Raw genomic sequence first — 144,179 nt, 5'->3', positions numbered from 1 at the left:
GTAATTATGGTAATTACAACATGGTGTGAGTGCTCCAAAAATACAACTTGTTTCAATTTTTCAATACATTTTTACACAGCACAGTACATAAAACTTTGGGCACTGTGTTTGATGGCAACTTACTGTCTAATGGAAAATCCGGACCTGATGCAAAACCAGTCAAGAACCACTGTTTTAGTGTCTCAGTGAGCAGGAGCTCTTGAATCCCGAGCAAATATCTCTCGTATGGTGAGTTCTCGCTCACACAGCGGTTGCCCTCTGTGTCTGATGTATCTTGCTTTTCGGGCTTCGGCCAGTGCATGGGCAAAGTTTGGTAACGTGTGAACTGTTTTCAAATGTCCATCCGGAGCCAGCATCTCAGAGGGGAAAGAAACAGAAGAAGATGGACACCTATTCTCAGTTATCTCAGCTCCTCTTTCATTATCTTTCTCTTGTTCCCTTAACAGCATCCATTCCCTCTCTTTCTGGCGGTCTTTTTCTCTGTCGTTCAATACCTCCCCTACCTCCATGTGGGACCCTCTTTCTCTGTCCTGTTCTCCATCCATCTCTCTCTCCTTGCTCTCCTCTCTTTCTGTATTTGTGCTTGTAGTGGTTAGAGAGATGACCGCTGCCGTCTGAGGTCCGGCAGGCAGAGCGTCTCAGAGGAGTGTTCAGCCCTTTTCAGTCCCATTGCTGATAAACTCCTGAACACGAGCCTGCAGAGAAGAGGACCTGGAGACATTGAGAGAAGTAATCACTTAAAGTATAAAAGTTAGCAGTCAGAATGCATAAAATGAGATCCTGACAATGCTATTGGTTTCATAATGACGTACTCGGTTCCTTTTGCAATGTATATATTCCTGCTCAGCTTTTTTCAGAATATACAACTTGTTGAAAATGAGAAAGTACATTACACTTATTCATTAATCTCTTCGTAATACTCCCTGTGCTGTTCAGTCCTTTTCTGTTTATTTTTCTGTTTTATCTGCTCCTGTATTTCTCCTGGTTATTTGCTCTGTGGATTTATCATTAAACTTTATTGGATTTCCCCTTCATTGTGCGATTTGTATAACGTGTAACAGCTTGTTTTTATGCTCACTGGAGTTTTGTATTGTGAGCTTGCCAACATGCCATGTCTTTTTAATGCAGTTAACTAATATTTACAAATGGAAACTTGCTGTATTACCAAAAATACATTTAAAAAAAGCGATTCATCTACAATGATTTGAAAACACCTGAGAATACATCATGAGTAATGTAATGTCTGAAAATAACGAATCATAAAAACTTCATTAAAACAATTAAATTATTGAAAAGAACATTTATTAAGAAATTTGGCACCTTTTACTGTCAAAAAATATATAAATATATAAACATATTATAAAAATAAATATAAACCATAAACGCTTATTAATATATGAAAAACTATTTGAAAATGTCATGTGGTGCAACCTACAGGAAATGTTTGTCCAGGTCAATAAATCTCTTAAAATCATTTGACTTTAATGATGAGTCAAGGTTAGTTCAGGTTGAAAAATGTCATGTGATGTGGCTCCTCAAAAACATTGATATTTGTGAATAAGTAATTCATGATATTTATAAAGAGGTACCTTGAAAGTAATAATTAACATCCGACTTAAATAAAGAAAATATGTTACTTTTTAATGTTTTAATTACACCACATACAACTTTCTTGAAAGTTATTTTAAAAATGATTTACAAACCATAAAGAAAACAAAGATTACATTTCTAACAACTTATATTAAATAATTTTTCTACTTTTCTTGTTTTATATACCAGTACTCTTTTACCACGTCATAGTGATCCTAAATGTAATATGTGACCCTGGAACACAAAACCAGTCTTAAGTCGCTGGGGTATATTTTTAGCAATAGCCAAAAAAAACATTGTGTAGGTCAAAATTATCAAGTTTTCTTTAATGCCAAAAAAATCTTTAGGATATTAAGTAAAGTTCATGTTCCATGAAGATAATTTGTAAATTTCCTACCATAAATACATAAAAACTTCAAAGGTGATTTTCCAACCCGATCTCACGGCAATTCGTACATTTTTCACAAGGTGGCTTATTCGTATGAATTCGTACGACCACACTCGTACAAATTCATACGATTGTTGCCAAATCGTACGTATTTTACGAGTTGCACAATTCGTATGAATTGGTACGAATGACCTACACCTAACCCCGCCCCTAAACCTAACCGTCACTGGGGTCGTGTAAAACCGTACGAGTGAGGTCGTACAAACTCGTACGAATAAGCCACATAGTAAAATACGTACGAATTGGTCGTGAGATAGCGTTGGATTTTCTCAGTATTTAGATTTTTTTGCACCCTCAGATTCCAGATTTTCAAATAGTCGTATCTCAGCCAAATAGTGTCTGATCCTGATAAACCATCCATCAATAGAAAGCTTGATGAGGAAAGCTTTCAGATAATGTCTAAACATACATATTACATGTTACGATGGGCAGCTGAAAACCTCCTATATCACAGAATGAAAGAGGAGACGGGAGAGAAGAAGAAAGAAGAATGAGAAGAGGAAACAAACATAAAAGTCAGCTAAGATAATCAAGGGAAGTAAAGTGAAGTAGGCACTAGTTGGTTGCCTACAGGCTGTCTGCCTAACAAACATAAAGATGAAGAACCACCAACCTCCCTTCAGCTCCACAGAGAGACAGCACAGACAGACTGAAGGAGGCTGCAGTGGATGTTACAGGAAGTGCAGACGGTGCTCTGTGGGAGAGGGAGACGGTCAAACACAGTCTATTTCTGTCTCTCTTGTGTCTTCCTTGTTATTTAGCAGATGCTTGTCATCCAAAGCAACCTTGAGTTCAGTAATTGAATGGACAGTTCCAGTGGAGCTACCTGAGATGTGCCTTGCTCGAGGGCACAAGCAGGTGAGAGATTTCTCTTGCTGTCTCATTAGCAGATCTCTTTAACTGTTTGATGACCATGGCCTTCCCCAGTTTCTTTGGTACACTGACTACATTGCATTTGAAATCTTATAGTGCCCTCCTCCTTCACTCTCATTTATTAATCTCTTTAAATGTGTTATTCGAAAATCGCAGATATTGTCAATATATTTATAGATGAACGGGCTAAAACCTAATAAATCTTTTACTAAGTCATTTGTATGTGCTTGAGGATGGATGGCTCTTTGTGTGTATGTGATTATCCCATCATTAGATTCACTGGTGCGGTTAACTGAGATGCCCATCACTGCACACACACACACACACACACACACACACACACACAATATGATTCAGCTTTTAATCCCAGGGACCCTCAGCCCCACATTCACATTCATACAGCACACATATGCAGAAACACATGCTCGCCATCATCTTTTTATGCTGAAACATAATTTGATCTTCTCACACAACCCTAACATTTTGCCTGTGCAGATTCAAATGCTACTAACTGAATATATATTATATTAATGCTGTGGCCCACATGAGGTTGCCAGTAATTTATTGCAAGTTAAAAGGTCATTTAAAAAGATTACAGATTATAAATTGAATCAAATTTAGATTTTGTTTCCCTTAAAGGAATAGTTCACCATAAAATGAAAAGTTGCTGACCATTTCCTCACCCTTAGGCCATCCAAGATGCAGATCAGTTTGTTTCTTCATGGGAACAGACTTGAAGAAATTTAGCATTACATCACTTGCTCACCAGTGGATCCTCTTGCAGTGAATGGGTGCCGTGGGAATGAAAGTCCAAACATCTGATAAAAACAATAATCCACATGACTCAATCCACCTCAAGCTGAGTAAGAAACAAACCCATCATTAATATGTTTTTTAACTTCAAACCATTGTTTCTGTCTAAAATATGCATCGTATATCCGAATTACTGTTTTTTCTCCAGTGAACATTTGTCTTGTCTGAATCAGGAGGGGAAATATGCACAGATTAAGCAGAGATTTCATGCAAAATCAGGTTCTTAACAAATATATCTGTGGAATTTGATGTGAGAGAATTAGGGGGTGGACATTTATTATTTATTTATTTATTATTGATTATGGGCTTATTCTTTGGGCCAGAAGCAATGATTTAAAGTTAAAATGCCTTAATGATGAATTTGTTTTTGTTTTTTTCCTCGCAAACATACAGCTTTTCACTTAACCAACCATTAATTGATGGACTGTCTTATGGTGTTATGGAGCATTATGGATTACTTGTGAATTATTGTGGTGTTTTTATCAGCTGTTTGGACTCTCATTCTGACGGCACCCATTTACTGCAGAAGATCCACTGGTGAACAAGTGTTGTAGTGATGTAGCGCTAAAATTCTGCAAATCAGTCCCGATGAAGTAACTCAACAACATTTTGAATGGCCTGACAAAGAGTAATTTTTAAACAAAATGTTATACTTGGGTGAACTATCCCTTTAAGTCCAAAGTATATTATATTATTGATGTGAACTTGGTGCACAAGTACAGCTGAACAGATTTATTGACAAAATATTCTTGTTCAGCCCACATTTTGTTACAAGAAGTAATTTGTTTGTAACACTTTACAGTAAGGTCCCATTTATTAACTGTAGTTAACTAGTTAACGTACAAAATACTACAAAATTATTGATTTCTCATTAATCTTAATGTTAAAAAGATTGCATCTAAAGATCTCAAAAGTTGCATCTATTAATATTATTAATGGACCTCAGCTAACATGAACTAAGTTGTATTTTCATTAACTTTTATTAACCAAAGTTAATAAGTACTGTAACAAATGTCTTGCTCATTAATAATGTTAGTTAACCAATGTTCCGAGCTGCCACATATTTTAGAAAAACATGCCTCAAACACAAACCATTGCATTTGTCCAAATTTTCTGAAATGGCAAACACTTACCATTTACAACATGGACGTGTGATTTCCAAGAACACATATTTCAGGGATAGTAGGGACATTTTGCTTTGGGCTCCTTTAACTGTAACCATATTTCCTGTTTCTATTACTCTGTCTTACACATGAGTTTCTGAAAGCAAACAATATCAAACATTTATAGAATGGGTGGGAGGAGTCTAGATTCCTTTTTAGGATCCTGAAGGAGAGATCTCAATTGCAAAGGATTTATTTTCCACATTCTGTTTGAAATTGTGCTGTGTCAAGTGTTAAGTGGAATGTATTTTCTCATTCCTTGTTGAGTGGGGAACATTCCACGGCTGTAGCTGGGAAACAGGGATAGTCATGTTATATAATGAGGCACTAAAGAGATTAGCTTCATCTTGGCACATCACACTTTCTTTGAACTCCATCAGAATTATTAGAAGCTTTGCTGACTGAGGTATATAGAGTTGTTGCACCCCGCTATATGAATTTGAAGATAGTGAGAAGATACAACCAAACTGTATTAACAAAAAACCCTGGTCTCACCTGTGACTTTCTGTCTCCTTGCCAGCCATTGGGATGATGGGTAATAAGGCCTTCTTGTAAGATGCAGCAGGGTGACCAACATCATGGTTTAAGGGTCGCAGCCCCAAACTGTGGAGTCCTCTTTTCCAGGGATGACCTGACAAGAAACAGATATAGGTTAATCTATTAAATTCTCTATCTTCTTTTAGAGAGCTTTAATTCCCTATGCACCTGTTTTGATGGAGATGAGGTCTCTGTGAAGTCTGTGCTGTTCTCTGGTCAGTGTGTTGAGGGGGTAATGTTAAGCCTGGTCTCGTCTCTGCAGACCCTCAGCCAATCTGGCTTCAGACCTCCTTTCGTCTCGTCTCTGAGCCTCACCGGGCCATGGTAGCCAGTCTCCACGACGCATGCCTGATGATGATTTCTTTAATATATTACACGTATAAAAACTGACAACAAACACAGAGAAATCAGGGCTTAAATACACGAGGGTAAACAAGGAAACGAGGGACACTTGAGGCACAATCAAGGGCAAGGAATCAAAAGTGAAAACTAAAAAAGTACTACATAGGAAACCCAGACTTCAACATAAAACTTCAAACATAAGACAAAACTGAGAACATGCGACAATATCACTCCACTATAATGGTTGTATAAAGTCCAAATGAACCAAAAATCATGAATTGTGCCATGGTGATCCAGCTAATATGCATACAAAAAACATTACAGGCTCATTCCTCCAGTCTCCACAATTTCTCCTGTTTCCTGTTTCATGGAAAACGTGCCTTTCATGAGTTGCATCCGTACCGTACATAAAAAAATCACATTCAAACCAAAACATCAGCGACAAATTAATTATCCACAAAAAGTCTTTCAAATACATTATGCAAAATATAAACCATGTGTAGGCCAGCACTGCACTGGGGAAAACACATACACCTACATACAGAAGTGCTCATATTAAATAGAGTATATTCTCTCGATGGGCTCTCTGGGATGTCAAGCTTGACTTTGTTACTCACTTTATTGGTATGCACAACCATATCCCACTTGCCAAGAGAATATAATTATTCAAAGCATCTCATTCACTCAAATCCCCATTTGCTTTTTGACAACTGGGTCAGCTGAAGAGCTTCTTAAGGCTGAATAGTCGGGAACACTGTACTATACTCAGCTTAAAATCTGATCTAGAGCCTGATCATTCATTCAGCATTTATACTGGCAGCTGCCAAAGTGACCCATGTAAATAAAGCAGAAATTTTATAATATATAGATATTTGTGAAAAAAAAAAAAAAAAAAAAAACTTTTAAAAACAAAATTTAAATGAAAGTGCTCCAATTACTATAAACCTAAATAAAAATAATAAAGCTAAATTATATATATATATATATATATATATATATATATATATATATATATATATATATATATATATAAACAAAATTCATAAAAATTACAAAAGCGCATAATAGAATGCCTCAGACTGAAACTTTAATAAAATAAAAATAAAAGCTAATTAAAACTAGTGTGTAATAAGTACAAACAAACATACAGTGAAGACATACATACTGTGAAGATTAAAATGAAGCATGAATGGCAATCTTACATTACTTACATACCCAATAGTTTAAAAAAAAGTTTATAAAGACACATGTAACATGGTTAGAACGCTTTTATGCAACAGGCCTTTCCAACATCAAGGATTCAAGAGAAAGAGACAGGTCCCACAGCAGGATAAGAGATACAAGCTTTGATGAAGCACTTCCTCCACAGAGTTCATCAGTCAAACGTGAGGATGCTGCTTTCAGTCTGTGTGGGTCATTGTGAATGAGTAATGGGCTTGAATAAATCAAAACAGAAGCACTGCCGATAAAACTCGAAATCTCTCTGTTACATCGGCCCTATTAGCTTGTAATTGATTACATAATAACTATTGGTGTCTGGTCTTTTATCACATTTTGTTGGCTTTGGTGTAACTATTCTGGGTTGCTGATACACAATAAACCCATCTAAATTAAGTAAAGCATTTTATTTAAGTTTATATAGTCACAGGAAAGATCGTCAGATCAGTTTAACTCTAAGGACAGGGGCTTTGCAATAAGACAATAATACTGAAGTATTTGCAAGAATGAATTCTACTGTAATTTGTTTATAAAAATTGTGTATATCAATTAGTAAGATGTCTTGCTAAACTGGTAATTAAACAGGTAATTGTGACCTCATAATTGTGAGCAAACAAAGACAGAATTGTGAGATACAAGGTGAAATGATCTTTTTCACTATTTTACTATAAAACAAGCTTCCAAAGGCTTCACAGTGTATGTAAAGTGAAATGTTATCATAATCACTTAATAATTGATAATGAACACCTCAATATCAACTCTTTGGTTTTCTAAATCTTCCCTTAAACTCTTTTTAATCAAAGTACTGATCTTAATATGTTTGTGTCAGTAAAATATTCCTCCTTTTCTCTCTCGTCTTCCATCTGCTCATATACCAGATCTCTGTTTAGACCAACTTATTCATGCCTTTGCACGTCACATATGGAATCTCCATTAATGATTAAGTCAGAGCCATCAAAGCTAATCTTTGTCTTTCTAATCTCAGAGAACAGTTTTGATCTGTGTTCACATACCCAGTGACTTACATTAAAAACAGCAGCCTTCACAATCCACTTTTCTTATGCATTATAATGCATTTCTGACTGAAACAGGATATTTAACAAGAAAAAAGTATAGATGGAGCTTGAACTGATCCATTGAGAATGTTATTTTATTTAAATTGAATTTTTTTTTTGGAATAATGTGCATTTATGAATCATTCACAGTATAACCAATGCAAGCAAATAGAGTCAAATCGTTAAATAAAAAAACAGTGAATAATCCAAAGTAATCTTAGTTTTAGCTAAATGAAGAGCATGGCTGTAGTAACTCAGAGATGTCCTCTTTGGTTTGTTATTCAGACGCCTCTGTCACCCAGATGGCGACTAAGGGCAACTAGGGCTCTTGACAAAATAATGACCAGTGACCAATGACAATGATGAGCTCTCCATGGATACCAGCACACATTTATATTGACCAACATGGATAAAGAAGGGAAGATCAAAGCAGGTTTATAGCCTATACTTTTAATCTAAGTATACATTTATTTAGGGCAGATATAATTCAAAGCTTTTATGCTGGCAAAAGTTTACAGTTAGTAGCTTATAAATTGAAAATGTTCTGTAACTTCATTTGCTTTAAGTGCTTATCATTATGTAATTTTACCACAATAATGACTTTAAAAGAATGCAATAATGTAATAGTGTAAACATGACTAAGCAGTCCAATTATTTGCATTCATCACCCAAGGTTTGATTAAAAATGAGTGTTTAATGCAGTATGAAAGTTACAGTAGTTACAAAAGAAATACAGTAGTTCTTTAATGTGTCAATACCATAAAAAAAACAAGTTCAAGGTATACAAAGTAGTAAATCTTTGTTGAAAGAAGCATATTATGCTCACCATTGATTTAATTAATAGTAATAATGTGAAATATAATTACAATTTACATGTTTTATTTTTGAATATATTTAAAAATGTATTTTTGAAATGGTAAGGCTGAATTTTTAGCAGTCTTCAGTGTGACATGATCATGAAAATAGATGGTCTAGAGAGTTCTTTACTGTCACTTTTGATAAATTTAATGCTACTTGCTGAAATAAAGCATGTCTATAATGTATATATATATATATATATATATATATATATATATATATATATATATATATATATATATATACATATATATATATATATATACTGCTGCTGAATAACTGCTGGATAAATTATAGCCCATATATAAATTATAATGTCTTTAAACACATTTTTTATTTTATTTATTTATTTTTTACAGGAGCTCGTAATTCTCATATCTGTTAGGTAAAGTAAACTTTAGTTTTGTAAAGATCTGTCTGGTAAAATCCTTTTTTTGTTTTTTGTGTAAAGATCACAAATAGCAATATTTCATACTTATAGGCTAGTACTTTTTCCAAAAAGTTGCAGAGCTCACACACAAACACGAAGCCTCACCCACAAAAAACTATTATATTTTCATCCAAATCAATACGTAATTCCCTCAAGAATGAGTGATGGGTCCATCAGTGGGATATACGCCTTTTAATCTTCGGCTCGTCATAGCTCACTCTCTTCTCATATTGATCCTGAAAGCATGGAACAACAGGCCTGTTTTTAGCACATGCTCGCAGCACAGGGTGAGCTTTCTAACCCTACCTCTCTCTCTTTCTCTTGGCTACCCCCAGAAGCTTTCATGTGAGCACAGATTCAAGCTACTTTTATACGTTATTACATTATCTCTGCCAGAGGCCTTCGATAAACAGATTATTCCCAGCACTAGGTTGAAATGGGCTTGTGTGCTAAATAACCAAATAGACTACAAGAACTGGATTGATCTGATGCATTTTTAAAGTTTCAGGGAAAATCCTTGACGAGTACAGTTTTATTTCCTGTGTTCATGAATTTCCTGTTGAAATAGGAAGTTTAAAATTGTCACAGCTATGAACATGATATGGTTTAGTTGTAGGTCCATTCAGGATATATATATATAACTATTAAGTTGATAGTTGAGGCCTTTTACGTTTTTATTTAAAGTAGCCTGCATTCTGTTTTTGAAATATCATGTCTTTTTTGCATCAACGCTGATGAATTTGGGTTATCTACATACTTCAGCTCCTCTATACACTGCAAAACACTTTATAGGCCTGAGGGTCACTGTGCATGTGTGTGCGTCACAGTTATATTTAGAATATAATTGTTCAGTGGTAATGATAGAAATCCCTCACCGCACAGTGAGTAACACACACAAGGAATAGAATGACATGCTGGCAACTGCAACCACATAATGTACAGCTAATTATTTGACATGTAACATGTTAAATGCCTTCACAAAGGAATCCTGTATGCTGCGTAATAGATCTGAGTATAAATTTATCAGTATGTCAGTTCAGCTGCTGTACTTTGAGATTATGTTATTCAATTGACAGGTACTTTGCTTTCCAAAATGAAAACACATGCATTCCACAGTGCTACTTTTGCATTTTCTTTCCATATGAACATGCACCAGACGGATGACTTTGGCCAATGTGCTTACATCTTTTGGAGTGCCTCACGTGTAACATGTTGTTCTAAAAATGCATATGCATATGCATTGTATGTTGGAGCTGGGAATGACGTCACATTCAACTGGACCGTATTCTAGTATAGAAGTCAGAAATGCAGGAAGTGTGCGTCAATTGTTAGCAAAACAAGTTGATTAAAAAGACATAAAAAGTGGTGTTTGTCACAGATAACACCACAGTATGTCTACAAATAGAGTTTATTGAGACACCGACAAACATAAGTGCTAATGCATTACTACTGTTTCTTCTCTGTTGATGAATAGGCAACTATATTGGATTCTGAAGTTGTGGTGCGTTCGACTTGTACTCAGAAGCTGGAAATTCCGAGTTCCCAGTAGGAACTTTTAATTGGAATGCCCTCCATGTTGGAGTACTGATGTGGAATCTCAGAGAAATCGCAAAAACTCTAACTTCAGAATCCAATATGGCTGCTCAGTGCAACATACTATGACATTATCTCTGCCACATACAGCTTTTAAAAAGTACAGTTTTTAATCGACTGGTATTGCTAACAATAGACACACACAAAAATATTCAACGCACAATGTGTTCTATATAAATGCCCTTTTACAGGGCATTCAAAGTGTACAATTTGTGTGTTTCCTGGGATTTGAACCCACAACCTTGGCATTGCTAATGCAAAGCTCTATCAGTTAAACTAAAGAATCTTAAAATTCCACTTTCACTGTCATTGGGACAGTACAATTTTAAAAGGTACATCTTTGTACACTATTTACCACTAAAGGGTGTATATTAGTACTTTAAAGGCACATATTAATACCTACAGTTATTGGCACAAGTAGATTTTAGTATACCTGGTGTGTACCTAAAATTAAATTACATGTAGTACCTAAATGGTAAATACTTGTACCTTTTGAAAAGCTAGCGCCCCAGTGACAGCATTAAACCTTTTTTCATAAAAGTGCCCAGTCGATTCCAAATTTGTCTTATCAACCATAACTAAGCAAACAAAGCTATGAGCTTATCGAATCTTTGACTGTGCATTGAAATGTCAGGTATTGGTAAGGGAGGAACTCCGGTGCAGACAGGGATTCTCAAACAAAGGGTTTATTACAAAAAGGGGAAACAAAAACCCACGAGGGGGAAAACACAGAGCAAGGTAAAGACTAAATAACTAAAACAGGACTGGACTGACAAGATAAACAAGGACTCTAAATACTAACTATAAACAAACACTCACGGTAATACAAACACTTCTTAAGGAACAATCACAGAGTGGAACAATCACAGGTACAATGAACCGACGCAAGACAGAGCACACTAGGAGATCTAAATAGGGGTACTAATCAAGACACGACAGGTGTTACAGATAGGACAATCAAGACACGACTAGGTTAACAAGGGGGGCGGGGCAAGGGAACGAGACAACACAAGCACATGGCCCAAAGACAAGGCCATGCGCTTGTACACAAAACATGGGTCTGTCATGATCCTGCCTCAAGACTAGGAAAAATCAAGGACACGAGGGCAGAATCATGACAGAACCCCTCCCTTAAGGAGCGGCTTCCAGACGCTCCTCAAGGGAACATCAAACACGGGACACGACTGACATGACAGACTGGGACACAGACACAAACCAACAGGACATGACAAATAATAACAATGGCAAACATGAATACACAACAGCAGGGTTGGGGTGACAAATCAAAAAAAACAAACAGGGAAGGGGAGGGGGCGGGACCACAAAGTTCATGGGGGACAGACCAGGGCGGGTGGGAGGGTCAGGAATCTTAGGAGGACAGGACAAAGGCTGACGACGGGGGGTACGGGCAGGTCTGGGTGGTGAGGGGCGGGGAGGGGTCTCGGGACAACTGACCGGGGACATGACGGGAGCAGACAAGGGACGCGGGGCAACACTTACGGGACGCGGGGCAAGACTTACGGGACACGGGGGGACAACATCTACTGGACACGTGACTACATCAACAGGACACGGGGCCACATCAACAGGACACGGGGGGACAACGGCTGGACACTTAGGACTTCTGGGGACAGGGTCAGGGGACAAAACAGGACTGACGGGGACTTCTAGGATTTGGACAAGACGGGACAAATAATCAGAAAAGGCTTTAGCAGCCAGGACAACTGGCATCTCCTTACGAGATGAGACAGACTGTACAAGAGTCTTTGCTGCAGAGTCGGCCGCGGCTCTCTCCTCCGCTCTCACGACTGCAGACTTGAATACGGCTCTCTGTTTTGCCGGCTCGGGCACGCCAGCGCTCTTCGCTGCTGGCTCGGGCGCGCTCACCGCTGCTGGCTCGGGCGCGCTCACCGCTGCTGGCTCGGGCGCGCTCACCGCTGCTGGCTCGGGCGCGCTCACCGCTGCTGGCACGGGCGCGCCAGCGCTCACCGCTGCTGGCACGGGCGCGCCAGCTCTCGACGCTGCTGGCACGGGCGCGCCAGCTCTCGGCGCTGCTGGCGCGCCCGTGCCAGCAGCGCCGAGAGCTGGCGCGCCCGTGCCAGCAGCGCCGAGAGCTGGCGCGCCCGTGCCAGCAGCGCCGAGAGCTGGCGCGCCCGTGCCAGCAGCGCCGAGAGCTGGCGCGCCCGTGCCAGCAGCGCCGAGAGCTGGCGCGCCCGTGCCAGCAGCGCCGAGAGCTGGCGCGCCCGTGCCAGCAGCGCCGAGAGCTGGCGCGCCCGTGCCAGCAGCGTCGAGAGCTGGCGCGCCCGTGCCAGCAGCGCCGAGAGCTGGCGCGCCCGTGCCAGCAGCGTCGAGCGCTGGCGCGCCCGTGCCAGCAGCGGTGAGCGCGCCCGAGCCAGCAGCGGTGAGCGCGCCCGAGCCAGCAGCGGTGAGCGCGCCCGAGCCGGCAGCGAAGAGCGCTGGCGTGCCCGAGCCGGCAGCGGTGAGCGCGCCCGAGCCAGCAGCGGTGAGCGCGCCCGAGCCAGCAGCGGTGAGCGCGCCCGAGCCAGCAGCGGTGAGCGCGCCCGAGCCAGCAGCGAAGAGCGCTGGCGTGCCCGAGCCGGCAAAACAGAGAGCCGTATTCAAGTCTTCAAGCCTCTCGGCGCTGCTGGCACGGGCGCGCCAGCTCTCGGCGCTGCTGGCACGGGCGCGCCAGCTCTCGGCGCTGCTGGCACGGGCGCGCCAGCTCTCGACGCTGCTGGCACGGGCACGCCAGCTCTCGACGCTGCTGGCACGGGCACGCCAGCTCTCGACGCTGCTGGCACGGGCACGCCAGCTCTCGACGCTGCTGGCACGGGCACGCCAGCTCTCGACGCTGCTGGCACGGGCACGCCAGCTCTCGACGCTGCTGGCACGGGCACGCCAGCTCTCGACGCTGCTGGCACGGGCATCCAGCATTGCCTCCTGTCTGCTGAGTTCCATTGTGTTCGGTTCATTCTGTCAGGTATTGGTAAGGGAGGAACTCAGGAGCAGACAGGGATTCTCAAACAAAGGGTTTATTACAAAAAGGGGAAACAAAAACCCACGAGGGGGAAAACACAGAGCAAGGTAAAGACTAAATAACTAAAACAGGACTGGACTGACAAGATAAACAAGGACTCTAAATACTAACTATAAACAAACACTCACGGTAATACAAACACTTCTTAAGGAACAATCACAGAGTGGAACAATCACAATCACAGGTACAATGAACCGACGCAAGACAGAGCACACTAGGAGATCTAAATAGGGGTACTAATCAAGACACGACAGGTGTTACAGATAGAACAATCACGACACGACTAGGATAACAAGGGGGCGGGGCAAGGGAACGAGACAACACAAGCACATGGCCCAAAGACAAGGCCATGCGCTTGTACACAAAACATGGGTCTGTCATGATCCTGCCTCAAGACTAGGAAAAATCAAGGACACGAGGGCAGAATCATGACATGAAAAAGTTGGATGTATTTTGATGTCATAATGAAAGTATATAACGTTGTCTTGTATTTGTAGAGATGACATGGCAAATGGCTTGCATTAGCAAAACCCATTAAGAGACAGATGTTTCCCTGTCCTACAGTCTCTTTGGAGTAGTTAAGTTAGGAAAGAGCGGAGATTGAGGTGGGGAATTCTTGCCAAAGCTGTCCAAATCGGGAAAAGGTGCCGACCTGCCAGAGAGAGATCCCAAACATGGATCCAAAGAGCACCCAAAGGATGTGCAGTTCTGTAATGAGCTTTGTTCTCCAGGGGGGAACCTTCTCTATTAATGAATATGGCCTGCTATAAAAAGAGATAGGTACATGGAGAGGAGAGTGGAGGGGAGGTCAGACCAGAGTGTCTGTTACCTACTTTGGGGAAGTGTTGCTATCATGCTTGGGCAAAAAGAGGTATAGATGCCAAGGTCATTCTGTTTTTCAAGCTCTTTATGTATTTTATTCCTGTTGCTCAGTTGGTAGTGTCGCGCTAGCAATACCAAGGTTGTGGGTTTAATTCCCACCTCATACAAGTCTTGATAAAAAGTACATCTTGAAAACACTTTCCACATGAATGAGTGTATAATTATTTTTCTGTGTTTTCTCTCACATTATTTAGTAGTATTCCCTTCAGTCCAAAAGACTCAGAGCTGGACTGGGCCCTTTTAAATAGGATTTGGGGCATTATGCCAGCCGTCTGTCTTGTATTAATAACCTCTCTCAGTTCAGCTTGACGTTCTGAGGATTTACTGGTTTAGCCCACTGTTCGACTGTAAGCCTTGTGTGGGTGTGAATGGATGCAGAACATTTCAGTTTTCCAAATTAAATGTCTTTGTGCGCGTGGAAAACGAAATCTGGGAATGAAGACGTCTCTGTTTGTGTGTGCACTGACATGGTGGATTCGTGTGTTTGCCATCTCTGCCCCACTGTGCCGTTGTCCTCATGACACACATAACTGTCAGCTGCGATTGTGTTTCCAGTGAACTGGCAGTCGACACAAGCCCTGGAATACCCCTGTGATTGTGTGTCACGCATTTCTAGAAGATAAGAAGAGACAAAGAAATAGTGAAAGAGAACAGGAAACACAGACAAAAGAGTGACAAAAAAATACAAGGGCCAATGTGCGGGGGCAGGTAACTATACATATAATATGTATGAGTACTGGTTAAGTAATAGCTCAGCCAGAAACAAAAATTCACCCTCATGTTGTTCAGTGACGTGCGTTCAGTCTTTGCTGAATCTAGATCCTTCTTGCCAGGTTTGACGTTAATGATGTCATCATTGGTTCTCACTTTTTGTAACTGTAGCAAATTAGCGCAAAAGACAAATGTATATAAATAATTACAATTAATAATAATTTATTATAATCTCACCTGCCAGAAGTCGCTGTATAGCAGATTTAACATTAAAATTGACTAACCTGTTTGTCCAGCAAACATTCAGTGTAATTTCATATCAACTGTTATTAACTTTCTTATCTTTTAATGTTTCCTTGCTGTTATGATAACTAGAGACCTGTTCTGCCTTTGGATGTTAGTTATGGCTTCACAGACATCCTGACACCAGTTCAGTTTTATATATATATATATATATATATCATATTGCATTCACTGAATGGAAAAGAACAGCATAAACATTCTGTCAAACATACTACTTATTACAGAAATCGTGTTTTTATTTACAGGTATGTAACTTACTGACTGTTTGCACTTTCTCCTTCCACCTGAACAGGCATTTAATACAAATATTTGTCTGATAGCACTATAACCATGTGTTTTGAGCTTTACACTGCACTTGAGTAAGTTATAACCTTTATTTCCTCCAGGGTGGTTTCTCGTTTGTGTCTGTTCCCTGACTCATTTATCTGCCACCATGACTCATATTGGAGCTGAGATCTGCATGTGTGCATATTTAACTCCAAAGCACCCCATTTCTGGGTGCTAAACTTACATGGCAACCACTATTTACTTTACAAGGTCATAGTTCAACTGCAAACTTAAAGGTTGGGAAACAGGGGTTTTCTGTGTCTTCTTTTGAGATTTACTATGTTTGATGTACTATCTAGATTCTAGACAACGATTCTCCTCAGTCAAAAGCATCAAAAATTAGTACCATAAACAACTGTGGTATTGTGTTCGGTTGCCACTTTTTGTCCAATGGAAAATGTGGTTCATTAACATCTGAATCAAAATGTGACCTTTTTTTTCCTAAACTTTATTAAAGTACTAAATAAATGTAACTATGCTGCATAAAGGCATCATTCAGAAATTGTCATGACATCACAACTACAAGTTTATCAAATGACATATTCACTTTTTCTGGTGTGTCTATCAGCTCAGGAAAGCTGTAAATAAAACATACAGCCAGTTTGTTATTGGCCTTCTGAGTCAGCAAGCTTCAATTTGCAGCCGGTTTCTACATAGCTAGCTAGCTATTTAAATAAGACCAAATCTGAGTCATATATGTAGTAAAAGGCAGCAATTCAGCCTCTTGTGTCTACGCCCCATGGCAGAGAGGAGGTTAGCAGTAGCTCATTATCATTTAAAGAGACAGAACGGGTCGCTGTGAGCAGAACTGTTTTTGATATGACTATTGAGGAATTTTTATATACATCAAAATTATGTTACAAACATTTCATGAAGACCGTAAAGAATGGTCCCAACACGTGGGAAAAGGGGCATCCAATGTCCCCTTTAACATGTAACTGTCCAAATTTAAAATGTAAGATTTATCCAGTAACTTGACCCAACTCGATAAATGTCAAATTGTGCAAACTATGCAAATGTGCAACCAGTCATAACAGAGATCATTTACATATAGAATTCTAAAACCACCTTTCCACTGTCTCAAATACAATTGTTGCATTTCACAACCTAATTGGAGTTGCATGGATATTTCAACTTCAGAGTAAGTCAAGAGTCGAGAGGCATTTATTTGTCATTTGCATAGTTAACACTGGAAAAAAACTGGCCATTGAAATGCTTGTGACGAGGCTCAGACACACAGTGACAATAACAAGGCATAAAAGACATAGACGTACATGGAGAGCACTGAAGTCGTTGAGTGACTACCGTGCCCATAGACAGAAAGACATGGACAGAGCATTACATACAAATAAGTGGAAGTGACAGGTACAATAAAGGTAGACAGTGTTAAGAGTTATAAGTATTCATAAGTAGTCCTGAGCTACTAATATGATTATTGGGGTAGAGCGGTGTCTAAAATGTCATTGTAGAGTGACGCAGAGCTACATGGAGGAAAATTAAAGTGGCAGTGCAGATGCAATAAAAGTAAACATAAGAACAGCATGTATTCCGGTTTTAGATGAAGGATAGTCTGATGGCTTGAAGATAGAAGCTGTTCTTCAGTCTGGTTGTCCGTGATCGGGTGGATCGTGGGAGTTTATGTCCAATGATGAGCTCTGCTGTTCTCACCACTCGCTGAAGAGCTTTGCGGTCGAAAGAAGAGCAGTTGCCGTACCATACAGTGATGCAGCCGGTCAGAATACTCTCTAAAGTGAGAAAGTGAAAGTGACGTGACATACCCATACTCAGAATTCATGCTCTGCTTTTTAACCCATCCAAAGTGCACACACACACACACACACACACACACACACACACACACTGTGAACACACACCCGGAGCAGTGGGTAGCCATTTATGCTGCGGCACCCGGGGAGCAGTTGGGGGTTTGATGCCTTGCTCAAGGGCACCTCAGTCGTGGTATTGAAGGAGGAGAGAGAAGGTGTACAACTGTACATGCACTCCCTTTGGTTGCAAGACTCTCTAACCATTAGGCCACGACTTCCCATAGACTAGTCTATAGTGCAGCGGTAGAAGTTTGACATGATGTTAGAGGAGATGCCAAACCTCTTCAGTCTCCGCAGGAAGTAGAAACACTGACGGGCTGTTCTCACTATGGTCTCTGAGTGAAGGCTCCAGGAAAGATCCTCATAGATGTGAATGCCAAGGAACTTGTAGCTCTTAACTGTCTCTACTATCTCTCCGTTGATATGAAGGGGAACGTGACCCTCTCTCTGTGACGTCCTGTAGAGGTCAGTTTTTCACTCTTACTTCCTTCAGAGTAAGAGTGAAAAATGGTCATTTACAACAAAATTACTGTTTTAAAGTACAGTACATTACAATAAACCACTGACTAATATTAAAAGAAGACTTCATGAAAAAAATTCAATACTATAAAGGGATACAATATGTTCCTTTAAAGGAATATTTGTCAGTGAGTATGTCTGCGAATACCATTTTTATTATCTCAACATCATTCCAGTGTTTTAGGATATATATATATATTAAATGCTGCACTGTGTGTGTGTGTGTGTGTATGTATGTATGTAAAAAAAACATATACAAAGAACAGCAATAAGACAAGGAAGACACCACTTTCTTTACTCCAATGACCTTTAATGTTAGTATAAACACAAAGTTGACAGGCATGGACACGTGAGCTACACACACATATACAAATCCGGCCATAAGCGCGCGCACACACACACACACACACACACACACACACACACGCACAGCTCACTTGTTCAATCTTAGTGCATTTGCTCCAAAGCAAAAGGAGCAGCCAGAAGAAAACTAATGATCTTGTCTGCCTGCGGCGTCCTCATTTGTGCTAATACAGGTGATGTTTCACACCAGAGTAAGGAAATAAAACAGCAAAACAAAACAACAACAACAACAAAACTCCATAAACACATTCTATAATTTTTTCTGGTTTAGTAAAAGGTTTATGTTACTTAATATAAGTTACTATAGTTTTATTAAATAGACAGATCTTCTTGCAGAGCTGAAAGAGCCCTAAATGTTCATATGACAAGGATTTTCTTGACTTGGTTTCCTAAACACCAAATTGTGTGAAGCATGTGTACTTTACCACTTCACCAGTCCAGTACAGAGCATAATGCTTTTACGACGGATCATTTAAAGCCCAAAGCATGAAGCATGTTCATAAAACAGTGACTTTACATTCAGTATCTGCTTTACTGCAAGGATGGACATTGAGCTGCATCACACTTTAAAGACTGACTTGTACCATCTGAAGACTAAAGCTGCAGTGACATGAGGATTTCAGTGTTATTAGGGTATATATGTAACTGTTTTGAAGAATACTGCACTGCATGATGGGTAGTTAAAATTATAGTTCACTCAAAAACTTGAAGTATCATATCATACCAAACCTATGTAACTTTCTTTCTTCTGTGGAAAACACACAAAATATTTTTAGAAATGTCTCCGACAATAAAGTCAGTGGGGTCCGATTCAGTGTCAGTTTGGACCCCATTGACTTTGATTGTATAAATAAGTAATTATTTACAATTTTTTTTCCACAGAAGAAATAAAGTCATGTTTGGAAAAACTCAGTGGTAAGTAAATGATGACAGAATTTTTTTTTTTTGTTAACTATCGCTTTAAGAGGAAATCTGACCTCATTGTCTACTGAATATCAAGGTTTCTTGTACTTTTTGAATGTGAAGTCAAATTGCCATTTAAAAAGGGCCAAAAGCATAACAACAGAGGGAACACATGATAGACAGATATGTCGACCAGGACAACTAATTGAATTATATTTGGCCACCTTGAGATTATTGCCATTCCTAATTAACATTAAAACTTGGCCATTTCAGCTTTAATGTTACTGCCTGCTACTAAACTACTAAACGTTTTCTCTGTTCTTTAATAGTGGACCCTTACTAACGTGATGATCTCAGTTTAGTCTTTCACAGCCATTCTCACACATTCTCCCTTATTTTAGGTACAAATCACCAGGAAGGCTAATTTGTATATATTTTTGTGCAGAAATGTGACAGACTCTGTGTGTGTGTGTGTGTGTGTGTGTGTGTGTATTTGGCTACCAGTGTGGTAGGGGATGTAAATAGGTCAGGGGACCCCTTGGGCCCCTGTGTGATTCTGTGTGTCACCCCTTACACATCGAGCAGGCAGCTGTCTGAAAGATTCACATGAAATCCCTACCGAATGTGCAATTGTCAATGTACACGCAAGCACTTGCATTTAAAGAATGATCTGCTCAGATTTGAATCTCAGTAAGTAGAGATTAAATGCTTGCGAATATTTAATATTCAGCTCTTGAAAACAACAACTGCAAACGAAAATCCTCTCCAGCCTCACTTTCTCTCGTCTTCTGTATATTGCTCCTGGTAGGCAGACTGTGTGTGTGTGTGACGAAGTTATTGACTGATTACATCAGATGCTTTGAATATTCCCGAGAGACGTCCTCTGCTTTAACCCTCCTGACTGCAGCATCATGAGCAGTGCTGAGCAGGAATGAACTAAAAGTGGCGAGGCTATAATCAACCACATTTTTCAGCAGTGTGATTTTCAGCTGTTATACTGTAGAGATATGAGGGTTTTGGATACATTACTGGTTGAAAAACACTTGTTGCATTATTTGGAAGTCTGATTCATTGGTTCAGTTGCATGGTGTGTTTAAAAGAATCATAAAGAATAAGCAATTTAGTTGAGTTTGATTCACTGTGTTTATGAGCAGTTCATAAAACTGTTCACTGATTTCTGTCTTTGTAGCGATGTCTAAAATTAGCAGTGATGCAAATTAACTTTTCACTTTCCCAGTCTGGTTCATTGTAGCCAATTAGTTATAAAGAATAAATAGATGCAGCAATAGACTTACTAGAATATTTTACAAAACAACTGTCAAATGTCTTTTTTTTCCTCCCTTTTTTTCTTTGACAGTTTAGTGATTTTTTATTTATGTATTAAATACTTTTAAATACTTTTTAAATTATATTTATTGTAAATTGATCTGTTCAAATTCTGTTTAAATGAGAATAATATTATGATATCCAATTATAACTAATTATATTCTTGAATATATATATATATATATATATATATATATATATATATATATATATATATATATATATATATATATATATATATGTATATATATATATATATATTGTAGGGAAGCGTGGCTGTAATTTAGTCATTCTAAATCATGACTAGTCTTTAGCTTGACGAGCTGCAGTTTTAAAGTATCTTCTGAAACACTGATTCTGAATGTGCACCAATAGCACAAAAGACAATAACTAATAAATAAAAGTTTTCAGTCTGTCAGAGATGATATAGGGCTGATCCGGCTCTGTAGTGTGTGTTTGTGAGCTTCAGCGTTCTCTTCCTGCTCTAAGCCGTTGTCACTCCACAGTCGAGCCTCTGCGGTGTTAAAGGATGCCAAGAGCTCAAGAGGGGTTATCAGAATGGAGGTCCTCTCACACACACTGTGCAAGTGTTTGGCAAGGGAGGTGATCTGACTTCACTAAATTTCCCAGTGAACTGTCACACACCCCATAAAAATGATCAGTGACCATATGTGTGGGACTAATATGGGAGGTATAATTTCAGGCTCGAAGTATGTTCCCTAAATGATGCCATGATGCCATTTGAAGATGCACCATATACAAGGTCACCTTAGCATTATGAGAACATATAGTGCTGAGAGCAGCTGTCATACTTTCTTCTATAACGGATAATGGGTTATAAAAGGATGTGATCATCCTCAGAAAGACAAACTTTTTCTTCAAAAGCATGCAGCAGACATTGCAAGAGCAAAGTTGTGTTTATATATAGAAATACATTCATTATATATATATATATATATATATATATATATGTATATATATATATATATATATATATATATATATGAGGTAATTATATAAAATAGAGGTAAAATCTTAAACTACCCAGACTTACCCTACTGCTAATGGGAAAATCCACACAAGTAGATGAAAGCACTTTGAATCAAGGCAGAGGAAAGTCTCTAAGCTTTAGTCCCAAGTGGAAAACTGTCATCCGCTCTGATTTAGTCCTCCTCTTCTTTAAGACAGCGTAAGATGGCTTACAACAGCCTTTATGCCATCACCCTCACTAAACCACCACTGAGATATAAAAGAGGAGGGCAGAGTCAGAACAGAGATATAACAAAGAAAGAAGAAACTAGATAGAGATGAGTCTAAATGAGATGAGAGACAAAAAGAGACTAGAAAAGTGGGAGGAGACGAGATACAAAAATGAGACAAAAACAAGAAAAATTAGAAGAAGAGAGAAGAGATGATACAGGAAAAGATCAAATGAGACGAGACAATGGACAAGAAGAGGCCAGACAAGGTGGGAGATAAGAAAAAATAAGACAAGAGATGAGACTAAGGCCCAATCCCAATTCTACCCCTTAGCCCTTTCCCTTTCCTCTACCCCTCTGTTTCGCGCGTTCACGTTAAGGGGTAGGGGTGTCTCGATTCTCTTTTGGTTGGAGGGGTAGGGGTAAGGGCAAGGACCAGATAGCCCTTCAAACAAAGATTTTTCGGGACCACACTTCAAACTAAGGGGTATGAATTATCTCGGCAACATGGCTGCTACAGCGAACAAAAAGACACATAAATGTAAGCTTTCTTGGCATCACTAAAGATTTTAATGAAAAGTAATCATTTGTTTTATGTTACATTCAATTGTGAGTTCATATTAATGGTCATGTTACTCAAAGAAATCTTTGCAAAAAATCGCTAATATTTGCTAACGTCATATCATTACAGACTGCATGATAGTGCGACAGCATATGTCAGATCAGGGTGATAACTGCCGTAGACTAATCCCCCCAATAATTTGAAATCGCCAAACCATTTTCTCAAATATTGCCTATTCCAGAGAGAGAGAGAGAGAGATAGAGAAAGAAATGGAAGTTGCGTGTATTCACGTTTGTGCATTTATCTGTGAGTTTACTTAAAAACAGCGATTGTATCCTCTCGTCGCTGGAAAATATAATGTAGCGATTCAGTCTTTAAACTGTATTTGATCAAAGTCGTGGGGCAGCGTTGAAAAGTTTATTTTCTACTGGATGATTGAGAGCTTCGCGATTTCCAATATGTGTGTGTGTGTGTTTGTCAGTAAGCAGCTCATTAACACAGAATGATAATTAAAGGCTCTAATGCACACCAGTATATGTGTGTATGTAAGAGCTAGACGACGAATGATGGCATGTGACGTCATGGTAGTGGTTTCCCAATCCTTGGGGGAATATTTTCTCCCCTACCCCTTGACACTCTGTTTCAAGGGACAAGGGGAAGGGGTAGGTGGAGGGGTAGGGGAAGGGGAAGGGGTATAAAACAGAATTGGGATTGGGCCTAAATGAGACAAGATAAATGGCAAGAAGAGAATAGAGGAAAAGAGAAGATGAGATAAGGAGAGAGGAAATGAAAAATAAGACGAGTAGAGCAGAAAAGATAGGGAGGAGAGGTGAAGACAATCTAAGAGATGAGACAAAACAAATGATGAAAACATACAAAATGAGACCAGGGAAAGAAAAAAAGAGACTAGATAAGACAAAATAAGGAAGAGAGAGGATGAGACTGAGAGAAAGATGAGGAGAGGACATAAAAGATGAAACGATGAGGCAAGAACAGAAAACGAGGATGAGACAAGATGGCAAGACAAGAAAAGACAAATGTGAACAGAAGAGATCAAACAAGACAAGAGACACGTCAAGGGAGACAAGAGACAAGACATAGAGAAGACAGAACAGGACACAAGATGAGATAGGACAAGACACAGAAATCAAGAGAAGAGAAGAGAAGAGAAGAGAAGAGAAGAGAAGAGAAGAGAAGAGAAGAGAAGAGAAGAGGTGTAATGAGACAAAGAAGAGAGGATGGAAAAAGAGAGTACAGAAGAGAAAAAACAAGATAAATGAGGAGTAGAGAAATTAAGATGAGACAAGGATAGAGAAATTGAGAGAAGACAAGGAAGAGACCAGATGAGACAAGACAATAAGACAAATGATGAGAACAGAACAGAATAGAGACAAGATAAGGAAGAGAGGAGACTCAATGAAGAGGAGAAGATGCAACAGGAGACGAGATGAGACAAGCCACAACAATGAAGAGAATTGATGAGATGTAACCAGGCAAGAAGAAAGGAGAGGAGAGGAAAGGAGAGTGTTAGAGACTCTCAGTTGTGGAAATTCTGCAGAGCTTCATGCATGATGGACAGAGCGTAACGGACACACCTCTGTAGACAGCAAATCGATCCAGCAAATCTAAAGTCTCTCAGAGAACAACTTCAGTCTTGTGCTGCTGAAACAACAGCAACACCTGCAGTCTGCAGCACTGCCTCTGGTTCCAGAGCTCCAATCCAAACCAAAAGTTAAAAGTAGAAGAACTTAAATCAATATTATTTCCTAGACTTTGCACTGAAGGCTAAACCAAACACTCCTAATATCAGCTACTCTGTACGCAAATCTAATTTCAAACTCTACTGAACCTTCACCCACACTTTCATTTTGGTTATTGCCACATTGAGAATGTGAAAGAAAAGCATTGCTATGTCTCAAATCCTAACTCGAATGCATCTACTGACAGGAATAAAATTGTACATTAAAAAATGATAATTAGCCCATAAATTACTCACCCTCAAGTCATCCTTTTATATAAAAAATTGTCTTTTATCTTTTAAGCTATTTAATGGCACTCAAAGTTTTCAAAGTAGCTGAGGGACAAGCTGTTGTACTCAAAAAGGTACAACATTTGTATATATATATAAAAAAAAAAATTCTGAGAGTGTGCAATGCCTAATCTGCCAATTCTTTATCTAGGGTGATAGAGTGTTCCATTCAAGGTTGGTCATGTGATTTTCCTATACCATGTTCTGCTAGGAAGGTGATGTATAATGATCAATCACAGCAGTAGCATTTGTTTGCAAAAGCAATGACTTTCTGCAAGTTGGAAAATTGGAAATGGTACCATTAACAATCTGTTAGGCAATTTGGCTAAAATAACTTTTTGGTTTAACAGCTTGTCACTAGGACAGTAATCTGAAAGGGACAATTCTGCACCTCATTTACACCTAAAGGAGGCATAGTAGTACCTTATGGGTACGTAGGTATTACTACTCTATGGTATCCACCTTTTAAGGGTAGATCAGGTACAAAGTTGTCCCCTAAAGAGTACTGTCCAAGTGAAAAGTTGTCATATCTCTAAAGGTACAATTATTTGCGCATTTTTATGAGAGGGTATTTTGGAATATAACCAAAGATATAGATTTCTTTTTATTTGTTATGCAACCCAATCACTCAGTGTACTATCTTAGCACACTGTTAGCTGATTACTTCGCTAGCTTACCTTATACTCTACACTCATACCTAGGGGTGGGCAATATCTCAATATTTAAAATATATCGAGATATTTTTTAAACACGATATGGATTTTAACATATCATATATATCGATATATTGTTTATATTTAATTCTGATTCCGCCACTTTGCTTCTTTGCCTTCTCTGTGCTGTGCTCGCCCCCGCTCGATTGCACTCCGCCTTCTTGCTTTTGTCCCCCCTCTCCTCGCGTGTACAGAACTAGTCTAAAAAAAAAGTCTAAAAGAATAATAAAAGGACAACTGCCTCCATTATATGGAGATACTTCGGTTTTAAGGCGTAGGACGAACAGCAGGCAGATGTCTACTGTAGGGCCCAATGATTTCCGTGATGTAGAAAACGCGGACGGAATCGCGGAATCCAGTCTACAGTTTAACGCGGAATGTCACGGAATTTGCCAAATTTTGAATGAATTAATCAAAAATAGGTCATGCACTTAAATTAAATCACGATATAGACTAATATCTGCAAATTTCAACCCGGAAAAGTATATTGAAATATGACTCCTGCATGTTCTGCGTATCTGTGTTAATGAATGGAGCAGAAGCGCGTCTTCATTCATTAAACACACGGAAGTGCAGTGATTTCAGTGTCGTTCCTCTCACTAAATAAAGACGTGAACACATGAGGAACATCTCCAGAACTGCACTGAGTCACTTCATGAGCATCTGATTACTGATTTGAGTAAAACTAGCTCATATCACATCATAGACTGTAGTATCACATACACTGAACTGTAAAGGTAAACCCGTCAAAATAAAAGTATTTGCCAGAAATCTATTACTATTGTCCAGCAGAATGTACATAGCCCACTACTACTACTATTAAAATATTTAAGGAATAATCACACAACATTTCTTCCATGTTTTATTTTTAATAGTAAATCCCCTTTGTTTACCAAAAAATAAAGTTTGCTTAATTTTAAATAATTAAAAGATAAATTAAATGAATGTTTTATGTCTTCATTTGATAACCAGAACAATGTAAATACACAGAATTTCTGAAGGGAAAAAAACATTTCACATAAGGCTATTTTAACTATTTAAGTTGTATTTATGCATTTAAATAATTACACATGCTAAAACACAGAATTAGGTAACAATAAAACATATGGCGAAAAAAAAAAAAACGTTTCATAGGGCCCTTAACATGTAATATTTGGCATATTTGTTTTTGCAGTAGTTTTTGGGGGGTTGTTTTTCCTGTAAAGATATCGAGATATATTTCGTATATCGAGATATAGCAAAATAAATCAAGATATATTTTTGCTCCATATCGCCCAGCCCTACTCATACCCAACTCTTTAAGGACCTTAATGTAGATGTGTCACCTTTCAACTTTCCAACTTTGCAGGAAGCATTAGCTTTAGCCACAGATTATCATGAACAATTAAAGCTAATGCTAAAAATGAGAACGCTAATGAACACTGAGGGGTTCTAGCTGCATCTGATTGAAAATGTTTTTTTGCATATTACATATACTTGAGCTTCTTTTATTAATTCTCTGTTTCAATGCTAGCAGCTGAGGTTTTCTTTGTAAATTCACAAAGATATAGCAGGAGTTGTGCTGCTAGTTGATTAGTGTTCTGTTGAGTGCATATGTGTGTGAGTATCTCTACAGTTAGATCATCCTGACACAGGCCACCCCTGCTGCATTGCTGATGGTGCTTGCAGTTTTGGAGCCGAGCAGACTGCAGTGTTGTAGCATTGTTAGTGTCTGTAGACTCAGATAAAGTCCTGCTCCTACACTGAACTTGACTATTGGATAGCACTAGGTGATATACCCTTTATCGCTTGTTATGTGACACATTAATATTCATAGAGGAATAAAATGCCAATTCAACCCCTCCCCAATTTCTCTCTTCTTCTAAAGGGTGATCACATAGTCAGACATAATCTCTTTCAGAGTTCACAGCAGGTGAAAATGGCGCACACACTGCAGTGTGTTGCTATAAAGTTTACCACCTCTACTGTCCAACCTTATAACGCCATGATGTTTCTGTCATATAATTTTTAGCTGTATTTATCTTTCTTTTGTTTTTGAGGACATCTCTCCGGGTATTTCCTGATTCAACTGTACACATATAATCATGTTCCCCTGATGACATGGTGTTATTAGTCTTTTTCAAGATGGTGTTAACACTTTGGAAATGATGCTGACATGGTGACATCCCATTGTAATCTGTAACCTGAAACGACCCACCTTCTAACTGGTGAGAGAGGACAGAATGAGAGAGAGAGAGAGAGAGAGAGAGAAAGAATTAATGAGAGGCTGAGAAGGATGTGAGATGGATGTGTCGTCAAACACACATTCAGTCCAGGGTTGTGACCTGAAGTTGAGGCTTCCCAGCTGAAAATATCAGCTTGTTGGGTTTTCTAGACGTAATTCAAATTCAATTTTTAACAGGGTTTAATGAGTATGTGCAGGTTAACAGACACAGCGTGTAATTTCTGCACCATTAGAGACAGTATGTTAGATGTGAGAAGTGGAGTGGAGCTGCATACAGGTGCATCTCAATAAATTAGAATGTCATGGAAAAGTGCATTTATTTCCGTAATTCAACTCAAATTGTGAAACTTGTGTATTAAATAAATTAAATGCACACAGACTGAAGCAGTTTTAGTCTTTGGTTCTTTTAATTGTGATGATTTTGGCTCAAATTTAGCAAAAACCCACTCAACAAATTAGAATATGGTGACATGCCAATCAGCTAATCAACTCAAAACTAAATATTGAAACGTAATTTTCTGTAAAGTTTTTTTAATTGAATTGAAACACCTGCAAAGGATTCCTGAGCCTTCAAAATGGTCTCCCAGTTTGGTTCACTAGGCTACACAATCATGGGGAAGACTGCTGACCTGACAGTTGTCCAGAAGACAATAATTGACACACTTGTAGCGGCCTGCTACAATGTTTTTAAATTAAATAATAATAATAATAATAAAAAGCAAACTAAATATGGAAACAGAAGAGGCTGGGTTCAGGGATATGGTGGAGAAAAGGAAGAGAAAGATGAGAACGAGTGTAAGCAGACGGGAGGGGAAGTGAGAGTCTGGTCGGGGATTTTGTAGCCAACATCTGGGAAGTTAGAGGGGGAAAAAAGAAGGCTGTTGTTTTAGCGAGTCGTGAAAACTCTCTTTTGGATTATTACCTATGGGCAAAGTCTGAATGTCTGTTTTGTGGAGTACGGCGCACAGATGCATCGAGATTAAGAGCGCGTGAACAAGCTGAAGCCTTAACGACGCCTGCGAAATGCCAAACAATTTGGGAAACTAGGCATTCTTTCCCCCATGCTCTCCAGTCTCCCTGACTTTAAACGCTTACATTAACTTTTCCTTCAAACATCAAACGCCATACTCTCCCTCAGAAACTCGATTAATTGGTTCATTCTTTAGTAAAGTAATTTTAAAGTAAGTTAAGTTTGATTTATTTTCATATTTATACATATTTTGGACTATTTTGAGGTGGGTTTTTTTTTGTCTTTTTGAAAGGCCTTATTGTGATGATCTGTGTTTAAAAATGCCGGTAATCCAGTTATAAAGCATTGATTTGTTTATTTGCTCATTTCTGAGGACTTATTTTGGGACCCTGAGAGATTTAAGTGATTTTGTTTATGTAGGTGTAAAATATGAATGAATTTGTTAAGATTGTCAAGAATCAGTATTGGGTTGTTGAGCATTTACCTGCTGTATATGGAAAAACTCTTTGACATATTACATATCTGATATAAATTAATATATATAATATTAAACATTATATTGCCCAATTTCTGTCACTCTTCTAAAGTCTAAAATACCTGCATCAAACAAAACAGAGCCCTTCAGGCCGATCAAAGCAACACTGACTCAACCAATGGTGTTAGTTTGGGGTAGGACTATTTCTTTGACAGTCCAATGGCAGATGGTTATCGAAAACAATATGAGTTTGGAGGAATAATGCTAGTCCCTTACAAAACATTTGTGTTCATTTGCATTGAAATATCATTTATATTATTGATCTCATGTTCACTGTTTTGCTTTAGGGCCTCCATAGATGAGAGCCTGTTTGGAAAATTTCGTTAATGCCACTAGTTGTGCGGAAATGACCAGATGTTGCTTTAAGGAAATGGGAGACTAAAAAGTCAACACAATATTAGCTATAGAATCTATAGATTTATAAAAGCATTATTCTCTTAAACTCTTTAACCCGTTACAGATGGATTTAGCAATGGTCAATCACATGACACCCCAAAACCAGCTTTCCCTCTCCACTAACAACTTCAGAGAAGAGAGGATGTGACTGCTCTGTATATATTTTCTTAGTTTGGATATAGGGATAAAACATGCTAAGACAGATGGGCAAATTTTCTAAGAGTTGTCTCATCTTCTTTTCCATTCGGTAATTCAGGAGTGAAACTGCTCCGTATTCACCAACTGTTTTGGTATATTGTGAGAAATTTGTGCTGTTCAAACAATATGTTTGTGTACATTTTCTAATGATTATGGCAGCAGTAATTCATCCAGTGATGGACAAATAATGGAAAATACCTATAGATCCAGACATGCTGTGCAGCTAAGATCATTGTCAGCATTTTAAAGAGGCAATTCAGGTGTCTGGATTGCAGTAGCAATGGAGTACTGTTAAGTATCCCAAATTGTAGTAATCTGCTGAATCCAAAATCCCGAATTGTATCCAAATTTGTGGTAGTCTGCTGAGTATAAGGAATTGTTATTGGGAATTGAACTAAAACAACACTCTCAGTGGGTACAGTTCCCTCTTCAGTGCTGATGGTGCAGTGTGAAGAGAGAATGGTCACTTTAGCTCTGCCCTTGAGTGGCATGTGGTAGCCATGGGAGGAATAACATTTGATTAAATAAAAATTAAAGCCTTGCCAAAATTACAGAATGCTGACATACTTTATTTTTCCCACCTATAGCAGTTTTGCTGCGGCGAGCCACATGCACTCACACACACACTCACACTCACACACACACACACACACACACACACACACACACACACACACACACACACACACACACACACACACACACACGTTTCCCTCTATTGCTCTCAGTATCACTTGGAGGTGTTATTGCTGGACTGGTTACATCTTGTATGTAAGGCTTTTCGGTGCAGTGCATACAGGCTTACTGAAATCAATAATGTCCCAATCCAAAACAGGGCTCAACAATAAGGATGGTCCAATGGCCCGGGGCCAGTGAGAAGGTTTCTGGACAGTTTACTTGATCTGATGGGCTAGTGCTGTGTTGTTACAATGTATTGCATTCAAACAATCATGTGCACATGGTTATATCCATTGTAAACTTGAACATTTGCTTTTGTGTGAATATTGTGTGAATATATATACTGAATAATGTAACAAATTGTGCTGATCCATATATTCAAAATTTGGACTAAAAAAAAAGTTTTTGAAATAAATCTTTTATGCTCACCATGGCTGCATTTATTTGATTATTTATTTTTAATGGTGAACACAGTTGTGTTTCTTAATATTCTTGTGGAAATCATGATACATTGATTGATCATGATGCAACATTTGCTGAATTTCTTAATTTTTTTTTATAATGTGTATTTAAAATAATATATTATAATTATAATAATATAAAAAATATAGTATAATATTTATTATTATTTGTCCATATTTTTATTATTCATCAATATTTATATTAATATATTATATTTATATTATATAATATTATTATATTTATATTATATATGTATATATATTTTGTCAGTGTGAAAATTAGTAGTAGTAGAAAAGTCCTTATTGTTAAGCCCTGCAATAAAATGTCGTCAATCCATCATTTGAGCAGTCAGTCAGTCTGTGAACCCTTTAAAACAATTTTCAGCCTTCCATGGAGTTGTGCAGACAGTTTAGAAAAGTCTTCCATCTTCTATTCATTCATTTCACACTGCATGAATCTGGAGAGACTGCTTGTATATCCTCCATTTACATTCCTTTCTTTGACCGAGCTAGTAAATAAAAGCTAAGATAGCTTACTGGACAAGTCTCCAAGCCTCTCTATCTGTCTTTTTACCTTTTCCTTCCTTCTCACTGTCTCTCACTTAAGTGTGAAACACAGTGTTATCACCCTGCCCCAATTACATGACTAACACTGGGGAGAGCGACCTGTGTGAGTGAGCATTATTTCTATGCATTTAATTAAGATCATCCTTCAGATCTGCCAGAACAGCAATATTTTCCAGCTGCAAGTTCACTGTGTCCCTCTAAACGGTCTCTCAGTCTGTCTGTTTGTCTGAGTCCACCTATAAGAATTGAAATAAATCTAATCTGTCTGTCCTTGCCCTTCTCTTAAACTAAAACTAATGTTGACACATTCTAAAAAAGTGCACTTAAAACATCTTTATAGAAAAGAAAACTCCTTTTCTCTGTCCGTAGCTTGCTCTCATTTCATCAAAGATTTCCCAGCGTCCCTCTGTCCTCTGGTCACACCTGCATGCCTGGTTTGTTCACGTCCCCATTGCCATGGTTACCCCCTCCTCCTCCACTTCCTGCCCCTCGGATGACTGTCTCCTCCTCGTCTTCACTGTCAAGCTCCTCACTCTTCCTCTTGCTGTAGCGCTCATACAGAACCATGAGTATGCCCATCACCCATGCCGACACCGTCCCAGCGCTGAAGATGACGAAGCCGATGGCGATGAAGAACAGGTAGTCCCAGTAACCCAGGCCCTGGTGGCATTCCGATCTCAGCTGCATGCCCAGCTCTGCCAGGCGCTGACCCAGCATGTCTGGCGGCCCCTGGCACACCGTCTGCCCCTCATCTAGACAGGAAGTGAGAGGAGTGCATGGGTGAGAATGAGGGCAGGACAGCAACAATCTAAGATTTAGATAATACTTTTATTCAATAATGATGCATTACTTTGATCAGACGTGACAGTAGACATTTATTATAGGACAAATATTTATATTTCAAGTAAATATAGTCTTTTTAAATATTCACGTTATATTCACTAAAGAATCCTGAAAAAAGGAAGAATTTGACTTTATTAATATCAGTGCATTACAGTACGTAAGCATATAAGAATATTATATACTCATATATATATATATTATGTACTCATAGGTGCTAGATAGGAATGATGAAACATGATGATGTTTATGATTTTGCAATTAGAATGGTGTTATGAACAAAGAAATATCTCATAAATTGCTTGTACACTTTGTTCCACACGGCTGTGGTTAATGTGTAAGTACATTTATATAAATGTACAATATATATCATATTATATCATAATTGTTTTCTTATAAAACCAAGGGTGATCTGGAACATCAGTCTGAAAGGAACCTTTTGGAAAACTTGTTACACATAAATACAAATATATTTATGATTCATAATTTAAGTGTTTATTTATGCACATAAATGTTAGCAAGTGTCCTAAAATCTCTCTGTCACAAACACAGACACACACACACACACACACACACACACAATGTCTTGATCCCTCCAGTAGTGGCCCTTAAGAAGAAAGAGGTCAGAAACCAAACCATCATCCCCATTTTTTAAGTCTGAGCCCAGCAGAGTATCAGCCTGTCAGCTCAACATATCAGCCTGACAGAATGACCCACAAACACACTCATATTGAGACTGAGGCCAGCCACAGCTCAACCTCTGTGATCCTCAGTTTCCCATTTCATAAAGTGGGTACGTAATAAAAATAAAAAAAGAAATAAAAGCAGAATCAAAAAAGGTAAAAGACTTCTCTTTTCTTAATTTGTCTTTTTGACATTCCACTCAATTTCTTTTGTCTTATTAACTGATGTCTGGTTGTTTGGCAGTGTGAGTTGTTAGGAGTAATGATGCTGCTGCACCTTTAATCACAAGTACTAATTCCTTCATTACGAAGAAGAGAAGAGGCTGTGAGAGAATAGTGGTGGCAGTAAGTCATTTCTGGGTTTGGTTGTCCTGGGAAGAGTCCTGCATTCAGCAGAGATTTAATGAGCACCTTGACCAGCCAAATGTACTTCAAATCTCATTATGAGATGATAGCACACTTCATTATGTTTTAATTAAAAATAAAGCCAAAAAAAGAAAGAAAGAAAAAGAACTGGCTCACAAAGCAGGCAACAGTCAAGCATGATTTATGAAGATTCTTTTAAAATCATCTCAAACTTAGTTCACATTTTTTAACTCGGATGACCTTTAAACCAAGTATTTAGAATGCCAGATGATTTAGTTGAGGTGGTTTGGATACCTGAGACAGACACATGCATGCATTTAAAAATGTTTTTCAAATCACAGAAACTAGGAATGTCAAATCAGTTTTAAAGGGGTCATATGACTTTGCTAAATAGAACATTATTTAGTGTATTTGGTGCAATGCAATGTGTTTATGTGGTTTAAGGTTAAAAAAAATATATATATATTATCCACATAATGTACATAATTGCTTCTCCTCCATGCCCCGCCTTTCTAAAACGCATTGATTTTTACAAATCTCATCAATCCGAAAAGCGAGGTGTATGCTGACTGGCCAATCACTTTCAAAACTCATTCTAGTCCATTCAAATATGTTGGATAGTCACAAGAGATGCAGTTAACAATTGTTTAATGTCATTGATGAAATCACAAAGGATCTAATGGAATTATTTTTATGTACTAGCTATATCTATAAAATATTTTCCAATAGGGTCAGTTCGCAATTAGTTCCAAATGACAAAAACATTAGAATCCCTCAAGCTTTCCATTAGGCTTGTTTGCCTAGGAACATGTACATACACAAAACCCAACATCTGACCCATGTTCAATGGAGAAGCGTGGAAAAGACCACCTGGTGCTAAAGACAAGGATTACAGGTAACTAATCTTCTCCCATACAGGCAAAAATAGCAGACAGACATTATGCAAGTCATTATGATGATTAGTGTGTCCCGTACCCTGTGAACTGGGCCAGGAACAACCACCTGCCCCAGCAGAGACACTGTGACCTCTGTGCTTTATCTGCTGTCAAGTTGGTCTCCTACTACAGTCAAATGAGCCATGAGGTAATACCAGGACAAACAAGGAAAATGTGGAACTATCTGAGGTGCTCTATGTTTTTATATTAGCCACATGGTATCTTAAAGGAGTGCTCTGTGGAGGTATGTACACTTAATCACTTGCTTTTTATAACAGCGAGTAATTTGATCATTAAAAGATCAAGTCTGAACTTTCAGTGTCCTTCAAGATGCAATCAAGGTGCGAAGGATAATTCTGGACAAATCTACAGCTCAAATAACACATTTTTGTACAGAAGAATGAAATAATAATATCTCTTTAGAATGGCAGAACCTAAGTTTCTGAAGGGCACATAAGTCTAAAGTAATGAATTTAGGCAGAGCCAGTGGTTGTTTTGTAGGCAAACATCAATGCCTTGAATTTAATACGAGCTGCTATTGGTAGCCAGAGTAAATGAATGAATTCATTCATGCGTCGATTTAAGTATTCATAATACTATTTGAGTTCATACTGACAGGACATTAGATTGCATGAGCGTACCCACAAAAGCAATATTTGGCTGTGTTTCAGGCACATGCACTAGGGCTGATATGGTTTGGTCTGACAGGAAGCACTGTGGTGACAGAAATGAATGTGTTTTTTAGTGTCGTCATTGAAGCACTGCATGAATCAGAGATTAACACAGAAAGCATTTGCAATGAACGAACCAAGATGCAAATAGAATGTGACACTGAACGGACCTCGATGCCCTAAAATGTTACTTTTACACACACACACACACACACACACACAGAGCCATTTCTCAAACCCTTGCCCAAAGTATGACCTTACATTACATCCCAGACTAGAGGGGTTTCTGAGTGTGAGTACACATCACTCGCTCTCAATATCTAAAGTCCCATAACCATAACTCTGTCATTTATGTGTAATCTGTCCTCCTCCCTCTATAATTAGCCTCTCTTTCTTCATCTTTTTTCCTCTCTCCATCCATCCTTCTTTTCTCGAGGGCATTTTAGTTCAAACCACGGTCTCTTGCGTCATCATCTGTGACACACACGCGCTGAAAGAGGTTGATTGCTCATTAGATTGCTCAAATTGTGTCATTACAGAGATAATCTCACTGTGCCCACCATCAAATTACCCACAAGTCACCATTTCCCCCTCACCCCAGAGGTACAGAAATTTTTCTTGGTGTTTGAAATTGGACATTATTACAGCTTTAAAAATCTAAGCCCTGCACACTTCATTTAGTGTATGTGTGGACTCATCCAACATCAGTGATTGACCACAAATGCTCTTCTGGATGAATGAGCAACTTTTCCATAAGAAACACTCCAAAGTCTTGTGGAAAGCCTTCCCAGAAGACTGGAATGGGTTATAACTGCAAAGGAGCGAAAACCCTATATCAGTTTCTCCTATCAAAATATCTGAATTTAGAATGCAATGTCATTAAAGTCCCTTTCAGTGTAATGGTCAGTTGAGCCTATACTTTTGTCTATATAGTTCAAAAGTTTGGGGTCTGCAAGATAGTTTTTAATACTTTTATTAATCAAGAATGCATTAAATTGATCAAAAGTGACAGTAAAGACATTTATAATGTTACATAGATTTTTATTTCAAATAAATACAAAGTTCTGTCATGAAACTCTAGATGGCGCAGGCCGGTTCTATCTAAATCTCACATAATGACATCATTATTCACATGGGACAGCCGATTGGTTCTTTTTACATCAGCAGCCAATGAGCTGCTCAACATACTTGGCTAGTGCTTGCTGTAGCAGTTGCAGCTCGCTTCAGAAACCCTCCACCTTCCCCAGCTCCACCTGTATAGATCTGCTACAGGCTAATTTCATGTTATTTATGGGGGTTATTTCATATATGTTATATGTGCAGCAGTGTTTGGAATAACGCCGTTTAAAAGAACGGCGTTAGGTAACGACATTATTTTTTCAGTAACGGGGTAATCTAACTAATTACTTTTCCCGTCGTTATAACGCCGTTAACATTACTGGACGTTAAAAGCGATGCGTTACTATGCATTGATTTAATAAACGATGTAATCCGAACGCACCCCTGGCTCACACAGCGAGTGAGCAGGTGGGTTAATAACGAGATAAGCGATTATGATTGGCTAAGGCAGAGTCATGTGTTTCATGGTAGCCAATCAGAGCCAGTTTTTTTACGCCAGCGGCGTCAAAAACACACACACACGCACGCACACGAGATTCGCAGTAGCAGCAGAGATGGGGAGTCAGGAGCAATCCGATGAAAAGTTGGCATTTTCAAGGTGGAGATGTAAGCGCTACTTCAAATTAATTGTGGTCAAAGGCATGTAATGTGTACATGTAATGTGTGACACGCATCTACAAAGCTAGTGGCCAAAATCACTATTCTTACAAAGATAATACTTGAAGTGCAGGATAAAACTCTTGCTGTCTGTTGACGTGCAATAAATATTGAAAGTGTATGTACGAACACCTGTCTGTTCTACTCATCCAAAAAAAAAAAAATAATAATAATAAAAGTAACGTTCCCAACACTGATGTGCAGCAGCAGTATTATGCTCACATCAGCATGTCTGTGGATGTATTGCCAGTAGCAAGTCTCTGTACTTTGTTTTGCTACAATTAGGGGTGCACGAATAGATCAGCCGATCATTAATGCGCATCTCGTCAGTAAAACCAGTTCTCTAATCAGTGGTAAATTCTATCAGGTACGTGATTTCACATAAAGCAGCTGTTACTACACAGAGCCATTGTTAACTGACAAGCTGCGCAAATCCACGTTCATTATCAGTGTTTATTTGCGCAGCTAGTCAGTAAAACCTGATGGAATTTACCGCTGATTAGAGAACCGGCTTTACTGACGAGATACGCATTAATGATCGGCAGATCTTTATCAGTGCACCCTTAGCTACAATTTAATTTCCAAATAAATATTTATTCAAAAATGTAAAATGTAAGCCGTAAGTAATGAAATACAGACCAAATGGGCATGGGTTCTTTTGCCTTGGGCTAGTAACCTATAAACCACCTAACACCAGCCTAGAAACCACCAAGAACATCCTAGCCAATTCTTACAAACTCATAACACCGTAGTCTAGCGACAGTCCAGGATTGTGCCGGATCATTTTGCAATGCCAAGCACCACTCTAGAAAGCACTATGTTCTTTACGAAAGGAAGATTTCTAAGGGCATTTGAAAGATGATCAAACATGAACAAGGGGTATCAGCAGCATGCAACATTAACCTAGAAGCCTGTTCTTTAATAGGATCTTGGAGAAAAAATGAACAGGGTAGTAAAACGCACTGCTCTACTGAGTAAGAGCCTGTAAGAAGCCCGGGCAGAGGGTGAACTATTTTAGTGGAACACCCTGCATGGGTTTAATGGCAGCCAGATAAACCTGAACAGAGAGTGACATCCTGCCTACTCATTCAGCTTCAGTCAGCAGTAGTAATTATGGTCTCAGAAAGGGGTCACTCCCGGCAATGCCACCAGGGCCAGTCCTGTCAGACACCACCCCACTCCCTGAACTCGATTTCAGCTGAGAGGGGAGCCCCCCTTCCCAGAAAGTGATTTCTACCCAGGCCTTTTTCATACATCTGCTTTTCATAGTTTATTAAATTAAACTCTAATTTGTTTATTTTACATTTCAATGTTACAATCTTTTTATTTCTGACCAGTCTTTAGAAAGCAGAATGCAATAATTAAAATAACCAAATTTGGCAATATGTAAAACGTGTTCATGAAAAGTCATAATCTCATCCTGTCCCTTTTTTTCCACCATTATGCCCCTCTGGAGCTCTATAAAGATGGAACATACAGCCAAAAGCTTCAAAGCTCCATTTCCCCACTGAAAAACCAGTTGAAACCAACCAGCTTAGGCTTGTTTTAGTTGTTTTGTGTTTTTGTAATTTAAAGGTACTCTTAAACTTTAACTTAATCTTTTACTTCACTAATTGGGATGGTAGCATCAGAATAAATATTGTATAGAATCTCACTTTTTAAAACATGCACGCATACAGAAAAAAAGTATCCTCAGGGTGCTGGAATTGTTAATTGGTACGGCCAAAAAGCGTACCCTCAGCCTAATTAGATCATTAGTACTTCATTATTAGTAGCAGAAGGATCTAGTGATGCTAATGTTCCAGTCAAAGCTCTCAGATACCTTCACACACACACACACACACACACACACACACACACGCACGCACGTGCACACACACACACACACACACACACACACTGAATCAGAGCAAGTTCCTCTGTATCTGCCAGTTCCTTACAGGAAACGCTCCACAGATGGCATGCTGTCTACAGGAAGCTTTCATCCTATCATTATTTTCATTATTTTTATTATACACAAACACCTGCTACTATGATAGAAGAAATGTAATGGAACATCTGCTGCCATTTGCAAAAGCCTGATTAAGTGTGTCAGACCAACGCTGTTAAAGAGTCTTGTTTTATCATCAGCAGTTCTTTCAGAGATGCTAATTATTTTAGGTCTCTGGAGCCATGATGTTTTTTTATTGTTATCGGACATAAAGTTCTGGAAAGGTGCAGGCGGCAGGTCATGAAAGGGACTGGGTAATTATTTGAGCAGATTTCATTTTGGAGACATGTGAACAGCAGGTGACTACCAGACAGAGAGAAATGATATCAATAACCATCTGTCGGAGAGAAAACTGATGACTCAAGTTCTTTTCATCAGTGTTTTCAAATGTTTCTTCAGGGGACTTAAACTAAAAGATTGGAAAGGTCTCTTGTATGTAATCTAATTTAATACATTCGACAAATGATAAGTTCACTTAAAAGGATCGCTCAGCCAAAAATGAACAATCTGTCATCCTTTGCTCACTGTCATCTCATCCCAAACCTGTATGACTTATTTCCTCTGTGGAACACAAAAGCAGATATTTTGGGGTGAACTGTCCCTTTAAAGACTAAAACAAACATTTCTCTATTCAGCAATAACTGAAGCGCCACAGTGGTGTTAATTGCTGTGAATTATTCATTTAACTGTTGTGTGACACTTTTGCTCAAGGTTAGTGTTGATAATGCTGAGTGTGCAGGGTAGAGACTGTCCCGTCACCCTCAATTAAAGAACGCCCTGAGGCTTTAGCATTAGTCTTGCTTCAGCTGCTACAATATTTACGCAGGTTATTGTCAAACTCCTGTAAGGTGTATTTGCTGATTGCAGTCTCTGAAGGAAACTAGAAAACAGCTCATGATTAGGTAATGGTTCAGGGAGTATTAGTTAAGGGTCCAATTGGTTTCAGGATGAGGACAAGTGATGCTTTTTTTTTTTAACTTAATCATAAATTTTTATTGCCTTTGTATGATTGTCAATGACATATAAGAGTACATTATGAAGAACATGCTAAATCTTTTAAAAATCAAATATTTTTTAAAATATATATTTTAAGAAATTAGCTTTTTTTTAATCATGGAGAAACGTTTAAACCTTTTTCAAGAAATGTTTTACTTAATTGATTCTAAAATATGTCATGGTATAAAAAAGTATAAAAAATAAATAAAAAAGTAAGATTTTTTCTTACACTTCCTTACATATTTTATAATTTAAAAATATACTTAATTCAGGAATATAATTCTAAATTCTTAATTGTGGGTTTGCACCACATGAAATATTAAAACCAACTAAACCTGGCATTTCACAAAAATGTATATTTTTTAATAAATGTATGTATTTATAGATTTTATTATTATTGACTTTTGTTTGGCAGACTCAAATAAGGTTCAAATATTAAAATTCAAATATTAATAAGCTGTGAAGCAGTTTTGTATACATTTCATGAATTTCATGTTTCATGTCAATTTATTGTTTTGTATTTTTATTTTTTTTAATGAATGTTTATTGGTTTATAGTTTGGTTGATGAATCAGCACCGCTGTTTTCCTATACAGTATATGCTGCTCTACACTACTGCATTTTCTAACAGGGATGTTTCTCTGAGATCTCAGAGGGAGAGAAACATGCACAGTTCAATGGTTTTTAAAATGTGCTTCGGGAAAAATTACATAATCTAAAACATGATTCATGAATATCTCTGTGTTTCCGTGGCTTTCATGACTAAATCCTTGTAGCGAGAAAATCCACAGCTTTTCCTGAGAATGGCCTGCCCACCAATTACAAGCACAGTCAACTTCAGCATAGACTGGATTTCTATGCTAGTCCAGTCTGGTTTATTACTGTTGTTGTTATTGCATATTGTTCACCAGAAAACAGAAGAAGAAAAAAATACAGTCTTTCTAGTTAAAAAGCCCGGTAGGGACACCAGTCAGTTTAGGACCATCAACACACAGCATGTGTTACGGCTGTCAAATATCAGATGCCTGTCCACTGCGATCTTTCCCTGCCAAACCGAGCAGAACTCACATGCACCTGTCTGTGGCTCAGGAACTGGGCCTGACCACGTTTATGTTCCCCAAACGGCAGCATTTTCTAAACATGCCTAGTAAAGTTTTCTAACAATAGTGCATGTATTAATCTAACATGGGAGAGTTCACAAATGTGTGGTTTTGTGATACTGTGCTGTATTTCCTTTATCCTTCAATGACCTTGTAGTGCACTGTGAATGTTTACACCTGCTGTGTATTACACAGTTAATGCCATGTTACTTTTGTCGCTTTTTTATTTGAGGAGAATGACGATATTTGGTAAGGAGAATTCAGACTGGACTAGAACAGTGGCGTAAAACTCTCCTGAATGTCAACTGCAGGTGGTACACTAAATAAAGGAACCCAGCAAGCCCTTGAGAACATATTATTCACTCCTACCAATGACAACAGCTGAGGTAGATTACATTCAGCATCTGTCAGGTGACCTTCCTGTGAGTCTGCGGAGTCTGAGCTACTACGACGTACGCTGAGGTCATTACCAAACACATCACAGACGTGCGTCACATCTAAGAACTACATCTACATCATGACAATGAGTCAATAACAGCACTGAAACAATGAAATGCATGAAGAATCAAGTGGAATCTGACCTCGAAATCAACTCCCATGTGTATGAAACAATTCGTCAAAACATAAATGTCTAGCAAAGGAATAACAGAAGGTGGGCTGTATATTATAAGACCTTCTAAAAGCCATAACGATCCACTTCTGTATATCTGTTTCCATATCTATATTCTGACTCGTTTTTTTCTTGTTGTGCTTTGATCCCGTTCTTCATGAATATTTAACTCTCATCCTGAGACCGCCCACTTCTTTGGCTCTGTGCCTATGAGCCTGGCCCGACCAGATACCCTTCAGCCAATCAGTGCACTTCATCAGGGCAAGACAGAGCGGATAACAAGGCAAAAATCAAGGGATTGGGACAGTGTGAAAGCAATACTGTATTACAGAAAACAACACAAGCATTCGGCGACACAAACTGCTGCTCTCTTTCCCGTCAAACAGTGCTCGCTGGAAGGCATCGCTCTCACTGCTGCACATATGAATCTAATACTATCTCCAGATCTGCCCCCTCAAATAACTCACACGCACACAACCGTAAACACATATACTTCAGATATCAGAGGACACGTGAGGTTGAGGGCATTCAGTCACTTTCCCAGTATGGATGGATGTCATGGGGCTAATCTATTGTCTTTCGAAGTCAATCGATGTGCTGAACAAATCATAGCAGTTAAAAGCATAATTCAGATCTTCTGACAATATGCTGCAGTTCAGAATACAATGTCAATATGAGTATATACTATAATAATAGAATTATGAGCATGTTTTGTGTATCTTTTATATTATTAAATGTTTTTTCAGACAATTAGTCTTCGAATCATGTGTTTCACTTACAGCGAAATTCATGTTTAGTGTAATTTCAGGTCCATTTTGTGTCAGAAGTGCCCAAAAGTAAGTAGTTCCACCAGATATACTACTGCCCTTTTTTTCTTTTTTTTTTATGAAATGAAAACTGTTATTCAGCGAGGTTGCATTAAACAGTCAAAGTAAAAACTTTGTCACAAAAAAAGTACTTTTGATCTTTATTTTCATTAAAAAAAAACTAAAAAAACTAAAACCTTTTCAACTTTGATAATAACAAGAGATGCTTTTTGATCACCAAATCAGCATATTAAAATGATTATAAATTGTTTCAAAATAATAATTATAAAAAAAGTTATTATATTTCAAAGCATTACTAGATTTCTGATCAAATAAATGGCGCTTTGGTAAATATAAGAGACTTATATCTTACAGACCCTAACCTTTTGTATATACTCGACAAAAATTAAGAAAATCAACAAACCAAGCAATAAATGAACCCTTACGAAGTACAACTCAACCTCAATCTCAACCCAACCTCGTCACACAATTGCCATCCAGAGACGCCCCTAGTGGATTAACTTATCAATGACGCTTACATGCGGCTCTGCCTTGGAATTTGAACAAAACAAAGTATTATATAAGTGAGCACAGTTTTACCGTCTTCTGTTTGGAATAGTCTTTCCGTCTATTCCAAGTCTAACTTGTTGCGTAGGTAAGCAGCTCACTATAGAGTTTGGACCAGAGCAAATATGTCTCAGACATTAAGTGATTTTGATGACGTCAGACCGAAATAAAGTCCTCTGAGTGTCAAATAGGAAGAACGCTGGTCCTGTCTCTCCCTGACAGTTTGTTCCTCTCTCGCTCTGTTAGTCAACACTGTGAAAGTGCTGACAATGAGGAGAACCGTCACCTCCTGAAACAATAGAGCCGCTGAGAAATATCATCATGTGTTCTGACACACTACATCACAATTATAAACTATCAAATCGCCTGGGCTAGTTTATTATGAGGTGCAGTAGATGATGAGCCAGCAGTTATCTTTCTTATCCTGATGAGACCCTAGCTACAAGTTCTGCTCCTTATAGACTGAAGAAGCGAGAGGTAGATATACAGTGAGCTGCCACAATTCACCAGTCAGAAAATTAGGACATGCAAAGTGTGAATACACCACAGAATTCTGAAATGTGAAGCACCATAAGCGTCCAGAATATGATTAGCATTTTTAGCGTGTGCTTGTTAGTAGTCCTGTGTAGCCACACTTTTGACTATCAGCATAAAGTCTGTTCCACATTGCAGCTTATTCTAGCCAAGAGCCGCCCACTTAGACAGGAAGAGACGCGCTGGGAAAACATGGCTATGGCAGCATTTCTGCTAAATAATATTACCTTGTTAAAGCTGCAGTAGGTAACTTTTGTGAAAAATATATTTTGTACATATTTGTTAAACCTGTCATTATGTCCTGACAGTAGAATATGAGACAGATAATCTGTGAAAAAAAATCAAGCTCCTCTGGCTCCTCCCAGTGTCCTATTGCCATTTGTAGAAAGTCATGCGCTCCCGGTAAGAAACAACCAATCAGAGCTGCGGTCCGTAACTTTGTTTGTGTTCAAAATGTAGAAAAATGTATATAATAAGCGAGTACACCATGAAATCCATTTTCCAAACCGTGTTTTTGGCTTGTCCTGAATCACTAGGGTGCACCTATAATAAGTGTTTATTCGGACTATTTTAGATTGCTTCTGGGGTACCGGGGCGGAGTAACCCAGTACCTTTGTGATTCTTCATAGACATAAACAGAGAGAAGTAGTTCCGGCTACAATGTTCTTCCGCAAGACGCAAGCAGTTCTGTTTATTAACCGCTAGAGCGTCAAAAGTTCCCCACCGCAGCTTAAATGGTGACACTTTCAAAGATAACTGTCCAGTGGGTGGCGTTAAATGTGAATTCAGTTTTATCCCAAAAAGATGAAGGTGAATCTAGCGTATTTTTATTGTTACACTGTTGGTTTTAGTTTTATTACTCTGTTTGCGTCATGCATGTCCAGAAATTAAGTGTCCATTGAGTGACGTTCTTTTGTGTTTGAAACTAACGTGTCATCTACTCTAAACCCAGTCCTAAACCTAACTGATAGTGTTAACTAAAGCAAATGTGAGATTAAAAAACCAAGTCTTTAAGCTCTTTAACTGTGACTCATGTTTCACGGGACTCGTACCCAAGCGCTACGCATCCCAAGTGTTATGAAATTTACCAGGTGTGCATTAGAGTAAGTTTACTTTGAAAGAAAAGCCATACATATAAAGCTGACTGTGATGCAAATGTCAAAATTAGTTAGTTTACAAATCATGAATCATGAACTAAAAGTGTTTTGAGGTCAAAACACAGTATTCAAGGAAATGCACTAAAATTAGTCTTTATCCATCAACAATCTGCCACTGTAATCATAATTTGCTTGTGAAAAGGAAAAAAGGTTTTTAGTGTTTTGCTTTTCGCTTCAGCTGGAAACTGCAGTACATGTACAGACACATTTTTGTAGTTTTGCAAAAAGGCACTTTGCCTTTCATTGTATGGTCAAAAACAGCTAAAATATTCTTGTTTAATATTCTTTAGTTTTCTTGTGACAGCCAATCAGACTGGGACTGATGACATTAGTCAGATCTTGGATCGTTTCTGCCACGAACTGAGTATAAACAGTCTGTCTAAGTGCCGTCGGTGGCTACTGTGTTACTCTCCATCTGTCAAGCGCTAAATTCCTCTAATAAATAGTCAATGCAATACATATGTCAAGGAGCCACTGTGACCTGCTGAGTGCATTTTGTTCCCAAAAAGTGTTTTCATAAAAAAAGTGAATTCATTATGTGCACAAATTAAAAGGAACTTGAATGAATGCAGGCCCTACAGTTTTTTCTTTCAAATTCTGTGCACTAAATGAAGTGCTGACCCAACTGAGATTTGCATTTTGTCATGAAATATTGTATTTCGTGCCAGGTAATTAATTCAGTCAAAAAGTATCTTATGTTCACCAAGGCTGCATTTATCTAATCAAAAACACAGTAAAAACAGTAAAACTGTGAAATATAATATTGAAATTTAAAATAACTGGTTTTTATTTAAATATATTATAAGCTGAATTTTCAGTATGATTACTCCAGTCTTCAGTGTTACATGATCCTTCAGAAATCATTCTTATATGCTGATTATTAATAATGTGTGTGTGTGTGTGTGTGTAAAAACTGTGATACATTTTTCAGGTTTCTTTGATGAACAGAAATCTCAAAAGAACAGCACAGCATTCATTGGTAACATAAATGTCTTTATTGTCACGTTTGATCAATTTAATGGCTCCTTTTGAAGTATTCATTTATTTTTGAATGATAGTGTTTCATGGTTGGCACAGAAATATTAAGCATCCCAATGGTTTTTAACATTGATAATAATCAGAAATGTTTCTTGAGCAGCAAATATGCATTTTAGAATGATTTCTGAAGGATCACGTGACACTGAAGACTGGAGTAATGATGCTGGAAATTCAGCTGTACATCACAGGAATAAATGGCATTTAAAACATTAAAATTCGTTAAAATTAAAATAGAAAACATTGTAATAATATTTCGTATGACTGTTTTACTGCTTCTTTCAAATAAATAAATGCAGCTCTCCTTGATTTCTTTCAAAAACATTTAAAAGTGTTAAATATTCAAAATTTTAACCAGTAATGTAATTCTAAGGTTGCATTTGATGCCCCATGTCACAGAAACAAGCTCTATTTTAATCACTCTCCATTAGTGAAACCCCTAAATAAAATACAAACAAACTGTTGCTGATATATTAGGCTATCTGCTTACAAAAAGTTGTTATAAACTATATTTGTTAAGTGTATTTGTCACATACTCAATGGGGTAAATTATGTCTTTAAACATACGATGCACGATTGTTGCATTCATTTTTCAGAGCTTAGTGCCCACAGAATGAGGCGGCACTTAACAAACTCACCGTGAGCCCCAGGCTCGCCTTTAAATCAGACCCTATTAGCAGAAGCATCTGGCGTCGCCACATGCCTCTGCATCCACTCAGTATGCAACACCCACACTCCCATACGCTGCATTTACTATGCCAGAGGACTCCCAATTAACTCTCACATCTGATCATCCAAACACCCATATCCATGTGTCAACACTTCAGCATGTTACAGAACAAAAACACGGATGCAGAGAGCAGCATCTAACAGTTTTTAAACTCAATGCCTGTGTTATGAAGTACAACTCAGCAAGTTGGTGAAACTTAGTTTAAGACGTCTGATTGAAACACACAAACACACACTAAACAACTGGAGCAGATGTATCCCCAAAGGATGAAGCCTTCAGAGTGTGAGTTAATGAAAACGGTGGCTCTCCGAGGCCCAGGACAAATAGAGAACAGAGATATGAGAACACACACACACACACACACACACACACACACACACACATATACCTACAAACACAAAATGTAGCAATCAAGCCAGAAAACATAAAACATCATAACAGAGCTGCTACTGGCCTGTGTTTGTTGTTGCTGTAGAGAAAATGTAATGACCAAGCCCACATGGAATTTGCAGACTTTATAGACCTAGAAAAATGATGTCCCAAACCCTTCACTGGGGAGTCAGCAGCTATCCTGCACTGTGATATATGGTAGCCATAAATATATGGTAAAATGGGCATTCGCAAATGCAATGAAATGTACCAGGTGTGTGATCGAGTAAGCTTACTATTAAAGAAAAACCATAAATATCTATAACCGATGCAAAAGTCAAAATGAACTAGTTTACAAATCATAAACTAAAAGTGCTTTGAGGTCATAACACAGTATTGTGAACGGAAATGCGCTACAATTAGTCTTTATTCATCAACAATCTGCCACTGTAATCATCATTTGTGTGTGAAAAGGAAAAAATGTTTTTAGTGTCTTACTTTTCATTTCAGCTGGAAACTGCAGTGTCATGTACAGATACATTTTTGTAGTTTTGCAAAAAAAAAAAAAAAAAAAAACTTAATCTTTCATTGTATGGCCAAAAACAGCTAAAATATTCCTGCTTAATATTCTTTAGTTTTCTTGTGAACTCAAAGGGAAAATTCAGCAAATAGTTTTTGGCTGACAGGCTGGTAATAGCAGCCAGGGACTTCATAAACAGAGCTGCTATTGGTCTGTGTTTGTTATCGCTGTAGAAAAAGTATAATGACCAAGCCTAGATGGAATTGCAGACTTTATAGACCTTGAAAAAATATGTGCCGCACAGTCCCAAACTCTTCACCGGGGAGTCAGCAACTATCCTGCACTGTGATATATGGTAGGGATTAAAATATGGTAAAATGGTCAGTGTGAAAGTTTAAATTCACAGTTTTGAGAAACAGTTTGTAATTTGCAGTTATAAGATATAAAAAATAAATTACACAGAATGAAGTTGCATGTTATAAAATCAGTTATCAAAAACAAAGTCGCAACTGAGAGATGACACACTGCACGTTAAAGTAGAGATCGTGAGTTATAAAGTCAATCATCAGAAACAAGTTGCAATCAAGCAGACATGATGTGACACTAAGAGATAAAAAGTAAATTTCTGAGATTTATAAATTGAATATAAAGAGTCCTATTGGAAGATATAAATCACATCCAGATTATTAAAATTATGAAAAATATAGCTTGTGAAAAACAGAGTTGTGGTTGCGAGATATAAAGTCAATTGTGAGATATACAGCTGCAATTACCAGATATGAAACTACATTAAGTCACAATCTTGAGAAACAAATTGTAAATCGCAGCTGTATGATATTAAATCACAATTATGTAAAAAAAAGTCTAATAAAATTATCACAAACAAAGTTGCAATTGGGAGACAGTGTGAAACAGAGAAAAAGTAACATTGAAATTTAAAAAGTCGCGAAATAATAAACTATTAGCAGAGTTGCAACTGCAAGACACTAAGACAAAATGAAACGGTTGCAAAGAGATTTTTATTCATTTCACTCAGAGCTGGAAATAGGTTTCCATGGTGACACGAAAAGCAGCAGGTTAACAAGAGTGAAATCAGTATTATAATGAAATATTCGCATTATATATGTTGCAGCTTGCTTATTTTTTTTTCACTTAATCAGCCTAATTTCTTTGACTGACATTTGATAGAGAAATATCATTTTTGGCTCCAGAAGATGTAGTTATAGCAACGCTATCTCACGACCAATTCATACTTATTTTACTAGGTGGCTTATTCGTATGAATTTGTACGACCTCACTCGTACGATTTTATACGACCCCAGTGACGGTTAGGTTTAGGGGCGGGGTTAGGTGTAGGTCATTCGTACAAATTCATACGAATTGTGCAACTCGTAAAATACGTACGATTTGGCAACAGTCGTATGAAATTGTACGAGTGTGGTCGTACGAATTCGTACGAATAAGCCACCTTGTGAAAAATGTACGAATTGCCATGAGATCGGGTTGGTTATAGTGGCTAACTGAGTTGTGGTAACTAACCAAACATCAACCCATTACAAACCACCAGCAACTAGTGAGCAAATCATTGTTTTACCAGGCTGCGATGTCAACCAAAACTACTGCTGTCTGATGAAAAGGACAAGCCCGTAAATATATCAACCCAGGAACGAAATTCTTCCATTTACATTCATAAGATCATCTGAAGCGGTTGTTAAGACAGAAAAAGCCGAGAGTGATGGTTTGTGTGTGTGAAACCAGATAAACTGCTTTACCTCACGTAAACCTCCCTCTGTGCATATGAACTGCAGGAGAGATCTTTGAAGATCAACAATATCCAAAGCTGAAGGACAATGGTGATGAATCAGGATTTCGTCCTACATTTAGAGCTCAGGCTGACGTCAATTCCACAATATTGGTTTCGGCCCTTTCTCTTCTTTAGGGAACCCTGCGCTGAGAATTGTAATTAGCATACTGCACCGGACTAAGACGCTGATTTAAATAGAAGCATTTTGAAGGTCTGTTTGTGAATATTTCAGGGTGAGAGAGAGAGAAAGAGGGAGGCAGAGAAAACCAAATGACTCACAGATGCTAAAGTGGTGTGAATCACACAGAGTGGTCACTGGGTCTGCACCAAACACACACTTAATAGACTCTATACACACCGACACACACACAAAAGAGTATTATTAAAAACTTTAGCATTGCTTTCTACATTTGTAGTAGACACAGAAGAGGGCATTAAAAGAGTAGTTCAACTGTGCAATGTCCTTTAAAATTCCTCTATTTTTGTTCCACACAATAAAAAATAAAAAGAATCACACAGGTCTGGGAAGACTGCTTACCTTTATGTTGTTGTAAAAAAACTATGAATGTAGACTGGTGCTTTCATCATAATAATGTCATAGAGATGACTCACACAACTTCTGTGCTACCTTCTCAGTGTGGCTTTATGTGAGAAACACTGAAAGATTCATTCAGAAATCAGACATCATTCTCTCAAGTCGAGATGAAAAACTTTAGAAGACTTGAAATATAGCGCAAGTTATATTAATCACTTTTATGGTGATATTGCATCCAATTAAAGATTGAAAGCTCCTATTCTCATCCTTTAAAAATTTCTCAGTTTGTGTTCCACTGAAGTCGTTTGCAACAACATGATGGTGAGTAAATGATGACAATATTTGTTCTTTTTAAGTGAACTATCATTTTAGAACAAGTATTTTCGTCTGGAGTGGGTGATTTTTAGTGATTAATAGAGACGCACCAGTGATCTTGTAAGCTGGTGCAGACCGAGTGCTTGGACAGGATTATATTATGGGACAAGAATTCTCATATCCACTTTAAAAAAAGACATAATTAGCCACCTGCTCTCAGTGGACGCAGCAATGCCAAAAGTGAGAGAGTTTAATCAAGAGAGAGACAATGAGCAGACAGACAGCGCGTCTTTGAATATACCGAGAGATATGAGGTTTTTGCATTCTTGGGGTTTTGCTTCCTGATAACGGAAAGGCCATAGAGCTTACGTTCAGTCTCATCGAAAAGCTCAATTTTCTCAATTAAGTTCCCAGACTCCATTGACTTATTTCTGGAATTAGTTGTTATTCCTTCTATACTTTCTGTGTTCTATCTTTAACAGTTTCATTATGATGTTAACAGCTGATAAAACAACCAAGAACAAAACTGCTCTGAAATAAACAATTAATAATAACAAATAAGGCTTTGTAGACTCAAATCAAACTCAACCCAATGGTTCTCAACCAAGGGGTTGTGTCCTCTAAGGGTCCTCAGCAAGCTTCCAGGGGGTCCCAAATAAGTTTAATCTTAAGAAATCTCAATGAAAATACAAAATAATAATAATCCCATCCAAGTAAACACACACCCAGAGCAGTGGACAGCCATTTTTGCTGCGGTACCCAAGGAGCAGTTGGGTGTTCAGTTCCTTGCTCAAGAGACTCTCCTCAGTCGTGGTACTGAGGGTGGAAAAGAGCCACACATTCACTTCCCCCACCTACAACTCCTGCCGGTACCAAGACTCAAACCCGTGACCTTTGGGTTACAATTCCAACTCTCTAACCATTAGGCCACAACTGCCTTCATGACGGTTTCCTGAAATGGATCTTTCAAACTATGTTGTTTTGAAAATGATTCAATATTGTCTGAAGCAGTTTCTTAATTCACTTAATTTTGCTCACGGTTTCCTCATCTAGTTAACTCTGTGACATTCAACTATGTAGTGCAGTGGTTCCCAATCCTGGTCCTGGAGAACCGCCAACACTGCACACTATTTGCTGTCTATCTTATCTGACACACACATTTGAGGTCAAGGAGTCTTCACTAATGAGCTGATGAGTTGAATCAGGTGTGTTTGAATAGGGAGACATCTAAAACGTGCTGTGTTTGGGGTTCTCCAGGACCACGATTGGGACCATTTATGTAGTGAATAGTGAATGAGTGAACACGGTAATAGTTAAGGACACTGAAACTCTCAGTTATTACCAATGAGTCAGATATTGACACATTTTGTCACTTTCAAAAGGCCAGTGCGGACAGTGATTTGTTAAGTAAAGATTTGTAAAGTAAACACTAATCTGCCCTAATGCATTTTGGACAACCCCAAAACTCTTCCTACTCCCCTGTCAATCAATCTTTGCACCAATGCGAGGTTTTAAACTGGCAGGAAGAAAATAAGTATACACAAATAATGGATAAGCCTATGCACATGCATGCATGATTCACACACAGTGACATGGATCATGTGAAGCATACACATCTGAAGTTCAATTACAGCTGCTCGACTAAAAATAACGATGAGCATGCAGCTCAAAATGTCACATTTGTGCAGAGATTAACATTTAAGTACATTTGCCCTAAGACTAAACTGGCTTTGAATGGTTTAATTTAGCTAGCTGGTCTCCAAGCCTGGCCAATGACTTGTTCTGCTGGTCTAGCCTAAACAAATTAAAGCACCCAAAACCTCTCTAAAATTAGCAGACGACCAGCTGAGACATGCATCACATTGGCATCTTGTTTTCCTCACCAAACATTTTGTTCTAGTCCACATCTTTCATGTCTTTTGTCATAATTCTGTCAAGAGAGTCAGTTTGCCCTCTGTTCCACCGTGACGCTGACTTCAGATCAGATTAACAGCCTGAATAACTCGATAACGCAAACTAGGGTGATAAGACTGATAAGAACTTCTCACCCTTGAGGTCTGATGGTGGAGATCATTAGCTGGGCTTTCATTGGCTCTCTCTCTCTCCTTCACTATAAGGTCATTTGTTGTTCACTGACTGGATTGAAATCACTTCAAACTATTTTTTATTTTTTAAATAACGATATTTCAACATTGAACTTCTACATTCTGCAGTAGAAGTTCAATGTTGGTAATGTTTTCTATTGGTTAATTTGGGTTGCTTGTGAGACAAAATGGTTGAATCTTAAATTATTACATTTATATTTTCAAACCTTGAAAATGTGGCTACTTCATTGCTTGTTAGTGGTGATACACAGTGCCCTTGATCGAGTAACATTACTCCAAATTACCCCTGGGAGACTCTATAATATGTGTACAAGGACATTTTGTATAAAACCATCAGCTAAATGACTAATTAACAATCAGCACTTCCATTACGTTCAATTATGATGCCTAGAGGAAAGGAAATAACATTTGTTAATATAGCAGCAGTTAAAGACTTGGGCTCATAGCTGAAAGAGATGATTTTAACCTGCTCCAGTGTGCTTGTCTGCATATACTCTATATGTATAGAGATTACTCAAAGTAACTTTTTATTATAAGACATTTAATTATTAAACAACTATTTACTGGCAATTTTGTTATATTGATCGACAGCACTCAACCAACTTATACTAGCACCTTTTATTTTCTTGTCTTTTCATTTATAAAAAAAAAAAAAATGTCATGGCACTTGTATACTGTTGTTGTTCTCTTGTTGACCTGACTGCTTCTATTGTTCTCATTTGTAAGTCGCTTTGGATAAAAGCGTCTGCTGGATGATTAAATGTAAATGATATTTGTAAAAACTTTGTTCAAAGTTTTGTTGGGCCTTGATTGTTGAATGGTTTATGGAGTAGCCATTATTAATTTCTGCTATTTGTTGATTTGTTGTGTGGTGTTTGAATGTGATGTGTCATGTTTGATGTTTTATGTCCATTTAATTTTTCATGATTGTTCAGCACTTTGAGCTGCAAAGTAGTTAAAAGGCGTCTAACGAAATGAAATAATACTAAAGAAAAAACTATATTATATATAATATAAATATTATATTTCATATAAATATAGTAAAAATGTTTAGGCCTAAATTATCACAAAACCTACATAATAATAATAATAATGAACAATTGGCAATAAGCATTATTTTGTGGTAAATTATATGTATATATATACACACATTTTTTAACAGTAAAAAAATAGACATCACTTTGTCACGTGGAAATGTGGATTATAATCACATTTGTGCTGTCTTTATGTTAAAACTGTACGACGTAATTACTTGAGTCATTTTGATCACATTTTAATCACTTATATTAATCCACATGTGCTTTCACTGTAACAAACATATTTTAATAGCTCAGAGAGGTTGTTATTATAGCATTTTATAGATTAATGGCGCATACTGTCCCCAAAATGCCTGTAAGGTCGGCTGGTTTATACGCTAAAGTTGTGGCGACGTCTGGTGCCGGTTTTTAAGCCGTAAATTGAACTTGGAAAGTTTTCAGACCGGTTAGAGACAAGAAGCGCATCTGACCTTGGAACTTGAAGCCCTCTATCTGGATCCAGAGGCACAGGTCCTCCGTGTCGCAGTCGCACCTCCAGGGGTTCCCGCTGAGCCCCAGCGAGCGCAGCGCCGGCAGCGCGATCAGGGAGCTGATGTTGAGCGCCGTCAGGTTGTTCCGGCTCACGTCCAGCACCTGCAGCGCCGCGTTCTCCGCGAACGCGTCCGGGTGGATCTCCGACAGCCCCGGGTTATCCGTCATCCTCAGCATCACCAGGCTGGCCAGAGGGCCAAACGTCCGGTCCTCGATCTGCGTCAGGCTGTTGAAAGACAGATCCAGGTAGGCGAGCTTGCGCAGGTTGCCAAAAGTAGACTCGGAGATCTCCGTCAGCGAGTTGTTGCTGCAGTCCAGGTACACCAGGTCCGACAGGTAGTTGAGCTGCAGCGGTGGCAAGTCGCCGATCCGGTTATTGGAGATGATCAGCTGCCGGGTGGCCAGCGGGAGGTCCACGGGGAAGTCGCTTAACTGTTTTCCCGCGCACTGGACCACCAGCTGGTCGTCGCACACGCAGCGGTCCGGGCAGCCGGCGGTCAGAGCCGGGGACGGCGCTACATCCATGACGAAGACGAAGAGGAACACCAGCCGCAGTGACTGCAAGCTCGGCTCGGGCAGAACAAGCATGATCTCGCCGCCGGCTTCATCGACTGTGCGTGCGCTCGCGCATTCTTCATTGATCTGCGGGATCCGGATCGGTCGTTGCTGCTGGCCGGGAATGTCTCGGTGTTACTGAACCGATGGCTTTCTTGGGATCCTCTCGCAAGTCTCCTTAACAGCGAAGGTGACCGTGCTTGGCGCGTCTTTAGTCCTTTCTGTGGAGATCACCATGAGCTCATTCGTTGCGGTGTTGTGTCAGAGTCCTGGAAATAGTTTGTTGTGATTTTTTTTTTCTTAGTTCAGGGATAAACGCGTGAACTGACTTCCCTCACAAGTCCATAAGTTTGATTCCGCGCTGACGCAGTTAAGTTGCGCGACGCGGTCCTGAGACGCACCATCGCGCTGTGTGTGCTGCTGTACGGCGGCTCCACTCTGGTGTGTGTTGCGCTGCTTCTCTCTGCAGCTGTGAGTGAGTGAGAGTGTGTGTGTGTGTGTGAGAAAGAGAGGGAGGTTGTTACACTGAGTCTGACACAATGTCTGTGTGTCCCGCTAATTTGCACAGGGGAAAAATACCCGCGTACACCTCTTAAAAAAACAGGTGCACTGCGCTCATCACACAGTTGGATGCACTTTTTTTAGAAGAGTATAGGCTATACGGTTTAATAGAAAAATCCTTAAGGATTGTCAGGACAAGGCTGACAAAAATATGTTCTAGCAACGTTTTGATAAGGTTCCCGTTAAGTTATGAAAACGTTATTTCTGAATGTTCTCTGAACGTTCAAATTGCCCATTTTAAAAATAATAATAAAAATTATTGGTTATACGAACATATACATTCCATTTTATCATTTTGCAAATATAGAAGATTTGTTTTGTTTTATCTTCTAAAAATTTAGAATTATGGTATGCTCATATTTCTTTATAGCTGCCAGGTAAACAAATGAACAAACAAACAAACACACACACACACATAAAGGTTAGCCTATGATGAAGATTAAAGTTAAACATTGAATGGTCACCTTCTTTAAGCTTTAAAAAAATAATAATGCAAAATGTACCATCCTATTTTAAAAGTTTGAAGATCATCGTTCACGTTGTGGACAAGCTCGAGTAGTTTTATTTCTCCTTATGTTGTGAAAATGAAAGGTCACCATATATCTTTTGAACAATACCAGGGTGAGTAAATAATGACTGCCTTCTAAAGGAGACCCCAATAATTGTTTTGAACGAATCCGGATGAATGGATGATTTTATGATCCACTGCATGCTGTTTTGAACACAAACACTCAAAGATCAGGTTGTGTGCGTCAGTCTAGGCTCTCCTCAGTAACTCAGGCATCTGTGTACAGTGATGTCACAAGACTCCATCAGTGACGTAGCAGAAACAGAGGAGGGACAGAGTGTACAGCCACTGACTTTGACCGTCTGGATTGTCTCTTTCATTGAGGCGAGACAGATGGAGAGAGAGACTGTTGCATTCGAGCTGACGCAGGTGCAAGAGAAACGCGATATGCACATCTCCAGCGTGGAGCCCGTTCTGTTATTGTTGTGAGGGAATCTTTGTGTCCTCCTTTATCAACCAACAGGGAAAATCATTATCGAATGAAACTATTCTTCATTTGAAGATCTCAGTCTGTTCCTCCCGGGGTTTTGCACCATCAAGCCTACATGTGAAAATCATGATTCATTTGATTGTGTAACTTTTATTGTGGTGGAGTAACACTTGCCTTTAGCAGTTCGGGCCTCCCACAGGTAAATCGACTCATCAAGTAGAGCCGGTGTTGTGTATGACTGGGCCACGATACTCCATACTGGTTGTGTGGGACTGGAAGAAGTAATAATAACAAATGAGTTGTGCAGTGTGATATGTATCCAAAACTCTGCTCAAGGGTTTGAGTTGAATCAAATAATGTCCCACAACAATAAACCAACATGTTCTGATGCCTTAATATGGATGGATTGAATTTTAGTTCTAGGACTACTCAAATTAACAGGAAAAAAGCAATGTGATTTTAAGGTTTCTACACCTGCCATTTTTTTATTATGATTTAGTCCCGCAATTGTGACAATATTTTGCATAACTGTGTTTTTATTTGTTGTAATTGTGACTTTACATCTTCTAATTGCAACTTTATTTTCATCATTATAATTTTATGTCTTACAAATGAATAATAATAATAATAATATGTTTAATTTATATAGTGCCTCTCCTAAGCTCAAGGACACTGAACAAGGTACAACAAAGCAACAAATATGAATTCAAAAAGAAACAATTTCATTGGAGGTTTGCCCAATTCAGTTAGAAATCATGAATTTGCATAAAACACAGATTATATTGTAAAGACATAGAAACAGAAAACAAAACGGACAAATACACAATGTAAATTAGTGATAGTGTTGGTTAAACAATTACGTTTTAAGCTTTGATTTGAATTCACTGAAAGAAGTGATTTTTCTGAGTTCCAGGGGAAGTGAATTCAAAAGTTAGGGTGCGCCTATAGGTCACAAAGAAGTTCTGAATTAGAAGAACGTGATGTGAGCAGATTTTTTTTGTGGAAGTTGATAATCTGGCAGCAGAATTTTGAATGTACTGCAGACGAACGATGGAGTGAGCTGGTAAGCCAGAGATAAGAGCATTACAATAGTCAAGGCGAGTGGTAATAAATTCATGGGCTAATGATTCCGCATCTTTTCTACTGAGGATAGGACAAAGTTGCACAATTTCATAGTTGAAAAAAAGTAGCTTTGGAGAGTTGGCTAATGTGGTCATCCAAGGTGAGTGATGGGTTTATAGAAGGATACCTAAGTTTTGAAAAGTAGCCGATGGAAATACAGAAATACTGTCAAGGTCAAAGCTAGAAACATAAATTTAATTTTTTATTAGAGATGGGGGACCAATTATTAAAACTGCTGTTTTACTTAAGTTCAGACTAAGAAAATTAGAATGAAGCCAATCCTTTAACTCACTGACACATGAAGATAAGGATGCCATTGACTGTGTAGAATCTGGTTGACAAGCAGTATATATATCTGGATGTCATCAGCATAACAGTGGTAGTTAAAACCGTGGCGACTAATTATTTTGCCAAGAGGCTGAATGTAGAGGACGAATAATAATCTAAAATTTTCCCTTTTCTGTCAAAAATACTAGATAGTCTCAACTATGTTCTATGTTAGAGAAAAATGGTATCTGTTTGGATTTCCAGTCAGGATTTAGAGCATATCATAGTACTGAGACTGCTCTCATCAGAGTTACAAATGACCTGCTTTTATCATCTGATCATGGTTGTATTTCTTAGCACTGTGTTCAACACTATTGACCACAACATTCTTTTGAATAAACTGGAAAATGATGTTGGCATTAGTGAAACTGCATTTGCATGGCTCAAATCATAATTATCTGACCATCATCAGTTCGTAGCAGTGAATGAATAAGTACTATATACTGTAGTTCACCAGTGCACTATGGGGTACCACAAGGTTCAGTAGGACCGTTGCTTTTCACACTTTACATGTTTCCGTTTACATTTGCATGTTTTACAATTACAACTTCATTTTAAGTAAATGCGAATTTATTTGTCTTAATTGTGATTTTTATATCTTACAATTGCTACAAGTTCTCTCACAATTAAAGTTTAATATCTTACAAATTTTATAATAATTTTGACTATATCTTGAAGTGTGGCTTTATATTTCACAATTTTGGAATTTATTTCTCACAGCTGCAAGTTTATATCTCAAAAATGAAATTTTATATTTTACAATTGCGACTTTATTTCATTATAACTGACTATTTGTTATAATTTAACTATACCTCAAGATTACAATATCACACAATTAAAATTTAATTTCAAGTAAATGTGAATTGAATTTGTCAGAACTGTGATTTCATAACTCACAATGTGACTACATATTGCAGCTATTTTAATTGCAACCTCCTTTATCGGAATGGTGACTTAATATCTCGCACTTTTGACTTTCATTTCTCATAATTGCAATTTCATATCTCACATTGTGCATTTATTTCTAACAACTGCTACTTTAATTCTCATTATTGTGATTTTCTATCTCACAATTGTAACTTTATTTCTTATTTTAACTCTCACAAATATCTGTTATATGTATTTTTTTTTATCTAACTGAAGAGCTCATTACATCAGCTCTTTAGCTGGTTTGTTCATCTTTTCTTTGTTCTTTAAATAAAATGTCCCATATTTTTCAGCAGAAACATTTATCTTTGATCTTAAAAGCTGAAAGTGATCAAAAGTCTCTCTCCAGGCATGAGGAAGCCTTAAGTGAGTCAGGCAGATGTGAGGGGATAAAGAGCCGGGTGACTTTAGTATATAGGGCGGTTGTCGGTGGCATGATGTTGCCCTGAAAGGTAAGCTCGTGTTCTGGGGTAAGTGCCAAAGTAAACCGAACGATTGAGCTCATTAGTGTATCTTTCATCCCTGGATCGTCTCCAGCGTGTCAGTTTGCAGACGACGCAGTGTCAGGTGAAGTTGAGGAGGGAGACTTTGTTACTATTTAATGGGTGGGTCATCTATCCGAGGCTCTGATGCATGGCACAGACCATGGAGAAACTGGGAGATTGAGAACAACATGCCATCAGAAAAAGTGAATGCCGTATATTTTGATTGAGAGCTATCTTTTTATAATATAGAAGAAGCAAATGAGATATTAAAGAGATCTTAAGGGAATAAAAAAACGCTGATAGTTTGATTTTATGTACCACCTGAGAAAGATAAAATCGAACATTTTGTGTCTTTGTGCTCTTTTCTGTGTTTTGTTTTGCGCAAAGTCAGCAAACCATGTGGAGCTGTGCAGTAGATCTCAATTACACAGAAACACAGGCGTCTGTGCATACAGTACATGCATAAAATGGCCTTTCAACACAGACATATGCAGGTTTTTCTGATATACAAATCCAGGTCTCTCACTCTGACACTAAACTGCAAAATCATAGCAAATAATAAAACAGTTGTAAATGTTTATTACTGTATATACGTTAAATCTATTTTTCTCCAAACAGAAAGTATAAGTCATGTCATAGTTTCTCATTTGAAATTTTAAGGTTTTATTTCTATTTCTCACCTTTAATTTACTTCATTGCGATGACGTGCATATTGTGGTTCTTATTAAAGAACAGTAAATACAGACCACATATATCTACAGTCTAAGATAATAATAACTTATTCACTCATAAATTGCTACAAATTTACAAATAATTACAAATAAAACAGAAAGCAACACCTTCAAATGACATTTTGAAGTAGAAAGAATAAAATCTATTTTTACTTCATTTTTTTTTTCTTTTTTTGTTATAACCTCACGTTATAACAATTAAAACATGGTATAGATTTGCCAAGTTTGCTTTTATATATGGGGAAAAATATATATTTTGCTAAAATGCGGTGATGATGACCTGTGCATATTTTATCAATTGTTCAGAGGAGTATGACGTGATATGAGGTCGTATCGCGAGTTTTGATGTGCGTGAAAAAAAAAGACTGAACTGAACGAATTTCGGTAACTAGACGTATTTTTATTTGTCATGCATTGCCAAGTAACAATTTAGTGAACTTTAAAAAGTGCAAAGCAAAGACCGTCACCGTTGAGTAACCCCAGAGTGCAGTATGGACGATGGGGCGGGGCGACACTTCGAGGCGGAGCGACACGTGTCGCCCCGCCCATATTTGTTTTCCCCGCCTTTGACATTTTCCTCCGAGCCAGCAGGGGGCAGTTTGCGTTGAAACAAACAGAACGGTGGCAACTACAGCAGCAGAGTAATAACGCTATTCCGTTGATTGCTTGAGGTGAGTAAAAGTGGTTGTGTAAATATCTTATAATATGAAATGCGATGTTCGATCATTTATTTATCCATGGTACGTTCAATTTGAATAATTATTGTTAATAATTGTTATAAATTGCTCATTTTATTGTTCTTTGTGGATTGTAACAGTACACTCTGTACATGGCTTTAGTTCATAGGTTCGATTTTACAGAGGTATGGCATCACATTTGTCAAGTTATTTGAACAGACATGCATGATTTTTGTGTGTATTATTATTATTTTTCAGGATGACATGATCAGGAGGTGGTGGTGTTCTGTTCTCCTGGACAGCTTATATCTCTCCTGATACTCCGCAAATGTATGTAGCTGTTTGAATGTTGCTACATGAAACATTACTCTGTACTATATCTAGCAATATACCTACCTCTTGACATTTGTTCTTTTAGAGCTCAACCACTGAGGAGAACTTCACCATTCACCATGTCTTCAGGCAGAGTCCAGCAAAGCAGGTTATTACATTCATTAAGAACTAATAATTACATATGTGTGTACATGCAGAGGTATTTTAGTTATTACAGCTACATAGTTGTTCAGATGTGAAATTGGTATTATGTACAAGTACTATATTGGTCAATACTGTGGATTATTTAATATATAACTATCAGTTAACATCAGCATCAAGGACATTTAAAAACATTTCAGCTTAATTCATTTTCAGACAGCAGCAAGTTTTTTAAATAACTTCTGTTTGCGATCTAATGTGGATTTTGTTCACCATATAAGATAGAAATATTTATATTCAATGTAAAAGATCTTCATGTGGATCGTGCATACAAATATATATACAAATATCTCACTGGATTATTACAATTAATGGCAAAATGAATGTGTGGAAATGTAAACTAATATATCCTACTGACACACAGCAGCAAAAGATAAATAATTGGCTTAAAACAGTTTTTTTTTCAATGTGAAAATACTAACACTAATACTTCTGCACAGTACTGTATATATTAACATTTTATTAGTGTTATTATAAAAGAATGAGTATGCAGTTGTGACAACAATCTATAGAGTTTTTAATGAGAGTTTGTTTAAAGCAAGGTTGTCTGTATTCAGTGTTTATATAATGTTTAATAACTTTTATATACATATATAAATAAACCTATGTATGTTTTTGATTCAACAGCTTCCACTGGAAATCCTCAGGGAAGTTATTTTGTCGGCGGGTGACTCTGCATATTTGACACTTTCTCTGGTTTGCAGATGGTTTAGGGATGTGCTCCGAAGTTTTTCGGAAAGCGGCACAGTTTGCCTGGCTAGACAGTAAGATTTCCCCGTTTAATGCTCATTCTCCAATTGAATTTTGTAGTAGAAGGCTGTTAAACTTTTTTTGTATTATTATTATTATCTTTCATGTATTTTGTCTTTACACTATAAGTTGTGGCCAACTGGAAGAATTGTCCTCCTGTCTCCTGACTGGAACGAGTTCAGACGGATGTACAGCATCAGGGAATGCTTGCAGTGCAGAGCCCTTTTCAAGGTTAACCCACCAGGGTACAGGGAAGGGACCGGCGTGGTGATCTTCTGGGCTTTTGTTTACACAGGATTTTGTTCCAAGGACTTTTTTTTTTTTGCGGCATGAAACACATTTGTGTGTTAAGTTCATTGAAGGGAAATAACTGGTTTTGATTATTAATTGATGTAATTTAAAGTTAAACTTTGCACTGTATAATGTTTTAATAAAAAAGCTATGGAAAACACGTGCATGACAACAGGTTTCAGTCATTTACATCAGTCTATCATTCTTTAAGGTTTCTCATATTTGATGATAACATGATTTGCTATGCATTGCTCATAATGGATTCTTAGTTTAGTTGTGACAGGATTGTGAGGATTAATGAGGTTTTCAGTAGTGCAGTTCAGAAAACAAATAACAGAAAGTAACAAGTGTTTTTTGGCAAGTTCTTTAGAACCTGTATAGTTCCTTCCTTGCAAAAAGTAACCATGGATTTATTGTAGTAAAAATATTTGTTGGCACATTAATTACTGTGAGCTGTAATTATAAAAACACCATAGTTTTACTATAGTTACTGTAGCAGAACCATAGTAAATTTTCGTAGGGGCCAAGGGAATGTTCAGAATATTATTGGTGACGTTCAGAGACTGGTGACAATTTGTTACACACACGACACACACACACACACATATATATGTATGTATATATTATTTGAATATATAAATCAAGGTACTCCATGACTATCTACATAACCATACTTCGCATAATATTGCCGTGTCATTTTCAAACCAGCAAGTAATGCCGAGGTAGCGTCTACACTACAGCCATTGAGGGAGTAGACCATTTATTTTTTTCTGTTCGTCGTAATCCAAAACTCTTTGTATTTATACGGGATGTTATGGAAATGCAACAATAAATGCAAAAACACAACATGTATATTCAGTTTTTAATTTATATTAAAAGTTTATTCATCTTAGTGTCTACTTCCGCATTCCAATCCTGCTAATAGCGTCATAATTCTCTATACCAATAAGCTGTAAAATCGTCACTCATCTGTACACCAATAAGCTCATCTTAATCATAAACCAATAACCGCTGAGGTGGGCGGGGCGACACGTGTCGCTCCGCCCCAACGTGTCGCCCCGCCCCATCGTCCAGACTGCACTCTGGGATACTTGTCACCGTTTGGTGTCGCTTTAGTCGCCTGCAGTGACACAACTCAGTCTGGAAAGGAAATCCTTGAGACTGTTGTAAACGTACTCAAATAAGAATAATAATTAAAGCTGCAAGCAGCGATGAACGGGCCCTCGCACCCGGGCTCACCGCCATTGTGTGGCTTTAGTAAAAAGGTGAAAGTTGAGAAATATGCATTTAATGTCCTAAATATAAGTGGAATATATCAAAGTATATCCCATATATGTGCCAATCTTACCGTTGCCAGCAGGTGGCGCTATCATTACAATGGAATATTGGCCTTCAGATGTGTTCAGGCCAGGACTCTTATCAAACATGTGAAGTTTGGGGAAGATTGAACATTTTATGCCTGAGTTACAACAACTTCTCTTGCTGTGGCAAGACATCAAATTTTGTCATGGCGCCATGGAAACGCCCTTTAACAAAAACTCAAGATCTCCAAAAGTTAACATTGCACAGGCATTTAGATTACACTGACCACAAAATATATGTTAATCTCAAAAAAATTATAGGAGTAGTTTTTTGCAGCGTAAAACATGTCACTTCCTGTTGCCAATAGGTGGCGCTATGACTATAACTGAATGTGGGCATGTAGATCTGTTAAGGGCAGAAGTTTTATCTAACATGTGAAGTTTGGGGCAGATTGGACATTGTATGTCTGAGTTACAGCAACTTCCTTTTTCATGGCGAAACATCGAAATTTGTCAGGCCACCATGGACACGCCCTTTAACGAAATCTAAAGATCTTCGCAATTTAACATCGCAAAGGGCTTAAGATTACACTGACCAGGTTTGGTGTTGATCTGAATAAATCTCTAGGAGGAGTTCGTTAAAGTACAACCCCTGAAAATGGCAAAAACAACACCAATTTTGCAGAGAAAATTCTAAATAACTGACTTCCTGTTGGGATTCGGATTTCATACCAAGAGACTTTTTTATAGGTATTGGTGTGTTACATGTGTATACCGATTTTTGTACATGTACGTGAAACATAGCTCGAGGCGCACTCTGTTGAAAGTGTATAGGTGGCGCTATCGAGCCATTTTGCCACACCTGATGGAATTTTGGCCTTCAGATGTGTTCAGGCCAGGATTCTTATCACACATGTGAAGTTTGGGGAAGATCAGACATTTTATGCCTGAGTTATAACATCTTTTATTCCCATGGCGAGACATCGAACTTCGTGATGGCGCCATGGACACGCCTTTTAACGAAAACTCAAGATCTTCACAATTTAACATCGCACAGGCCTTTAGATTAGACTGACCACAAAAAATACATTGATGTCATAAAATTTCTAGGAGTAGTTCATCGCAGTGTAAAATATGACACTTCCTGTTGCCAATAGGTGGCGCTATGACTATAACTGAATATGGGCATGTCAATCTGTTCATGTTAGGAGACTCATCAAACATGTGAAGTTTGGGGCAGATTGGTCATTGTATGTCTGAGTTATAGCAACTTCCTGTTTCATGGCGAATCATCGAAATTCGCCAGGCCGCCACGGACACGCCCATTAACGAAAACTCAAAAGCTTCGCAATTTAACATCGCAAAGGCTTTTAGATTAGGCATACCAAATTTGGTGTTGATCTGAATGAATCTCTAGGAGGAGTTCGTTAAAATACAACGCATGGAAATGACAAAAATGACACAAAATTTGCTCATAATATTAGTAATAACCGACTTCCTGTTGGGTTTCGGATTTTGCTCCAAGAGACTTTTTTGTAGGTATTGGAGAGTTACACGTGTATACCGATTTTTATACATGTACATGAAACTTAGCTCGAGGCGCACACCGTTGAACGTGTATAGGTGGCGCTGTTGAGCCATTTTGCCACACCCTCTTCTGAAACCCATATCAGACGTAAATTTTCGCCAGTTCTGAGGTGTGTGCATAGTTTCATGACTTTTTGAGTATGTTTAGGCCCTCAAAAATGCGATTCATTTTGGAGAAGTATAATAATAATAATAATAATAATAATAATAAACGGAGCAATTCCAAGAGGGTCCTCACACCATCGGTGCTCGGGCCCTAAATAGGCAGAATTGGGAAAAGAGGGCAACACACAACCTGGGGCAGAGATTAGTGCGGCGTGAAGCCGTGATAACCGATTCATAATGTTTCTCTCTCCACGCTCCTCTGAATGTGTGCCTGCGCTCAAACCATAGACTGTAAAACTGTTCAAATGAGTTTATTTGCTCCGAGCAGCAGCAGGATTTTGCTGGAATGACCTGAGATTGTTCCAGTGTTTTGACAATTAACCGATAATTAATATGATGTTATTTCTTCTGAACATCCAGCTGCTGTAGCTCAGCCCCTGTAGTCTACGGTCAGACCTCACCGAGTCAAGGAACGCGGAACTGGAGGAAATTACATGAAGCGTGACGTATCAGGAAGAGCACGACACGGTCTACCCACAATGCAACACGACACGTTATTTCATACACGTTTGCTTTTTATTCATTATATTTGATTATACTGGATCGGTAGTCATATGGATAAGACTCTTTAGTGATATTGCTCATGTTTAGTTGAGTTTAAAAATTTGCGCTAATAATTATTTGTGTGACCGTCGTTGTGAAGCGTGCTGTGTTTGGTCTGTCAGCTCCTGGTGTGAACAGAAAGACAGTACACTCTTGTTTTTCCTCAGATCGTATAAATCTTTCGCCTTTTACTAAAGATTTCCGTGGGGAAGAACACTATGAGTATAAAATAATTTTTTGATGCCCTGCCGAAAGGCGGGGCTTCCTATTCTGGTGAAAAATAGAAAAGAATTATAGATTTAGAGTTGATGAGTAACTCTATGAGTTAGTATTATTGTGACTGTACAAATAATACCATACAGGCTCCCACTTTAATGGTAGTGTTACATACAAAACAAGGTTTACTTAAAAATTTCTTAGTTTTATTTTAGTGTTATCATTGATTAAATTGCACTTTGTAACTTGCTGTTAATGTTAAATGTAAGAAATACTTATTATAGGAACAGTCTGGATTATCCAGTGATGAAAACTACTCGACTTCTTTTATTTTTCTTCTTCAAATTTCACTCCTATGATTTGAAAGCTGGACTGTCATTTACATGATTCATGTCATTCACTACTGTGACGACAATAGCATTTTTTCTGTCTTAAGCTTTCAAGATATTAGGATTACAACTAAATCATGGGTGCGTATTTTAAAATAGTTTAATATTATATTTTAAATGCAGTTCAGATTGATTAGCCTACTTTAAAATTCGTTTTATTTAGTTCCTTTAACATTGCTACCATAGTGGTCTGGTCTTAATATTTTCCTCAAAACAATAATGTAATGTTCTAGATATGATTATTAACCCATGTGGTTCTCAAAGCTTAATTTACTCTTTGTTCAGTTCTCCGTTCTCTGTATTAATGCTCGCGCATGCGCACTCTCCCATCACCTGTTAGAACCATAGACAGTAAAAGAACGCCACGTGTACACGCCACGGCGCGTTCCCGGACGTACGGACGCCATTGTGCGCTGAATTGCGTTCTACAAAGAACCTGAAACACAAGAAAACAGCGTTCGCGTTTAAATTATTATTAAGAACGCTGTTTTCAACCAAACCTAAGAACAAACCGTAGAGGCATAGTTCACCAATAAATAAAATGAAAATTCTGATGTTAAACTCTATAACATTGTTTCTTCTGCTGATTCATGTTCAGGAACATTAAACAAGAAAAAATTGTCCATACAAAGTCTTCCGGTCATGTTTAGTTTCCATCTTTTTTTTTTTTAAATATCTTCTATGTTCACAAAAGAAAGTAAGTCAGGTTATTTGTAAATACTTATAATTCCTACATTCTCGATTTATTCTTTGAACTTTTAAATTTCTTACCTTTATTTTTAGTTATTTTTATGTTAAGGAGTTGTTGTAAAAAGCATTGTACTACATACAGTATGTATTTATGTTGGCTATGTGACAAATTAGATTTTGATTGATTATTGGGAATGTTATGAGAGTGAGTAAATGATTTGCACTTTCTGGTAAACACTCTTTAAATGTATATATACATGGTCAGTAGTTACACATTGCTTTGTTTTGAATAAAGTGGTGGAGTCTTTGTTGTAGTGGCAGTGTCCTTACTAAATAATGTTGTGGGTGTGTGCTTTTTTTTAATCGCATGTGCACGTTACAGCATATCACCTTGCTTTTCTCTGTCTCAGATGTGTCAGAGGAGCCTGGGATGCATGCATACATTCATGTGTGTAAATGTGTGTTTTTCACAGTCTGACCACAGGCCCCTGCCCACATCGTATTGACTGTCTGATGTCAGTTTCTCCTCGTCTTGTCTGTCCTGGTCTGAAGTAACGAATCAGTTCCTGCATCAGTTTAGCTTTACTGAACCCTGCACCGTGTCATGGCCTCTAAGGCCATTAAACCCAAAAGGCCACTGACCAGCGTGAGAGCCAAGTCTGATCTTTCCGTTCCACCGCAGATAGAGACGCTTCTTCCAGTCCTTTTATTCCACTACCAGTATTGATGTCCTCTCAGAAGAAACAAGAGAGTGTTCAAGAACAGTCAGAGCACTTTAGATGAAATTCAGGACAGTTTCTGGCCTGCGATACTGCCAGGGGTGCTATCTTCAATCTCTCATCAAACTGTACTCTCCATCTCAGCTGTAACATTCAGCTGCTTCTGGTCACATCACTCTTCACAAAGAGATTTGTCCAAGGCAAGACTTTTTTTTTTCCATCCTGTACATCAGCTGGACGTTTATTGTTGCTGTATAATCTGATCAGCCACAACATTAAGACCACTGACAGATGAAGTGAATAACAGCTGCCGAGGGTTGGGATCTACTGGACACTAAGACTGAAGCAGGACAATAGGGCAAGAGAAAAATAACTTGGACAAAGGCCAAATAGTGATGGCTGGATGACTGGGTCAGAGCATCTCCAAGACGTCAAGTCTTGTTGGGTGATCCCAGTATGCAGTGGTGGGTTCCTACCAAAATAATGCATGAAAGGACATTGAAGTATAGAATCCTAAATAATTTTTCTTGACTATTGACTTTCTACTGCTCAAACCATCGGTTTCCTCTTTTATGTAACCATTGTGATTTGTGAGTATTTCAATAATGTACACTATGTTTGAACTGTCAGGATGTCCACGGGGGAAAACACACAGCTCTCTCTACATGTGAACAACCTGCCGGGGTGTCAGAGGACACAGAAGAGCGGTGAAGTGGGTGTAGATGGTGATAAATATAAAAGCTCAGGCTACTGCTGTACTTTACCTCAATCACACCATAACATACCGATTTTAAAGAGAGTGAAAGACATTACAGTCCGATGATGTTGCTGTAGGTGTAAAATTCATATGAAACCAAGGCATCATCACAGTTGTGCTCTCCATTACAAGCCTAATGGAGTGTAAGTGAAGATTGATGAGGCATATAAACCCAGATGGAGAATAGACGTTCACTGTTGTGGCATTGTGACCTCAGACGAAAGGAAAGGATGGGATAAAAGAAGTAATAGGTATTAGGACATGGATTGTAATAAAATTTTAGAGCAATGTCGTATAGAAAAAAATGGAGGAAAGAGGACCCATGGGAGAGTGAGAGACATATGGTGCTCAGTCAACCTCAGTGGGCAATGTTATCAACCTGCAGCAGAAAAGTGCTGATTCACGAGAAGAGAGGTGTGGAATGGCAATGGACTAAGATTTTACTGCAGATGAAGCATTATGTTGTGACTGAGGAAGAAGTTAATGTAGGTATGACAAGAAAAAACACTTATAAAGTGAACATAGACAAATTATTTGTAAAATCATGGATTTTAATCCAGAACACACAGAGAGCTGCAGTCTGTCGAGCAGTTCCAATATATTTATGATTTCATACATGGTCAACAATTACTTTTACAGGGAATATCGCCGCCTAGTGGACCATTGTAGTAAGAAACAACACCTTCTCAGGCAGATCTTCTGCTGCAGAAAAGCAAACTCAGCTGAAACCAACTGCAGTCTACGGGGGAAAAGGTTTAATTCCTTGTTATACAGTTGCATCTGAAAAAAAATGAATATCATGGAAAAGGTCTAATTTTTGTAATTTAATTAAATTAGTTAATAATAACTTTCTTATATTGTAGATCCATTGCACACGGATTGAAATATTTCAAGACTTTTTTTTTTTGTTTTAATTCTGATGGTTAAGATTTACAGCTTAGGAAATGTAAAAAAAAAAAAAAAAAAAAAATACAATAATCCATTTTGATCTTGATTAGTTTGATTAATTGAGTATAAATACAGGGTACCTCTTGGGTTAGTTTAGAACATGCAACCACAATTATGGGAAAGTACTACTGTACTGACTTAATCTAGAAGACGATCATTGACACCCTCCACAAGGAGGGTAAGCCACAGAAGGTCAGTGCTAAAAGAACTGGCTGTTCACAGAGTGCTGTATATGTTAATAGAAAGTTGACTGGAAGGAAAAAGTGGTGTAGGAAAAGGTGCACAAGCAACAGGGATGAACACAGCCTTGGGAAGATTGTCAGGAAAAGCCAATTCAAGAACTTGGGAGAACTTCAGGAGTGGATTGAAGCCGGAGTCATTGCATCAAGAGTCGACAAACTCAGACGTCTTCAGGAAAAGAGCTACAGCTGTCACATTCCCAGAACTGATACTAAACACTGAATTTGTAATTTTCCTAAGTTGTAAGTAATAACCATCAGAATTAAAACAACAAAAAAAAAAAACTCTCAAAATATTTCGGTTGGTCTGCAATTAAGAATATAAGAAAGTTGGATTTATTTTTTTATTAAATAAAAAAAAAAAAAAAAAAAAAGAAACTTTTCAATGATTTTACTTTTTTTTTTTTTTTATGAACCTCTATTATGACAATAGTTTTGGTATTTTAAAACCCAACTGATTCGTACATAAACAAAACACTTTTGCATTTCCAAGTATGAAAAAGGTAAGCAGTATTATGTGACAGGAGTATGTAATATCACTGCTTCACTGTATTTCTAACAAATAAATGGCACCGTGCCAAGAATAAGATACTTCTTGAAAAAAAAAACATACACAAACATATTAAAATATCTTACTGACTCCAGAATATTGAAGGGTAGTGTATACTTTTTTTGTTGTTGTTGTTATGACTCTTAGTTGAGCAGCGTTGAGAAAGCCATACCAGGATAAAAAGTCAAACCTTAAAAATACGTTTAGCCAAAAATAAAATAAAATAAATATAAACGTCTCTTTTCAGGGCACTGATAATTTTGTAAAATCAAAAACTTTACAGATCTTTATTGGAACTGGTTTAAACTATATTTTTTCATATTTGTTCAGAGAACCAAAAACAATTATTGCCCTGAAACAGTCCTTAAGACACTTGAGGCTTACAGGAGGCATTAAGGTCACTGTTCTTATAACTGCAGACTGAAGAGCCCTTTACGGACTCAGACAAACACCAGGAGAAAGATGTCCAGCATTCTTGACCTGACTGCAGCTGTGTCTAGAGAAATAAACTGCAATGTCTGCAATATAAGATGCCTAAGACAGTGCTTCAGGGAGGACAGCAAATCATCCTTGCAGTGGCAAACCACGTAAGGAGTTTCCCCTCAGACGCGTTCAAGAATTTGAAGTGCCTTGATGAAAGATCACAGCAAGAACTGGTAAATCTGTGCAGTCCATGAGGATGAGATCCTCGGGAGCGTTAACCCTACAATGAAAATTAGCCCATGATTTACTCAGCCCCACATATTACTTTCTTCCTTCAGGTGAACACAATCCAAGCTTTATAAGGGCAGTGAATAGGATTTTCAAGCAAATTCAAAAGTGCGTCAATCGATCTTAAAGTGTCCTACATGGCTTCTGCAGCAATGGGTTTAAGAAGAATATACATATATTAAAAGTTAATAAACCATAACCTCTAGCTTCTGCTAACCGTTGGACACGTTTTCACGAGAGAGTGGCGTCCAGCGGATGACGTAGGATGTAGGTGTAGAGCAAGTCTACTCTTGGCTTATTTTGAAATGCTTCTAATTCCAGGACATTTTTAAATACAACTGAGATTGCATTCGCCTGAAATAATAAAGTCATATACACCTAAGATGGCTTGAGACAAAGTAAATCATTTTATTTTTCATTTTTGGGTGAACTATCCCTTTAAAACAGCTGGTGGACAAGATACTCACCATGACTTTTGACAACGATCCCCCTTGTTCTTTGTTCAGGAACTCTTTATTCCCTTTCCGTTCAACTTGTTCACTTTATATCGCAGTTGTTGAACTCATGTTAAAACATTTACATGTTAAGAAACTTGCTGAAACCGTAAGTGACATTTGTGCTGAGCTTAGTTTGCTAAAATCATGTCTAAAGCTATTTGACTTATTTTTAATAACCCACCACGTATGACAATAAGTAATTTCATAGGCAGAAAAATATATGACATTTGTACAAAAAACACATACAAGACTTCTAACGTGCAGCAATGAATAATTAACAGTAGATCGTCAGTAAGGTCAATTAAAAAAGAAAGTTAACCAAGCATCAAATTTTTTTTTTTTTTTTTACATATGAATACGTATTTTTACTGAGGTTCAAAACAGCATTGATCAGAAGACAAATTGCGAAAGCCAAATGCATCTCAAAAAGAAGAGTCAATTTTAATAGTGCTTTAATAAAGTTCAGCAAAGGAAAAATAAAAGTCAATGATTCAACAAAATACTAAAGATCTCTACTTACATAACCTTCATAGAGATGAGAATCAGACAGAGCAGTTTGATTGATAATCACAAAACCTTACCAGAAGAAAAGCAAAGCCAAATGTACAGTTTTCTAGGATTTGTTAAAGGCTCTCCCCTCTAGACAAAAATACCTGATATCTAAACTAAATCTGAAAGGCACAAACAAGGAGCGCAATTAACTACAAAAAAAACAAACAAACAGAAAGCCCAACACTAGTCCTAACCATTTCGTCGAACAATCTTAGAATGAACATAATAAAATAAAACGGCATGACAATACTTTCAACTGCTGAACACAGAACATTTCCCAGACTGTATGAGGGCCTGCGTAAAATGCCAGACTAAACAATATAAAATAAAAATAAAGCTCCACAACGCACAGAATCAGGTGTCGAAATCTTCCTCTGAAAGGAGCACTTCTATCATTAAGAGCACAGTTCGGTTTCATCCCCCCCGAAATTCAACGCTGCCTGAGCTTCAGGAATAAATACGAACTACTAGAAATGTGTAAAATGAGCCTGACAGCAAGTAAAAGTATGAAGGGTGGCCTGACAGAGCGCTTCATTGACACCTAACGCAGTAATTGCACACAAACACAGGCAAGACGACGCAAGCTCTGTGATGCACTGCCCAAAAACATGCATCATACCGACAGAGCAGATCTTTAGCTAGAGTACAGTTAGAAAAAAACCACGTTAACAATTTAGTGAGATCGACAACGTTACACTTAACTTGCCTGTTTTCATTGGCATCTCTGCTGTTGAACATACAAAGTTCTAAAAACATAGCAAATAGGAAAGGAATTTATTGGAACAGTTCTTGGTTGCTTGTTTTAGTGTTTGTATGAGGTGACAAACGGTGATGAAAGTCCTCGTGTCGGACGATTCGCTTTACACAGGATTCAGATGACTGACCTAGCTACGGAAATCACCAACAAACACACGCGGTTGCAGTAAAAAGGCCGTCTCAACACACCAGAGTCAACTTAAGTTAGCACCAGGCGCTAAAATTGGCTCCCTGTGCCTAATGTTTTTTTCATACATTTGAGGGGCAAGAATATTATTCTAAAAGAGCAGTTATGGACTCCTGTGGAACTCTACAGGTAAAAGGGCCATCTTAAAAGGAGGGGAAAATAGAAAGAAACAAATCTCTTGGATGGCACGTTATCTTCGTGCCGATATCACTCAAACAGCACAGTAGCACTGGGACGTTACTCTTCAGCCCCCAAACTGGGAATCTCCTGAAATGTACAGTTTCAGGTCTTGATGTGTCTTGCCTCATGAGTGGACAGTTTTGGGTTTTGTTCACCATTTACCACTCTGCATCTCCAATGGCTTTGGAGAACACGTAATCCCGCCCGTTCAGATTCATTATCCCATCTTTCAGGTGAAATTTCCATTTGTTCTTACTTCTGTGAATCTGAAGCAAAAGATATGGTCTGAATTTAATTTAAAAAAACAAAAATAATACCATTTTAATATATTGGTGGTTTTATTTATTTTTTTATGTTCTAATTCATTTTTCCCCAATGTCAAATTTCACTTGTCACGTGAAAGAACTTAGCTATGTAGTATATCAAATTATCAAATAAACGGTACTATGATAGTTGTTTTTTGATAGTTTTTTTTGCAATAAAGTTTGCATGCAAAAACCTTTTAAACGATTGAAAAAAGCCCATATGGCTTTACTGCCTTTCCCTGCACTGTATAATGCTTATTATACATTTAAAATCGTCCAAATAAATTAAACACTAAATATTACATTAGCAATAACTAATTCACATTATTATAGAGAGCTCTTTCTCCATGCAATAGGGGTGTAACGGTACGTGTATTCGTACCGGACCATTTCGGAACAGGGCTTTCAGTACGGTGCACGTGTGCACCGAATGACCGAATGCAATATTTTGTGTGCGGAACATAGATACATTTTCGTGTTTCCAAACGAACATATTAAGTGGCAGAAGTCTCCGCGTTCAGCGCAAATCCCACCCTGCAGCTGATTCTAAGGTTTTCAAAAGGCATCGCACGAGTGTGAACATCACTACAACTAGGAACAAAAACGATTGTAATTCAAACGCAGCTCCCGTCGTCATTCAAACAGACCTTTGTTCTTAATTCCGATCGGGCCAATGCAATAACGAAATCTAAGCAGGTCTAAAAACTGAAACTGTTGTAGCTGCACTTTACACTTTGGAAAAGTTATATATATTTTTTAAATATGAGCTGGGTTTGGTAATGCTGCACTGTAATCATAGTTATTTATTTATATTTCTCATTATATTTTATGATATTGGTTTGAAACAGTATTTCATTTAGTGGAGTACTTTGCAGCAGTATTTTATTTCTTATTCTTTTATTTTATATATTTTATTAAAAAGTATTTAAAAATAAGTGTAAACAAATTGTTAAAAAAAAGTTTATAGTAATAACCTGCAATTTAATGTTTGCTTTTCTTTCCCTTACTGTACCGAAAATGAACCGAACCGTGACTTTAAAACAGAGGTACGTACCGAACAGTGGTTTTTGCGTACCGTTACACACCTACTATGCAATATCAAATTTCACTTGTAAATGTTAAATAAGTTTTACATAAAATTTCTAGGTATGTAATATGCCATTGACCGTCATATTCTTGTTTATCATATCTTTGCATAACATTTATATATAAAACTGTGGAAATCTACTGACAATGTTGACCCAATTATTGTTTAAAAAATAATAATGTACATGCATCCCTATTTATTTTTGGAGCCTTTATTCATAGTTTTAAAATTTCAATTCAGAAGAGGAGACTTACTGCATGTATATAAAAAAATAAAAAGACTCACCTTGTCATACTGGCAGACCACCACGTTCTCCGTGTCGAACAGCTCCTGATCTTCCTCATCACTCACGTCATCGCCACTGTTTAACGGCTCCTGAAATAAAGATTTAAAGACTTGCCAAATAGATACACTATGACTGGACCCAACCAGACTGGCTTCTGTCCAGCACCAGCACAGTTTCAGTATCATTTATATATTAGTTTTAAGTTTAATTCATTTTTTCTTTCTTCATACATCATGTTTTTAATGGGTTTGAGGTAATGATAACACTGTCCAGAACGTACCTCCTCCACTTGGCCATCCTCTCCACCATCTTTCTCTTTGTCTTCATCCTCGTCTTCATCATACTCGTCCTCCTCCTCTTCCTCCTCCTCTGAGGACGTGTCTCCTGCACCGTCCACCTGGAGCACCATGGGAGGTTGCTGCGAGGCCTGTGTCTGCGGTGGCTGTTGTTGTGGTGCCGGTGCTTGAGGCTGTGGCTGCGATTGAGTCTGCACATGCGCAGCTCCCTGCTCCGGCTGCACAGTCATCGCTGTTGCCTGCATGACCTAAAGACACGCAGCTCCGCTCAATACACACATGCCTCACACAGTTATCAAGATCACCTCAGAGACGTGTAAACCGAGGTTGTGCGGACCTGAGTGTTCTGCTGTACTTTGTTTCCTGTGAGGACGATCTGCTGCGGCTGGATGATGACTCCGGTCTGCTGGGGAAGACCTCCCTGAAGTGGAGTCAACACCTACATGAAGAGACACATCACTGCACACTGGCTCTTATACACAGATCCATAGGGACTCTTCGCCAGACTTCGAAAAGTCATTTTAACAGTAAAAGACTATAAAGATTATACATTCTACCATGAATTTAAATTAACAATTCCCTGTGACACTTCAAATTTGATGATTTTTTCCATTTAAAAAGTTTATTCTACATTAAAAGGCATTTTACTTTTCGTGGATAAATTAAGGTAAACTGCATTAGTGTCATGTTACCATTTTTTTTTATCCTAAATATCAGTATTCACCTCAGTTTGTGGAAAAACTACTTTTGACAAACTGTTGTGGCTCTCTTTACCATGCAAGAAAATGAAGTAAATAAAAATAGTAAATAAAATTAAGTATAATGCGTTAAATACAATCAATTTAGTAAAATGTTATCTAATTGAATGCTAAGTTAATATGTAAAATAATCGAGCCAAAAAATAAAGTACTATTTCTTAGCAAGTCTGGTAAATAAACTTAAAAAAAATAATAATAATATTAGTTAATTATTACAAATGTACTTGGATACATTGAGATTACATGAGCTAACGAAACTACATGTAAATTTACGTAAAATCCATAAACTTTGTTTTGCGGCCTTAATTTTTTTTTTTTTCATTGTACAGCTCTGGCAACCACAGCTGCCATTTCTTTTTATATACCATACATTTCAGACACTATTTTTAGTGCACATCATCTATAGACCAATTAAGTAACCCTGTAACCTGCTCTACTTCTCTTTCTGTAAACCGTTCTCATATTTGCCTTTCGTACAAACACGAGTTCTGACAGACATCTTGCATTAGCTAGCTATGATGAGGACCTCTGCTGACACAACACAGTGACCGAACTAGACTTGTCTCTGTTGGTGCACAGAAAGAGTGTGCAGTGTTGTGAAGTATGAAGCACAGACCTGCTGTATGACGGGGGCCTGCACGCCTCCAGGCTGCATGTGTGGCAGGACCTGCTGCTGCAGCACCATCTGCTGCTGAGGCTGAATGATGTATTGAGCTCCATTAGCAGCTCTGTACACCTGCAGGAGCTGACCTGAACACATATGAGAGAGATTGTTTCTTTCAAAGGGATTGCATGCTTTAAGAATGATGAAAAATGAACTCCTTTATATAAATAAAGTCTAATTAAAGCAGTGAAAATGATAATGTGATATGCATTTCAGTCATCTTGAGGACCCCTGGTTGAGAACCTCTGTGCTATGGAACATGTCAGAGTGTAATGTCTTACCTTGATGGGTGATAAACTGCGAAAACGGTGCTACACCTGTGGGTAAAGCCAAAGTTGCTGCCGTGGCTGCTGCACTCTAATGGAACAAGAGAAAGAAACAGGAATTGAATCCTCAGAGGACACGCATACATTAAAGATCAGGTAGAGAGAGTGAGAGAACAATAGTCTTGTTGGAATCTGCAGTGTAATCTAATTTAAGTGCCCAGCTCGGTCTAAAGCGCTTTCCAGGAAGACTCCGCCCATCTGTTCTCCTGCTGGCATTAATGCTGATCCTACAGGGGGTTCAACTTCACTTATGCCGCGTTTCCACCGAAATTACCCGGAACATTTTTACCAGGAACTTTTTTTCCCAGGAACTTTTTTCCCCCCAGACCTGTTGCTTTCTGCGTTTCCACCGCGGTGTAAAGTACCGGGAAGATTAGCCAAATAGACTGGTGACGTAGGTCTGCGCGCGTTTCTCAATACAAAGTACTGCTGATTTGTTTGTTTTTTTAAAGTACGCTGATTTTGGACGTGCATCCTCGGTAGTTAGTTCAGACTTTGTGCATTCGACTCGGGAGTGTGATGTCCGCGACGACGCAAGTCCGGTAAATCTATAAACAGCAGCGTACTTGATAACTTCAGTCAGCTCGTCTTGGCTACTGCAATTTTCCTATTTACAATAAAACGAAATAGGATATAAAATACCACTGCCTCCTTTGGTTTTCATTTAAGCATAATAACAGCTGCAGAAATGTACTTAGTTCAGGGATATGTGTATATGCAGCCATTACAATGAAACGAAATATTATATAAATTTGCCTTTTTTATTTTCATTTTAACATATAGATAAATTGAATACAGACCAAAGAAAACCTGTTAGATTTACCCCGCAGCTGAATTATATGTTATGTTTAACCACTAAAGACACATCAGAGCCAGCGGCACATATCAGAAGGTCTAGCCGATTTGAGGCTGCATCTCGGCGGATACATGAGGACTGAGCTCTCGCTGATCGAGTGGAGCTCACCGTCGCAGAGATCGGCGAAACACATTTTTTAAATAGGCACGGTCTTTATAAATAAACCATAGATTTGAGTTTTAAACAACTACATTCTTGCCTGAAATACTTTTAAAATTACATTTCATGACACAATAACAGTAATATTTGAAAATGATCCAAATAAATGGTGGTTGAACTCAACCAATGCTGCGTGAACTCAGATCGCTTTGGCTACTGCAATTTTCCCCTCAGTACATTTACAATAAAACGAAATAGGATATAAAATACCACTGCCTCCTTTCGTTTTCATTTAAACATAATAACAGCTGCAGAAATGTACTTAGTTCAGGGATAAGTGTAACGTTATATACAGCCATTACAATGAAACGAAATATTATATAGACTTGCCTTTTTTATTTTCATTTTAACATATAGATAAATTGAATACAGACCAAAGAAAACCTGTTAGATTTACCCCGCAGCTGAATTATATGTTATGTTTAACCACTAAAGACACATCAGAGCCAGCGGCACATATCAGAAGGTATATCCAAGGTGAGGCTGCCTCTGGGCGGATAGATGATCACTGAGCTCTCGCTGATCGTGTGGAGCTCACCGTCTCAGAGATCGGCGAAACACATTTTTAAATAGGCGCTGTCTTTATAAATAAACAACAGATTTGAGTTTTAAACAACTACATTCTCGCCTGAAATACTTTTAAAATTACATTTCATGACACAATAACAGTAATATTTTGAAAATGTTGATCCAAATAAATGGTGGTTGAACTCAACCAATGCTGCGTCAACTCAACCAATCAGGATGTTTAGCGCCAAAGTCCCGCCCCCGAAAGTTCCTGAACTTTAAAAAAGTACCACCTCGCCAGCAGGGACTTTCTGGGGCGCATTTTTTTACCCGGAACTTTTATTTAGTTCCTGGTTCCTGCGGTGGAAACACACCAAGTACCGGACCAAGTCCCTAGTTCCTGGGTAAAGTTCCTGCGGTGGAAACGCGGCTTTAGACTGGGAACTACAGTGACCAAAACACTCAAGTCATTCACTGTCCGCAGGAGTTTTCTGGATTGTGAGTAATGGTGAGGTGACGTTGGCATGTTCAGACCGCATTAAAGTTGTGATGTAACTCTGAAGGACTGTTCACATCAAGGATGATAACAATAAAAGACATAGTTCTTCAGAACTGTTCTACATTAAATAGAACAGCAGAATCCAAAAAAACTACAACAGCACAGAGAAACTCCAGCAGAATCACTTTTAGAACAACTTTAAGCTCATTAATGATGAAAACTTGACAGCCAAATAGATGCAATCCTGCTTTAAAAGAGCTTGAACATTTAAAAAGTATAAACCATTGACAAACCAAACCAAAAACCATCAAAAAGTATTTGAAAGCGACAGAGCGAGAAGGCTGCTTATGACTCTGATTCACAGATTTCTCTACAGAATTATGGGTAATGCATTTTTCCCACCAGGAATTCCATATTTTGAACCATTTATAAATTGAAAATGCAGGTAGATGGCTTCAAAAAAAAAAAAAAAAAACTCTAAAAGCAAGTCTGTCTTTTAGACCTCTATAGACCTTAAGTCAGGTTAGCACCAAAATGAATTGAAAAAAAAAGAAAAAAAAACAAGGCTGTGAGACATAGACTCAAGTCCTTACAATGACATGCACTGTATAAAGCTACTATATCATGCTTTTCACATCATGCAACTCACAACTATCAAACTGTTTTATGCAGTTTTTGTCTACTAAAAGCCTTTCAAGATGACATTATCAGCTGGACAGTCAGCTGGTGGTTAAAAGTACAATCCACCAAACACACTGCACTTCTATCCCTCACAGCCTTGTTTTCATTGCCGTCAAATATGGCACTAGCTTTAGGTCTATATATTTCATTATCCCAAACACAAACATGTGAATGAGAAGAGCTCAAATGTGGCGCACACGCTCACCATTCCAGTAGCATTCATGTGGTGGAGAACCTTAGGATCCTGAACAATGACCTGCTGCTGAGTACCTGAGAAGAAACACACAAACAGCTTATTAAATATACACGGGATCATATTTCAATTCTAAATACATGTGCACGTTCAGATGGGGCCTCACCCTGCTGGGCTGGAGGCAGGAGGATTTGCTGTGGTTGGGACTGTGTTTGCGTCTGCTGAGCTGGTTGGGCTTGCTTCTGTTGAGCTTGCAGAGCCTGCTGCTCCTCCGTGTGAAAACCCTCCACTGCCTTGGACTGCATCAGCTTATTCTCCCACAGCTGCTCAGTAACAGAAGGTTAATAAACCATCAATCAGTGCAGCACTTTAATATTGATCATAACAGCAAACATCTTACCGTTTTCAGCTCCATCAGCACCTGTTCATCCACTCCCTCGTCCAGGAAAAGCTCTCGGACTTCACTGATGACATCATCCATCACTGTCTGATACAGCTTAGGCTACAATGCAAACAAATCAAATCACATCTTACTACTGAATTACAAAATATTCTGAACAAATCAATAGTATCAATGAGTGTTTGAGTGGTTTGTTTGAGTTTTGGTAGGGTTGGTGTTGGTTTTTTTGAGTGATTTGGTTAGGTTTCGGTAGGGTTGGTGTTGGTTTTGAGTGGTTCTTGAGTGATTTGGTTAGGTTTCGGTAGGGATGGTGTTGGTTTTGAGTGGTTTTTGAGTGATTTGGTTAGGTTTCGGTAGGGTTGGTGTTGGTTTTGAGTGGTTCTTGAGTGATTTGGTTAGGTTTCGGTAGGGTTGGTGTTGGTTTTGAGTGGTTTTTGAGTGATTTGGTTAGGTTTCGGTAGGGTTGGTGTTGGTTTTGAGTGGTTCTTGAGTGATTTGGTTAGGTTTCGGTAGGGATGGTGTTGGTTTTGAGTGGTTCTTGAGTGATTTGGTTAGGTTTCGGTAGGGATGGTGTTGGTTTTGAGTGGTTTTTGAGTGATTTGGTTAGGTTTCGGTAGGGTTGGTGTTGGTTTTGAGTGGTTCTTGAGTGATTTGGTTAGGTTTCGGTAGGGTTGGTGTTGGTTTGAGTGGTTTTTGAGTGATTTGGTTAGGTTTCGGTAGGGTTGGTGTTGGTTTTGAGTGGTTCTTGAGTGATTTGGTTAGGTTTCGGTAGGGATGGTGTTGGTTTTGAGTGGTTTTTGAGTGATTTGGTTAGGTTTCGGTAGGGTTGGTGTTGGTTTTGAGTGGTTCTTGAGTGATTTGGTTAGGTTTCGGTAGGGTTGGTGTTGGTTTTGAGTGGTTTTTGAGTGATTTGGTTAGGTTTCGGTAGGGTTGGTGTTGGTTTTGAGTGGTTTTTGAGTGATTTGGTTAGGTTTCGGTAGGGTTGGTGTTGGTTTTGAGTGGTTTTTGAGTGATTTGGTTAGGTTTCGGTAGGGTTGGTGTTGGTTTTGAGTGGTTTTTGAGTGATTTGGTTAGGTTTCGGTAGGGTTGGTGTTGGTTTGAGTGGTTCTTGAGTGATTTGGTTAGGTTTCGGTAGGGTTGGTGTTGGTTTTGAGTGGTTTTTGAGTGATTTGGTTAGGTTTCGGTAGGGTTCGTGTTGGTTTGAGTGGTTCTTGAGTGATTTGGTTAGGTTTTGGTAGGGTTGGTGTTGGTTTGAGTGGTTCTTGAGTGATTTGGTTAGGTTTCGGTAGGGTTGGTGTTGGTTTTGAGTGTTCTTGAGTGGTTTTTAAGTGGTTTGGTTATGTTGAATTGGTTCACAAACTATTTGTTCACGAACTGGACTGGACTTCAATGAATCAACAATGAACCAATAATCTCTTATCAAAGTTATTCATGATGAGCCAAGAACTGGTGATTTGGAGTGAAATGAGAATTTGAGTGATGAGGGAAAATAGGTACTTTATTTTTTACATTTCTGCTCTTAGACTATTAAATGACATTAGTAATAGGTTTAAAATTTTGCTTTATGACACATATCAAAACATTGGTTTATTTTAATCATTTTAATTAATTTAATTTTTTTTTTTTAATACTTAATCAGATTTTTTAAATGTATATATTTTTTGGTTTCTAAAATACTTTTCACATTCATGTCTGCAACAAACTGAACTGGGTCAAAGGACAAAAAAGTAACAAAGCAATAAATACATGAAACTCGTGCCTAGATGTGGCTTTATTGTAAAGCTCGTCTTCAGGGTTTGAAGGAACAACGGGGATGACGTAATTACGTAAAACACGTAACACCAGTTCTTTGAAATGAAAAAGACCAAAGCGTTATTAAACTGTTGGTTACGACGTGATCTCTCCGTTTATGGTCACGTCCTATTATGTAAAGCAGATAGCTTATTTCGATTTGTCTGTCCCTCCCTGTCTTTATATGTTAAAGACTCTAAGATATCAATAATCTATTTATTATTTTATTTGGGAAAAAGGGTTCTTACTAATAAGAAAGCTGAAGGGGGTCTGGAAATACTTTATTTTGAAGATGTTAATAGAAATTAAAAAAAAAAACAACAAAAAAAAAACATTAGAATTAAAAAGTGTTTCAATTAATCGTTACTTCTTTTGGAACCACATCCCACACAGTATATTTAACCAAATAGGTGGCTTAGAATTTCTGTTAACTTGTGACTTGAATATTTCTAAAGTACCTCTTAAATGATCAAAATTCCACCAGCAAGTGCTTTTATCCTGGAAAATTTGCTACCACACTGCATTTATTTGGAATAATATCAATAGAACGATTGCCAACAGATCTTTATTTTTAAGGATTTGGTTTAAGAGGGATATCAATCATCTTATGAATATGTTCGATAATTTTGGGAATCTGTTAACTTATGAACAATTAATGCAAATCCACAAGTTAATTTGGTCATTAAAACTATTCCTCCTACTCTTGTTCTTCTGGTTAAAAGTCATATTCACTACAACTCTATAGTAATGACAAAACCAAGATAAATAAACTGTCTTGAACTGATTGGTAAAATGCAATAAACATTTATACTGTTTTCCAAAAACAAAAATAGTCTAAAATCTAAAATAGTCAGAATATAAACACTTATTATAGGTGTACCCTAGTGATTCAGGACAAGCTAAAAACACGGTTTGGAAAATGGATTCATGGTGTACTCGCTTATTATGTTCATTTTTCTACATTTTGAACACAAACAAAGTTACGGACCACGGCTCTGATTGGTTGTTTTTTACCGGGAGCGCATGACTTTCTGCAAATGGCAATAGGACACTGGGAGGAGCCAGAGGAGCTTGATTTTTTTACTGTCAGGACATAATGACAGGTTTAATAAATATGTAAAAAATATTTTTTTACAAAAGTTCCCTAAAGCACCTTTAACTGGGAGACTGCTAGGTTAACGCCCTTTAAATATTGTATCAATAACAAAACTAAAATACATTAAAAAAATTTGCATACCATCTACCCTGTTAAATCAATAAATTCAATATACTCTGATATTGATGATTTATGTTCTTTTTGTAAAGATGAGAAAGAAGTGTTAACATTTGGCATTCTGGTCCCACTTTGTCAAAAAAAAACAACAACATTATAACTAACTGGTGGCCTCAAGATATTAATTCAGCCACGAGTTACTTATTTTTTGTTTGTTTTACAAAGTGGGACCAGAGGGGCTCCGTAGTTTTTTGTTTGTAAAATTACCCAGAAGTTTTGGAAGGAATTGGCAGATTTAATTTTTCTCTTGTAAAAGAAAATACCGCTTTTTTTCTTTAAAGGATATTATTGTGCATTATAAAAATAATATTAGCAAAGGTCTTGAATACAATGTTAATTTATTCATATTGCTGGCAAATTTTTTTATACATAATGTTTAAACTCATCCCCTCATTTAAAGTATTTTTAGTTGAATTTGTTTTCATCTTCATTGAAACTGATAAAAAAGGGTAATTAACACGTTTAAAATATTATTAAATTATTTTTAGATACCCTGTTACTAATTAATGTCACATTTTATCTTACACCGTGCTCAGTATTTTACTTGTTCTGTGTTCAATAAAAAAAATGTTTTTAAGTTATTTGAAATGAATTGTTCAAAAGAAAAAAGACGATCCGTGGATTTCAGCCTGACTCCCCTAATCACTATGAGGCAATCGGACCGGAGTCGAAACATTATAAACACACGCATATCGTTCAGGGAACAACGCGACGCATCCGCGCCACGGTTAACTGCACACGACGAAACTGAAAAAAGAACATCTTCAAAATGCATGCAATTCCGGATGCAAGGCTAATCCGGAACGAGAAAGCAAATGACTTTCTCTAACGTTACCCAGAAACCACTACCGCTATGGCGCCACTAATACATGTTTTTGCTCAAACGGAAAATAAGCAGCAGTCTCGCGGTCCGTGTCCCGTCGGCTCACTATTTAAAGCGCGGCCTGGTGTTTATATGCATAGCCGGTGACGTAGCGCCGAATAGCACCTTCCCATCCCGGGCAGACTATATTAGAGCCCCGGTATGGCTGTATAAAACCGGGCGTCTGAAAGAAGGAGGGTCAGAGGCGGAGAGAGACGCAGACGGAGAAGAGCGACGGTAGCCATGATGAAACCGCACTCAGCGGACGGGCTTACAATAACATGGTTTTATTGTCAAAACCGGCTCATATTTTGTTTATATTCATGGGATTCTGTAATATAGGGGGGCATGTTCACCTCGTTAAAATAAGATTGTGATGTACATTTTCGTTTTTAACACGCAGGACACCAAACAACACAACTCTGCATTAGTACACACGCACACATACTGAATCTGTTTTGACTCAAAGGGTGCTTTAGAGACAAACTGCATTATCGAGTTACACGAAGAATGCGAGACAACAGGTTTATTTTCCAGTTTTTTTTAAATGTATAACAAAGCCCGTGTTAGTTTAACAGAAATGCGTTTTAAGACAGCATGAAGCTTTACTGCAACGGAGCAGAGCCTGTTTCTCCGAGAGCAAACACTCACACAACTCCCTACACAGAGCTCAAATGGACCAGATTTGATGTGTTCGTGTGACTAATCTGTTTTATTATTGAAAATGCCAAGTGTGGGTTTGGTTTAAATACACTGCGTCTAACTGCAGTGCTTGGACACGTGTGTGATCTGGAGCATGAGTGCCGTTTGTCTGATCCTTACCACTTGGTTCGAGTTAGCCGAGCTCGCCATTATGAGCGGAAAAACACACCGCGAGTATCAAGCAAGAACCCCAAGAAGCATTTAAAAAAAGCACGGAAACATCTAAAACGCTTTAAAAGTTGCCGGTTAAAGTTTTTGGAAATAAAAACACAGCGGTTTACGGTCTTATTCACAGTCCCAGGGCTGTTGCTCCCCAGCCGTCCGTCTTCTCCGGTCCTCCGCCTTTATATACGGAGCTGCGCGAGACACAGGGCAGGGTCAAGCGGGCAATGGGCGAGATATCGCGAGATTTCAACGCGGTCTCGCCGCAGACGTGACACGGTTAGTCAGCAGATCCTGGATCAGCCCTTGGCTAAAAACAAGCAGTTGCTTTATAAACATGAAAAAAGACCGCGTTGTACTATTGATAATTGCTAAGCTGTTGATAATAAAAATTGTGTATTATTATTATTATTATTGAAACCAAATGTATGTATTAGTCTTTCTGCCTTTCTGCATGCCTATGAGAACGTCAACTTTTATGCTGTTAAAACAATTTGAAACTTAAAGAAAATGCTTTAGTCAGAACATAAAAAATTGCATTCAATTTTCTAGTTGTACTTAAATTGCACAATATACGGAAAAGATAAATTAATAAAACTAGTTATGGAGAAATGTATACTCCAAAAGCCCAAATTAGTTTTCACCACAAGAGGGCAATATTTACCACTCCATGAGCTACTGGTTTATATCCTGAAATTAATTTAAATCACTCTTATTCATGTGTTTTTGATTTAGGCTTACTTCTTAACACTTTTACATAAGTAAGAATAACTAACAGTGTTAACGTTTTTATAGATACATCTTTGGAGTGTATTTTTTACTGCCTTACTAGGAAGAGGATTGTCCACATTCAGATCTTAGTTCAGATCGAAGGTGCCTCTACAAAGAGCTCAAGTAAATGTAATGCAATCAGGTGCAGCTTCTCTGCCATGAAGCTTATTAAAGGAATTGTTCACCCAGAAATGAAAATTTGCAGAAAATGAAGTGTTTTATTTTAAATTAAGTGAAATGAAAGTGAATCAAATTCATATAAACCAATGATACCCATTCTGTATGTATTTATTTATAAATAACTGTTATTGAACTATTGCAAATAAAAAAATAAGAATATATATAAGTAAGTGACTTACAAATGAGGACAATCAAAATAATTGTATAATAAATGAAAAGAAAATAGATAGAATACAAAAAGATTAGAAAGCTAGTTATATATATATATATATATATATATATATATATATATATATATATATATATATATATATATATATATATATATATATATATATATATATATATATATATATATATATATATATATATTAAGAATATAATTAAAATAGTGAGTGCTAAAGTTAGAGGGTCAAATAAAAATGGAAGAGATGTGTTTTAAGGCAATTCTTGAAGATGACTAAAGTCTCAGATTGCTCAGATTGAGTTGGGCAGGTCATTACACCAGGAGGGAACATTTAATTTAAAAGTCTTTAAAAAATAAAAAAAATTCACTTGCAGAAAGCAAGCTTCTAGAGGCACATAAGTCTGAAGTAATACATTTAGGTAAATGGGTGCAGAGCCAGTGGTAGTTTTGTAGGCAAACATCAATGTTTTGAATTTTATGCGAGCAGCCAGTGCATATTGATAAACAGAGGTGTAACGTGTATTCTTTTTGGCTCATTAAAAATGAATCTTGCTGCCACGTTCTGGATTAATTGTAAAGGTTTGATAGAACTGGCTGGAAGACCTGCAGAGAGAGCATTGCAATAGTCCAGCCCGGACAGAACAAGAGCTTGAACAAAGAGTTGTGTAGCATTATCCGAAAGAAAGGGCTTGATCTTCTTGATGTTGAATAAAGCAAATCTGCAGGATCAGACAGTTTTAGCAATGTGGGCTGAGAAAGTCAGCTGATCATCAATCATAACTCCAAGGCTTCTAGCTGTTTTTGAAGGAGTTATGGTTGATGTGTCTAACTTGATGGTGAAATTGTGATGAAATGATGGGTTTGCTGGAATCACAAGCAGTTCTGTCTTGGCAAGGTTGAGTTGAAGGTGATGGTCCATCATCCAGGAAGAAATGTCTGTTAGAAAAGCTGAGATGCGAACAGCTACCGTCGGATCATTAGGATGGAATGAGAGGTAGAGTTGAGTGTCATCAGCATAGCAGTGGTATGAAAAGCCATGTTTCTGAAGGACAGAACCTAATGATGCCATGTAGACAGAGAAGAGAAGTGGTCCAAGAACTGAGCCCTGAGGCACCCCAGTAGTTAGATGTTGTGACTTGGACACCTCACCTCTCCAAGATACTTTGAAGGACCTATCTGATAGGTAAGACTCAAACCACTGGAGTGTGGTTCCTGAGATGCCTTTCGCCAGTAGCGTTGATAGGAGGATCTGGTGGTTAACTGTGTCAAAAGCAGCGGACAGATCAAGCAGGAGAAGTATTGAAGATTTGGATTCTGCTCTTGCCGGTCTTAGAGCTTCGACAACAGAGCAAGGAAGTAAAGTCCTTAAATCCAGTAATATATATTTGTGTGTCTGTATATATATATATATATATATATATATATATATATATATATATATATATATATATATATATATATAAATTTCTTTTATGCAGTACTTGATCAATTCATATTTCTCTCCTGATTCAGACAAGACTCTATTTCACTGGAGGAAGCTATATGGATAGAGGAATCAGCTGTCTAAGTTTGTTTCTTACACATTTCTGCACTTCACAAGACATTAATTGATGGACTAGAGTCTTGTGGATTGCTGTGATGTTTTTACAGTATCAGCAGTTTGGACTCTCATTCTGACGGCACCCATTCACTCCAGAGGATTCATTGGTGAGCAAGGGATGTAATGCTAAATTCTCTTTAAATTAATTTCACTCACTTTCATTTTACTTGATCTAAAATGAAACACTATCTCTATTTTGTCCTGTACATTTTTGGCTTGTCTTTAAAGGAAGAAAAGTCACTCAAATTTAAAATGATTAAAGGAATAAAATACACCTGTAGTGTTTTTCTCAACACAAAGACTAATAAAATGTATCAAGCACATATTGCTTGCTTATGGCTCCTGGAGTTGCATAGCAACAGAGATGGGCTCATGTGAGTACAGCAAGCTGGTGGCTGCTGATTAAGCCTGCATTGCCTTTAATTATGAATACAGCTCCAGTTGCATACAGCCACCATTGAGTCCCATTAGCCACACCCAAACTCAGAGCAATCAAGTCACCTTAATCATGGGATAAATCAGTCAAGACAAAATCACACACACACACACACACACACGACATCGCATTAACAAAATGGATTCTGTAAAGGTGAGGATATAAAATCTTAGCTCACAAAACATGTTATCAAAACGTGCTAATATTCCCATTAGGTTAAAAATATAATTTTTCAATCTTCTTGAGAAATGTTTAATGCATTTTTTTTTTCATTTTGCAAATATTATGGGGATGTTACTATCCACAATAATGTTTTGAGAACACTATTAAAGACCAGACAGCTTTGATCAAATAATCTATTAAGGTTACTGCAAACATTTGTTCACAACTTTGACAGAACCTTGCTATAATGTTGAATATAATTTTGATAACAACTGAATTACTACAGAAAATAAATAAATTGAAAACAACATTTAAAACTCTGATATTTTTTATTATTGCAACTGGAAGACAATACATTACATAAACATTATTTGAAGTTTCAGGAGAAATATGTGGAAAAGTAACAATATGATGTGACATTTATTCGCATATAGACAGTGTGGTTATTTACATGTATTGATGAAATAGTTTGATCGTGTTCTTTGGCAATATGATTGCACACCAAGGAAATAGACAGCTTTATACTCATACAGCATTGGCATCTGAGTGTATTGAAGATAGACCTGGTCAAATACATATTCATACTGTGCTCTAAAAATCATCCCAGACCACTGGTGGCTTACACAAGTACAAGGACCAAAACATATTTGGCAAAAACAAACAACATCAACAACATTGACAAAACCTTTTTATTATTTCACACTTAATTTCAAAGGCAGTGAGAGTTTTCCAATAAATAATCCATGCATATTTTCTCCCCCTTTTGTCTTACATGGATTTGTATGAATCTTAGCCATTAGGTCAATTAAAAACAAATCATAAAACAAATGGCATATCATGGGACTGGCATAAATTTAAAGCAAAAACAGTATAGCAGCAGCTTATTGTCTATAATAAAGTAGGGCCTTCCCGCCGTACGTCTCTTATTTTACATCGTACTCACACTTACAGTGCTGCTCCATCACTAGACCGAATAGTCCTATTTTAAAAGTACTGAAATATGGAGCTAAAGCATTTTAAAATGTTTGACATCTGTGCTATTCCCCGCTAGGAACACATAACATTCAGAAAGCGATTCATACATAAAGCAGAAGTGGAGTGTAAACATTGCGATCGATTTTGTGTAGCAAATATATGCATGACCCTGACCGATGTCCAGCAAAACACCGCAGAACATTAAAGGAATAGTTCGCCCAAAAAATGACAATTTGTGGACAACTTGCTCACCCTCAAGCCATCCAAGATGTAGATGAGTTTGTTTGTGCATCAGAAAAGATTTGGGGAAATTTAGCAGTAATCACTTGCTCACCACCATTGGATCCTCTTGCAGTGAATGGGTGCCGTCAGAATGAGAGACCAAACAGCTGATAAAAACACAAGTAATCCACATGACTCCATCTGTGTGTTTGTAAGAAATAAATCCTTCATTACCGGCATTTTTTTTTATATCGCCATCAATAATATTGTAAGTCGTCTCATCTGAATCAGGAGAGAAATATACACATCGACCACAGTTTACAAAATGGTTTAAAGTTGAAATGCCTTAAATGATGAATTAGTTTCATCCAAACAAGCAGCTTTTCACTTCACCATGTATGAACTGATGGACTGGAGTCATGTGGATTACTTGTGCAAATGATGTAATGCTAAATCTTTCTAGGAAACAAGCTCATCTACACTTTATTTTGGGGCGAACTATTGCTTTTAAGGCTACTGTAGGACACCCTCGCACACTTGGACATTCAGATTCACAGATGAAGTTCATGAGGGCTGGAAGCAAAACATAAAGGAAACCGACAAGCCAAGGTCGACTGCTAATAAGGGATTATCCTAAAGCCAATTCTAATTCCTTGTCAAACTATTTCAGTACAATTTATGATATCAATGCTGCAGATTGCACAATGAAAATGACGGAGTATCAGACCGTTACAAATGAACAGGACAGACATCCAAGCACACAAACTAAAGGCAGGCACAACCTTAAAGGGTGTACAGATCGATAGGTCATCCAACACGGATTATTAACAACATTTGAACACTTACATCAATGGATTGAAAACGGACCACGAAACCGAACCCAGGACCACAAAAAAGGCAAAATCAGTTTGACCTGATATTCAATACAAGGCAGATCTGTTCATTAATGTGTTTTCGTGAAGTCTCTTCCTTCGGAAGAGTTGTCTGCCGCAGAAGAGAGATACAATTTTTTAAAAAAGGAGTAAAGAAAGAAACCTACGCTTGAAGAGACGCCTCTCTCGGTTTTCTCGTAAGAAAATAAGCCATGCCTCATGCTAAATATCTTACATGATCTTTCATTTAGAAAAGGAAATACTTCTTTCTTATGTACAAGCACCCATGCAATACAACAGAAAAACAGGCAAAAACTGCCTTTTGTGGAAAAAAGGGAGTAACTTTTTTACAGGGTTATCCTGACAGGACAAATTGCTTGGATTGTGGTGAAGATTAATAATAATAATATTAATAATACAAATGTATAAAAAAAAAAAACACACAAACATTTTCCAACACAATAGGCCTTTGTGACACATTGCTTTTCCAAAAATGATTAGTTTTAGTGTGCTTCAAATAAGAAATGTTTTAAGCCTTTACGTTTGCTATCCACCGGACACAGGCCATTTGAAACAAAACATGTGCTGCTTATTAAATAAATGAGTCCATGACATAATAAAACATGCTAAGTACTTTTTGTGTTCGTTTACACCATTTCAATGTAATAACTCTAAAAAGGTCATGTGGTGCAACCTATAATTAATAAAAAGAATATACTTTCTTTACACTTTACATACACGTGGTGTGCACGCATCTTAATCATAAAACTGAAATACATTTTTCAAGTTAAAAAGCTTTCCTAATATCACATAGTTGTCAAATTATCGGACTCACACACATAAAGGTCTACAAGAGTTTTGAAATGTCATTTAATGGCAATTCGATTGAGCATTTTTGTTAAAATATTATATCAAATAATGTAAAGTTATTATTACTTTTTAAAAGAAACGATAAAAGGTAATGCCATACAACCTGTGTTGGGGACAGTTGTATCACAATGACATTTTCAAAACTATCAAAATGAATTCAGAAATGAAAAACACGCCCGTCCTAGAAGAGTTGTATTCGACTCATTTTTATATCTGAATTGCATTTTGAATCTCTTTTTTAATAAACCAATAAATCCAGAGCAAGTCAACAGAGCATCATGTCACTGACCCAGATATTCACCGGATGGTTTTTTTGTAATACAGGTTGGTATCACTATTTTTGAAACTATTATTGGTCTTACCAAGTGTGCATGGATTAGCTGCACGCTCATCGACAGATATCATATCTTTGGCACACTTGAGAGCAGCATATAAAATCTCTCCGATGTGAACTAGAAGGATTGCTACAACTTAATTCACTTAAATTGTTCGGTAGGCTTGATGAATTAAAAGAGAGAAACATTAATATGTTCTTACACACTCAAATGACCCAAATTCTACTATGGCTTTTTTCCCTCTTCACACACACACACACATGCACACTTTCGCACACACACACACACACACAAAACAACATGAACATGAGAATCTTTCACCTGGGAAAAATCCAATTTAACAAGGGACAACAGTGATTTTATTTGATATTGCAACAGCTGACTAGAATTCACCTGATATCCTGGAACAGAAGTATTTAGATCTGTGTTAACGGGATTTTCTCGTTCATCGCTAATCACTGGCTTCCTCTTTCACCTCCTTTTTACACGTACGCTGAGTGTTTTTATTCACACCGGTGCGCATGCCGGCCAGGTGGAGCAACGACCCCGCCGCCTCCTTCATCTCCTCGTCTTCCTCCTCTTTGACCAGGAGCTTTTCGGCCCGTCTCTTCTTCAGGGGAAGCGTGTCGCCGGGGGTCCGCAGGTGACCTTTGGTCCACAGCAGTCTTCTGTGCTGGAGCAGCTGGGAAGGAGGTGGTGTGGCGTCCAGCGGGAAGTCTTTTTGCTCCTCTTTGACCTCAGTGTGCGTCACCTCCTGACCGGGGCTGTAGGCAGAGAGGGAACCCTGAGTGGAGCAGGAGGACAGCGAGGAAGAAACGTCCCCCTGTGTATTTAGGGACTGCGAGCTGCTGTATGTGTGGTCCTCCTGCTGATCATCGCTGGGTGGAGGAGAGTCACTGCGCAGGCTGTTTTTACCCCGTGTCAGAAAATCGCCCAGGGCTGATCTGTTAATAATATTAAAATATTACAGTTACACAGACGCTATTATCCAATATGACTTGTTATGTCATGGCCGAGGAGCAATTAATGGCTGGCATTATAATTCAAAACTAAATACTAGAAACTACAATCAAATATATATGAATAATATACATTGGAAAATACCGGTAATCATTTGGATATTTGCTAAAGGTTACATTTAACAGTGATATTCAATTATTAGTGTTTTTAAAGAGTAATTTTGAGTGAATATTAGATGACGCCAAATATTAAATTTGAATTTAAATATTTATTTTACATCATTAAATTGTTCTTGTTTTCAGTACACATCGAACAAAAAATTGTAAGGTTGATGTTAAAAAAATTAATAAAATAAAATATTTTAATGGCATAAAACAAGACAAAATGCAATGTATATATCAACTTTTACAACCGCTTTGGATTTGGGCTTTTTATCATAAGCAAGTAGAAAAAGGAGTCAGTTTATCATTTTTCATCTGTCAGCTCAGCACCATTTATATGAATTAAACAAGTTTGAGACCAGTGTTATTTTAGTATTAGTTATATACTATAGTAGTTTATTAATATTTTGAATTAGCTCTTATTTTTATATTTTCACTTTTACTTTTAGTTTAAGTTTCAAGTGCTTTGGCATTTTATTATTATTTATCTTTAATTCGTATTTGTGTTTTAGTTTTCTTGAGCTTATTTAAATTTTTTAACTTCAGCTTAAATCGGTTCACTTCATTTATTTGCCAACACAACATTTCCAATTTTCACTTTATTTATAATTTTATTTTAGCTTTATTTCAATGAACAAAAAAACATTAACAATAAGAACCCAGATGTAGAAGATCCTAACCTCACGGCTGTGGTCCTCTTGCTCACAGGACTCAAAGGAAGGGGTCTGATAACTGGAAAGAGCCCCTGAGCGGCAACACGTGAGCCATGCTGTATCACTCTCTGTGGAACTGTGAAAAACAGACCCGCAATTACAATTCATGGCATAAAATACACAAAGAAATGACTTCCACTGCTTCTATTCGACTTCTATGCTCCTCTCTGGGCATTTGTTTAGCTCATGCAATATCTGCATTAAATCTCCTAAGGTAATAGGAAAATATCTCTTAAAGAAATGCTTAAAGGGGTAGTTCGCCCCAATGATGTCCTTACTAACGTTCTGGACCTTGAACGTGATGGTTCCCTCGCTGTCTATGGAGGGTCAGAAAGCCTTCGGATTTCATCCGAAATATCTTCATTTGTCTTTCAAAGATGAATGAAGATCTTAGGGGTTTGGAACGACATGAGGGGGAGTAATTAATGACAGAATTCTCATTTTTGGGTGAACTATCCCTTTAAAGGAGAACAAGAGACAACAAGCCCTAAAACAGTCGTGCTCAACCGTTTTGATTTCAATCCTCCACACTGTCCAAGACATTACCCTACACATGTGGGCTGAGACATTTCTGCTCTAATGACAAAGCTGCTTGCTTTCATTTCTTTAATAGAGTGGTTCTATTAAAATAATTTATATAATTTATATATTAATAATTAAATTCCTTATTTTTAATTATTAAAATAATTCAATAATCATCCATTAGTGTGGGGGTGTTTTTAAAGGGTTTTGTGTATTATTATTATTATTATTTATAATTACGAGAATGCAATTTCTCAGCAATTTCTGGCTAAAGCTTAAAAAAAAAAAAAAAAACATTAATCATAAAATGTCCATGACTACTTAATTTCCATGATTTTCCAAAACTCCACGGAAACGTGGCTAAATGAGGAAATAAGATGTCGTAAGATTTTTAGCTAAAAATGAGCTTTTAGCATATTCTATGTAATTTTTCAATCTTGTAGCTGCCTTGGAATTGTGCTAAAACCCACTTATGGATTGATCACAGCTCCCTGCTCTCGTAAAAATAAAGGTTTTTATCATGATGCTGATGAGGAACCATTTTTGGTTGCCCAAAGAACCTTCCACTGAAAAGTTCATTTCTTAGTGTGAAGAACATTTTAATTATCTAAAGAATGTAGAGTCCAACTCCGTTTAACTTAAGGGGGGCGTACACGGTGCGATTTGTGCTGTCGTACGAGTTCGCATGCGATTATTTTCAAACGTGTGGAAATCGCGTATGCTCGTATGGTTGCGGCTCGTATCATTTGCGATGAATTACGAGCCGAGCAGAGTTGCTTACGAGCACTTCCCGACCTCCCGATCACTTTTAAACATGTCTAAAAAGTTTGTGAGCTATCGGTTTGAATTTGTGACATTGGTGCGGTTGAACGAGCCGATTTGTTGATTTATCTGAAGTTGACCAATCATGAACTACGAAAACCACAGAAGAAGAAAGACGAAGACGGCAGCGCCACGACGAATGTGGACTATTGACCAGGAGGATAAACTCTGACAGGAACAGCGAGCGCTGTATGATGTTTCTAGTAACGTGTACCTGTTAGGGATGGGCATGATTAATCGACGATCGATAATTGATCGTTAAGATTTTCCTCGATCATGTTAATTTGTTATCGATTAATCTAAAGCATTTTTTTTTATCTAATGCAGGTTGCGTTGCGTAGTGCGAGTCTTGAAGCAATTACATGAATTTCACTGTGTGGCAGCAATTAAATATTTTACCACCAGGGTGCAATATTTGACACCCTACTCGGTTATCTGTGATCTTCCGTTTTGATTTCAAAGAGTAATCATGAAGATGTCACGGCTAAGTGTGGCGTGGGACCATTTTGATTTAAAAAGCGAACTAGTTAACTGCAAACATTGCGATGGGGTGTTTAAGTACAAATCTGTCAGATCTAAGTATTATAATGTTTTTTTATGTTATTGTTTAACATGATTCTTTTATCATTATTATTGTTTTGGAACAAATGAGGTCTCTGTTTAAGAACGCCTGCTAGCAGCTGCAGGTTCCGCTGCTTTAGAGCACTGCATATGCACGCGCATATATGTTCGGTTTGCCTGAACGTAGTTTAACTGTCTGCCACAAGTTGATCTTGTAATAAAGGTCTCACCGAGGAAAAACACTATGTATTTTTGTATTCATTGCATTTTTTAATTATAAAAATTAAATAATTAATTATATTATAAAAATTTTTATGATTAATCGATAGTCGATCGATAATTCTCCCGACGATCGACTAAGAAAATTTAATCGAATGCCCATCCCTAGTACCTGTACCATGCTTTTTAGATCTCTCTTTCTCTCTCTCTCTCGCTCACACACACACACACACACACACACACGCACACACACACACACACACACACACACACACACACACACACACATGTAGTTTACAGGGACTCTCCATAGGCGTAACGGTATTCTATACTGTATATCCCCATACACTACCTCTATCCATCACGGAAAATGAATGTTTAAAATTTCTATTACAAACTGAATAGTATTTGTTAAAGCAATTGGTTTACGAGGGCACAGGAATTGTCCTCACAAACCATGTTTACATTGTAATACCCATTTCAGATATTTATAAACCATATACAAGAACACACACACAGGGTAACCAGTTTCCTATTACTGAAAAATGTGCGTGTAGGAAACAGTCACAGCTCGTATCAATATTTTATATGCAGTTATGAGAGAGGGAGAGCAGTTATTTTAGACGTGTTCGACTTGAAGCAGCGCTGCACAGAATGATCACCTGTATGACATCAAAGTACGGCGAGAGCGATTCGAATGCATTGGATCTGTGTGCTCTCTTATGGCTCTCGCGGTACTTTAATGTCATACAGTGATCATTCTGTGAACGCGTCTATCAACTTCGTGCGATTGCTTCTGGAATTTGCGGGTTGTAAAATTGTGTCGGTTATCATCTCGTCCGTACGGTTTTCAGATAAACCCACTCGTGCCGTGTGCGTGGACATACGATCTTCCGACCATCCGAATTTGCACCATGTACGCCCGCCTTTAAAAGACTGAGGTTGAGAACCACTGCCCTAAAATATCTGAAGAACATCTTGACCACCTTACAGGAAACTATTACCCCTTGTTTTCTTCAAACAAAGCTATATTTAATTCACTGCTGAAGCTATCCGTTTCACGGCAGGCAAAACAGCGATTCTCCAGCTAACCCCCTCACTGTGAGCACGTTTTGTGTAAACTATTGCTTTAAGAGACACGGCAAAAGGACACTAGACAGCCTTCACAGTCGTCCAGCCACTCACGAACTGTAAGCACTACGACTCTGGCTGGTAGCAAGCTTAAGTGAAGCGGCCTTGAGCTAAGACTGTCCAGTCCAGCACTTGACACACATACACTCGGAGCTCTTTGCTTTTATGTAGACCTCCATCAAGACATTCACATCACTCAAACATCAATAGCCCTGCTCAGACACTTTCCACAAGCAGCTCTGCCTCCATTATTCCATTATCAAGAGCAGACGAGAAGGAGAGAGGAGCCACTACAGACAGATAATGTATCCATTTCCTTCCATTGAACTGCTCGCGCTGGAGTGGAAGGAGAGCGCCCTGATTGGAATCGAATGGACATTTAAACGGCCGGGACACCCACAGGGAGAGAAAGAGAGAGAGAGACAAACAGTTGGACTGAGAGAGAGAGATGAAAGAGCAGTTGTGGGAAATGAAAGAATCAGTGATAAAAAAAAAAACAAATGAGTGATTCCCAAGATATTACAAAGGTAATCCGTAGGCGCACAGCAGCTATTTCTGCGATAAAGAGGGTTTTTTATAAATCAAAATCAAGGATCTCTAGCAAAGTACATGAAATCACTTCTGACAGGCACAGTTTAGACAGTTCCTATTAAAACTGGAAGCTTTGGAGACACTGAAGACTGGAGTAATGTGCTGAAAATTTCAGCTTTAAAATTACAGGAATAAATTGCATTTTAAAATAGAAACCTTATGTAAAAATATATTAGAGGAATACACTAGCATATATATGGTTTCAAAGCCAATAAAGGCACTAAAACCCAAAAAACTGTTTCTATAATGGAATATGGAGAAACGACAAAAAACAGGGCTTTTACCTTGTAAGAGCACTCCACCATTCTTTCTGAAGAGTGGACTTCCTGGCCATAGTGGAGGACTGAAGAACATATACACAGAGCGAGAATGTTAGAGCGGAAATCCAGATACTGTGAAAAGCATTGAGTGATAAAATCGCATAATGAAAAACACTTTTGTATAATCAACTTCTGAAATCCTATTCAAAGTCAGATAAAAGCAGGGGAGGAAAATCTAAATATATAGATGAGATATGATGGTGTGGAATGCAAACTGGAGACTGAGAGGTAGAGCAAGAATCTAATTGAACAAGTACAGACTTTCGGGCGAGGTTTGGAAATCCCATTATTTACCATGATTACTCGTTAAAGACCGCACAAAGCAATGGATCCAAATGGCTTGTACTTCCAATAACAGTCCATATTATCCTTTAACTTAGATCCCGAAATCAGATCCTGGCTCAAACTCATTGGACCATGGGCATCACTTTTTTAAGTGATAGGATCAGTGGAGGGTGTTGGGGTTCACAGAGAGGTAGTCTAACATCACATATATCTTATCTCATTACCCCACTGTCGACCCTGGGGTTTTGTAGGTCTGATATGCATAGATCAGCAAATTAATAATAAGCTCAAATTTAATTAGTTGTAAAAATCTTTTTGTTGAGTGTGAGTGGTTCTTATTGCAGTTCCAATGGACAGATTAAAGCAATAGGTATTAAATATCAATTTCAACAACCATACAGTAATTAAAGTATTGCCACTCATACACATTAAATTCAGCATAAAATGGAAATTTACCCAATCGATTTTCTAAATGCACGCTATTGGTCTTATTTTGAATAATCCATGCACAGGTTTAATTATATATATATATATATATATATATATATATATATATATATATATATATATATATATATATATATATATATATATTAGGGGTGTAACAGTACGCAAAAATCACAGTTCGGTACGTACCTCGGTTTTAAAGTCACGGTTCGGTTAATTTTCGGTACAGTAAGGGAAAAAATTGCAAACAATAAACTGCAGGTTGTTTATTACTTTTTTTAACAATTTGTCAATACTGTTGACGGTGTCCTTTATCAGTAGGCTTTATATTTATGCTCAACATGAAGTATAAATATTGTATTGTACGTGATGAATACATGTACCGTTACACCCCTAATACACCCCTATATATGTAGTTCTCCACAATATGGAGAAAGGATCTGTCACTATATGTTACATCGTAACTTTTATTAAATCAACTTTCTAAACTAGCCTGGACCATCCAAAGTCCACCTAAAAACATTTAAGCTATCAATCCACCTATTTCAACAAACACTTTAGTTGCAGCCTTAAATTTTTAAGTGTAATCAACTTGGTTGTATAAGTCATTTCAACTTAAATTACATTAAACTGACAAAAAAATTTAATAAAAAAAAAAACAAGCTGAAATTAATTATTTTGATGAGTTAACCTAAAACCTTAAGCTGTCAAAACTTACTGATAATAGCATTTATAAGAGCAACAGAGAATACGTTTGGAGTATCAGGTTTGAACAATGTCGACTTTTTTGGCTCCAAGACTGCAATTGGTTAAAAAAGGCACTTCTTTTTTTAAAAAAGGACAAAAATTCTTTCTAAAAAGCTTTGGGTTTGTAAACAGAACAACTTTTTAATTGACTGTAAGTGACCTTCATTTCCTAAAAGAGAACTGGAGACCGCAAACTACTGAGAGGAGTTCCTTCATCCCACAAGAGGAAGTGGAGAAACAAATCAGGGAGAAAGCAAGAAGCCAGACATCTTCTGTTGCTATGGAGTTTAGTGTTGCTAACCTATATTGTATTTCTTAGCACTAACTGTCGGTCCTATCTCTGTTATTTTTTTCTTCTTTTGCCAGACAAATAGCTTTGTGCTACTGTTCCACCTGTCTTATGCATGTGTTGCCATGGAGGTACTCTGGTCGTCACAGCAACAGCAGAGAAGAAACAACCCAGGAAGGGCAAGCGTGTGCCATTTCTTCACATCCCACAGATTCCCCAAAGGACCATGTCCAGTGGCTGACAGAGTGTTCACGAATGAGTGAGGAACTGACCCAAAACCCTCACACACTGGATCAATGCGTTCTTCACAGGAAGGTCATAAGAGTGTCCACCAAAGAAAGGCTTATCTACGATCTCTGCTCCGTTCGGTCTTCTTATCTTTCTCTGTCTTAAAAGCAGAGCAGATTTGTTTAATCCAAGACTCTTTAACTGGCAAAATTATTCATAGCATAGTGAAGTTAACGTCCTCTCAGTCACATTTTGTTATTCCACACCAAGACAGGGTTTTGTGCACATGCTCTCTCTTTCAGAAATGGAAAAGGCTGGACTATGATTTTCAGGGTCACACAAAATGGAAAGTGTCAATCAAAGTACCAGGAGAAAACAACCCGATGAAGAGGAAAAAAGCAATAACTGGTAGGTGCGGAAGAAAAGAAAAGAGAGGAAAAAGTAAAAGAAATGGACGGCCAAAAAAGTGAGAAATTCAGGCGTTACCTGTGGTATTGCTGAGGAGAGGCAGATGGGGAGGTAGAAGGTTTTGGAAGCCGAGGGGAATACGGATGATATGGAGTCTTCTTTAGTGCCTGAATCAGATTGTGTCTGTAGTCAGGATCAATAGACCAGAGTGAACCCTTTCCTATACTCTAAAATACAGAAAAGACAAATTACTGTCATGTTACATCTTCAAACTTTCAGCATCTTTATTAAGATTAATAATATTGTGAGGTTCTGTGCAGCAAAAGTGGGCGACTTGGACCCTCCAGATCCACTTTCCAGCATAGTTTAGTTCAAACCCTAATCAAACACACCTAGGCAAGCCAATCAAACTCTTTAGGATAACTAGAAAGCTATAGGCAGGTGAGTTTGATCTGGATTGGAGCTAATGTCCACCCCCTAGGATGAAGTGGACCTTAAGGGCCAGAGTTGCCAAGCCCTACTGTAAAAACACAATAAATTGGGGGTTCATCCAGGATAGGAACCAGGGACCTCACAGAGCCCAAGAAAGAATCATACCTCTAAACCAGAATTTAGTTCCTGGAGGGCCACTGTCCCGCAGAGTTTAGCTACAACCCTAATCACACATACCTAAACTAAGACCTTCAGGATTATTAAAAACTTATAGGCAGGTATTTTGGAGCTGGTTGGAGCCACATTCTACAGGACACTGGCCTTCCAGGACCGGAGTCTGACAGATGTGCTCTAAACCAGTGGATCTCAACCATGTTCCTTGAGCCCCCCCAACAGCACACTGAATACCTCTCCTTTGTCTGACACACCAATTTCAGGTCTTGGAGCCATTACTAATGAGCTGATGTACTGAATCAGGTGTGTTTGATTAAGGAGACATGTAAAATGTGCAGTGTTAGGGATCCAAGAAAGTGGTAGAAAACCACTGCTCTAAACCAAGGGTATTCAACCACTGCTTCTCAAGGGCTAACATGCTGCTGAGTTTAGCTCCAACCCTAATCAAACACACCTGAACCAGTTAATCAAGGGACTCAGGGTCACATGAACATAACAAGTACCTGAAGTCTGCAGAAAGGTATCCCTTCACTATCAGAATTGGCAACCCCTGCTCTAAACCACAGCTGTATAGACGGTTTCAACGGCATCAACATAAACAAACGTTAATGCGCGTGAGCGCTTTTGTGAACATAACTTAACTTCCGGTAGACTCCAAATAGAATCAATAAAAACAGTCAAGTCCCTCTAGAGTAGATATTTTTTGATAACAAACAAAATATGTTTGCTGCGTGGATCAGGCGGACTTTATGAAAATGCAAATTCATTCTTTGCCAGCAGGAGATGTTTTAAAGCATAGACATAAAGCACGAGAAATAAAGTAACAGCTGTAAACGAAGCAGAGCTGGTACGCTCACACGCGGCTTTATCAGGCATATAACATGCAAGCCCTCCTTCAGAAATACAGCGATATAAAAACAACCGTGCCTCGTTTTGATATTTAAACATAAATGTAAGGAATTATTATTATTATTAAACGTGCAGTACGTTACGTAATGTTACGTTACTCGTGTTTATTTAACGAAGCCTTTTTGAAAAATCGATCAGTTTTAAAATTGTGGCGAGTCTCCAAAAATAAATAAATGTATGGGAAACACATCCCGCAGCACAACCACCTGAGCCCAACTTCAGTCTACTCATCACCTTGCCTTTAACTGCGTTTGTAGATGGCACTGCAGCCAGACTGATATACACAACACAGACCGGAAGTTAACTTAGGTCCAGGCGCGTGCGCCCGATGAAACCGTCTATATGTCAGTGTTAACCTGATGTATAAAAGCCCTCATGGTTGGCTTGCTCTGTGTTGGGGGCAATCGTGGCCTAATGGTTAGGGAGTTGGACTTTTAACCCAAACCCAAAGGTCACAGGGATAATAGGTGGGGGGAGTGAATGTACAGCACTCTCTTCCACTCTCAATACCACTACTGTGGCGAGACCCTTGAGCAAGCCACCAAAACCCCAACTGCTCCCCGGGCACTGGCCACTGCTCCGGGTGGGTGTTTGTTCACTCCTCACAGCTGTGTGTGCGTGCACTTGGATGGGTTAAATGCGTGGCACATATTCCAAGCATGAGACACAATACTTGGCTACACTTTCACTTAATCCAGGACCCACAGCACAGTCTCTCTTCTCTGACACACTCACTTCAGTTCACAAAGCTGTTTTCCTGAAATCTGAAATGTGTTATTTAATAAGAGAGACAAACAAAATTGTTAACAGCCTCTCTAAACGCAGACAAACTGGGGTCTCGTCCAGGATAGGAACACGGGACCTCAAGCAGCCCTAGAAAGAATCACACCTCTAAATCAGGGCTTTTCAGACGTAAGTCTGCAGGACACCGGCCCTCCAGCACTGGTGTTAAAGAGCGCTACTCTAAACGTAGATTAGCCTGATGTTCTCAAGAACCTTCAAAGTAATGGCATGTATTTTGAAATAAATTGTACATTATCTAAGAGTACATATTTGCGAAGTATTGAGGAAACAGAAAAGCGGGGTGGAGGATTAGACCTAGCACTCGCGACCCTTGTTGTCTAGTGAACACAGAGACACCTTTAAAACCGCCTCAACAGGCAGCACTGACATATATTGTTAGATCAAAGGAGCCGTTCTCCACCTAATTAAGCCGTCTGCCCTCCATCAGGGGCTTCCAGAGCCACGTTTCACTTTACCAAAAAAACACAACTCACAGAAGGCATGGAATTCAACTCGTGCGGCTTTGATCTCGGCTCTCGTATTAAGGACAAAAATAAGTGAGACGGGATGATGAAAGCACTCTGATATTATGGTAGTTACAGAGCAGTCGCTATAGTAATGATCAACAGTGTTTACTGACACACCACACAAGGCAATTAAGGGAAAGGTTTGATTAGACGTGCCGACAAACTAGCAATTGCCAAATGGTTGGGGGAAGCAACGTTATTTCACATTTCTGTGTGTGTTTGTTTATATTTCTGTGTATGTGTGTTTCGTACTGCTAGAGGAGCCATTGGCCCAGTGTGCCATCTCCACCCGGGGTGCACGGTAATTAAAATACACTCCCCATGACTTCATTCATAACTTCCCCACCAGTCTCCCATCTGCCCTCAATTAGCTATCAACACGCCTGCAAAACAACCTCACAGACTGATGTGCATCATTCACCGGCTCCGGTACGGCATCCGGGTACGGCTCCGGCTCACCTGCCTGCCAGAACCGCACGACCCTTCTCTGCCGGAGTCAGAGGAGGAGCAGACATGCACCTGCGGTTTCGCTGGTCTCCAAGGCAACAAGTAGAAGAGAGGGACGGCTGGCTGTCTGGTTTGGCACGAATATCTCAGTCTACATGGAGACAATTAGCACAGACCTAGTGCTAATCTTTCCAAACCGTAGTGAATGAGGAAAGCAGATTTCTGTCAAGGGAAGGTTTCTACTCTTGGCTTATAAAATATACACACGTTTTCATGGATGTTAAAGGGGTCATATCATGGAAAACTGGATTTTCCACCATTTTTGGAAATGAAGCCAAAATGATGGTTTATTTGGAAATCTTCATGGTTCCATTGACACAACCTCATTTATATATCACACCTAACATATATTAATGCTTATTCAGTATTTAGGTTGTCCCAGATTACTGCTAGTGTGAAGTACAACTGCACAAAGAGAGGGGTCAAGCATCTCCATCTACGGTGATTCAAAATTTGCTATGCATTGTCTCAAAATAGAAAAAAGCAAATCATTAATTAAATGATAGCAGATGTTTTTGCCAATATCTTTAAAAGTATATAACAGACAGTCACCCCTTCAAGGGTTTGGGACTGTGTGCATTATTTTTGTGCCATCAGCCAAACAGTGTTCTTCTCACAACACAGTTTTGCAGCTTCGGCGTGTTTAGTCACATGGCTTTTTACGGCTCACGTGATTGGCTCAAAAAATCCTGGATGAAGAATGAGTTTCCATGAGCCCGTTTTTGGAGGGTCAAGTGCCAACTAAACTAACACGATTGGGAACGTTTACAAAATGTTTTTTCCATGTATGATAGACACCCTTGGGTTAGTAATTATAACATTTACATATAGAATAATTAAAAGGTACAGAAACAAAAAGCAGGATGCTTTAAAAGTGTCAAACAGAGGGTAAAAACAGTCATGTTAAATTAGATTTTGGCTTAAGCAACTTTGACTAACATTGCAAGTGGACTTAAAATAGTGTTGACTAGTGTAAAATATGATTCCCTCTGAAACACAAGACACACACTGTGTTGCATTTGATTAGAATTCAAGCACAATTCAATTGGAGTGGAGCGCAGACACATTTGATATGAACTTTGAAGACTGAGGCTTGTGAGAAAGCTGGGACTGATCTGCCACAGCATTCAGTGTCTAAACATCTGCTATTGAGTAACACACTGTGAATCATTACACTTAGTCTGCAGTTAACTCACTAGTTTACCCTTCTCCTTTAAAAACCCTTCTGAGCTGTGTGTGGGATTGAATTCTATTTTTAAACAAATCAAAAGAGGCTTTTAATGAATTAACTATATTCAGAGGCAAACATATCTTAAGTAGAAAATCTCTGAGAATAGCAAAAAGAAAAAGAAAAATCAGTTCCCTTTTCCAATCAGAGTGGAAAATGAAACTAAATTAAACACATATACATTCAAATGTAATTCAGTTAATTCCCTACATAACACAACCTATATATATATATCCTAGCCTATATTGCCTTTATATCACAGTCTTATTAGAAGGGTTGTATAAACATGTACATTTCAGATTAGTTTGGTCGTCTGCCAGAGATTTACTTGATTTTGTACTCAGTGAAATGTAATACAACTGATCAAGAAACCTAAAGCTTTACCCACCGAGACAGATCAGTGTGCTTCATACCACTTCCCACATTTTACCCACACACACACACACACAGATCTTCTCACAAACATAGCAACGCAGCCAATCAGTTTTGCTGTTGCTACAGAAACAGCATGCTTTTCATGTCAACTACAGCTCGGTTGTTATGGGAATACATATACATGGAAAACTCTTTTGGTCGTAGTTAAGAACCAAATGACAGGATGATGGCTTAGACAGGTACAAACACACTCTTATACACACACACATAATAATGCAAACACACTCTGCCAGAGCAAACGGTGCGATTTGTTAATCTTTTCATCTGTTTTGATGTCAGCAGATGATTTGATCAATTACTGCCATATATAAACAAAGAGCATGATTGCATTTTGATTATAGTCACGCATTGATTACTGTTGTACTATATTGTGATTATAATCATGGACTTGTTTACATGTCCACAGCCCACATTCATAAAATCTCTTAAAAACAAACCATAATATAATAGGCCTCTGTTGAATAAGCTGGCACTTAGAACTAATCTGTCATAAACTCAGTTTGGACTTTGATTTAAGGTTAATACTGCTTTGACAGGTTGCTCATTTGTTCAGTCTTATTAATAAATTTATTTTAAAAAATGCTAAAAACAATTCATAAATACAGAGATTTTTTTTTTTTTTTTTTTGGTGGGAGACAATGTAAACAATGTAATGTAAAAAAAATAAGAACACAATTATTAAGTAGTTGGGCGTAAACTCTTAATATAAAAAAAAGATAAAATAATAAATAAATAATAGATAAAAATATTTGAACAAAACTGCTTTACTGCTATTAAGATTTTAAAAACCTTTGAAAACAAACTTAAAAAAAAAATATATATATATATATATTTATTTAAAAACTTTCTTGGAATTCATTTTGATTATATATTCAATGTGCATAAGCGTTATTAACATCATACAACTTGACATTTTCAAAATAATTAAATTGGAACATTTACTGAAGTTGGTATAAAAGTTTGTACAAAACCAGCGCGAGTACGAATAATAGATTTCTAAGTTGTAAATAATAATAATAGTTTTTTTTTTTCATTATAAGCCCAATAGACTGCAACTGAATAGGAAAAGCGTTCAAGAACATGTGAACGCCTCTGGGTAAAAAGTTTTTAAAAGCCATCAGGATGATAAACTATTACGGGAAAATCCCTCAGGAAGATGAAAGTGTGCGTTCTAATAAAACAACTGCATGTGTTAGATCACAAGCCTCACCTGACTGCGATCCTTATCCACCTTTTTGAAGCATTTGTTTAGCGACAGATTATGACGCACTGAGTTCTTCCAGCCAGTGGGGGCGCTAGCGAAGTAGGGGAAGTGCTCCAGTATCCAGCCGTAGATGTCTTTGACAGGAAGTCGCTTGGAGGGAGCGTCCTCTATTGCCATGAAGATGAGGCAGCTGAAGGAGTAGGGTGGTTTGCGGCTGGGCCCCGTGGACAGGTGGTACGGTGGCTCGCTGGGCTCAGGGGAGGACGACGGCGAGGAGGAGGGCTCGCGGCCTCCGTTAGCGTCCTGCAGGGGGCTGACGCTGCGCAGGCCCGAGTGACCCAGACTGGTCAGGAGATCCGTGCTCTCGTGCAGCCAGCTGAGGCTGGTCAGCTCCTCGTCCTCGGCCCGGCTGAGGGAGGCAGACAGGGCCAGAGAGAGGTCAGCTGCCTCGGTGTCCTGGTAGAGCTGACTCAGACCCCGCGCCACGCTCCCGCTGCTGGGGCCCTCCGCCTTCTTCCCTGGGGGCATGACCACTGGACCCATGCAGCCCTCGGCTCCTGCAGAGACACAAGACAACACTCTGTGAAGGGGCTGCTAGATTTCATCAGGAAAACATTTAAAACGCTTGATTGGAGCTTTTATACAAGTTGAATCTGTTTGCATCTGTGGACAAGCAGTTCACACGCGATTTCCGATTTCCGATTTTGGTCACACTTTATTTAAGGGTCCAATTCTCACTATTAACTAACCATTAACTATGACTTTTGCCTCAATTAACTCCTTATTTGTTGCTTATTAATAGTTTATAAGATAGTTGTTAAGTTTAGGGTATTGGGTAGGATTATGGATGTCATAAGTTTATAAGCACTAATAAACAGCTAATATGTTAATAATAGACATGCTAATAAGCAACTAGTTATTAGTGTGAATTGGACCCTATACTAAAGTGTTACCACGATTTCTGTAATAAAAACTGTGATGGCATTTAAAAAAGCTTGTTTATAGGTCTGCACTATTTGGGATTATACATAATACAAGTTTATTGAATAAAAACTATTAAACAATATAAGAAATTACAACAGATATTTAAGAAAATAATATAATTATAATAATCATAATTATTTAAAATGATTGAAAACTGCATTTAAAAAGGGTCCCGTGTTTTATATTGATTTTATTTCAATATCATATATCATTATAAAATGTTAAAAATAGTTTAAAAAAATATTTAAATTGTAATTACATTGTTCAAAAGTAACACAAATTTTAATTTCACTGTAAATGAGTATTTAAAATAAGTATAAGAAAAATAGAATTATAATAATTTTTCTTATTAAATAAAATATTAAAATAAGAAATTATAATTGTAATATTTCTAATTAAACTTTGATTTCACTAATACTTTCTCAAAACTGTATAATAATATAAATATAATAATTTTAATTATATTTAATAATTTAAATGACATTTAAGAAAAATATAATACATTTTTTTAACTAAAATATTAATGTATGTATGTATGTATGTATAATTAGAATATTTCACTCTAAAATAAATAATAGCATTTCATAATAATATTAATAATATTTTACAGTATAAATGTAAAATTACAATACTAATATTTATAGAAATCTTAATTACTTTCTTTTCCATTAAATCATCAAGCTGGCAGGAACCTGCAAGGAGCCCTTTAATCTCTTCTTCTTTTTTTTTTTTCTTTTTTTTTTTTTTACAATAGTTTATAAGGAGCTTCTCATTGCAAGTTTGTGAAGCTTTTACACTTGAATCAAGTCGCTCTTAGGCACAGAAAACACCCGACCATCAGCTTCTTGTGTTTAAAGGAACACTGAAAAATGCAGCACACATATATTTAATTAATCAAAACACAGCCTTTGCCATTTAATAATTACACAAAGCCATATCATAATTTCAGATTTATAAAAACATAAATAAAACTCCAGTAAACATACGCTTAGAAAAAGTTTGTCTGGTTTGTGTATTTTGTAGGATCAACAAATACATGAGGCTTAAATCACTGCGTGTTCAGTTAATCTCTTATATTTGTAGATGTTCGTTCCCATGAAACAAATGTGTACTCTGTGAACTAGAGAGAAATGAGACTGAAAAATCAGCGTGAGAACGGGAATCCACTTCCAGATTTCAGAGGTGAGATCAGCAAAGAGGAAAGAGACGACAGAGTTGAGATTTTAAAAATGCAGTTCATTCAAGCTTAATCTAATCCAAATATATGTAAATGTTGTGTTCCACAGAAGAAAGATATGATATGGGCTCGGAAATGAAATGAGGGTGAGTAAACAATAAAAAAGTTTAGGAGTTATACATCATGTTTTATAAAGGTTATAATAAATAATGTGTTATGTATATTCTATGAATACCTTGATTAAATAGAAGCCAAAGATAAAACTTTAAGTGAACTTGATCCAATCATTCAGAAATTATTAAAGAAGAAAATCAAGTTCAGAACCGTGGAAAACCAAAAGATTCATAGCCACGAGTCAAATGGGAACAACGATAAGGCAACTTTCTGTTTCAGAGTAAAAAATAAAACCGATCATCGTGAATGATCAGCAAATGTGCAGCTTAAAGCCACATTATGAGCTATAAAGTCATTATGAGAAATAGGAATTGCACTTATAAAGTCGCAATTATGAGAAACAAAGTTACGGGAAATAAAGTCACATCCGTGGGATATAAGGTCACAATTGTGAGACATAAAAAATGTGTCTTAATTTTCCCATAATTATGAGAAGTTGTGAAATGTAAAGCCACAATCATATTTCTATGTTAGAAATGATGCAAACTTTTTACAAGGGAAAACCGTTCTCTTGCAGCAGTCTATGTGTGTGCGTGTGTGTGTGTGTGTGAAGTTTCTTGGGGGTAAGGTTAGCAGGAGGTTGGATTTTAGAGGAAGTAATCCTGATGCTATCTGAAGATGCATAAAATCTAAAGCTGAACTTCTCTCACACTGCCCAAGTCACAGTAGGAAATCCAGTTAGTCTCTCCCTACAGCATTCCCCATCACTTTTAACTCTCTCTCTGACACCCATGCCGACACACAATTAGACACATGCCGTACATGCATGTGAAGCGACGTGCCCCCCCCCCGATAACACGATTCAATCAGTCAATAACAGCACATGCTCCTTGGAAAATGCACAGTCATGCCTCAGGGCTGCTTCTGACACTCGCGCGCACACGTCAAAGCAGCAGCTCTCTTCACTCGCTCTGATTGACAGCTGACGGCTTGCTCTGCACGGCTAATCCAGTGTCTGTATCCACAGCAAACACAGCCAGAACATTACCCATCCTCCCAATCTGGAGCAGAGACTCCTGAGGTCAGGCGAGGCACGGCTGCGCTTATGAGGAGGATCGTTCAAATGTGGACGACATCACGAGCGAGGAAAACAAACTTCTTTACAACCATCGTCATTCAGCTTAAACTAGCGAAGACCGGCCTAGGGTTTCCTCCAGCGGGGATATAACAAAACATTTGTGAACGTAGCGGACTGACACTTCAAAGGGTTGAATGTGAGGTTGTTCTCTAGGAACATATCAACGCATATATATATATATACACCTAATACCCAGTTTTGCTCTTTGTGTATTGATGGCGGCGCTGCCACAAAACATTGCATCTGACAGAAAAGGGCCAGCTAATTTTACTGTTGCTATGACAACGAACTACTCGAACAGGGTACCATTGGGGCTGCCAGTGAACTTTCCTTACGCTCAAGAATCAATTACATTTTACCATTTACAAACAGAAAGTTTGAAACCAGTTGTGACAAACGACCAAAGAGATCTGGAAACTGTGAACATCAGCTCGCCCGACGGCACATTAGTGACTCAAATCTAACAGACACGACGCTCAGAACTAAAGAAACTTAAACTCTTTTACAGAGAGCTCAGGCGTGCTGCATTAGACAGCTTTACAACAAATGTATAAAAAGTACCATGGTATTATTATTATTATGATGCTCTCTGATGTACCTTGGATAACTATGTATATACTATGGCATATAGATATTATAACCTTGGATTAAATTGAAATCCAATTGAATTTGTTCAGTTAAGCTTTCGCCTATATAAAAGCTCATCTAATTATATAGGGATAACTGCAAATTAAACAAAGGCGTTTTTTTTTTTTTTTTTTAGTTTTATTTTACTTCACAAATGGGACAAGGGCCATAACACCAGTCAAAAAAGATGGAAGACTGTAAGATGCTGCAACTAGCATTAAAAAAAGCATCACTGACCAGATAAAATCACTATATTATTTAGATAACTAAAATGATTATATTATTAATTATATTTATTGACAATAAGTTTTGTTTAGCTGTTTTTGTTTCACCTGTTAAGACTCTGCACAAATTACACAAAAAGCAAAGCAAATCAAAAAACAAAACAAAAATAAGGTTGGTAAACATGACCAAAATCTAAAATCAGATTTTATTTCATGCTAACTAAAATATTTTTATTTTAAGTAAGGTTATGATATCAACATTGTTGAAACCGTTGAAATTTCATGATTCATCAATTTGGATCACAAAAAAAAAAAAAAAAAAGATACATGGAACAGACCTACATGAAAACATAAGAAATACGACCTAAATTGTATGATATGCATGTTATATATATATATATATATATATATATATATATATATATATATATATATATATATATATATATATATATATATATATATATATTCACAGTGTAAATTTAATGTAGATTTATTAAAGTTACAAAATTACAAAAGTGATTAAGTCAAGAGGAGTGAGAGATTTTCTTTCTTCTGTTGTTTGATTAACATTAATTACACAGACAGCAGCAGGTTTATTAGGATGCTGTCACTTTAAGACCACATGAACAGATCTAATATACTGACACATACAATTTCTCTCAACAGTTTAAATTCACTTAAGACATGAATTACTCGCACGCTGAGTGAGAAGGGGGTGTGTCTGCGTGGGTTTTAGGTGTGTGTGCTCAAACCGTCTCTAAGATGGTGTGAGGATATACCTATATATTCACTGCTTACTGCACTTTAAAAATGTTAAAATCACTTGTTGTAAAACTACATCACTTCAAATGAAATGCATTCAAATGACAATCTTTTGTGACGCCGCAGCATGGAAACATCACGCGAGCGTAACTGCGATTGAGACGCTAGTCCAGAATCTCTACCAGTTTATCCTGTTTACCGATATATAAACAAATATATAAATAAAAACAAAACGAAAGGCAAAACAAAACAATAAAAGCAAAGAAAGAAAAACATCAAAGTGGTGATTTACCAAACGAAGGGGACAAGAGACTTTCCCTATAAATAAAAAGCCCCATGAGACATAAAAATTCTTTGTTTAATGCATTGCAGATGGCAAATAATATGCCATTAATCGCAGCGGTTTTCTCACGAGTTGAGTCAAAACAAGCAAAAGCAAACATCTCAACGGACCAGAGTTCATTCAAAATATTTAAAACCTGCTAAACAAATCCTTCACAAACACCAACAATAAAGCGCATTCGCATAACCCTGGGGTTGCATCTCGCTTATGAGATTTCAGTTCTGGTGCGTAGGGTACAAATAATAGACCTTTGTCTCCATATCAACACCAGCACTGAAAGACATGGGAGACTCCCCTCCTTTCCAGCTCTGAAAAAAAAACCAGACTTGTTTAGTTTCCATTTCCTCAGTTCCCATGACAACAGTGTCAGGGCACACCAGGGCATGTACATACGGCCAACCAATCAGCCAAGCCGTGCGCAGATCAAAGTATACGGTCCATCCTTTCAGCCAGCCACATCAGAAAAGTCCATAAGCAACGGCGTCAAGGTGAAGGTTCACCGTCCAAACGGGCTGGAGCACACAGTCCCTGCGGGGGTCGCAATGCAATAGACTCGGGGCGAGAACTTTCTCCGCTCCGTATGAACTGCTGCTTCCACACAGGCTCTTACCGTCACAGTGCTCATTCGCTTTACTCCCCTGCTCCTGTTCCCTCGCTCCATTGTCTGATCTGAGCTTAGTGAAGGTGACCCGACCGCTCTCAGCCCGAGGCTCTGCGAGTGAAGTTTGGTGCAGAGAGTAGACCTCAACTCTCAGAAGTCGGGCTTAAAACAGCGCTGGCCCCGGGCCCCTGCATTCACTGGCAGCATGCTAAGAGATGCAGAGGGTCCCCCCTATTCTGACTCGGTTTTTCTCTCGATTACACAGTTTTTGCTTTTGACCTGAACTGTAACTGATGGCAGTAATCGGGAAAGAGCAGGGAGCCAAAAAGACTCCCCTCTATGCTTTTATGTGCAGCGCGACCGTATCTGCACAACACGTAATTTCATCATTATATCAAAGCTTGTGTAGATCACTTCTGTGGAGATACTGCACTGTAGTGAAAAGGGATGAGTCATTCCTGGTAGTGTATTAACCAAATACATGAGGTATATTACTTGGTCGAAATACATTTATATAGAGTAGTACATTATACATATATACACATGCTTCCTAGATGTTTTCTTTTTATGATGCCAAAGCTGCATTTGTTAGATCGAAATATAAAAAAAACAACAGTAATATTATGAAATATGAATAATATATTATAAAAATGCAATTTATTCCTTTGATGCAAAGCTAAATTTTCAGCATCAATGTCACATGATTCTTTGAAAATCATTTGAATTTGCCGATTTGCTGCTTAATAAACAATCATTATTGTTTTCTGTTGTTGTGCTGCTTAATGTTTTTGTACAAACTGGGATTTCTTTTTTAGGATTCTTTGATGGAAATTAAATTAAATTAAAAGATTTCTAAAACAAAAAAAATTAAATGTTAAAATTAAATTAAACACCAAACTTTTTAAGATTTTTAAATATTATTACATAAATATATACGTTAAAATAAAATACCAAATAAATCCCTTGGAACAACATATATAAAAATATTACTAGTCGAAAAAAAAATTAATTAAAATTCAAACACAGATACTATGTTGACATCAATAGACCAATAATGCTAGTGTTTAAAAGTTAAATCGTGAAGCTTTTATTTTGGTTAAAGCTAAATAAATTATTCTGCAAAAACAGCAAACGGTCTAATCTGTCATTTTGATGTGTGTACTTTTTTAGATGGTCAGACTTCTGATAATTTACTAGATTTGCACGATTATGAAAAGAATTGAAAGACTGTATGCGGTGCACAGACAAGTGACCGCTTTAAACTAGTCTTCTGATAACACATAATAAACAGTGCAATAACTGTATATTTTTATTGTTTATTTCCAGTGCTCTACAACTGCCGCATACTTCTCCCGTAAGTTCATTACAGTTCATTTTTAGAAACTGAGGCTCATGTGGAAATGATTTTCAGCAGTAAACATCAGAAGGCCACAGATGATGTCGATAAGAGTTGTTATTAAACCTAAAATAGTCCCTTAAAAGATTCACCACACAAAAAAGGTCAATGAAAGGACACTCAAATGTCCATTTATTCAAGTCTTAAAAGTGTGACATAACCTTCTCACTCCAAGCTTGAGGTTTTGAGTTGAGGTGGTTGGAAAACACAAACAGCCGGTGTTTAAAGACACAACCAGAAAGACTTCGGCCCGGTGGCATCAACACTTATCTCCGGCAAACAGGAGGACAGCCTGAAGTTCGTTCTCGAAGCAACCCAGCATTGCTACCCAACTCTTTCCTGGCTCTTGACCATCAAAAGCGGGAAGAAAAAAGAGCATCCTCTAGTCATTAGCAGCATTTCAAAGTCAACGCGTCCTCCAGCGTATGCTGCTTGACAGGTCCTGCCAGGGTAACGTGACTGAGGGATGATGGTACCACGATTAGACAGAAGCTCAAGGGAGAAGCCATGCATCCACGGATCTGAGCACAAAGGACAGGAGGAGGAGTGGAAGAGGAAGATGAGAAGGTCCAGCGGCAGATACATATTCATCAAACGTGCCCTTTGTGATCTGTCAAACTCCAGACACCACACACTTCTGCAGCTCATCAAACTCGGCCGCTTTCACCCCTGTTCAAACAATCCTGTTCGCATCCTCCAGCAGTTTCAGTCCACTTCTTAGTCCACTGGACCACCATCTACACTGGCCGGGGAGTGGACTTTATTATTTTTTTTACACTACAACAAAAATGAATCAGAAATTAAATGTATGGTGTCAAAACAGTCATGGTGCGATGCTGATTTTGATGCACAACCTTGTAAGCATGTCACACGTGGAGCAGTGATGTTTCGAATAGGGCTGTCGCCGTTAAGAAATTCCCCTGCGGTTATTATGGGTGGCTCAATAACGCGATATGCGGTATTACCACAGTTTTTTTTTTTTACATACCTAATTTATCCTGATTTTGCTGCATACAAAGCTCTATCGTTGAGTTATGTAGCATTTATCATTGCTTTTTTAACTGACAGAGAGACATGTTTTAAAACATTTTTGTCTATTGTTAAACGCCAAACAGCAACAAGAACATGCGTTTTCAATATTTTATTTTTTAAAGAAACCAAAGAGTTCACATGTATTACACATGTATTTGAACACGACTTTGGACAGCAGCGGAAATCTAGACTGATTTATGGCGCCACCACTGGCCCACCAGGACAGTGGATTCACGTTGGAGTCGATGCACTCCTCATGCAGATAGCATGTGAGCTCGTTATCTGCTCACGCTCTCTTGGGTATGGGCAATGACGCGGAGGTTGTCCGTGACTTCAGCAGGCATGCCTGTTACTTTCACGGCTGTATTTTACAGATTTCGCAAAGGCCGGCCTATTTAAAACAAACGAAGCGCCATAAAGCTACAACGGCTTGCAAGAAAATTACAATCGTAACCATATTGTATCATTAATTTAATGAAATGCACAGAGACAAATTGAAAAAAACAAGAAGAAAAAACTGAACACTGCGGTTTCTATCTTTCCTCTGCAGTTTGCTTGTCAATATCGCGGTATTACAATATTGCGGTTATAGCGACAGCCCTAGTTTCGAATGCCAAATGGTTAGAAATTTGCATGCTTTTCACTATATTCACAATATAAAAGCACTATTTTAACGCCGCCAGTATTTTTATTAAAAATATTTTAAGTATTTTCACTGTTTATTAATATTTGAAAATCAAAGTCATGTGGTGGGACCAAGAGGAAACTGCATCATAGAGACGTGTCAAGTGTATCATTAATTATATTAATACATTTTACTCAAGAAAATACAAATGTGTAATGAAAATCAATTAAAAACAATATAACAATTATTAAGTAAAAGTATTTAAGTTATAAGTAAACTATGTTATTTAATATTGCAAAGTGATGATTTGGTAACTAGAATTATTATTAATAATAATTATTATTATCAGTAATTCAAAAATGTTCATTTATTAAATAATGTTTAAGATGTTTACTCTCTTGTATCCAAGGTGTAGAAAAATAGGTCATGTTTGAGCTGGTTACGCTGCATATTTTTAGAGCCATTAAACTGAAACTTTTTTTAGAAAACCATATGGGACAATAAATTTATAAGAAATGTAAATATATTTTTTAAACTGCATATCTGAAGCGTTTTCCTTTTTTCAATCACAGACACTCAGTGGACCAAGGGCCTTGCCAATGCCTTTAAAAAAAAAAAGCTTGTGCCAGCTAAGACATAAGCAAGAATGTCGACAAATACATTATTCATTATATACATGAAACAGTCAAGGCTATTCTATGTGTATGTACTGCATGTGTGTGTGGACCTTTCCATACAAGCATTAGTAACACTTCAGACAGGAGAACTAGAGCCGCAGTCCACTCCTGACCGTCACAGCTGTTCATTCAAGCCCGTTCTCAGATGACCAACGCTATGAATGGAGCGGCCACAGCCTCAGCCGAAAGGACTATTAAGGTATAAACGCCACGCTGCTCTCAAGCGGAGCGCCAGTGTTGAAAACGATGATCCTCATTCCTGCTGTTGTTGGTAGGGAGTGAGCTGAGGGCCTCTCAGACTCTGTTCTGCTTTGCTCTGGTGTTTAAGCTCTGACATCATACAGGAAGGTATTTTTCCCCTTTGCATTGCCAAAGAACAGGCCCACGCATGGTCCAGACAGAGCGAAGGGAGACGCACAGGAGCAGAGGGACGAGCTCATGAACGTGTGACTGGAACTGAGTCCACCTAAAGAGATCTGAGACACAGCCCTTGTTGCTTGAGATACGAAACCCTAGTAAAGCTGGATACACTGTGCACCAGGCCAGTGATGTAATCAATGCACCCGTAATGATAGACTCAGTTCCCAGGGGGAAAAAGTCATTTAGATCCATACGTGTGATTTTATTTGTGCCGTTTTGCTCAGAAAGCAGATGATTGTTCTTCATGCTGGAAACTTGCTTTTCGTGTTTTTTTGTTTTTTTTTTCTTCAAGAGGAACACAAATTAGTATCCCGTTTCCAAAAAAATATAAAAAAACTGCTTTAACATTGATAATAATAAGAACCATTATTAATAATGGAGCATCAATAATAATTGATAACTGATCACCAAATTAGCATACATAATAATAAAAAAAGATCCTAATAATATGACTTTAATATAATTTTTATGATCTAACATCATTTGTCACTAGGGTTGCAAAAAGAATTTGACAAATATTCCAAAAGTTTTGGAAACTTTACTGGACTTTCAACACCTTGCAGCCCTAGTTGTCACTTTGACATCAACTATTAGCCATAGATACATAATGAATGCAATACAGTTACGAAGGCTAAAACGGAGATATTTGTTCACATTAAATATCTTGTGTCACTCAGAAATTACTGAAGAAAACCACTTTTAAATGGCTTTTCAGAAAATCCAGCCTATGAATGTCTTACGTCTCGATGATTTTGAACATCAGGATGTGGCATAGGAGACATTAAATAATATAAATGTCTTAAAACTTAAATGTTCAGCTCAAGCTGTTCTTTGACCCATGAGGTTTCTTCTGAAGTGCCGCGTCTGAGAGATAATTCTGTAAGTGAGCTGACACTTTCACTTTTACAGTCCACGAGAGAGAGAGAGAGAGAGAGAGAGAGACCCCCCCCCCCCCCCCAAAAGAAAAAAAAACTAGGGGGAAAGAATATTTCCCCCTATATTCTTAAAATAGCTCATAAATCCAAATTATGAAATATGAATTATTGTGGTGGTATAGGGCATATGAATTCTGTTTCGAGGTCACACAGACCAATTATTGAGTAATTTGTTTTAGTCATTTGTGTATCTTTGTCATTTGTATTATTATATTTTATTACTATTTTTATTAGTAAGTTCTTGTTAGAATTTGTCATAGTTTTAATGTATTTTTTTCAGTTTTTGTTATTTTAGTATATCAGTTAAACTACATAAAAATGAGAAAATTGAAATAAAGTTTTTTATTATTATTATTATTATTTATTTCAATTAACAATTTTTTTAAATGGTTTTAATTAACTATAATGGCCCTTATTAAAGCTCGTTAAAAATAATCATCATTAATTGAAATAAAATATAAATATTAAATATTTAAAAACTCAAGACTATCTAAATAAGTTCAGGGAAATAAGTTCTAAAATGACTAATAAACATGGAAAAACTACACAATTAATTAAAAATTAAAATGAATACTGAAATTATAAAAGCTAATTAAAAATAATACAGAAATACTTTAATATAACACTGAAATAATAAGCAATAATAGTGAGGACCTAATTAAGCACCACTAATAACTTTCAAGAATAATGGACCCTGTTTAAATCATTTTAGAAAATAACACAATGGCCCAGTGGTGAAGATGATCAAAGGCATGACATCATCATCATCATCATCATCACGTGAAATGGGCTTTAATAGCTGCATACACTCCTGTCGTAAAGATAACCACAGTTAATCATTACTCCCGCTGACTCAGGGCTAGTTTGACGAGAAGACATACTTATACAGTGCTCTATATGCTTCAAATATACAGATGCCCTACTGCACAAACACAGTACAGTGCCAACATCTTTCACCAGAAACCAGCCAGTAAATATTTATGAACAATAAAAATAAAATCAGTCACTGACTCACATGAAGCGGCCGTCGGCCAATCAGAAGCAGAGCTGCAGAGCAATCAGTCAGACTACAGCATGACATCATGAGTCATGACATCAGCCCCTGAAACTAAACACCCCTCTCTCTGCTCTCTCCTCTCAAGCAAGTTCAAGGACACAGAGGAAACCGAGTTCTGGCTGTTTTCGCATCAGTCTGGCTGTTCCTGTGGCCTGAAACTCATTATCTTGGAGCATTACATCAGATCACTAAAAACGAGGGCGAATACTTCCAATGACGACACATTCTGCATCTTTAGATGAACCGGAGGCACATTCCAGGACTGATCCTCACCAACTTTACACACTGTTGTATATTTACAGTGTTCTACAGTACAGTATACTGAACTGTGTCGTACAGTGTGCATATATTTTGAATACTGCTACATAGAGGAAATATCATTCCAAGTATTTTGTCTTGTCTTGTTCAACCTCACAAAAAAAAAAAAAAAAAAATACTAATTTGTTTAGTAAGTAAATGCATTGAATTTAAGATATTTTGACTTAAAAACAAGGCAAAAATATTGACCAATGATATTTTTATGTACTATAATAGATTGTTAAAATGTGGAATTAGATTTTAATTTTTGTAATTTTGTTATTTTTATTAGTTTTCTATGATTTATCTATACAGATGTTACCCAGCGAAGATGATTAATCATCTTATATTTATTTATTAGTTTTAGTACTTCAAGTTAAACTGAGCAAAAATGACAACAGTTGCCTTGGCAATGTCTGAAATAAAACAAGTTTGAGTTTTGTTTTTTGTTTTTTTCAGTTAACGTATTTTGTTTCAAGTAACAGTTTTTTTTTAAAGGTAGTATACATTGATACTGATTAGGGAAAAATTATTTTAAAAGTGTGTGCATTATTTTTGTCAGACATAAAATGTAAATAATTAGTTTTTAATTGTATATCATAACAGTTAATTCTATTGGTCGATCACCGCACTGAAAACGTTTCACTGTTGACCAGAGTATGAAAGCGGTAAAAAGTGAAGGCGAGATTTAGCTTGAAATGAGAAGCGGGTGTTTTCCCTCACATCAAGTTCGCTCAGAGCGGGGTTTCTCTTCTTTCCTGGGTTTCTCCCAAACCGATCTCACGGCAATTCATACATATTTTACGAGGTGGCTAATTCGTACAATTTCGTATGACCACACTCGTACAAATTCATACGATTTTAGCCAAATCGTACGTATTTTACGAGTTGCACAATTCGTATAAATTTGTACGAATGACCTACACCTTACCCCGCCCCTAAACCTAACCGACATAGGGGTTTAGACGAATCGTGTAAAACGTACAGATGAGGTGATACAAATTCGTACAAATTAGCCACCTTGTAAAATACGTACAAATTTGTCGTGAGATAGCATTGGTTTCTCCACAAAAGATTTTTGTTTTTCCATTTCATACAATTGAAGTGAATGGAAACCAAAACTTTTTGATTACCAACAACCTTCAATATATCTTTGTGTTCTGCAAAACAAAGAAATATGACAGAATTTTGTAACAGTTTTGTAACCCTCATGGAAACTAGTAGTCCTCACACTGTAGCTGATTTCAGGTTTTACAGTCCTGTGGGGGGCATTTGACCCAAACACTCACACAAACTCATTCATTAAAAACAGCAAATACACTTAGCCCATATGTTTTTTTTTTTTCATACTGAGCACCACAAACAGCCTTAACACCAAATATGGCAAAACAATCTGGCTGATGTCACTGTGATACAGTCACCCAAGAAGCCAAATCAGCATCCCAAAAGTGTAAACAGAGTAGAGTCCACACACTTGCACAAACCTTTATACACTAAAACACACACACACACACACACACACACACACGTGGCAGCTCGTTCATGTGTGCAATCAGCTTCTTTCTGCTGTTGCTGTGGTGCTCATCAGATCTGCCTCTCAACTAGTTTTCCGCCTGACAGACACAACATACCACACACACACACACACACACACACACACACACACACACACACACACACACACACGCCTACCACCATCTGTCCAGGCTATCAGAGATCACAAGCAGTCTGTGGTAAACCTGTCTTCCCCACAGAAACGCTTCCGAGCTTCCTCAGATGGTCTAACAGATGAGAAGTTAATGTGTTTCCTTCCAAATCCACGGCAAACTTTTGCCTCACGTAAATCTCTCCCGATTTTGCACGGGACAAACAAAACTTGCGCTCTTTCCCCCATAAAAACAGTGCCGTGTTTCCTCCCAGACAGGAAGAGCACCCCAAGCACGCACACGCACAAGTATTCCCCTCGTGCACAGCGATGACTCATTTCCACAATCCTTCTGAAGACATTTGTGAAGACCGTCCCCACATTCCCAAACACACTCCAGCCTCCTTTTGTTGAAGCCTCTACAACAAACACCCTCACAACAGCGCGCGCGTGTGCCTGTGCCCTAAAGCGCAACACTCGGGTCACCTTTTAATCCCGAACCACTTTGAAGAAGCCCTTCCACATGTATTCCTGTCCTCCCGGTGGCAGCGGGTCAGTTCCTGCACCCCAACCCCTCCATTTCTGCGCCGCGCAGGGTTCTCGGAGTGACCACAACAACAGAGGCGCGTTCCTCTAGTCTCACCCTTTCGCTTTTCCTCTCTCAGTTTGCCCGAGCAGGGGTGTGCGCTCAGGCTTAGGCAACCCCTGGAAGAAAATGCAGCGCTTTCTGGGTCCTAGTGCTCAACCTGTGCACACAAAAAGATGTCATTGTCTGTGGCTCAGGGGGAAGCCCTTCTCAACAGAGGCTGCAGGTGGCATTACCGATAACATGTCAGAACCGGGCGATTTGAGGATAATCGGTTATACCGATAAATTTAATGCAGCCGTGTAGAATGTGTTAAAGTATCAATTACAGGGTGATAAATAAAAAAAATAGTCAGATTTATGATTATGGCAACTGCAGGATTTTGTTTAAAAAAAAATACTGTTGAAATAATTTGCCCTCAGATACTGCTAGTGAATTTCATAATTATGTATCAAAAGAGATGTAATGAATTGAATAAAACATGAAATTTGGTATTTTCTGTTATAGCATAGGATAATCAAAAAAACTGATTTATTTATGGCTATATTAAGATAAAAATCATTATTTAAGGTATGCTGCTATTGTGTCATTTATACATGCATTTAAATGTGTTTTGTTTGACTTTTGTTCACCGTGGCTAAAGGTCTTGATTTACTGATCTATAACACAGTAATGAAGTAGTTCAGCAACACGTAGATTCTTGCGTTGCTTTGGATGTGCAGCCTACAAAAAAACATATGGTACGCAGTGGTCATGTATTTTAAACGTTATTTTAATTACTGAAACTATTGTGATTGCGTTATCAAGGGAAATAATCAGCAATTATGGTTTGTCATAATCGTGCAGCCCAGACCAAATAATACAACTCAAACACTGCAATTTGAGCTGAATTCATAAAAGCTGAAAATATGATGAAAGCCACCAGCTGTAATCTGACTGGCTGTGTCATGCTCTTTTTGCTCAGAAATAATATAGTATGTTACAGGTCTTCTTTCTTTTTTCAGATTAAGGGCATACATTTTTTTTTTCTTTTTACTTATCTGAGGTATATATATTTGTATGTGCATGTATTTATGTGTGTGTATATATTATAAACACTCCAACCTTTCAGTGATGGACTGAAAGGTTTGAGAAAAAATGTGAAAAGGACAGGTTACAGGAAAAGCGAAAAAGGAAGAAAAGAGATCTCGCCCTTGCACTCTCGTCTTCAGCGGTGGCTCGGATCGATAGTAATCCAGAGAGCAGGAGCTGTTTATTTTGGAAAGTCTGAGGGGTCTGAAAGGGTGGCTGCTTTCTCACACAGCCATTAATCAGATGGAGGGGAGGAACCAGCGTGTCAATGCCCACACACCACACATCACTGACTTAACTGTAGTCGTAGCTCACACGCCCGCTGGCCGGCCCGGCTCCTCCTCTTCACCGCATGCTGTCGAGCGCCTGTGCACTCAGCTTAAACCAACTGAAAACACACAGGACACAGAAGTAATCAGGTTATCTAGCAGAGAGTGACCGGTCCTTACGGGAAACTGACAGCTGGGTATTTGAGATTTTTCTAAAGTGTATCTCTAGGATTAGAAGTGCTGTATAGAAAGAAATCCATAGTTCCTCATATAATAGCACAACCCACACAGCTGTGTCAGGAGGAAGGCAAAGGAGACAGTTGCTGCAAACCAAACTCTACATTTATATAAAAAAAAAGGTGGAAGGACAATAGAAAACAACACAGAATAACTGTGACTGGACAACCAAAGACTGAACAGACGGGTGCTTAAATACAAGACAAATGAGAGTGATTAACTAAACACAGGTGATACAGGTTAACTAATGAGAAAAGGAACTAATGAACACTGGAACATGACCAAATAAGGAAAAACAGGAACCAAACAGGAAACACAAAAGGAAAACAATAACAAAACAAACTGAACATGTGACATACACATCTCTTTATTTTCTCTTTAATAAACTTTTAATAACAATTATTTAATTGTTAAAATAACAAATTAACCAATTATACAACTACTATATCCAATCTTGCCAGAATATATTACACTCACGTAAAAGGATTAATTCACCCAAAAATCGGAAATGTGCTTAAAAATCTTTTTAAAAATTCTCTCTTAGGACATCCAAGATGTAGATGAGTTTGTTTCTTCATTAGAACAGATTTGGAGAAATTCTGAATTGCATCACTTGCTCACCAGTGGATCCTGTTGCAGTGAATGGGTGCCGTCAGAATGAGAGTCCAAACAGCTGATAAAAACATTACAATAAATCACAAGTAATCCATGTAATATATAAAGTATAGTCATGTGGAGTGATATATACTATTATACCATCATGCTTGTATAGTCCAAACTGTATTTTTTTTATGTTTTTTTATTTATTTTTTCTTATTATTATTGCCAAGCTCTAATCTACTTGGCATGAAGATATTAAAATATTCTAAATATTAACATTGTGATTTTCTGTAAAGCTGTTTTGAAACAATGTTTATTGTGAAAAGCACTATACAAATAAATTTGATGACTTGATGGAGTTCATGTGGGAAGACTAAGGCATAACAAAAGCTTTACATGGCCAGGGTGATATATACATTTGTGCTTTCAAATCTCTCAGATTATTACAGAGGTATGCATTATTATTAGTTGACCCTTAACACACACATTGGAGAAATACTATGTCATATAGCCACACAGAGCAATGCAATGGGTTTGATTTAAAGACCCATGAAATGGTTTCATGAACTGTAGGACATATCAAGGTCTCAAAAAGCCAAGGGCCTTAAAGGGATAGTTCACACAGAAATGACAATTCTGTAATCTTTACTCACTCTCATGTCATTCTGAAGCCATTATGCTTTCGTTAAAACACAAGAACAAACCTCATAATTTCTTGCAGAAGCTCAAATATGCTTCGGTGACACACAAGAACAAACCTCACTGGTTCTCAAACATCAAGCAAGCACTTTTGAGCTTCCGTTTGCCAGATTTGCTGTGCTCTATGCTTGGGCACTGATCAATGTTTATAAGAGAGTAAGAGCCCATGAAATTTGTTCACATATATAGCGATGTATCTCTTCAGCAAACCGGATTAAACTGATTGTTTCATTTAGAGTCATTTGATCTTTTCTTTCTGAACTATCAAAACATCAAAGTTTTAGTTACATATGTTTTCAACGAATCCTGAGAGGTTTTCAATTGCATTTCAAAGGTGAACAAAAGTCTTATGGGTTTGGAAAGACATGACAGCGAGTAAATGAAGACAGGATATTTCATATTTGCCCCTTTCAGACACCAACACAACCTGTGGAAGCATGATTTGAGTCTTTCAGCTGCTAATACACCATCCTTTTCATCCATTTTCCATTCAAGTGGCTTCCCCCTCAACAACTATTGTTTTTATTGATACTAAATCGAAATCTTTAAACTTGAATCACAAAATGAACCGTGCTTAAATATATTTCATGTGTGGAACATAGTCAATAATATGGAGCCCCGTACATGACACGCAAGAAAAAAAAATGTAAATTGTGCGCATTATTTACTAATTCGTTCCCTCACTGTACTAAAACGTGCACACGATTACTATTGTGTTCCCTCGATTTACTATTTCTTTCCCTCGATTTATAAATTGTGCGCACGATTTGCACATTTTAGTACAGTTAGGGAACGAATTAAATCATGCACACGATTTAGCCAAAACTATTTTCCTGCATGCCATGTGTGGGGCTCCGTACAAAAAGATTGTAAACCACTAGCACTGAATCCTCTGGTAGTTCCTGAATAGATTATGAAGGAAAATGCACTAGTGCTGCACTGTCCTGGTGATTTGTGCACAGCTTTCTGCTTGTAAAGCTCCGGTGTAAAAATATCTGAGAACGCTAATGAACATTTACTGCTCATTGTAACTTAGTGGAACCATTCCTAACCACAACCAGAAACATTAACTACCTCTTAAATTCTTAGGGGTAAAAACAAAAATCCAGTTCAACTCCGTAATCCCAGTCCTAAGCGTAATACTAATCACAAAAGCTGGTTAGTTAATAGGAATGTTGTTACAGGTTGATGCATGCTGGAAGGAGCCATAACAATCCTCCAGTTTCAGTATCTTCGAAAGCAAGCGAGAATATCCAAAGAGAAGTGTCCTGGATAGCACATGCACCCTGTGTCATTTATTAGTTCCAGGGCTGAGTCACTGGCGCAGACTCAAGCTCCAGGGGCAAGAATGTCCATTTTAAACACTCAGACCTTCAAACCAGATCACACACAGAATGTGACTTTATTCATCGTGGCATCCAGACACGTTCGGCTCGTGCCAAGATTTCCATCCGACTCATGAAGCACTGAGGTGCACGTGCACTCCCTGTATTCAGATCCCCTAACAATCCTCTATTATTAATCATAGACATTAGATTGTTTTCCAGAAACACTTTCTAATGCACATACAACAGGAGAATGAAGGCATGGGGATTTTGCCTTGCAGGAAGAGATGCACAAAAGCTCTTTTGTCTTTCAGGAGACCATAGGAAACGATGACCCACTTAATAGTCTGCATCGTGCATTAAAAAAGGCCTCCCAGTGCCGAGAGACAAACAATAAACAAAATCAATGAGGTATGACTTCCATCTGCTGAGATGGGCATTGCAGGAACAAAACAATCTGGTCAATGAGGAGCTTGATGTCATCTGCTGTTTGTTTGTTTGTTTGTTTCCTCCATTTCATTTGCCAAACTCTCAGCTGGTGTTAATTGCAAACAAATTACTATCAAAAGTTGGAAGAACATTAACTGGGAACAATACGCTAGGTTTTTTTAACATTCATAAAGGTGAACTCGGTGGGTATTATTCATAAACCGAGTGTATGCGCAAATTTGTATGAAATTTGTGTATGGATATTAGTGTTATTTTAGTATAATTGAGATACTAGTTTATACGTATTCTAAATTAGTTTTTAGGGGTTCAAGCGCGTGTAGCACTGAAAACATATTGTAATCATTAAGATTTTCAAAGATCACCATTCTGACCCAAACGTTTTTAGGCAGACCAAACCGTAAGGAGTAGCGACTTGAAAGCATGGTAGTATGCACCCCTATCGACAACATCACCAATGCTTACCCCAATCGCCCTGACGGGGGTGCTACAGTGATCAAAAGTCCAAAATCACTCAGCGTTTCTAGCCTTATATCATAGGAATCCTTGGGTCAAGATGAACAAAACGCAAGTGATGGACTTGATTGTTTATCATTTTCAGCTATTTTATACTTTTTGGAAAAACATACTTTTGCAAACTAGTCCTAGGTTTTTCACCCGATCCCAAACCAGTGCAGAATAATTCTCTGGTGGTCATATGACAGAAATCACAGAGTTCGGCCACTGTGTGGTGCTATAAAAAAAAGTTACAAATGGCTGTAACGATGCATACAATAGTCCAGTTCACATTGAAAAACAAGGCTCCTATCGGCCAGTGAAGTCTGAGCACCTGTTAGACAGGGTAAACGAGGGCTGATCGGAACGAAACTCAGTTCTTTACTTTTTATTCATCAAAGAATCCTGAAAAAAAGTATCACACATTCCAAAAACAATATTAAGCAGCACAACTGTTTCAGATCAGCATATTAGAATAATTTCTGAAGGATCATGTGACACTAAAGACTGGAGTAATAGCTGATGGAAATTCAGCTTTGCATAACAAGAATAAATAATATTTTATAGTATTTTAAATAGAAACTGGCTATTTAAAATTGAAATAATATTTTGAAATAACAGTGTGTGTGTTTTTGTTTTTTTGTTTTTGATCAAATAAATGCAGCCTTGACGATTATAAGAGACTTCTTTAAAACAAAAACAAAAAAACATTATAAATCTTACTGATGCCATATCCCATTTTTTTTGCATTGGTTGATATGGCAGCCACCCTGAAACTATACTGACACCTAGTGGTGTGGATGTAGCTCAATGCAAAATAAAAAATTTTTTTAGCTACTAATACCATTGTAGAGATTTGCTATTAGCGGACAAGTATTACTTATGTAAATCACAAAACAATTATGTCCGATAGCAGGTTAATCACAAAGATAAAATGCGATTTGGATGGTCATGTGATCACAATATGTGATCTCTTCATCTTTTGTGAGTGGACATAATTTTAAACACATTTTTTTCTTTTATTTTTTTTACATTTTACTTATCATTTTTGATGGGGGAAATAAATAAATACATTTATGGAGCCAATCACACAGAACATATTTTTGCATTTAAAAACTTTGAGAAGTAGGGGGTGGAATGGAAAAAAATTGCAGGATCTAGAGATGATTTTGGTTAAAGTTGAAATTCTTTTAACATAATGCTACAATTCTAGCATACTGTGTCACTCTTTAAATGCTGCAAAAGATTGCAAAGACCAAGCACAAAGCAGCTCAGTGCATTGCATGAAAAAAACATGTTCTGTGTGAATGCTTCCCAAGATCTTATTTGCACCGGTCTTATAAGTGTTTTTGCACATATCACAAAGTAAATCACCTTCTGCTTAAATACTACATTTGCTTTGTAAGAGTAAAACAGTAACAGTAATATTTAATGAACAATAATTGTGCATGCTCACATGCATATTAACAAAACTGTTCAAACAGAATGGTTCACACAAACATTAAACAAACATGCACAGTTTTCTGAAACAAGACAGAGCAAATATTGTTGTTCACACTGATCCCATCTGGTTTTGTTTAATCTCATATACATTTCATTCCTGATAAGAAAGAGTACTGCTCTTATTGTCATTGCCACATAACCATAATAAATCACTCTAACTCCTTATTAAATGTTATGCTTTTACTGTATAAATAAAAGATGCTTCCCTCCGCCTCTTCTTCATCTCCCTGTGTGGGAATGACCTCATCCTCTGGCAGAAGCATCGCTGCTGTTTACGCCACTAATTAAATATCGTTCAGCTCTATGAGATCCTTCATCAGAACAGTTTCAACGAGAGCCGTAATTAAATGCAGTTTATTACAGCTGTTCATACTCTAAATTAAACTAGGACTAGCCATCTTTAAGATATGTGTGTGTGTGTGTGTGTGCATTATACTATATATATATATATTTATATTTATGCTTTAAAACATGTAATTAATTCCTACCATTAATTCAGTCTTCAGTGTCACGTTTTAATGAAACATACATTAAAATGTTGAAATGCCTAAATTCTCTAAAAAAAAAAATATATATTTTTTTTATTTAGTCAATATTTTAGAATTTTAATATTGACCCTTTATCTGTTAAAGGCCATAATTAATTATAATAATTATCAGCTAATCTGTATCAGCCAAAATGTTAGTAATCACTGCATCTGTAAAATAAACACTTAGCAGTGTAGTTATTGTTAAAGGGTACAATGGTATTTCATGTATTCAGAGTTGTTCACAGTGTTAAAGAGATGGATTCTCATGCTAAACATGGCCAAAGTTTTTAAAAATAATTTAGAAGAATGACTGAGAATTTTTGTGCCGGAAATCTTCTTTCCAGGTTGGTACAAGTTTCGGCTGTTTTTTTTAGATTGTGGATCTAATGACATAGACGATGGTGGAACTCCTTATATGAGCATTTCTCTCAGAAAAGTGCGCCCGCACACACACATTGACCAGAGGAGAGCGAGACCGCGCACATCAATACGCTTCATCAGGAAATTGTCGGCAGCGCTCCGTAGGATTTGTGTAGAAGTGCATTTTTGGATGTGAGGGAATGTTTACCGTGCTCAGCTTCCCAAAGAACCTAGCGTTACATGAACAGTGGATGCAGTTTGTTTTTACGCGGCAGCAATGGAGTGTATCAAGTGCCTTTGTGTGTTCTGGTCATTTGAGTGATGAATGTCTTATAAACAAGGCCCAGGTCGATGCTGGATTTCCACATCGTTTGAGTGATAAAAAACCCCATTCATGCAAGTACAACTACATCAGATTTCTGTCTTTTGTTGGGAATCAGCACATACAAGTGAATATATGTTAATGGAAACAACACGAAACATCAGTATTATAGCTCCGCCCACAGCACGCCTCCAGGAGCTCGGCTTTTGCCGGTGAGAATCAGAAAGCTGTCTCTTTCATTTATAAATATGATAAAACTAAAGACTTTTTGCAGATATGAAGGATGCAGTACTACTCTATAGGTACTCAAGATTGACATGAGATTAGGTGAAACTGTGTGTGTTATGTACCCTTTAACTAAATTTAAACCTATTAAAATGAGAGAAATGCTTAAAATAATAGAAAATGCTATTAAACAATTAAATACAAATATTCACTGAAAAACATAAAAAGTTACACAAAACTATAAATTGGCAACTAAACTAAGGTAATGTTCAGTTACTAAAATAACTAAAACTAACAATTTAAACAATAATAAAAAACAACAATTTATTTATTTATTTTTTCAAAGTTGACAGAAATAAAATCAATGTTTTTACTTTTTAATTTTTTTCATATAATGAAAGACAGACGACCCCTTTCGACTTTCAATATATGGACCAAAACAAAACTAGACCTCATTCACTTTCAATGTAAAAAAAAAAAAAGTCAGCATCAACAAAAGTCATGTTGCATGTATCCTACTGTAACTTCATCACCTGCTGACTGCAAGTATTTAACAAGTGCTCCGAGAGTCTAATGTATTACTCATGTCTAACATTACTTGTTTTAAAGCATGTCACATCACTCATGCAACTAAACCCTGGAGACAGACCAAGTCTAGCAGGCTGAAATACGGTCAGCTCAGCTTTAATGGACGTGTCTGACAGCTTCTCATTCAACCCGAGCACTTCTCTATTATGATTTATTCGTGTAGCCGGAGCTGAATGACACTTTTGTTCATTTGTTGATTTGAATTTCAGCTCAGACAACCAAATGGCTTCTGTGTTATTTTCACATCACTGATTCTGCTTTAGAGTTTAAGGTCTCTCCAGTTTGGGAACATTTTGATTTTACATCCAGGGGTGCGTTTCCCAAAAGCATAGTTGCTAACCTGTTAACTATAAAATATTACAAATATGTAAAGGAAATGAAGTGGGTCTACAAAGTAACACATGTAAAATGCTGTGGTTATGTACATACTGCATAAACTAAATCACTTGCCAAATAAATTTAATGATACATTTATGAGCCTAATGGACTAAGGTACTTATTCGATTATTGCATATTTGAGCACATTCTGATTTGTCAGAGACCACACGAGACTGAATAATATTTCAGTCTCATTACACAGAATATATTTTTATGACTAATAAATAAAGGAAGCACAATAACAGTACCACACTGGTTATCCACTGATATCGTCGTTTTTTAAATTTTTATTTGCATGATTAAAATAAAAAGATAAAAACTAAACACAAAAATCCATAGAAAAATGTCAAAAGTTAAAAGAAAACTATAATTATAAAAAAAACTTTTTGCCAACTAAAATAATTTTGACTTAAACTAAAATTAAAAAATAAATAAAGCTAAATGAAGATATTAAAATAAAATCACAAATACAATAAACTGAAAATTAAATAAAATTTACATTTGAAATGAACTTATAAAAAATACATTAAAATTATGAATAAAAACTACAGTATTATATATGTATACCTAACCTAACATGGATTTTAGTTTGATGGTTTATTAATAAAAAAAAGGAAAATAAAAAATAATATCAGTGCCTGAAAGGGTTAAAGTAGAACACCATTCAAGATTTTTCTGTACTACGTGAATGATCTGCCATCAGCACAAACCCCAGTCCTACACTCCTCAAAGAGACACCCACAGAGGAGCCTTTAACATGAACGTCATCTTTATATTCATGCGAACAAACGATATTTCATGCTAAAGCCTTTGTTTTCATGGGTAACGGCACACTGCACTGTCACCATACGGGGAGAAGCGAGCCAAAAGCTCAATCCCAGCTCGCCCATGCACTGCTCCAGCCCAGCCACAGCAGCGGGATATAATTAGATTGGAAATTACAGAAAGTTACAGGGAGCTAAATCCCCTGTGGATTGCGTGGCTATAAATGTCTCGCAAAAGCCAGTGGATGTATCACCATAGCAACAACCCTCTTCTGCATTCTATTTTGAGGAAAGGAGGAGAACGTGGAAGTGGAGGGGAAAAACGCAAACATAGCTATTTCAGCATTGAAAACGATACATTATTCAAATGCACAACCACACACACACACACTAAAATCACAGAAGAACCGCTGCGAAATTCACATGCACAGTTTGACTTGGCTTCACAAGGACAACATAAGGTCGAAAACAATGGGTTATATTGTCTCATTTCATATATGAGTCATGCACCATACATTGCACACACAAAGACACATTCACGTCGATATTAAAGAGTAATTTTGAGCAGGGGTCAATGTAAAAACAGATAACAGATAGAAAAACAGAAAACTGCAAACTTTTTATGTGTTTTGGTCATGCATTTACATAACAATGACATTTGTGGGGCCTGAAAAAGCTAACTTTAAAAAACGGGTCTTCCATACATAAGGTCCATCAAATTTATAAATTAATTTTCCATTTTGTCGTGCATTCATGTAAACACTTCTTAAGAAAATGACATTTTGAAGCATGAGCAACAGCAGTAGTCAAGCTAACCTTAGCAAATAATCATATATACGTCCCTCAGGTCATCACAATGAGGATCCACCGGCTTAAAAACAACAAACAGGACCATGTGCATGACTGAGGACATCAGATAACCCTGCCGTCGTCAAACTGAGCAAAGGACAGTCAGAGAGCACACGGTCTGGTCATCTGAGGACCTGCACATGCTGACTGAGAGAGAGATCTGGCCCTGACTCACACTGGATCGGAGAGTGACAGAACATTTGCTACACATTTGATGCCCCTTTTGTAATATCCCCATAATCCTAAAAGCATTGAAAAGGTCAATTTACTATAACTGATGCAAAAATTGATTACAGGATATTTCAAAGAGACAGATCTGGAGGGTATTTGGGAAGCAGGCTGGTTTAAAAACTCAGACAGAAAGAAGAGGTAAGCGTTACTAAATCAAAATATATATCCAAATTGTATTATGCATGTAGGAGTGATTATATTTTAATTTTATGAATATAAATGATACGATTATGTATAATTATTATTGCACATACTACTCACTCTCTGCCATGACATAAGGTTGCCAGATGCATCGAAATGTGCTGATAATGTACAAATAATGCACATATTAGAAACATTTTAGAAAACAGACAAATATTTAATAGCTATAAAATTAGATAAAAGGTAGTTTAATAAAATATATTAACCAGCATTTAGTAATCAGTACCACTTTAATGTTCATGTATAAATTGTAATAGTTTTTATAACATGTACATGTCGGTGGTGGCGAGTGTAATTTAAAAGGAAATCTTTTTTCTCTGTTCTTGATCATGTCACAGATAAAAAAATAAAAATTTAAAAAAAAATATATAAAAAAAAGAAAAAGTTTGTAATAAATTATTTAAATGAAAAAAAAAAAAAACATATGAGCTTGTGTCCTCTCTCCTTCAAATTCCCTGTCTCTTCAAATAAATGCATTGTTTGCCTTTTTGTACAAATGACGATTCATTTCAGGACATCAGTCGCAAGACATCACGAGACAGACTCCATTAAAGTAGAATAAAAGTCTGTCCATCAATTTGACAAAAGAGCAGAGTTTCCAGTAAATGCTGGAAATGGATCTGCACAAAACGAGAAACAGAGGAAGGAGATGTCAGACAGAATAGAGAGGAAGAGCTTTTACTGGTTGGTTAATTAGCTCCTTTCAGCTCTTTTCTGTCTACTGCAGTGTCCTGCGAGGCTTATCACTGTCCTTCAGAAGAGCCCGGGGAAGATCTCCATTCACACAGTCCCACGGCGGCAGGGCAGTTCACTTGTGGTTGTAATTCCATAATTACGGCAATTAAACTGCTGGAGTACATGGGAGACACGGTTTGCTACAAATGATCATCTCGCAGAAAGCAGACAATTGGGGTTCAGTTGGTTCAGTGAAAACAGTAATTGGTGAAATGGGCCGTTGAGGGGCACCGCTGTGGCACTGCTCTGTGGAGGAAGGGGCAGTGGCTCACTCGAAGCTGTCCTGAGCTGATCCGAGGACTGAAGATATAGCCATAGCAGTACAGTTAATGGGAAGGGATTTCTACTTCATTCCTGAGAGAGCTGACAAAAAATGCATCAGTCAGATGGGCCTGTGGTGATGACTTGGGACGTTGATGGATCGGCCACCATAACTGACTCCTCAAGGTCTCGGGGAGAAACTATGCTGCATTAAACGGATAGATGGGTGTCCAGGGCTTAGACTGGTGTGGACAGCGATGGGTGCTCTGGATGTCTAAATGCATGCAGACACAGACCATGAAGGACGTAGATGGTCAGAATCCTTTTTTTCATTAATATAAGACACATTATTTTTATATTAATAAGTAAACCCACATTAAAGGTGCTGTGAGGGATTTACGTGACCACACATGAAATGTCCTTACTGCCTGACAGATATTACTGACACAAACCTCCTGAGAAATCACAACTGCTATCAGAAAGAGTCAGCCAATCAGAAAAGACCTCTGCCTGTGGGGCGGGGTTTTGTAGAAGGAGGTATGTGGTTACTATTTAAAGACATAAAGTAACAATTCTGAAAAAGTCATAATTACAAGAAACAGCGGCAATCGTGAGGCAAAGTGGCATTTATGAGAAATGTTATAATTGTAGAATAAATAATTCAGAAGGAGAAATTGTGAGATTTTTGAAAAAGTTGAAATTGAGAAACAGAAACCCACAACTACAAGAAAAAAACAAACAAACTAAACACTAGGAAATAGTTACAAATGTGAGAAATAAAGTCATAATTATAAGGTCTAATCAGGAAATATATTTTATAATATTTTAAGTCAAATTGTGAGAAATAAAGGTGACACTTTCTATGAAGACTGTATTTATTATACATTATAAGGGTATTCTTAAGGCTTTATAATGAATGCATTATAGATTATAAAAAACATATAATATGTTATATTGATTCATGAATAATCATATCAACAATTATAATATACCATAATACTTACGTATTTGTGGTTATGAGTTTAAGAGTATGATTACTTATAACACACAATGAACACTATATTACATCTACTTCATTTACAGTATAATAGACTGTATCATATCTTGACATTGTTTAACATCTGCACAGTATCTTACTATAGCTTGATTTGAGTGTTTCTGAGGAGCTAATGTTAATTAATTAATGTGAGCTTAAAGGGGGGGTGAAATGTTATTTCATGCATACTGAGTTTTTTACACTGTTAAAGAGTTGGATTCCCATGCTAAACATGGACAAAGTTTCAAAAATTAAGTTGTACGTTTGAAGGAGTATTTCTGTTCCCAAAATATTCCTTCCGGTTTGTCACAAGTTTCGGAAAGTTTTTTTCGAATATGGCTCTGTGTGACGTTAGATGGAGCGGAATTTCCTTATATGGGTCCTGAGGCACTTCTGCCGGAAGAGCGCGTGCTCCCGTATAGCAGAGCACTGAGAGCACAACAGACTTCACTGATCAGAGCGAGAGCGTCGCGAAATGTCACAAAAGAAGTGTGTTTTTGGTTGCCAGGGCAAGACAACCCTGCACAGATAAAAACAGCATTAAGGGACCAGTGGATGGAGTTTATTTTTACAGAGCATCAACGGAGTTGTGCAAGTGTTTTTGTTTGTTCCCTGCATTTCGAAGATGCTTGTTTTACAAACAAGGCCCAGTTTGACGCCGGATTTGCGTATCGTTTATTTCTTAAGGATGATGCAGTCCCAACGAAAAAGGGTCACGATCGTGTGTTGGAACCGCATGCAGTGAGTAAAACTGCTTAAAATATCTCTGCCTCCTTGTTAGTGCGTCCGCCTCCCATCGGAGACCCGGGTTCGAGCCCCGCTCGGAGCGAGTCGTTGCTGCTGCTGCTCTCGTTCAGTTTCAGCCTCTGGATCTGATTCTGGATCATAAATAAACGGCTGAATCTGTCTGTTAGCCATGGTTTGTTTTCGATGTTTTTTCCCTCACGGTAATGTCACAGCTTACAAACGCTCTCAACGCTAAAGCCTACTCGCACTGGTGATTCTTTAGCTCCGCCCACACGTCACGTCTCCAGCCGGTCGTGTTTTTCCGGGAAAAATCGGTACAGACTATCTTTCTCTTATGAATATAATGAAACTAAAGACTTTTTGGAGTTATGAAGGATGCAGTACTACTCTATTGGTACTCAAGATTAACAGGATATTGAGTGAAAACGAGCATTTCACCCCCCTTTAATACTCCAACTGAAAAAAATGCAATGTTTTATATGGTTACATTTTATTTTGATGGTCCGCTTAATCAATCGACTATAATCGAGTTTGCAACTATATGCCAACTAACTCTCATTAGAGGGTTAATACGCTCAAGAATGGTAGTTGACATACTTACAAAGACACTTACAGTCAAGTTGATCTGTTGGTTGACCATCAAAATAAAGTGTTAGCATATATTTACAGTAGCAGATATACTAATACACTAATGACCGCTAGTTAGTTATTTATCAACAGCTGTCTAAAAGACACCATCAACATAAAACTAATATTACAATAAAACTAGTTCAACGCAAATGTGTTATATTACACATTCATCTGATCTGATATCTGATCTTATGGCTATTTGAGTTAATTTATTATTATTATTATTATTATCATTATTATTATTATTACTACTACTATTCATAAGTGGTCTTTGACCTCTTTAAGCAAAGTAGCATCAGAAAAATGGCAAGATATGAGACTTATAACACATTATAACTATGAGAAATATAATCCATATTAAAAGTGAATGCAACGTGTTCATTGTGTTATAAATCATCATACTCTTAAACGCTATAACCACAAATAAGTAAATATTCTTATGAATATTCATGAGATGATACAACATATTATTATAAGTTTTTTTTTTAATGCAGTATGCATTCATTATAATGCCTTAAGAATACCCTTATAATGTTTTATAAATACGGGCTTCATAGAAAGTGTTACCGAAATAAAGTAACAATTTTGAGAAATTTAATTATACAGGTGCAGGTCATATAATTAGAATATCATCAAACATTTTATTTATTTCTCTACTTCCATTCAAAAAGTGAAACTTGTATATTATATTTATTGATTACACACAGACTGATATATTTCAAGTGCTTATTTATTTTAATTTTGGTGAAAAAAAAAATTTCTCAGAAAATTTGAATATAACTTTTATATTTTATATTTATATTTAGAAATCTTGGCCAACTAAAAAATAAAGAACATGAGAAGTATGAGCATGTACAGCACTCGATACTTAGTCGGGGCTCCTTTTGTCTGAATTACTGCAGCAATGTGGCGTGGCATGGAGTCGATCAGTCTGTGTCACTGCTCAGGTGTTATGAGAGCCCAGGTTGCTCTGATAGTGGCCTTCAGCTCTTCTGCATTGTTGGGTCTGGCATATCACATCTTCCTCTTCACAATACCCCATATATTTTCTATGGGGTTAAGGTCATGCGAGTTTGCTAGCCAATTAAGAACAGGGATACCACGGTCCTTAAACCAGGTTCTGGAAGCTTTGACACTGTGTGCAGGTGCCAATTCCTGCTGGAAAATTAAATCTGCATCTCCATAAAGTTGGTCAGCAGCAGGAAGCATGAAGTGCTCTAAAACTTCCTGGTATAGGGCTGCGTTGACCTTAGACCTCAGAAATCACAGTGGACCAACACCAGCAGATGACATGGCACCCTAAACCATCACTGACTGTGGAAACTTTACACTGGACCTCAAGCAACGTGGATTGTGTGCCTCTCCTCTCTTCCTCCAGACTCTGGGACCCTGACTTCCAAAGGAAATTAAAAATTAACTTCCATCAGAGAACATAACTTTGGACCACACAGCAGCAGTCCAGTCATTTTGCCTAGATGCTTCTGACGCTGTCTGTTGTTCAAGAGCTTGACACAAGGAATGTGACAGCTGAAACCCATGTCTTACATACGTCTGTGTGTAGTGGTTCTTGAAGCACTGACTCCAGCTGCTGTCCACTTTTTGTGAATCTCCCCCACATTTCTGAATGGGTTTTGTTTCACAATCCTCTCCAGGGTGCAGTTATCCCTATTGCTTGTACACTTCTTTCTACCACATCTTTTTCTTCCCTTCGCCTCTCTATTAATGTGCTTGGACACAGAGCTCTGTGAACAGCCAGCCTCTTTTGCAATTAAATTTTGTGTCTTGCCCTCCTTGTGCAAGGTGTCAAAGGTCGTGTTTTGGACAACTGTCAAGTCAGCCGTCTTCCTCATGATTGTGTAGCCTACAGAACTAGACTGAGAGACCATTTAAAGGCCTTTGCAGGTGTTTTGAGGTAATTAGCTGAATAGATTGTGGCACCAGGTGTCTTCAATATTGAACCTTTTCACAATATTTAAATTTTCTGAGATACTGAATTTGGGATTTTCCTTAGTTGTCAGTTATAATCATCAAAATGAAAATAAATAAACAATTGAAATATATCAGTCTGTGTGTAATGAATGAATATAATATACAAGTTTCATTTTTTTAATGGAATTAGTGAAATAAATCAACTTATTGATGATATTCTAATTATATGACCAGCACCTGTAATTACAAGAAACATTCACAACTATAACAAATAAATCTGCAATTGTTAGAAATCAAGTTGCAATTAGAAAAGGTAATGTCTGAATGTTGCAAAAAAAATTGACAAATGTAAAGTTTTAAACACAAGAAGAACTGCAACTTTAAGAAATAGTTACAACTCTGAGTGAAACGTCACAGTTATGAGAAGTTGCAATGTGGAAATACAAAGTTGCAGGAAAAATGAAGTAACAGTTTTGAAATAGAATTACAAGAAACACACAATTATAAGAAATACATTTGCAATTGTTAGAAAGAAAGTTGCAAATACAATGTCGCAAAAGAGAGATTTGAAATTGCAATTGTGAGATAATAGGGGAATTACAAAAACGCTGAAATATAAGATCAATCATGCAATCATGTTGAATGAAGCAGGATTCAAATGAAAAACTGCTACTGAATGAATGTGAAGGCTAATGGAGATCTCTCTCCAGTTAGCAAAAGGGTTTATCTGTATAAAAAGCAGAAATTACTTTAGCAATACATTTGTATGCGTGCTTACGTTTCTACAATTCAGTAAGCTTTAATGTTATACTGGTTTAACAGTAGACCTCAAAGCTTCCTTGTAAATGATATTAGCATTGGCTGACAGAGGCCAGCGTGAAGACTGTCTGTGACTGGTGTTCAAGTGGAAATCATTTAAGAAGTTAGAAGTCTGCTCAGAGATTCTTCATTTACCAACAAAATAACTTTTGTAAGATCCACTGGTAAAGTTAACACTCCGCGCAGCTGTAGATGAAAGTGTTGGTGTGTGCATACAAGCGTGTGATGAACAATACCTTTGCACCCATCTGCCCTGTCAAAAGCATCACACACGGCTGCCATGGCAACTGGGTTTGCAATGGAGAAGGTCACGAGTGAGACGAGAGTTTGATATTCATCTGGCCATTAGAGCCGTCAGTCACGAGAGCCTTCTGCTTCAGTTATCTGATGGATTGTTAACACAGTCTGCATGAGTAACAGTACAAGAATAATACAAACAGACATTTTTGATTTGGATTCTGTTCAGTTAACGCATTAAAGATGAAAATCTGTACTCACTGCTCTTTACTCACTTCGTGTTTTTATACACAAAGCAAACTGTGAAATTTGAGTAATTACCTTTACACCATTCCCTATAGACTTGCTTTCTGCTCACTGATCTCTCTCTCTCTCTCTCTCTCTCTCTCTCTCTATATATATATATATAATATAATATATATTCTATTAAATAGATCAGTGTTTCCGTCATGTTTATAATCATCACTACTTGAATCTAGAATTAGGAGTTTCCCACTTGTACAACTTCAACTTCAGTATGATGTGACACATTTTGATGATATTTGAATGTATGCAGCGTGAATGAGATTTTAAAGCTGAGGCAGTGAAGTAGATGTAGATGTGTAATTAATGACAAAATTAATATTTAGTGCTTGGAATATGGTGTATGAATAGTTTGGACTACTTTCATGATCATTTTAACTCCAAGTAAAGCCTGACATATATATATATATATATTGTCACGGGAGGAGCACAAGACAGACACAGTGGGCGTGGCGTCAGGCCTCGGAGAGGCTTTTATTAACAGAAATCATAAAACAAAGGGGATAAAAGTGGCCAAAGGGGGAAAGTGTCCAAAATAACAGGGAATCTGGTGTCCTCGTCGTGCTGCGGGATTTGTGTAGGTCGGGCAGTGTTCATCAAGGAAGGGTCCAGGTAAGGGGCGGAGTCCGGCGGCCGCACGCGCTCCCCTCCTTGGTCCGGGGCGCGAGGGGCGGCGGCTTCTCCTAGCGGCCGCGTCTCTCTCGTTGGCCGCGGCGCTGGTAGGGGATGGACGGCCCGGCATCCTGGCCCGTCGGCCGTGTATAGGGGTGCGGTTCCCATCCGGATCGCGGGTCCGGCAGCTCACGTCTTGGTGGCGCGGGAGTCCCTCAACGCACCCTTCCTGGACCCACGAGGACACCAGTGTGCATGCACGGGGAAGAGACCGGTCTCCTGAGGAGAGGCGCGTTGGGCTTTTAAACAGCGGCGGTAATGAGGCTCCACTTCCTTCAGGTGTGCCCCATCACACGCCGCCAGCCCTGACTCGTCCAGCGCCCCTCCTCTCACACACCCACTCCAGTCGGGAGCCTGGTGAAGGGCGGCGATTTAGGACGGGGTGCCGGTGATAATCAGGGAGGAGGCAGCTGACTCGTCACATTCCCCCTCCCAAGCGACATCCCCGTCATCAGGGCGCCGCCCACACGGGAGTGCTACCATCCTCAACCAGGCTCCAAACGGTCGGAGTGGGCGGGGCTTCCTCTCCGGGCGGTCCTCCCTCTCGCAGCGCACCAGAACAGGGACAGAGAAACCGGGTTTTAGTGACAGCCTCAACCAACCACAGGGTAAAATGACAATGGAAAAGTCACTTACCCCTTGTGTGGCTGGGAGGCTGTCCCCAGTTTTCCTCCGTCCCAGTCTGGGTTCTCACGAACGTTTGCAAGCGAGAGGGAGTGACGTCACCAGACGTTTCCCAACTGCGCTGTCTAGGCTCCGCCTGCCCGCATTCTCCACCAGTGTCACGGGAGGAGCACAAGACAGACACAGTGGGCGTGGCGTCAGGCCTCGGAGAGGCTTTTATTAACAGAAATCATAAAACAAAGGGGATAAAAGTGGCCAAAGGGGGAAAGTGTCCAAAATAACAGGGAATCTGGTGTCCTCGTCGTGCTGCGGGATTTGTGTAGGTCGGGCAGTGTTCATCAAGGAAGGGTCCAGGTAAGGGGCGGAGTCCGGCGGCCGCACGCGCTCCCCTCCTTGGTCCGGGGCGCGAGGGGCGGCGGCTTCTCCTAGCGGCCGCGTCTCTCTCGTTGGCCGCGGCGCTGGTAGGGGATGGACGGCCCGGCATCCTGGCCCGTCGGCCGTGTATAGGGGTGCGGTTCCCATCCGGATCGCGGGTCCGGCAGCTCACGTCTTGGTGGCGCGGGAGTCCCTCAACGCACCCTTCCTGGACCCACGAGGACACCAGTGTGCATGCACGGGGAAGAGACCGGTCTCCTGAGGAGAGGCGCGTTGGGCTTTTAAACAGCGGCGGTAATGAGGCTCCACTTCCTTCAGGTGTGCCCCATCACACGCCGCCAGCCCTGACTCGTCCAGCGCCCCTCCTCTCACACACCCACTCCAGTCGGGAGCCTGGTGAAGGGCGGCGATTTAGGACGGGGTGCCGGTGATAATCAGGGAGGAGGCAGCTGACTCGTCACAATATATATATATATATATATATATATATATATATATATATATTTTTTTTTTTTTTTTTTTTTTTTTTTTTTTTAATCAACTGTTTGTTGAAACTTTATACAGATTTTTATTTTGAGATTTTTTCAGATTTTTTTGCATGTATACAACAGGCTTTTATGGACAATACAGTATGATATTTTTCAAATATGGTGCTTATTAAAAACAAAACACCTTAATATTATGAGGGGCCCAAACTACAACAATTTTATGCAGTTGCTCATGTATATTGCCAAAAAGATGAAATTCTGATAAGATTCTGTAATATAAATCAATGAGATCTTCTTAACTGCAAAATACATATCAATATCATTTATATTGCCATATATCCCAGTAATGTCTCAATAAAATGATATCTAATATAATGTCTTAGAAAAATGATAGAATGACACGTTTTTTATTATACTGAAAGTTATTTTACTAATACATCAATCAATCACTTGAGGCATAGTGGAGTGTGTACATCAAATATGCCACAGTCTGCTTCACATGCTTTAGATGCTTCTGTCACCATTCACTTTCACTGTTCACTCTGAAAAGAGCAAGCATGGACACTTCTCCTTTTGTGATCTATAGAAAAGAAGGAAGTCTGAAAGGCCATCCATCACTTTTTACAATCCAATGTCAAACACGAATGAAAAGAATTTGAATGAAACTTGAGAGATTTTGGTTCCTCCATTAAAGGTCCATTCCAACAAAACTATAAAGTTCATAAAGAAATCTAACCCTAGCTTACTGAAAAACAAATCAGTATCCATAAAAGCAGATCCAAATATTTCTCCTTTTGGGTTTTGAAGATGAACAAAAGTCTTAACTTCCTGATGAAAGAATTTTCATTTTAGGGTGAACTCTCCCTTTAAGAGGAAACTCTGATGGAGATGGAGACTTTGCTCCTGAGATTCCCTTGTTCCCTTGTTTATTATATGGGTCGAGTTTGTAAAGCTATCTAAAGCCAGAAGTAACAAAGCAGCGTGAAAGTGATCAAAGTGGATCTAAAAATGAAAGTGTTTATGAGAGCAGATATTTTTGATTCTTGGTCATCGATGTTAAACCGTCAGTAAACGATGCTGTGTCTCGACCTGTTCAGTGACCACTGGGGTCACGCTGGATTTGAGTAACTGTGATTGAGCTTTCAACTAAAACAGATGGAAAACTACACACCATTAGCACCAGAGGACTGCGTTCATCAAAAGCTTGTGATCTTACGCATCCAGAGCTCACTTCCATGTCACTGAGCCGCTGAGATCTGGAGGCAAATCAGCCCATTTTATTGATTTCTCTCAGACCAATTAACCCAGACTCCCCAGAACTGACACAGATCGGCACGGATGGAGAGGATTCATTCTCCCACCGTCATCTCTCCTTGGTTATTCACACACTGTCTCCAACATGGTATTGATTCGACGCTAATCAAGATCTTCTATGGCTTTCAGGAGAACGACACCAGAGCAATGAATTCTTCAGAAAGAGACATTGATTTTATGACACAGCAATCTTATTTTTCCTCCTGCTTTGAAAGCATTAGCGGTATTAATATCCTCCGAAGGAACCCAAGTAATTAGCTTGAGAGTCTGTGAGAACCTTCTCGCTTCGCTGTAGCCTGCCCAAACAAAGAGATAATGTTCAGAAGTGAGGGTTTTTGTCTCATAATAATGATTTCAATTCACCAAGAATGCTTTCAATTGATTCAAAGTGGAAGTAAATACTTTTACTTTGTTAAAAAGAAATGTTGTTCTTTTGAACGTAAGTATTTTATCAGATTGAGCTGATTTATCAGATAATCCTGAAAAAAAAAATGTATAATGATGATAATTAGACATTTGTAATTAGTAATAGAGTTGTAATAGAGTTGTAGTGGAGTATGAATGATGATGAAAACTCAGCTTTGACATTGCATGACAAAATTACATTTTAAAATATATTAAAACAGTTATTTTAAATTGTAATAATATTTCAAAATATGATTGATTTTACTTTTTTATTTTGACCGAATAATGCCTTATTGAGCATAAGAGACTTCTTTCAAAAACAGACAATCTTGCCGACCACAAACTTTTCAGTGGTACTATAAAATATGAAAACATTGACCACGTGAAGACAGTTTAAACATATCTCTTTTCTAAAATAGCTGTCAAAATGTCAAACTCAACCACACTTACTGTAATTACAGATGGAAGAAACGGCTTCCGAACATCTCCTCAGATTTATCTTTTTGAGTAATTTCATTTTTATTTATTTTTTCTTCTGATTTGCTTTCCATCCAATCCACTTCCCTCAGGCAAGATACAGCTTAATAACATTTACGATAAATGATGAAACTACTGCCTAAAGAGTAGCTAAACTTGGCACGATGTTCATTTTTCTTGTGCGTGGGTTAAGCAACTAATGCTAAATAAATCAATAAATAACATTACACAATTTCTGTTAAATATTTACAGTATATAAATATTTCACTGTTATTTACAACAACAACAACAACAACAAAAAACAACAACCAGCATACAGAAGCCGTGTGTAAAAAGCCACTAGATCATTGTAAAGTATGATCTAATTTATTGTTACCGTTTTAATATCTGGCCTGTCGTTTGTCTTGGTGAAGGATGTCCTGCTGTCTTTTGAAGTTTTCATTAAAGTTCTTATTTGTCAACTGAGACGTACTGAATTGCCATTTGTCTGTAGTTTTTCTTGTATTCTTGTGTTTTTTAGAGTGAAAGTAACCAGTTCATGATCAGAAATGAAATACACGTGTATCTGATGCAAGTTATTTGATAGAAAGAAATCAGTACAGAAGTGTGATTGATGTATAGTAGACAACATTCTCCTGCAGTAGTTCTCCTGCTCTTTAATTTTAAATATTACATATATATATTTATATATATATGTATATATAAATATATATATATATATATATATATATATATATATATATATATATATATATATATATATATATACACACACACACACACACACACACACACACACACACACACACACAATAGGCTGGACTTTTGGTCGTTCCTAGGATAGCAAAGTCCACTAAAGGAGGTAGAGCTTTTTCACATTTGGCTCCTGGAATAGCCTTCATGAATGTTCGGGGTTCAGACACACTCTCTCTGTTTAAATCTAGATTAAAAACGCTTCTCTTTCGCCAAGCATTCGAATAATGTATCTTTTAAATTGTGACTGCAGTTGCATCTGATCAAATGTACATTCTTATTCTTTAGCTTGGGTTAAACTAATTAATTTTACTTTGTTGGATCAGCAGCTATGCTAATGATGTCTCTATTTGTTTCTATGTTTTGCAACTGGATTTACATGCATGGTACAGTAACTAGGATTTACCCAAGCTCCAGTCTGGATCCAGAACACCTGAGAAGAGATGATGCTGACCCTCAGAGGACCCCAGATGATGCTAACCCTGAATCAACAAACAGAACTAACAAATAGTGTTACAAGTGTGACTGCATCATATAATAATTGCTGTTAATAATATTCATCGTCTGGCTGACTACGTCTTGTATTAATTTTTCTGAAAAATCCTGTCATACGTACACAAACTGACAGTGACCACTTATAAGCTACTACTAAATATTGTAGAAACATACATTTCTGTAAAGTTGCTTTGTAATGATTTGTATTATAAAAAGCGCTATACAAATAAACTTGAATTGAATATCAATTATTTTATACACAATACCAGTTTAAAATAATTTATTTCATTTGAATTCATTTATTTGATTATCATAGTAAATTGTTTAAAAAATAATAATAATAAAAACTATTTTCTATTTGAATATTTTCTCAAATGTAATTTATTCCTGTAATGCAGAGCTGCATTTTCAGCAGTCATTATTCCAGTCTTCAGTGTCCCATGATCCTTGGTCATTACATTAAAAAAAAATCATCTCATAAGCATCAGTTTTTATATTTTTTTATACATGAGTTTCCC

General features: G+C 37.8%; 3 protein-coding genes, 2 long non-coding RNA genes and 1 other non-coding gene across 12 annotated transcripts; 3 read left to right on the top strand and 3 right to left on the bottom strand.

Annotated features, from left to right (window-relative positions):
- Positions 1–22,203: 22,203 nt before the first annotated feature.
- LOC127938369 (leucine-rich repeat-containing protein 52-like) lies at positions 22,204–54,639 on the bottom strand. Its single transcript, XM_052534949.1, has 2 exons — positions 53,600–54,639; positions 22,204–32,401 (listed from the first exon to the last, which is right to left on the bottom strand). Exons 1-2 carry the CDS (start codon positions 54,246–54,248, stop codon positions 32,067–32,069), a joined length of 984 nt encoding a protein of 327 aa, XP_052390909.1. The 5' UTR covers positions 54,249–54,639; the 3' UTR covers positions 22,204–32,066.
- A 5,213-nt stretch (positions 54,640–59,852) lies between these two features.
- LOC127938375 (uncharacterized) lies at positions 59,853–61,705 on the top strand. Its single transcript, XR_008148692.1, has 4 exons — positions 59,853–60,037; positions 60,302–60,373; positions 60,462–60,524; positions 61,205–61,705. It is a non-coding gene; the product is annotated as an uncharacterized LOC127938375 (long non-coding RNA).
- A 3,656-nt stretch (positions 61,706–65,361) lies between these two features.
- On the top strand, positions 65,362–65,477 carry LOC127939128 (U5 spliceosomal RNA). The gene has a single exon (XR_008148926.1). It is a non-coding gene; the product is annotated as a U5 spliceosomal RNA (small nuclear RNA).
- A 5,888-nt stretch (positions 65,478–71,365) lies between these two features.
- Positions 71,366–84,622, bottom strand: LOC127938366 (transcription initiation factor IIA subunit 1). The gene is made up of 10 exons (XM_052534946.1): positions 84,371–84,622; positions 79,623–79,724; positions 79,389–79,545; positions 79,235–79,299; positions 76,283–76,358; positions 75,954–76,087; positions 74,917–75,018; positions 74,564–74,827; positions 74,283–74,372; positions 71,366–72,871 (listed from the first exon to the last, which is right to left on the bottom strand). The coding sequence occupies exons 1-10, from the start codon at positions 84,398–84,400 to the stop codon at positions 72,764–72,766; spliced, it is 1,128 nt and encodes a 375-aa protein (XP_052390906.1). The 5' UTR covers positions 84,401–84,622; the 3' UTR covers positions 71,366–72,763.
- Positions 79,813–80,820, top strand: LOC127938377 (uncharacterized). Of its 5 annotated transcripts, none has more exons than XR_008148695.1 (5): positions 79,813–79,917; positions 79,970–80,125; positions 80,230–80,281; positions 80,541–80,696; positions 80,748–80,820. It is a non-coding gene; the product is annotated as an uncharacterized LOC127938377 (long non-coding RNA). The 5 variants fall into 5 exon arrangements; XR_008148696.1 differs by having other exon boundaries at positions 80,178–80,281; XR_008148697.1 differs by lacking the exon at positions 79,813–79,917 and having other exon boundaries at positions 79,918–80,021; positions 80,074–80,125; positions 80,178–80,281.
- Positions 84,623–88,058: 3,436 nt separating the features above from the next.
- LOC127938363 (forkhead box protein N3) lies at positions 88,059–120,390 on the bottom strand. 3 transcript variants are annotated; one of them, XM_052534942.1, is made up of 6 exons: positions 120,326–120,390; positions 105,632–106,182; positions 99,505–99,653; positions 96,987–97,045; positions 92,824–92,932; positions 88,059–91,966 (listed from the first exon to the last, which is right to left on the bottom strand). In XM_052534942.1, the coding sequence occupies exons 2-6, from the start codon at positions 106,166–106,168 to the stop codon at positions 91,474–91,476; spliced, it is 1,347 nt and encodes a 448-aa protein (XP_052390902.1). In that variant the 5' UTR covers positions 106,169–106,182; positions 120,326–120,390; the 3' UTR covers positions 88,059–91,473. The 3 variants fall into 3 exon arrangements, with proteins under 3 accessions (XP_052390902.1, XP_052390900.1, XP_052390901.1); XM_052534940.1 differs by having other exon boundaries at positions 120,169–120,373; XM_052534941.1 differs by lacking the exon at positions 120,326–120,390 and adding an exon at positions 119,730–120,136.
- Positions 120,391–144,179: the final 23,789 nt, after the last annotated feature.

The sequence above is a fragment of the Carassius gibelio genome, chromosome A20 (genome assembly GCF_023724105.1).
Source record: "Carassius gibelio isolate Cgi1373 ecotype wild population from Czech Republic chromosome A20, carGib1.2-hapl.c, whole genome shotgun sequence".
Lineage (NCBI taxonomy): Eukaryota > Metazoa > Chordata > Actinopteri > Cypriniformes > Cyprinidae > Carassius > Carassius gibelio.
Note: the sequence above shows the minus strand (reverse complement) of the source record. Positions and strands in the feature narration are given on the sequence as shown.

What these genes read in the sequence shown, in the direction of transcription:
- LOC127938366 (XM_052534946.1), bottom strand. Translation starts at nt 84,400, where the DNA reads ATGGCGAGCTCGGCTAACTCGAACCAAGTG. An exon ending in CCTGCCTCCAGCCCAGCAGG is followed by an intron (nt 79,300 to 79,388) that starts GTGAGGCCCCAT and finishes GTTTCTTCTCAG; the next exon opens with GTACTCAGCAGCAGGTCATT. An exon ending in AAGTACAGCAGAACACTCAG is followed by an intron (nt 74,828 to 74,916) that starts GTCCGCACAACC and finishes GCGTGTCTTTAG; the next exon opens with GTCATGCAGGCAACAGCGAT.
- LOC127938363 (XM_052534942.1), bottom strand. Translation starts at nt 106,168, where the DNA reads ATGGGTCCAGTGGTCATGCCCCCAGGGAAGAAGGCGGAGGGCCCCAGC. An exon ending in TCTCCTCAGCAATACCACAG is followed by an intron (nt 97,046 to 99,504) that starts GTAACGCCTGAA and finishes TATGTTCTTCAG; the next exon opens with TCCTCCACTATGGCCAGGAA. An exon ending in AAGAGGACCACAGCCGTGAG is followed by an intron (nt 91,967 to 92,823) that starts GTTAGGATCTTC and finishes TATTATTAACAG; the next exon opens with ATCAGCCCTGGGCGATTTTC.
- LOC127938369 (XM_052534949.1), bottom strand. Translation starts at nt 54,248, where the DNA reads ATGCTTGTTCTGCCCGAGCCGAGCTTGCAGTCACTGCGGCTGGTGTTC. An exon ending in AGAGGGCTTCAAGTTCCAAG is followed by an intron (nt 32,402 to 53,599) that starts GTCAGATGCGCT and finishes CTTCCTGTCTAG; the next exon opens with ATGAGGGGCAGACGGTGTGC.